This window comes from Leucopleurus acutus (genome assembly GCF_964270905.1).
Source record: "Leucopleurus acutus genome assembly, chromosome: 21".
Lineage (NCBI taxonomy): Eukaryota > Metazoa > Chordata > Mammalia > Artiodactyla > Delphinidae > Leucopleurus > Leucopleurus acutus.
Window position 1 is genome coordinate 12,188,705 of NC_139163.1, and position 144,179 is coordinate 12,332,883.

General features: G+C 41.9%; 2 protein-coding genes across 6 annotated transcripts; one reads left to right on the plus strand and one right to left on the minus strand.

The window, feature by feature from the left end:
• Window positions 1-34,527: 34,527 nt before the first annotated feature.
• RWDD4 (RWD domain containing 4) lies at window positions 34,528-50,278 on the minus strand. 5 transcript variants are annotated; one of them, XR_014327084.1, is made up of 8 exons: window positions 50,037-50,278; window positions 47,423-47,503; window positions 43,252-43,361; window positions 42,999-43,146; window positions 41,565-41,682; window positions 39,473-39,661; window positions 36,240-36,315; window positions 34,528-35,943 (listed from the first exon to the last, which is right to left on the minus strand). XR_014327084.1 is itself a non-coding variant. In XM_082863867.1 (8 exons), exons 1-7 carry the CDS (start codon window positions 50,058-50,060, stop codon window positions 36,283-36,285), a joined length of 564 nt encoding a protein of 187 aa, XP_082719993.1. In that variant the 5' UTR covers window positions 50,061-50,278; the 3' UTR covers window positions 34,528-35,943; window positions 36,240-36,282. The 5 variants fall into 5 exon arrangements, 4 of the variants coding, with proteins under 4 accessions (XP_082719993.1, XP_082719992.1, XP_082719991.1 ...); XM_082863867.1 differs by having other exon boundaries at window positions 39,612-39,661; XM_082863866.1 differs by having other exon boundaries at window positions 34,528-36,315; window positions 39,612-39,661.
• A 285-nt stretch (window positions 50,279-50,563) lies between these two features.
• On the plus strand, window positions 50,564-90,437 carry TRAPPC11 (trafficking protein particle complex subunit 11). The gene is made up of 30 exons (XM_082863956.1): window positions 50,564-50,677; window positions 53,088-53,312; window positions 55,149-55,318; window positions 55,972-56,042; window positions 56,853-56,967; window positions 57,949-58,048; window positions 58,419-58,492; window positions 60,313-60,409; window positions 62,089-62,222; window positions 62,870-63,017; window positions 64,904-64,997; window positions 65,947-66,026; window positions 66,125-66,203; window positions 66,286-66,340; window positions 66,689-66,834; window positions 67,492-67,553; window positions 67,643-67,775; window positions 68,359-68,489; window positions 71,886-72,041; window positions 73,783-73,970; window positions 74,074-74,222; window positions 74,405-74,526; window positions 75,047-75,166; window positions 77,900-77,965; window positions 78,075-78,231; window positions 79,046-79,157; window positions 82,766-82,857; window positions 83,026-83,159; window positions 84,826-84,993; window positions 89,531-90,437. The coding sequence occupies exons 2-30, from the start codon at window positions 53,109-53,111 to the stop codon at window positions 89,573-89,575; spliced, it is 3,402 nt and encodes a 1,133-aa protein (XP_082720082.1). The 5' UTR covers window positions 50,564-50,677; window positions 53,088-53,108; the 3' UTR covers window positions 89,576-90,437.
• Window positions 90,438-144,179: the final 53,742 nt, after the last annotated feature.

Genomic DNA, 144,179 nt, shown 5'->3' on the forward strand with positions numbered 1-144,179 from the left:
AGTACATACCTAAGAAAACTGAAAACATATGTGAACACAAAAACTTGTACACAAATGTTCACAGCAGCATTATAATAATAGCCCAAAAGCTTTAACAACCCAGCGTCCATCAACTGATGAATGAATTAATAAGATGAGATATAGCCATACAATGGAATATTATTCAATAGCAAAAAGTAATGAAGTACTGACACATACTACAACATGAATGAACCTTAAAAACATTATGCTCTGTGAAAGAAGCCAGTCACAAAGGATCACATATAGTATGGCTTCATTTATATGAAATGCACAGAATAGCAAATCCATAGCGGTACAAAGTAAGTTGGTAGTTGTCTAGAGCTGGGCGGGGGGCCAGTGGGACGGCTCTGGGAGACGAGGCCAGGAGATGGGAACTGACTGCTAACATACATGGGGATTCTTTTGCGGTGAGGAAAAGTTCTTAACGTACTTAGTGATGGTTGTACAACTCTGTGCCTGTATTAAAAACCATTACATTATACACTTTAAGTGGGTGAATTATGTGGTATGTGAAATGCATCTTGATAATGCTATTGTAAGAAACAAATAACAAGCCTTTTGAATAAGCATTGCTTTAAAGACACGAAACGTTCCACTCGTCCACTCTTAGGGATTAGAGAATGTCAAGGTTAGACTGGATTTTTTAGTCAACTGGTCTTTTTATCTCTTTATTTTCCTTCACATCTTCTTTCTCCACTTTCTAAAGTTTAATTAACAAGACTCCCCATGTATTAACTAACAATGAAAGATAAGTCTAATGTGATGGTGTGAATAAACCCACTCAGAAGATCAAATTAGATTAGAAGTTTGTTTAATAAATGAAGGTTTGGAGTAAACGGTGTTTAATCAACCCATTTCCTGAATTAAGAATAGGGAACATGGGCTTCCCTGGTGGCGCAGTGGTTAAGAATCCGCCTGCCAATGCAGGGGACACGGGTTCAAGCCCTGGTCCGGGAAGATCCCACATGCCGCGGAGCAACTAAGCCTGTGCTCCACAACTGCTGAGCCTGCATGCCACAACTACTGAAGCCCACATGCCTAGAGGCCGTGCTCCGTGACAAGAAAAGCCACAGCAATAAGAAGCCTGTGCACCGCAACGAAGAGTAGCCCCTGCTCGCCGCAACTAGAGAAAGCCCATGTGCAGCGATGAAGACACAACACAGCCATAAATAAATAAATAACATAAATAAATTAAAAAAAAAAGAATAGGGAACACAAAATCTGCTAGGGCATATATAAAATAGTGTGCTATATTTTAAATTTTATGACCAGTTTTAAAAAAAGAGGCAGAGGAAGAGAATGAGAGCTGTACGCATAGGAGATAGGGAGACAGAGGGAAGAAGAGGATCGTCGGAATCTTGGAATCCCAGTGTTCATCAGACCCTGAAAACACAGCTTAAAATATAACCAAGTCAGGGCGGAAGGAACATGAATCTGTGAAAAACAGCTCTCAAATTTCTTGTCAGAGATAGTATATAAAGAAAGCAGACTGTCCTACTAAATAACTCAACCTCGTGATTGATAGCGTAAGACCATAAACTAGTTTAAACTACAGAAAGTGAGAATTTGAAATGCAGGCTATCAAATCCTAAGACCTATGCCATGAATTCAGGATGCAGAAGGACTGCATGGACAAGATTAGATCTGAGGTCATTATTCAAAATACCAGAAGATTCAGAGGCAGAAGTTTCCGTGGAGGTCCTTTCTGATTTAAGCGGAGCTGCTGCTCATATGACTCTTGACTATCATGAGGGGAGGCCGGGCGTCACCAAGAGACACAAAGGCACTCTATGGATGGAACAGAAGTCCCCCCAAAAGTGAGCCAGAAACAAACAAAGACCAGAGGATGTGGGCTCTTAGCCAGTTCTGAATGGCTCATCACAGAGAGAGTTCACGCCCTCTTGACCTAGGATTAGGAGACAAAATCTGCTCAGAAAATGGGGATTCCGGAAAGGTGGCTGGAACTCCAGCTATTTCAAGAAGAAATTTCAAACGCTGTAATTTCCATTAGAGAAACAGAAGGGGAAAAAAGAGTGATAGAGAAAGACATTCATGATTCCTAATTTGTTCAACCGTCCTAATTTGTGATCCTTTCGCATGGTGTTCAAAAGATTTTAAAGCCAAGTTGTGCTTTCGTAAGTAAAGGCATAGGGTGCCTTTACACTTGTCCTAAAGGGTTAAATGAAGTTAAATTTAAGGCCGAAATTTCCCATTGCTTTTTTATGGACTCCATGCATTAATTTTTTCAAATCCCTTCTGCTGTTTTGGCTGAAGGCATGTGTTGGAGGCTCTGTCCATCTCTTCTGCAAGCTGGTTGGAGATCATTTTGAGCTGCATCTGAAAGGCTCAGTCAAGTCTCCAGACACTCCATTTCCATTGAACATGCTGCAATAAATTCTCCCAAAGACCGCCTGACAGTTTGAGCGGTGTTACGTAAGAAGATGGAGCCCAGTTTGGTGTGGTATCAATTTGCAGTTGAGTTAGCATATTTTCACATGAGCTATAAATCTCGTGGATCCACCAGCTCTCAGCTTGATTTATAAGCTGCAGTTGCCAGGCACACGCCACACTACACCAGTCCGCCTACCCCAGTGTCCCCACAGCTTTCACGAGATCCTCACGCTGGAATTTGACAAGACGTCAGGGAAGAACAGTAGTAAAGTTCCAGAGAGGGAGGAGCCTGAGAACCAGCCTATTTATAATTTTGCCCTTTTTTTTTGGTCATGTTCTGTACTATGAACATGGCCTTAACCTAAGTTATTGGTCTAAAGAACCCAGTTCTGAAGTGAGAGTCTTCTAATATTTAGAGTTATACAAGCAGACCTCGGAGATATGGCAGGTTTACTTCCAGACCATCGCAATAAAGCCAATATGGCAATAAAGTGAGGCCCACAGATTTTTTGGCTTTCCAGTGCATATAAAAGTTATGTTTACACTATAATGTAGTCTATCAGGTGTGCAATAGCATTATGTCTAAAAAAACAATGTACAGGGGACTTCCCTGGTGGTCCAGTGGGTAAGACTCCATGCTCCCAGTGCAGGGGGCCTGGGTTCTATCCCTGGTGGGGGAACTAGATCCTACATGCATGCCACAACTAAGACCCAGCACAGCCAAAATAAATTAATTAATTTTTAAAAAATGTGCATACTTTCATTTAAAAATACTTTATTGCTTATAAACGCTCACCATCATCTGAGCCTTCAGCGAGTCATAATTTTTTGCTGGTGGAGGGTCTTGCCTCGGCGTTGGTGGCTGCTGGCTGGTCAGGGTGGTGGTGCTGAACGCTGGGGTAACTGTGACAATTTCTTAAAATAAGACAACAATGAAGTTTGTCCCATTGATTGACTCTTCCTTTCACTTGAACACTCAGAGGCCACAGTAGGGTTATTAATTGGCCGAATTTCAATAGGGCTGTGTCTCAGGGAATAGGGAGGCCCAAAGAGAGGGAGAAAAATGGGGGACTGCCAGTTAGTGGAGCAGTGAGAACACACACAATATTTATCAATTAAGTTTGCTGTCTTATACGGGTTCGGTTCATGGGACCCCAAAACAATTATATAGTACCATCAGAGGACTGATCACAGATCACCATCACACCTATGAGAATAATGAAAAAGTTTGAAATATTGTGAGAATTACCAAAATGTGAGACAGAGACACAGAGTGAGCAAATGCTGTTGGAAGAGTGGTGCCCATAGGCTTGTGCCATGAAACTTCAATCTGTAAACATTGCAACGTCTCCAAAGGGCAATCAGATGAGGGCTGCCTGTAATTTGTAATAAACCATGAATACTTTAAAACCCAAATACAAAAAGTTGTATAGCTTTATTGCGATATGATTCACATATCATACAATCCATCCATTTAAAGTCTACAACGCAATGTTTTTTTTTGTTCCTTCACCAGATTGGGCAACCATCACCACTATCAGATTTTCGAATATTTTCGCCCCTTCTAAAAGGAACCCTGTACCGATTCGATGTCATTCTCCACTCCCTCCACTCCCCCATCTGCCGCCCGCATACACAAGCCCCAAGCAACCATGAATCCACTTTCTGTCTGTACAGATTTGCCCATTCTGGACATTTCACAGAAATGGAACCATACAATATGTGGTCTTTTGTGACTGACTTCTTTCACTGAGCATAATGTTTTCAAGGTTCATCCATGTTGTAGCATGTGTCGGTATTTCATTTATTTTTATTGCCAAAATAATAACTGTTCTGTTTTGTGGGTACACACATTTTATTTCTACATTCATCAGCTAGTGGACAGTCAATAAAAAAATTCATATAAGAAAAATAGTGGCGCATATGTAATCATGAAATTTATCTTGGTTGTCTGTTGCACAGGTTCTGCAAGAACTTCTAAATCCTAGTTGAAGTGTAACTTACCTGGAAGGCTGGTTATGAATTAAGATACAGAAAATGAGTTGTAGAATGTGTGGCGTTTTATTCAGGCATTTCTGAATTAGTAGAGTCCTTCCTCTGACATTTGCACACTTCACTTTCAACAAGTCTCTGGTTCTAGTTTACAAGCTAAGTCCATGCAATTTTTACCTGGTGATGCTCATCAAGGTTGTTCTAAGTAGCCAGGAACTTCCAGACTCTCCCAAACTAAACCCATTCTCTAGATTCAAGCCTTTCAAGTGGCTGCCCTGCTCTGACCCTGGTGAGGGAAGATTTGCGTGCCATCTTAGGCTGCAGAGAGATGCAGGGTCTGAATGGGGCCCTTCCAGAAGTGATGACTCACTGTCTATAAAGGGCACTTTGGGGCTCATTTGCAAACATAACCTCAAACAATTTTTGCAGAGAGGTGTAGCCTACCTGAATCATTTTCACAAATGATGCTACTTCATTGACTGAGGATTAGTACTTATGGCACTGGCTGTAGCGGCAGCAGGAGCAGATGAATAGCCATCATTACAATCCCCGAGTGAATGGCATCACCTGCTGTATGAACGAAATGACACCCTCAAAGCAGTTAGAGGCTTCTTGGATTAATTTGAAAGACTTATGAATAAAATATTGTAGCCTAGGCTATAGAGGCAAGCACAGGGGGCTGCCCAGCAGCTCTCAGGCAACGAATGCCCTAGAAACTCGAGTGCTCTGCTTTCATGCCTGTTCTGTTAATGACATGATGACACCAAGCTGTCACGTCTGTTTACTCCACTGTACACTCGGATGGTGTACTGATTGTCAGAGTGGCGAACTGAAATTATAGATATAAAAGTGCCTGAAATCTGGCAAGCGTTCTGTAAACCATTAACTGAATCGGAGAAGAGCTACATGATTCCAATTGGGCTTATGCAAAGACCAATATAGCAATCTCTGTTTTACAAAATAATTTCTAAATCCTGATTATTGCAACAGTTTCCAGCAAAACAATTTCTACACAACATATCACATCATTTAGAGACACCCATGAATTTCACTAGAAGTTGATTAGTATAAACAATCAGTTCAATCCAGTATGGAACCAAGGATACATATAAACAAAGCGGACAAAAATCCTGTTCTCAAGAAGCTTATAGTCTCACAGAAAGTCAAGGTTATTCCTACTCTGTGCACATTCTGGGCAAATACATTTTTCCAAGCTCCTTGTCTATATAAACAATTTGATTTTAAAAATGTATTAGATGGGCTTCCCTGGTGGCGCAGTGGTTGGGAGTCCGCCTGCCGATGCAGGGGATACGGGTTCGTGCCCCGGTCCGGGAAGATCCCACATGCCATGGAGCGGCTGGGCCCATGAGCCATGGCCGCTGAGCCTGCGCGTCCGGAGCCTGTGCTCCGTGGCGGGAGAGGCTGCAGTGGTGAGAGGCCCGCGTACTGCCAAAAAAAAAAAAAAAAATGTATTAGAAAATTTATGGACCCATATGAGCTACAGTGATTTATTAGTGAAGATTCAGAATAATAGTTGGAGGAGAGATATTAAAGTATTTGCTTATTGCCCAGTCAGTGCACATAAAAATTCTTCTTAGCGTCCAAGCACCATCTCTTTCTGTTCACGTCCAGGAATCATCTTTTGTGTTCTTTATTGCCAGATGCCCCCTTCCTGACTACGTTCACATCTCTCATCGTGAGAAAAAGGTAACAGCACTGTTCTTATTCACGACGCACGGCTCTTCAGAACCGGGATGCACTGAAACAGCATAGATCTTCAGTCTCTGCTCGTCCCCACAGTGAACGCTGGCTACGTCATTACTCATGAGGCTGCCTAATCCACTGGGCTTCCAATGACCACCTTAAAGGTTGTCACTGTGCTTCACTGATGGTGACCACAAATGCAAGTCTGATCCAGAATTTGCAGGAAAATAGGAAGAGTGATGTGTTCTCTGGCCAGGTCGGCTTTTCTGTTTGGAATGTTACAGCTTAAACATGGAACAACTCATCATCCGAACAGGTCTTCTCTTGCACTCCTTACACTGTAACCCCTGCATTGTTAGAATGTGATCTCTTTGAATGTCGTCTGCACCCCTACCTTCCAGACACTGCCACCAGCAGGGAGGGGCCGTGGGCAGGAAGAGAAGAGTGGACCAGTTCATGCCAGGAATGTCAGTCCTTTATCTGGCAAAACCGGCAGGGTGTGGATTGCAGGCACGAGAGAACATTGATCGGAAGGGCCGTCGTACTGGAGGGGCCCTTTGGCACCATGGAGTCATAGTCTTGAAAGCCCGTGGGGAAGATTGGGCACGAGAACTGTGGAGGACTGCCTGACACGTGGAGCCTATGGAGGAGACAGGGTGACTGCCCTGGGGGACAGCAGAAGTTTACACAGGGTAAAGGATGCCTGCCAGCAACCCTGTGGCCCTCCAGTGCTATTGATGGGAGGTGGTACCACATTGGGAAACGTGGCCCTCCGGTGCTATTGATGGGAGGTGGTACCACATTGGGAAACGGTGCTATTGATGGGAGGTGGTACCACATTGGGAAATGGTCAAATGGTACCACATTGGTACCACATTGGGAAACGGCTGCCTTCCTGAGTTCGCGACTTGGTTTCACATGATACGTGGTCTTTCGCTTAGGGTGTGGGGTTTATGCTCTGCTGTTGCCACCTTGAAAGTTTTGATAATTGCCTCTTTGAGCTTGTGTTTTGCGGGGAAGTCCTGCGGGACAACGGAATACGCGTGTCAGCAGCAGAGATATGCCGGGGGCCAGGCTCTGAGCCTCACGGCCAAGCACACATACGTATGCCTTGTGGGTAGTCGGGCTCCATGGGGTCCTAAGGTGGCCAGGCCAAGACCTGGCCCTGATGGGTGGTGATGAGTAGCTGTGGCAGAAGCCGTGGTGGCAGCGGTACCAGCTGCAGCTGTGGGGGGAAAATGGTGGCTCGGTGTGCAGCCAGTGCCAGCACCTGCGGCGGGGAGCAGTAAAGCTTGTCAGCAAATTATTACAAAAGGAAATCATAGGCATGGGAACTGCAGCAAAGCATATCAGGAAGTTATTAGGAGTCTCAGAGTTTAGGATCTCCAGTTTTTAAAACTGCTGGAACATTGCAAAGCAAAGCAAACATCCACAGGCTTGAAAATTAAATTTAAAGGTCATTGCGTTCAGCGGAAAAGAACACCGCTTTCATAAGAAGCTTCAAGTAAACCAATTATCAATAAGGGAGAAATTCTTAAATTTTCATTGTAATTGAAGATATAAGTATAGAATGCATAAATAAGTGCTTTAAGTTATATAAGAATCACGAAGGCAATTTCAAAAACCTCCACAAGTTAGAGGAAATACCAGGGAAAACCTTAAAATGCCAGTGGGAAATTTAAAACTTAATAGAATTCAGACTTACACAAAATTGATTTTGTATTGAGTAAAATCTTTTTTAGAAAAATTATCCTGTGAAAATAATCTCTAGATGTGCTAAACTTTAAATTTCAAAATAATGTATCAGAAATTTATCATGTTGTTACATACTGCAAATTCTCTTAACAGCTCCGGAAATAGTTTCTTCTTTCTCAAAATAAAAAATCATCAAAAATTATTAGTGATCTTGCGTCTGGTAGTAGTGACTGATGTTGCTTTCAATTATATTGATTGAAAGTGAAATTGCTAAAAGGATAGTTTTTGATGATCTAATCAATGAATTTACAGAAAAGCAAGCCAGAAAAATCTTAAGTCAACGTATCACATTTTAAAAGTATCATTATTTACCATACTATATAAAATTATGACGACGGAATATTACTCAGGGCTAAAAAGAAATGAGTTATTAAGCCATGAGAAGACATGGAGGAAACTTAAATGTATTTTTACCAAGTGAACGAAGCCAATCTGAAAGGGCTACATACATACTGTGAATCTAAAATTGCTCTAAAAAATAAAGTCTATTTAAAAGGGGGAAAAGTGGGGAAAAGATCTGAACTCCTCATCAAAGAAGACGACGTACAGATGGCAAATAAGCATATGAAAAGATACTCAGCATCGGACGGCATTAGGGAATTGCAAATTAAAACGGCATTAGAGACCACCGCACATCCATTAGAATGGTAAAAATCCAAAACACTGATGACACCAGCTCTTAATGAAGGTGTGGAGAAACAGGATCTCTCATTCATTGCTGGTGGGAATGCAAAACGGTCCAGAAACTTTGGAAGACAGCTCGGCAGTTTCTTACAAAGCTAAATATACGCTTAACGTATGATACTCAACACACGATCATGTTCCTTGGTATTAACTCAAAGGATTTGAAAATTTATGTTCATGCACAAATCTGCACATGGATGTTTATGTGGTTTTATTCATAATTGCCCAAACTTGGAAGCAACCAAGATGTCCTTCAGTAAGTGAGTGGATAAATAAATTGTGGTACATCCAGACAATGGGATATTATTTAGTGCAAAAAAGAAATGAGTTATCAAGCCATGAAAAGACGTAAAGGAATCTTAAACGTATATTACTAAGTGAAAGAAGCTAATCGGAAAGGCTACATACAGTATGATTCTAACTATACGACATTCTGGAAAAAGCAAAACCATAGAAGTTTAACATAAAAACATAAAGGGATCAGCGGTTGCCAGGGGTTGTAGGGAGGGAGCGATTATTAGAGGATCTTCAGAGTGGGACGCTATAATGGTGGATACATATCATTATACATCTGGCAAAACCCACGTACAACACCAAGAGTGAACCCTAATGCAAACCACGGGTTTTGGGTGATACTGGTGTGTCAGTGTAGGTTCCTCAGTTATAACAAATGCACCACTGCGGTGGGGCATGCTGATAGTGGGGAAAGCTGTGTATGTGTTGGGGAGGCTGGGGGTATGTGGGAACTCTCTTTACTTCTGTAAACCTAAAACTTCTCTTTAAAAAAAATAGCCTATTTTTGGGACTTCCCTGGTGGCGCAGTGGATAAGACTCCGCGCTCCCAGTGTAGGGGGCCCGGATTCAATCCCTGGTCAAGGAACTAGATCCCATGTGCATGCCGCAACTAAGAGTTCTCATGCCACAACTAAGGAGCCTGTGTGCCTCAACTAAGGAGCTGGTGAGCTGCAACTAAGATGCGGTGCAACCAAATAAGTAAAATTAAAAAAAAATTTTTTAAATAGTCTATTTTTAAAAAGCTGGTTAACAATGACAAACTATGAGATACACAAAAAAAGCAAGAAGAAGCAATATGTTAAGAGGTAAAGTTATCAGAAAAACCAGATCCAGATATAGCCCTGAGGTTGGAACTATCAAACAGGTCTTTAAAATAATTATGATTAATATGTTAAAGGAAAGGAACTAGAGGAAAATGTGGACAGCATGCATAAACAAGTGGGAAATTTTTGCAGAGAGATAGAAACTATAAAAAAAGAGTAAAATGGGGGACTTACCTTGTGCTGCAGTGGTTAAGAATCTGCCTGCCAATGCAGTGGACTCGGGTTCAAGTCCTGGTCCAGGAAGATCCCACATGCCACAGAGCAACTAAGTCCGTGCACCACAACTACTGAGCCTGCACTCTAGAGCCTGCGAGCCACAACTACTGAGCCCTCGTGCCCACAACAACTGAAGCCTGCGTGCCTAGAGCCCATGCTCCGCAACGAGAAGCCACCGCAATGAGAAGCCTGTGCACCACAATGAAGAATAGCTCCCACTCGCCTCAACTAGAGAAAGCCTGTGTGCAGCAACGAAGACCCAACGCAGCCAAAAATAATTAAATAAAATAAATAAATTTTAAAAAAAGAGTAAAATGGAAATGCGAGAAATAAAAACCATGATATTAGAGATGAAGAATTCCTATAATGGGCTTATCAGCAGATTGGGAAGAGCTGAGGAAAGGATCAAGAAATGTGAAGAGAGTTTCACAAAAATTATCCAAACTGAAACATAAAGAGAAAACTTTTTTTTTTAAGCCTAGAGTAACAAGAGCTGTTGGACAATATCAAACAACTCAATACATGTGAAGTTGGAGTCCCAGAAGGAAAAGAAAGAGAATAACAACAACAACAAAAAACATACTTGAAGAAATAATTGTTGAGAATTTTTCAAAATTAATGCAACACAACAAATCTCAGATTCAAGAAACTCAGAGAACTCCAAGCTGGAGAAAGAAAAAAGGTCACCCAGGCACTTCGTGGTCAAATGGCTAAAAACCAGGAGAAAGACAAAATCTCGAAGGTGGCTGGAGGAAAAATAAAACAAACTGTTTTGTTATTGTGTTAATTTGCATTCCCCTGATGACACATGATGTAAAGCAATTCTTTTATATGCTTATTTGCCATCTGTGTATCTTCTTTGGTGAGGTGTCTGTTATTGTATTCTTATTGTTGAGTATTAAGAATACTTAAGAATATTTTGTATATTTCAGAAACAGTCATTTATAAAATGTGTCTTTTGCAAATATTTTCTCCCGGAATGTGGCTTGTCTTCTCATTCTCTTGATACTATCTTACACATAGCAGAAGTTTTAAATTTTATTTTATTTTATTTTAATGAAAACCAGCGTATCATTTCTTTCATGGATGGTGCCTTTGCTGTTGTATCTAAAATGTCACGGCCATACCCAAGGTCATCTAGGTTTTCTCTTATGTTATCATCTAGAAGTTTATAGTTTTTCATTTTACATTTCGGTCTATGAACCATTTTCAGTTTTTGTGAAGGGTATGAAGTCTGTGTCTAGATTCATTGTTTTGCATGTGGATATCCAATTGTTCCAGCACCGTTTGTTGAAAAGACTATATTCTGACAAATTTTTAACAGTTTTCTCATTGCTTTTATAGAGGAAATAATTTTCAGAGGTCTTACTTTATTTTCCTGATGTCAACCCCCAATAAGAAAGCACTGGTTTAGATATCAACACATTCACCCCCATCTCATGTTCATGTCAATAAATTTAACATTTTGCATTATGATACCTCTGTTTTCCTGAAGGTTCTGATGAGACCTATACCATGCACCACGGGCAATACAACCCAACACATTTGCCACATACATTTCTGAGCAAGCTGTTCGGATTTCTTATTTATTTATTTAGCCATGCCGCGCAACATGCGGGATCTTAGTTCCCCTACCAGGGATCGAACCTGTGTCCCCTGCAGTGGAATCTCAGAGTCCTAACCACCGGACTGCCAGGGAAGTTCCTCAGATTTCTTTTTGCACTGTAGTTCTCACTGTTGTAAAGCATCTTGGGACAGTCTGTCCTCAAGGGACCAAAACAAATAAATAAAAAACAAAATGATCTCTTAGTAGCTTTAATTAATTTTGTTTCATTAGTTCTGCATTTTTCATGCTCCTGTCACATAATTATTTGTAAATTATACTCATAACAGTTTCTTAATTTGTAGTAATTTTATCACTCAGAGAATAACTGTTAATTATCTTCCCCTATGATTATCACAGAAGAAAAACAAGAGTTTCAAAAACTGTGAAATTAAATTGGAAGGGAATTTCAAGCAGTCACATTCCCCCTTGTTCTGACATCCCAGATGGTTTGTATTCATAGTTTTGCAAAATGGCAGATGTCAGAAGCAAATATTTTCAGCATATTAATAAGAGCAATGCACTGGCCCTTTCTGTAATAGCAGGGATGGCACTGATAAAAAATTCTGAGAACTCTCTCAGATAGAGCAAGAAAAAATAGGCTCATTCACTGTCTTCAGTTAGTTTAGTGTCTGGATCAGTAAATGGAAAATCAAAAGATTGAAGCAATACCCCCTACTCCACCAGAGACTTATGATGTGACCTCATAATTCTCAGCTATGTTCCTCCTGGAGTGAGACAGGGCTATGGACCAATAAATAGGCTAATAAGCAGGCACTAACAGCTCAGGCAGTCAGCATCACAAACAGGCTGTGATTTCCCAATATCTGAAGCTTATTTCTGTAAGCTCTGAAATGTTAATTTTATCAGTTTGAAGGAAATTTCTCTAAAACATCACATAGGTAACTGCTTTCATTTATTTATTCTGAGGTATATTTGATTTATGATGCTGTGTTAGTTTCAGGTGCACAGCAGCAAAGTGATTCAGATATATGTATATATATTTTTATTCAGGTTTTCCAGAGAAACAGAACCAAGAAGGTGTGGATATATAGAGAAAGAGATAAGAAATTTATTATGAGGAACTGGCTCACAAGATTATGAAGACGGGCCGGTCCACATCTGCAGTGTGGCTCAGCGGCCTGGAGACCCAGGTGAGCGACAGTGTAGATGAAATCCAAAGACAGTCTACCTGCTAATTCTCTCTCACTGGGAGAGGGTTGGTCTTTTGATCTATCCAGCCCTTCACCTGGTTGGGTGAGCCCATCCTACATTACGGAGGATGACCTGCTTTACTCTGTGGATTAAGATGTTAATCTCACCCAAAAGCACCCTCCCAGAAACCTTCCCAGAATAATATTTGACCAGATACCTGGGCACCCTGCAGCCCAGTCAAACTGGCACATAAAATTAACCATCACAAAAATATACGAATTGGTGGGACAAATAGAAAGGTAGATTTAAACCCAAATATGTTGTCATTACATTACACTTAAGTGGACTATCTGTTATAGTTAAAGGACTTCTGTGGCCCAGAACTCTTTGCCCAACTTGACCACTATATCCTTTGGAGGTGAGCTAGCCTACTAACAGAGGCCTCTGGGCCTAACTTCTCTCCCACATGCGTGAAGTTTAGTGTGTGGATTCGCAGGTCTGGAAGTCAGAGCACTGTTCCCTCAGGTGCCCTCTGGAAGGTATTGCTGGATGAGTTAGGCTTTCTCAACCCAGGAAAGCAATACTTCAACTCCAGCACCTTATTTTGGCTGCCACAGTTCCCCTACTCCCTGTTCAAACCTCATTTCTAGTGGAATGGGCTGGTTTTGAAATACTTTGTGCTTGGAAGCATTGGATGATAGCAGCAACCTCAATTCATTAATTTTAGCTCCCTCTGCTGTTTCAGCAACATAGATCATTTAGGGAAAAAACAAAAACAAAAACAAAACCCCCAACCAAAAAAACACACCATGCACACACAGACACACACAGCAAGTAACACTTAAGGGGAGGAAAAAACCAGAAACTAACCGGAGATTGCCATGGTCTGAACATGTCCCCCCAAATTCATGTGTTCAAATCCTAACAAAGGTGATGGTATTGGAGGTGGGGCCTCTGGGCGTGATTAATTCGGAGGGCAGAGCCCTCATGAATGGGATTAGTGGTTAGAAAGAGACTTAAGCAAGACCCCTCACCTCTTCCACGTTAATACACAGTGAGAAGGTGCCACGGATGAGGAAGCGGGTTCTCGCCAGACACCAAATGTGCCGGCACCATGAGCTTGCACTCGCAGCCTCCAGAGCTGCGAGGAATAAACTCCTGTTGCTTACAAGCCAGTCAGTCTATTGTGTCTGTTGCAGCAGCCCGAACGGACTAAGACTGGGACAGTGGGGAATATCCCTTAGATTTAGATGTTTTAAAGAAATAATCTTCGTATGAAAAATGAAACAAGAAGTTATGGAAGGTACTTTTGAAAAATGGCTACTCTGGGCTTCCCTGGTGGCGCAGTGGTTGCGAGTCTGCCTGCCGATGCAGGGGACATGGGTTCGTGCCCCGGTCCGGGAAGATCCCACATGCCGTGGAGCGGCTGGGCCCGTGAGCCACGGCCGCTGAGCCTGCGCTCCACAACGGGAGAGGCCACAGCAGTGAGAGGCCCGCGTACCACAAAAAAAAAAAAAAAAAAAAGGCTACTTTTCTCTTTCACGACTTCTTCCTTTTCATCACGACTAAAAAGTATGTCAGCATCAATAAACATTACGAAGCAGATTATAATAATCTATGCCTTGGAGTTACTCATTTATTCTTCAGCAAGTATCTCTGGAATGCTCACTTTGCACAGGGTGCTGAGTGCTGAGGACACAGCGGTGCAGAAGAGAGTTTTTTAAAAAATAATGCTCTTTTATCTTATAAATCTGCAAGGCTTTCTCCCTAACGCTTCTCTTGATCATACCCCTTTCCTGGGTAATAGATTAAATCATGAATGAAGATTAATGCAATTTACTGTGGATTTATTTTTTAAAATAAGACCTTCTTGGCTTCCCTGGTGGTGCAGTGGTTGAGAATCTGCCTGCTAATGCAGGGGACACGTGTTCGAGCCCTGGTCTGGGAGGATCCCACATGCCGCGGAGCAACTGGACCCGTGAGCCACAACTACTGAGCCTGCGCGTCTGGAGCCTGTGCTCCGCAAAGAGAGAGGCCTGCACACCGCGATGAAGAGTGGCCCCCGCTTGCCACCACTAGAGAAAGCCCTTGCACAGAAACGAAGACCCAACACAACAAAAATAAATAAATTAATTAATAAACTCCTACCCCCAACATCTTCAAAAAAAATAGGGGCTTCCCTGGTGGCACAGTGGTTGAGAGTCCGCCTGCCGATGCAGGGGACACGGGTTCGTGCCCCGGTCTGGGAGGATCCCACATGCCGCGGAGCGGCTGGGCCCGTGAGCCATGGCCGCTGGGCCTGAGCGTCCGGAGTTACCTGGAGTTAGCATCAGATTCCGCAGATTTAAGGACTCAGTCCCACAAGATTACTCTCACTTCAGACGCTAGTTGGAAGTCCTACCCACCTGTACTTCTGACTGACCAGCTATAAGTCAGGGTTTCATATGACCCTCTCTTCAGGTTTAAGCATTTGGTAGAACAGCAGAACCCAGGGGAACACTTTCCTTAGGTTTACTGGTTTATTATAAAGGCTACAACTCAGAAACTGCCTGATGGAAGAAATACACAGGGCAAGGTGTCGAGATGGGGGATCCAGAGCGCCCTTGCCCTCCCTGGGGTGTCACCCTTCCGATGCCTCAGTATGTTTACCAACTGGAAAACTCACCAAATCTTGTTATTCCAGAGTTTGTATTGAGCTTGACCTCCAGCCACCATTCCCCTTCCCAGAGGTTGGTGGGTGGGATGCAAGTTCCAACCTTCTAATAACTTGGTCTTTCTGGTGACCAGCCCCATCCTGAGGCTATGTAGGGGCTCCACCCTATATCACCTCAGCAACATAAACTTAGATAAGGTGGCAGAGGGTTCATTACAAATAACAAAAGACATCCCTATCATTCAGGAAATTCCAAGGACCAGGGACAGAGACCAAACGTATTTCTTATTATACCACAGTCTCCAAGCCAGACTGCCTGAGTTTGAATCCAGGCACCACGATTTATGAACTGAGTGACTTCGGAGCATTAAGTCATTTCCATGTACCCCGGTTTCCTCATCTGTTAAGTGGTCGTAATAATAATAGAACCAACCTAACAGGTTTGTTGTGAGGTTTAAATGGGTTAACAAACGCACTTAGAACAGTGCGTGCCGCACAGGAAGCAATCTGAAAGTGCTGAATTGCTATTCACACTCCCTGGTTCACCCCATGGTAAGATAAAATTCTAACCCCTCTGCTGCCTACAGATTAAATTCCAAAGGGCTTCTGTAAAAGCCTCAATTTCATATTATTCACAGCAAGTAGTTTAATAAGTGTTAGATAGAGGTGAGTTTGGTTAGCGTGTCCTTTCTTCTAAATGGGGAAATTGCATAGCGTAGGGGGTGTGTGTGTGTGCATGTGTGTGTGTGTGTGTGCAAGTGCGTGAGTGACATTTAGAGAACTCCACCCTCCATTATGCAAGTATTTAGATAGAGTATATCTAGGCTTTCAGTTATTACTATCAGTACAGTAATAGGTACAGATAAGTTCTAAACCCTTGCTTTCGATAAGCATGAAGAAAAAATATCTTTCCAAATCAGAAATTGATGAATGATTTTTGGCCAAGATATTTAAGTGAATTATGTTCCTGGTTGCTGGCAGAATGTCAGTATTTCCATTAGAAGATGTTATCAGATCCAGATGATATAGGGTAGAGATCACTGTGTTCCATATTAATGCCTTTGAATTCAAGGGTACATGTACCTTGATTTCTCCCAGGGTGTGACACAATTCTCATTGAAACAGGTATAAAATTGGTTGATTCATTAAACTCATGATGATGTTGTAACCGAAAGTGGGGTCTGTCTGCTCGCTGCTCAAAAGCAAATAAAGAGGCCAGTTTGGTGGAAAGGAAAGTTGGCTTTATTCTGGATGCAGAAAAAAAAATTATATTTGGGTGGGGGGGGTGACAGAGGGCAGATCCCTGTCCAAAGACCAACTCCCTCCCCCACCCCCCGAACAATCAGGGGACAGGAGCTTTTATAGACGGAGGGAGGGGCTACGTGCAGAAACAGCACAGTCAGCTCTGACAGTCATCTTGAAATTGGTCATTGGCGGTCTGACCAGCATCATCTCCATTGTTTTAGGTACAGTTAATCTTCAGTTCCAGGGTTGGTTTGTTTCCATTTCTTTGAAGCCGATTCTTGGAATTGTGGCAGCTTAGGTCATGACTACAGCCTGGTCATCATGTAGTTAACTTCTTCCACCTGGTGTGGGTTTCAGTATCTACAAGACAGCTCACAGGATACGGCCCAGAATATTATCTATAGCCCTGGAGGAGAAACTAGAGGTCCTTGACTATGCTTAATGACTAAACTATTATTATTTGGTTCCCTTTGACTGTGTTCCTCTGTTTCTGCATTATCTCACTTCTCTGATTAAACTTTGGCTAAAGTTTTTCCACAGACAAAAGGCGGGCTGAGGACACGGAGAGGCAAGGACCACAGGGTCCTGCTCCATTTCAGTATGACAGCACGCAATAAATCCAAAGACGAACCCATGCAGGAAAGTCAGGTTGTAAACACGAATATGTCTTGCACGCCCATGTGTCTTTCCTGTGAAGCTATTTTTGGGTCCATACAGCAGTTTAATTTATGAGGACTCAGAGAATCTTTTTAAGGATGTGTGTGGAATTCCATCCTTCAGGCATCCTACGCTTCCTCTAAGGAAGTTCAAGTCACACTTATCAAGAATCTTCTGGGACTTCCCTGGGCGCAGTGGTTAAGAATCTGCCTGCCAATGTAGGGGACACGGGTTCGAGCCCTGGTCCGGGAAGATCTCACATGCCGCGGAGCAGCTAAGCCCGTGCGCCACAACTACTAAGCCTGCTCTCTAGAGCCCGAGAGCCACAACTACTGAGCCCGCATGCCACAACTACTGAAGCCCGCGCGCCTAGAGCCCGTGCTCCGCAGCAAGAGAAGCCACCGCAACGAGAAGCCTGTGCACCGCAATGAAGAGTAGCCTCCGCTCGCCGCAACTAGACCCAACACAGCCAAAAATAAATAAATTTATTTTTTAAAAAATCTTCTTCAACAACCTAACTTAGCCCTAGCCCACTGTTCCTACAGGCTCATCATGATAATCGCCAAATGAGTTTGGGAGGAAAAAAATCCCAGGCCATACTTGTTGAGACTCCCATAAGGAGATAGTGGGGTGGAGCCCATTCATAATTTTTAGAGTTTCTTAGGGGATTATGATCAGGCAGAATTAGAAGCCACTGGTCTTTCTCCATGATCTGTTACCTGACAAAAGTGTAGCAGGTGAGGTCTAGGAATATCCAGCCTTCCTGAGACCCCCTTTACTGAGGACTCTTCCCTTATCCACAAGGGGTGGGTCTTGACGAGTATAGTTTCAGTACTGGACTTTCTTCTAGGCCATGGTGATTTGACCAAGGGAAGGACTGTGGCATAACTTGGGCCATATTTTCTTTTCTCATTTTATTTAAATTGAGTCACGGAGGCTGAAAGAGCTGGAGCAGAAGACACAGAGGAGCATGATCCCGAGGGTCCACGTGCCTGCTGCAGGGGCCCTGCTGAGGTGACCCTGGTTCCCACCTCTCCTGACGCCCACTCTGTTCAACTTTTCCTTGAATTCTGCAAAATACGCTGCATTAGTTTCCTACCAACTGAGCAGCTTAAAACAATAGAAATGTATTGTCACACAGCTCTGGAGGCCAGAAGCCTGAAATCAGGGTGTTGGCAGGATTGGTTCTTTCCGGAGCTTCCGAGCAAGAAACGCTTCCTTGTGTCTCTCCCAGCTTCGCCAGCAATCCTTGGCGTTCCTTGGCATGTAGATGCAGCTTCCCGATCTTTGCTTCCATCGTTACATTACCTTCTTCTCTGTGCCTAACCTCTTCTTATTCGGACACCAGTCCCTGGATTTAGGGCCTCCCTAAATCTGGTGATGGTTAATTTGATGTGTCAACTTGGCCAGACCACGGTATCCAGATATTTGTTCAAATTGTTCAAACACGAGTCTAAATGTTGCTGTGAAGGTATTTTTTTTTTTTTTTTTGCGGTACGCGGGCCTCTCACTGTTGTGGCCTCTCCAGTTGCGGAGCACAGGCTCCGGACGCACAGGCTCAGTGGCCATGGCTCACGGGCCTAGCCTCTCCGCGGCATGTGGGATCTTCCCGGACCGGGGCACGAACCCGCGTCCCCTGCATCGGCAGGCGGACTCCCAACCACTGCGCCACCAGGGAAGCCCTGTGAAGGTATTTTTTATATGAGATTAACATTTAACTCAGTAGATTTTGAGTAGAGAACATTAACCTCCATAACGTGGGTGGGCCTCGTCCAATCAGTTGAAGGCTTTAAGAGTCAACAGAATGAGGTCCCCTGAAGAAGAAGGAATTCTGCCAGCAGACTGCCTTTGGACTTGAGCTGCAACATTAACTCTTCCCTGGGCCTTCAGTCTGCCGGCCTGCCCTGTGGATTTTGGACTTGCCAGGCTTCACAATGGTGTGAACCAATTCCCTGAAATAAATTTGTCCCTCTATATATCTGGTTGGTTCTATTTCTCTGGAGAAACCGACTAATATGGGAGGGGTTGGGTGGCCCCGTTTCCTACAGCACATACGTGCACGCACTCTTCTGGCTGCCATGTGACACCTACATGTCCCCCACCCTCCTCTCATGGGTACCTTTGTTTCCCCGGCCACCACCGGAGTATGGGGTCTGCTGTATCTTCTCCACCTCAGTGAGGGCTGGTCCTGTGCATACACAGGTCATTCTCATGTGTGCTGTCACTCTCTCACATCTCTCTGTCCCCTGCTCCCATATCTTCTGCTACCTGGACCTTGTCCTAACACCTTGTCCTAAACCCTTGTCCTAAACACCATCCAGCAGTGCTGACCTGCGCTTCGTCTTTCAGGGCTGTTAGCATCGGTCTCATGTCCTCTCCCCAGGCTTTGGAACACATTTCTAAGGGAAGCCGTTGTTTCTAATCACCTTCAGAGTTATCATAAAGACCACCTTTTGGAAAAAAATCAGTACATTTTTATGTTCAAATAAATTCTCTTTCTAAGGCACAGATATAAAGACTTCATAGTGTGAATTTTCGTTCTCCTCAAGTTATTTCCTGAACTCTTGTACAGACTTTCAGTCATGTACCTTAGTTTTAATTTTTGATATTCTAATCTTGTTGTCAAGTTGACCATCATTTGGAAATTTTAACATCGGACCCACTGTTAGTATCCCAGGGATGTTCACATTTAATTAAAAACAACCGGAGAAGACATTTATTTAATAATGTATTAGTCTATTATTAACCACTGGAGCATATAGTAGCCTTTAGGATGAAATGACTTTTATCTTCCCTCTTTTCTGAAAAATCCACAAATGAGCTCTTCTTGGTATTTGAAGTACTTTCCTTCTGGGGGTAACACTCCATTACTTTACTACACGACTTCAAAATGTGCTCTTGACCATGACCCAAGAGACTAGGGGGAAATGCAGAGATAAGGGCTACACTGCCAACCTCATTTCCACCTTTTATGAAGGAAGAAAGGTAAGGGTAACAGTTCGAGGTGTGACCTGTATCAAGAAAACAAAAGCTTTTCCACAAAGCCTCAGGTTACATCTCATTGCCCAGAATTGAGGCCCACGCCCAGTCCCTGCCGCAAAGGAACCCAGGCTGCACGCAGGTCTCCACTCTAAACCCAACCAAGGTTCTTTTGGAAAGGAAGAGAAGGGAACAAGTATGGGGGTACACAAACATGTTTCCTGCAGAAAGGAAGTGGAAGCGTGTGACCAGGCAGAGGGCTTTCCCTGGGGAGGGGTATAGATTTCCCTTTTATTTGACACACTTCTTTTGCTGCTGATTTTAAAATAATGTCAAACATACAGAAGAGTTTCAAGAATAGAAGAAACTTTCCTGAACCACTTGAGAGTAAGATGCTGTTACGATACCCCATCACCCCTGAATTCTTTAGTTTGTAATTCCTACAAACAAGGACATTCTCCTACCTAAGCGAAATGACCACCATCAAAACCAGGAAATTAACAGTGAAATCTTCATACCATCTACTCCACGGACCTCATTCAAGTGCATTCTTTTCTCTCTGATTCATATATTGAATTTTCATTGACGATTTTCCTTGATGTCAGCTACTTGGGAGAAAATACAGATTATTTTTATTAAAAATGTGTCCTTCACATTGTCCTTGAGCAAACAAGGTGAGAGTTTTTCGGAACAAGTGGGAATGTATGGGTAAATGTGGGGCAGATGCACGGTCTGTGATCTCAGCGCTCTGTGGAGGGATGCTTGGGCTGGGACCCCAGAAGAAGGACTCAAGTCTCCCACCCCCACTCAGTTGCGTTCCCTTTTTATAGAGCAGGCATGGGAGTGGCCTTGCCAACTGGGATGCAGTGTCTGCCTGGGCATCGGGCAGTCTGAAGTTAGATGGCAGCTGTTCAGGAAGTTAGTTGTCTGTAGCGCCTGCTGCCAGCACCTGTTGACCTGTGGGAAGTTGCCTTTGGGCACAGCCCCTCCTGCTGGGGGAAGGGGAGGCTCTGGACCCATTCAGACTGTTGTCAGGCAACCTGAGTCTTCAGGGTCAGACAATCCTGTTTGTCTTTCCGCAAAGTATATAGACAATTCGTAAAGAAAGCCTATCTTAAGTAAAGTTTAGATTGTTGAGGGAACATTAAATAGAACTTTTTTTTGGCCTCTCTCCCTTCCATTACTGCTCGCAGAGGTTACAGATTTGAAAGAACTTTTAGATGATCTGCACACACAGTCACTTCAAGAGAGACCACAGGGGGTGGGGTGATGTGCATATAGGCTACACTACTGACTGCCTCATACCATGGTCTTTGGCCCTTGTGGTTTTTTTTTTTTTTTTTTGGCCCTTGTGGTATTTTTGATTCCTAATAGTTCATGTTTTAATTTTAGTGTGTTTATAGTTTTTGAAGCTATACTAGAAGGTGTAAAACTGGTATGGGAAACAGTCTTACCTAAATGCAAAAGGAGGAATTAAAGCAGACCTTTATCATTGTTAGAAATTCTAAAAAAAAAAAAAAAAATGGACCCCCTGAGCCTATGCTGTGAAGATATGGTCCCAAATTAGGAGCAGCCTCAGTGGAGCGCGGTGATTTCACTATCTACTACTTATAGGATGCATAAATAGAACTACTCAAGCGGTTTGAGTTGAAAAACTTTGCAAAATTAACTATTTAATTATTTAGGGCCGCGTTTCATCATTTTGTCTGGAACATATTTAAATCCATCCTCTATCAATGCCATAGGAAACCTTCCCTCTAGACCTGTGTGTCCAATATGGTAGCCACTAGCCACATACGGTTCTATACATTAAAGTTACAATGAACTAATTTAAATTAAGAATTTAGTTTCTCAGTCACACGAGCCACATTTCAAGCGCTCAACAGTCACCTGTCTCTAGTGGCTACCTCACTGGATAACATGGCTATAGAACATTTCCATCACCAGAAAGTTATGTTAGATAGTGCTACTGACCTTTGCCAGGAAACAAAACCTTGAATTGTCCAATGTCCAGATCTTATCAAAAGCCTGTTTAGAGAGGCAATATTTACAGAAGGCTGGTGGAAGAGGGTTCATTCCTATGGTTTCTTTTTTTTTTTTTGCGGTACGTGGGCCTCTCCCTGTTGTGGCCTCTCCCGTTGCGGAGCACAGGCTCCAGACGCGCAGGCTCAGCGGCCATGGCTCAACGGGCCCAGCTGCTCCGCGGCATGTGGGATTCTCCTGGACCAAGGCACGAACCCGTGTCCCCTGCATCGGCAAGCGGACTCTCAACCACTGCGCCACCAGGGAAGCCCCATTCCTATGGTTTCTTTGAGCTTTAGCCTTGAATCAAGCAAGACCGTCAATAGCATTTTGGGATCCCATCGTCCTGGCTCTCTACAGAGCTGCTTGCATTGAGCCACATTTTGGGATTTTGTCCAAGAACTCATTAAGCTATAACCGCGTGTATTGCTGTGCCAGAAAGTGAAGAATCACTCAGGTATGATGAGTGCCAGTGTGAGGGCATTCACCAGCCAAATCTGGGAGAAACTGAGCAGTAAATTAAATAGGATAAAATGGATTAAAGAATAAATCCAGCATGGAAATGAGTCCACACTGATGTGTGGAGGAAAATGCTGGACCATAAAATGCCAACAAATAAATGCAGAAGGAATGATGGAATTAGAACATCACCACTTGACACCCTCCATGGTCATAGCTGTTTCAAGCAAGAATCAGCGATAAAAACTAGAGGGGGAAAGTTGGAACAAAATAATTTCAAGGTATCTATTTACAAAATATTACTCAATTATAAGAAACAGTGACTTCAGGGACTCCCCCGGCGGTCCAGTGTTTAAGACTCTGCGCTTCCACTGCAGGGGGCATGGGTTCGATCCCTGGTCAGGGAACTCAGAACCACAGACCACACGGTGCAGCCAAAAAAAAAAAAAAAAGGAAAGAAAAGAAATAGTGACTTCACAGTGGGGAAAACCTGGCGGACACTACCTTAAGCAAGTGTTCAGAGTTGACATCATCAGGATGAGAAGAGTAGGTATGCTGCGTCTCCTGACGGGCCACGCTGAGAATGCGATACTACCAAGATACTCGTGCCAAAACATGACCTGAATATAATCATGAAGAAACACTGGGCAAACCAGAATCGAGGGCCATTTTACAAATATCTGGCCCGTACTGTTCAAAAATGTCAAGGTCGGGCTTCCCTGGTGGCGCAGTGGTTGAGAGTCCGCCTGCTGATGCAGGGGACATGGGTTCGTGCCCTGGTCTGGGAGGATCCCACATGCCGCAGAGTGGCTGGGCCCGTGAGCCATGGCCGCTGAGCCTGCGGCTCCGCAACGGGAGAGGCCACAACAGTGAGAGGCCCGTGTACTGCAAAAAAAAAAAAAAAAGAGAACATCCTTGTCCTTGAAAATACACACTGAAGTGTTTAGGAGTAAAGGGGCATAATGTCTCCAATGGTTTAGAAATATGTATATTTGTATATATGTATGCATATATGGAGAGAAATAGAGAAATTGGGGTGAGGAGGGAGGGAGGAGTGGGGAGCGAGAGAGAGAGAATGATGAAGTATATATGGTAAAGTATAACACATGCGACATTCGGAGAGTCTGGGTGAAAGTGTAAAGGACTTTGTACTGTTTTTGCCATTTTTCTCTAGGTCTGAAATGACATCAAAATGGAAATAAACAAAAAAATGACCTCATGAAAATCCATTACTGTGTTTGTTGTGGGAGGTTTAAGCTTCTCTGCATCTCTGCTGTGAAACTTAATATGAGAAAATTCTTCTAGAGTTAAAAGCTAGAAAAGCTTTGTGTCCCCCCAAAGACTTTTTCGTTTCTCTTGTTGCCTATTAAAAGTGTACCTGTTTTCCTTTTCACTTTGAGCTGCAGAAAGCTCAGAGCTAAATTTCTGGCCAACTGTAGCCACGATATAAGACCCTATAGGAAATTCTCTGTGTTCTATTTATCCCCGTTGGTGCTGTGCTTTTTATATTTCCCTCATCTTGATGTCTTTTTGGTTGTCTGTGTGTTTATTCATCTGCCACGAATCCTCTGTGGACCGAAGCAGCAGGTACATAACAACTTCAATTTCAGCATCACTAGATTCTAGGCCCTGCTCTCCGTACTGCCCACCCTCTGTCTTATTTAATGGACACACAACCCCACCAGATGGCTGCTAATACTTCTCTCCCCATTTTGCAGATGGGGAGACTGAAGCCCGGAGGTATTAAGGAGAACACAGGCTCACGAGTTTAGGAAGCGGGGGGACCGCGGGTTGAACCTAGGCAGTTGGTCCCCTCGGCTGCAACTGTTAGCAAAGTGGAACTGTATTGCTTCTTCAAAGGTGAGAATCAGAGGGAGGGAAGTCATTTCATTTATGCACAAAGGTCCTCTCCGCACAGAGTTTGTTCTCAGGCAAGAGTTAAACCGTCTGGGAAATAAATATAAAATTAGCATGTGGAAATACATCATAAGAGAGAGGGAACTTTAGCAAAATAAAGAGTATTTTCCCTGAAAGTTTTATATAAATAGTTCAAACCAATTACATTCACGGATGATGCACTCATGTATCATATTGGAGAAGAACTGGGTCAGGCTAGAAAAAATTTTTAGGGAGTCACAAATGCTGTAAAGATGTCAAAGTGGTAGAATGAGTGGTGATTTTTTTCCCCCCCTCATTGTCCTTTGGGGAAAAAAGACTGATACAAACTGCAAACTTAAAGCCAAGAGACTGAGTAGAGAAATGTGGTTTTGGGGTCAACCGTTGGAACCTACAATTGACAATCGAAACAGTCGATGCATTTACTAGTTCATCAGCTCTGGATGTCTCCCCCAGCACCCAGGCTGGCACATCTGGAGTTCCAGGGACCCACAGAAGAGGCTGCCTTCCCGGTGTAAAGATGGGTAATCCAAGGGCTGGGCAAAGCACCTATTTCTCTCTTCCTGGAGTGCAGTTAGCCTGCCACCTGGCCATCGCCTAACAAGAGCGGGACCTTCCGGTCAATCTAGCTCATAAAACCCTGATTCTTCCTCTAAAATTTACTGTAAGTTATAATTATAAGCAAAAGCACTTCTATTCATTTCCAACATAAAAGCTTGTGCAGACATAAACTAAGCTATGCTCAGCACCAAAGAAATTAACACCAGGAACAGAGGCTGGCCACAGCTGTACATAGGATAACCAGTTTGTGAATTTTCCTGTTGTATCACTGAAAGTCCCGTGTCCCAAAGTAGCTTTACTATTCTGTTGTTTATCTTTGCTGCAGGATCACTGCTGGTACATACAGGCACCTTTGTGCAAATTAGGAAAAGAGGATCCCTCCTTTTGGCAGACCGACCAGAAAAGCGTTCTCCTTCTCCCGCGCTGGCGGAAGGCAGTCTCAAGCCTGGGCATGCAGCTTGGCGATTAGTGTGTGACACGGATTTTAACCCCACTTGAGGCCCTGTGAAAAGCACAAACACACAGGATGGCTTTGCTTTGCTGGGATCACAAACTCATGGCCCAGGCCCTAACCCATGGCTAGGTTTATTTGGCCTGTTTTAAATATATTTTACTTACTAATGTTCGAAATTCAGGAGACCCTATGTAAAAATACAGACTTTTGCTTTTCTTTAAAGATCTAGTAATACTGCACCTTCCTTCTCCCATGGCAAAAACAGGCTGGAGTCAAGCCGTGCTGCTAATGTGTTGCTCTGCAGACCTCCGTGCTTCCCATCAGCCCAGTTGTAGAAGACCCAAAGGCCAAGTAGAAAGCGTCCTTCCTTAATGCTTTGTATTGTTTTCCCCAAACCCAACCAGCTTCATTCATATTGTGACTGCCTAGCCCCCGTAGGCTTTTAAGCATCCCGTCCGTGTTATAATCTGTCTCTCTGATCACAAGGTGACACACAGCAGCAAGTTCGAACCTTACAGGCTCTTGGTTTTAGGCTAAAAAGCAAGAGCATCTCTGAGTCCTGCCGTATCTCGCTGCACGCTGTTGGCTCTTAGTAGGGCCAGACCAAACCTTACAACAGCACGTGAATGTCTTGAATGTTGCATTTCTGTACTTCCATTTGTTTGCAATCTCACATTTTTCATATCTTTAAGGGATGGTGGCTTAAAGGAAGGATAATGGATTTACACTGTGTTTAGATTTCAGGCAGAGTAAAGTTTCTAGGAGGGCATTGTTCCTGAGCTATATTTAGGCGAAGGTGAAGGAACCTAGGAGCTGGATGATTATTTCAGACCGAGGGGCTGGGACAAGGAAGCACAATCTGTGCACAGGGTGGGGAAGGAGAACAAGCGCCCGGCACTCCTGAAGACTTTGCTGGCTATGGCTTTCTCCCTCCCTCTGCAGAGACTGAAGCTATTTGCGATGCACATCTTCTGTAAGCCTCAGTCAGAAATATTTGCCGAAATAAAGGCCATCTGTCCCGATGGCTGAATGCCAAGTTCTAGGGATCTCCCGCGGAAGACGAAACAAGAAAATGAATTTATTCTAGAGAAGGAAGACCTGACTTGGACCCCCTATGGGCTTTAACACTCCCTGGCCTTCAGGGGATATCCAGAAGCCAGTGAGGTCAGGCTCCCCAGTATTCCAGCGCTCTCAGTAGAGCACAACCCTTCCACGAGCCACTGTGTATGCAAATGTGTCTCTTTTTGAATCAAAGAAGATGTTTGCTGGTCAGCATGGTGCAGTGGGCACCCAGTGAAATGGCCCAAGGGAAGGATCCGGTAGATAGCAACTGATGACGCAGCAAGCAAGGGGTGACAGCGAAGTCCTGGAGACCGTGAGAGGCAACAGGATTTAGAACCCAAGTGGGGAGGTGGGCCTTGGCTAGAACGGAGGTCCTTAACTCAGTGAACATAGGTGAACTTGAGTATACTCGCAGCCCAGGGGGTAGTGTGATGGTGGGAAGATGAGTTACTTTAAGCAAGTGGTTTTCCCCCAAACTGAGGAGTGGCATTTAATCAGAGGCGTTAATGTGAGTTTTCATGGGGAATGTTGACACGGAACTTAGGATATGGGCAGGTATGAGGAGGGGGACGGGAAGTGGGAACTTTGGGGTTCCCCAGTAGCATGTGGGCGCTGTCTATGGAACAGAGGAGGGAGACAGGGAAGGGGGGACCCCGGGGGGAAGTACAGTTCTCTCTCTGTGGTTTTTTTTTTTTTTTTGGTGGTACACGGGCCTCTCACTGTTGTGGCCTCTCCCGTTGCGGAGCACAGGCTCCGGACGCACAGGCTCAGTGGCCATGGCTCACGAGCCCAGCCACTCCGCGGCATGCGGGATCCTCCCAGACCGGGACACGAACCCGCGTCCCCCACATCAGCAGGTGGACTCCCAACCACTGCGCCACCAGGGAAGCCCTCTCTCTGTGGTTTTACTTGGGCTGCCTATGCTAGGGCTGAGCTAATGAATATTCGCCAGAATCTTTGACCTAAGTGCCCACAGACTGCTTTTTCCTGATCTAAATTGTAAATCCTTGCAGAAACCAAATTCTACTGAGTTAATCAACAAGGTCAAGAAAGTATAGTCCTCTCGGGGGAGAGAAGATAAGACAAGAGCTGGGGCACATGCCTCAGCCCGATGGCCCAAGGAGGAGGGACCAGAGTCCATGTCACCATGTATGGACACAGATTCAAGCGCTTCCTTTGCAGACAGGCCTGGGACAGCTCTCTGAGTGGAGATGCCCGACAGTCCTTTCCTACTAAAACACTGTCACTCAGCATTCCTTTCACTAATCAATAAAACCAGTGAGTATGGAAAAAGCACACTGTTGAAGGGTGAGATTTAGAAAGACGGAGAAAGAAATGTTAAACTGATTATCAGGTTGCTCCGGAACGACATTCTCCTTCTGCTTGCAGAATCACAGTGTGGGTGGCAGAACGGAATTTTTTTTGTTTTTTAATCACTGACTCAACCCAGTAGTAAAGTAAAGGTTCTGCCATAAAGCATGATGTGGTTAGAATGACTCAGAGGGACAGCTCAGGTGGGAAACCGTGGGACACTAGCTAATTCTGCAGCTTATGAAGGACACAGGAAGCTTAAATAAAATGCATGATTCTGCTATAAATTTGAAGGAAACTAAAAATTCAAAGCAAGGATCCATTTGCTGACAATGAAAGTGGTAGAATGTTTCTTGCGATCTCTTAAACTGAACTCTCAGGACTCTGTTAGACGGACTGGTATCAGAATAAAGCACCCCAGACACGCTCTGGTCAGCTGGTTTGTTAGAATTCACTCCTGCAGACTTTCTGCCATCTTTGGTCCCAACTAAGCAGTGTTCTGGTTAAACACAGGATTATCTGATCGAATTCCATGGAAATCCTCACAGGCGTTTAAGGCAAGCAGCAATTTAGGATTTAGAAAAGTGGTTTTCGATTTCTAGAAAACAGAACTCACAGTACATCTTCCACCACAGCCCAGAATATAAACACAGTTTCTAAAACAAGCTGGAAATGTTTCACAGAACTTTATCTACTCTTACATGTATATTGTATTCTGATCTAGTCTATTCTACTCTATTCTGTTCATTTAAAAAAACTTGCTGTTGGAAGCCCACAATTGAATTTATACCCACTCATGCGTTGGGTTGTGAACCAGTTAGGAAAACACAGGTTTGGAAAATGTATTTGTCAAACTAAACCAAACCAAACACACAGATATTGAGATCAGAGTAGTGGTTACCAGAGGGGCAGGGGCCAGGGTGGGGAGGACAAAATGGGTAAAGGGGGTCTACTGTATGGTGATGGATGGAAACCACATTTTTGGTGGTGAGCAGGCTGTAGGGTATACAGAAGTAGAACTTTAATGTTGGACGCATGAAACATAAACCAATGTCACCTCGATAAATAAATTTAAAAAATGCATTTTTCTCTACTTCATTTATCTATATAGGGCAATGATAGATAGCCAAGATTATAAACTAGAAAACATTCGATATTGATCTTCAAGGACATCTGATTTGAAGAACCAAGTTGACAAAGTATTTGTTTTTAAAATAATAACTACCACTTGTTGCTTACTCTGTACCCATTACGATTTTAGGCTCTTCACAAATGTTTCCTCTCATCTTCATAACAACTTTTCAGTTCAAGGTACTATTTATTACTCCTGTCAAGGGAAGAACCCCAGCCTCACAGAGGACGGCAAGAAGTAACGAGCCTCCAAAGGAGGTGACAAAGCAAGCCAGCCGATCGACTGGCCGTAACGCCATAGTTTTGGGAAGTAAACAAGACTCCGTGGACCGGAGTGAGGTAGTTTGTTACTCTCAGCACAGCAAGTGACAGCAGCTCAGCGTGATGGAACCAGTGTCCCTGACCCTACATCCCATGGGATGGGCCCAACGGCAGCTGTGGGTTGTGCTGTAGCTGAGGTCCAGGGCCAAGGGCCCAGCACCCTTTACAGCAAGAGTGGACAAGCCAGTCCCACGACCAGCAGGGCGAGCAGGGTGCACGGCAGTCATGCTGTGGTTGCCCGTGTGACTCAGCTACACAAAGGGCTCGGGATGGAGGATGGGAAGGCCTTGTAGGTTGGCATCTCAGCAAAGACACATGGGGTCCTCGGGCCTCATGGTGGTCTGCTTCTCCCAGTAGGTCCCCATCTTACAGTTGAAGTACTTGAGGCTGAGAGACATCATTTACTTAAATTCACACGAATAATGCAGAAGGGCATACCTTTAATACATCTGCTTGATTCTGATGCAAATGCCCTTTTCACTCTACCCTTGAGTTTACCTTAAATTTATAGGATAATTTAAGGAGAATTAATATCTCTAAGAATTGATTCTTTGCAGTTGCTAAGGTCAAAAGCTTAAGCGTCACTCTACCACATTGGATTTGATCCCAAATCCAATCTGGTGCCTTTCATTCAGGATATACCTAAAGATACTGTTACTGATTATGGATGAGTAATAGTAAAGGACATTATCCATGCACACGGATCATTTCACACATAGACAAGCATAGAAGTGGGAACAATTCCTAGAAGTGGAATTTCTGGAATTTCTGGTATTTGTGATTTTGACAGGCATTGCTAAATTGTCTTTCATAAAGGTTGTATAATTTACACTCAAAAAACTATGTAGGAGAAAGCCTGTTTCCTCACACCTTCCAAAATGGTATTACCAAACTTTTCAGGCTTTGCCAACCTCATAGGAAAAAAATGGAATCTCACTGCAGATTTCATTTCTCTTATTATGAGTGAACATCTTTTTCTTTAAGTCATTTACATTTCCTTTTCTAAAACTGTCACATTCTTTGCTCATTTTTCTATTGATAATTTCTTCTCTTGATCATTTCTAAGAGTTTTTTCTATGTATATATATTGAAAGTAATTTTTCTTTCAAAAAATAAGTTTTTTTTCAAAAAGAAAAATAAAGTTTGTTGTCTTATTTATGGAAATTATTTCTATGCAGAGCTTTTTCATTTTTACATCATCCAACTTAGCATTTTCTTTATGGCTTCAGGGTTTTGTGTCCAACATAAGGAAGGTCGTCTCATTCTGAAATTATATACTTAAGAATCATTTTTTTTTCTTTTTTTTTCTTGACCTATGGAAATTACTATGATGTAAATAGTGAGACAGGAATGCCTTTCCTTTCCTCCCCCCAGGTGGCTATCCAGTTGTTCTAATGCCAGTTATTGAAGAAACTGTATTTTCTACAGAGATATCGTAAATTACTGTATATATTTAGGTCCATTTCTGGATTCTATTTTATTTCATTGAACACAGAAGGTGCCAGTACCTTATCACTTTAATTCCTGTTGCTTGAAGTATGTTTTACTAATGGGTAGAACTAATCTTGCCTTATTACTCTTTTCAATATTTTTTTCTGGCTGTTTTAGTGTGCTTGGTGTTCCTTAAGAACTTCAGTATAAGCTTTTTTTTTTTCTTTTAAAAATCAAGTTGCAAAAAAATAAAAAATCAAGTTGCGAGTTCACTGAGATCACCTTAAATTTTTAGGATAATTTAGGGAGAATTAATGTCTCGGACAAAACCGACTTTTTGCAATTGCTCAGGTCAAAAGCTTAGGAGTCATTATTGTATGACTTCTGGCTGGCGCCACAGGGCTTGTGGGATCTTAGCTCCCCGACCGGGCCCTCATCAGTGAAAGCGCAGACTCCTAACCACTGGACCGCCAGGGAATTCCCTAGGAATCATTGTTGATACACATCTATTTATTTCTCCCACATCCTTCATGTGATCTGTCAGCAAATCCCGTGAGCAGTTCTCTCAACACACATCCAGAAGCTGATCACTGCTCACCCACCTCCACCTCCCATCCTAGTTCAAGCCATCATTATTTTCACCCGCATTTCTGCGACAGCTTCCCCACTGGTCTCTCCCTGCCGTCCCTTCCGCTTCAGTCCATCCCCAACACAGAAGCCACAATAAACTGTTGAAACAAAAGTCAGATCGCCTCACTCCTCTGCTCAAAGCCCTCTATAGGATGGAATATTATTCAATCATGAGAAAGAGGAAATCCCGCCATTTGTGACAACATGGATGGAACTTGAGGGCCTTGTGCTAAGTGAAATAAGCCAGACAGAGGAAGACAAACACTGTATGATGTGTATGTGGAATCCGAAAAAAGCTCAACGCGTAGAAACAACGTGGATGGTGGCTGCCAGGGGCTGGAGGGTTGGGAGATGCTGGTCAAAGGGTACAAACTTCCAGCTATAAGATGAATAAGTTCTGGGGATCTAATGTCCAGCATGGTGACTATAGTTAACAATACTGTATTTTATACTTAGCAAGGCAAATAGATATCCTAACTGTTCTCACCACACGCAAAAATAATTATATGAAGAGATGGAGGTGTTAAATAATCGTAGTGTGATAAGTGTATCAAATCATCACATTGTACTTACACCACGTTATATGTCAATTACAGCTCAATAAAGCTGGGGGAAAAAAACCCTCTAGGGGCTGTCCACCTTACTCAGAGTAAAAAAAAAAGATACTAAGGGAAAAACTTAACAGATGGCATTTGTCAGCATGCAGTGGGAGTGAAGTTTTTCTCTTAGCAGATGGATGGCCATTCTTGTAACCACTCCATGATTTCTCCGTTATCATGAGAATTTGAAATAAATAGCATCCACCAATTAAAGTTTTATCTCTGAGCAGCCCCTGGAAGGTGAGGAACATTTAGTGTAGTCCGCATTTATCGAATGAAACGGCCAACTGACAAATCCTAGATTTAGCAATCTTCAGAGAAATAGGACAGAAAAAGGAGGAAAAGTTTTCACTTTTAATTTTTCACATTTGTGTTAAAAAAAATCACACTATTGGGTAGAACTTGAAAAAGGTGTGATTTTAAGAATTCAAAACAGACAGTGAAAAGAATGTAGGAATTAATAAAGTGTTTGCATCCACTGAAACCTCAGAGGGATTCAGATTTTCCGAGGATACAAGGGTCCAAGTCTTAGTATGTTCCTTCGCAAATGAGGTGGGCGGTGATCCAGAGCACCTACTGCCCTCCGTAAAAACACATGCAGTGTCACCCTGCAGTAGCCACAGAATGAAACTCTGGAGCGTATACGGGCAAAGGATTCTTCAGTCTACACACAGTGAGGCTGCTGAAGCTTGTCCTCTGTAATTCCACACATGAAAACCTTTCTTATCTCCTTCTGCATTCTAAACACTGTCACAGATTAAACCTTTCAAGGCTACTTTCTAACCACTTAATTATGAAGCAAAATGATTTCATCTGCATCCTCCCCCCAACCCTGGGGACAGTTTCCTCCTTTTATAATTTGCATTCTCTTTTATGAATGAAATAAGAAAGAACTGATCATAGAGACGGTTTGTTGTTTAAAGCACCAAGAAGAGCGTCCCAACAGGCCAAATCTAACAAGACCTCTTATAGCACCAGAAGGCTGCAGAGAAATGAGCAAGGTCACTTCGAACTTCCCAGCTGCCAGCAGTAACAAAGAGGGGAAAATGGGCAGGGGAGGGAGTGCTTCCTGTCTATCTCATCACCACCATCGGCACGTTATAATTTATTTTGGAAACTGGATTGATACAGGAAACCCAGGAAGAAAATGCTCACACCTCTAGAAATGGTGGGAAAATTGAACTAATTTTCTTATTTTGGGTTCTTTTCAGTATGAAATTAAAGCTATTAAAATTATTTATTTATTTACTCAGGTATTAGCTCTTAGGTGTTCTCTTCAGTTCTTCAGATAAGCAAAAACTGTAAATCTGTAATAATGAAAATTCTTGCAGGACAAAGTCATTAGAAAAGTCCTACTCCAAATCCAACGTTTTGCTCCTTTCCCATTATACTATGCAATGTGGCTTTAACTGGTCTTCGGTAATAATGCAAAATTAATGACAAATGTTATTAGCACTCTGAAAGGCATATTTTGTCTTTTTAAAAATTAACGGTTTTCATATAAAATTTGTTCCATCTTTTGTATACTTTCATCAGCGGCTTTCAAACTTTTTTTCACCATTACTCACTTTAAGAAATAAATTTTACATAATACTTACACATACACACCCCAAAATACCCTTACAACATGTAGTATGTACTGGTATTTTCTGTTTAATCCTATTCTAGTCCATTCCATTAGAAAAACTGCTGGTAAAGACACTCAATTAATTTCTTCACTAATGGATCACAAACTACAGTTTGAAAAACACTTTAGACCATACATCACTTCCTGATTTGGTCAAATAATCAAAAACACTGAAATTCAGAATCATAGATTACCAGGTAATTCCTACCAGATAACACCTCCTGTTCTGTTTTCACTCCATGGGGCTTCTTTGGAGGTCTGGATTGAAGGTGGGCTCAATATTTCAGGGTGGATTTGTGGTCATTTCTACCAGTTGTCCAGAGGTTCTACCCACCTAGTACCATCCTGGCTTGAGGGTTTTTTTGAGATTGCCCACATGGGGGAGGAATTTGGGCTGAAACCCAAGTATGAGATAACTTGTTATGGGTGCAGGAGAGTACATGTATGTATACTGACATTTTCTGCTATACCCAGAACCAAAGTTCAAGACCAGAACTCTTCCTCAGGGCCCCCACGGGGGACAGGTCTCAGCCTCACGCATGCTGTGCATGTGTGCGTGTGTTATGTCTCCCTACTCTGGGGTGACCCTGGACTTCATCTCCTGTCTCTGGGCCCCCTGAGGCTGTGAAAACTGAAGCTGTCCTTAACCTCCAACTTTCATTTAATTTTGTAGACTCTGGGTATATCTTACCCTCATCAGTTCATTTAAAAAACCTGTTTTAGTCCAACATTTGGAACAGTTTCTAGCTGGATGGTACATCTTGTACCGTAAGTCCATGCAGTAACAGAATCAACAATTCTCTCTCCAAGTGATGTGAAATAAAACATGTAGAAACATCACTGAGTGTAATTCAGATTTTATTGCTTATTATGTCATTCCATACAACTTTAGGTAAACAGACGTTGAGAAAATATACTGGGAGTATTAAACAGATGATGGCAATATTGATGAGAATGTTCAAGTGTTTTACATAAGGTAGTAAGAGGCACCGCTGCCACCATCACCCCCCGCCCGGAAATTTGTACATTTCGTATAAAAAGAGTAAAAATAGTTCATTGGCATTTAACTAGCATTATTCTTTGTAATCTGTGAACCACAATGTGCCTGAATAATTTCAGAATCTTCAGAGCAAAACAAAGCATTTTCTTCCACTAGCAGACATAGCAGTTTCAGTTTCTTTAAAAAACAAGCAAACAAATCAGCACAACAAAACTATACACACAACCCCAAACAAGAAAGTTGGCATATTCCAGTGGCCCTGAATTTCGACGTTTCTATCGTATTAATTCAAGAAATAAAATGTGACTCAGCATTTAAAAATGAGACAAGCTTCTTCACCATAGTTATACTTACTTTATAATAGAAACGATTTAACTGAAGCCAATGTTAACCCAGCAAAAACCATGGATATAACTCAAACTGCTCTTTTGATAAAGAAATTTCTTTAAAAGTTAACTATTCTTTAAAAACTCAGACCCGAGCTGCACAGGTGTAATTGAGGAACCAACAACTGACTCTTCCAGAAACCACAGCAGTAGTTCTAAGTGCTTTTCAAGCTGGGGAGTATATACAGAGTCACTGTAAATCGCACATACACATCAGTAACTTCCTGCTAAAACAGCATTTGAAAGACTTCTATGTCTATTTTTACAAAGATGAGTGGGCTCAGACGTACATTTGGATACTTGAAAAGAAACAATGCTTGAAATGTGGTTTTATGTGAAACCACTTAGAAGAACTCAGTTATCAAACAACTAAAAATACACAACAACAGATAAATAGGAATTTATGAAAACCATTGTCTCTAACAATATAAAAATTAAATATTAAGGCATCTTTTACTCCCATTTTGGTATATGCAGCAAAGGGAACGGTTTTAAATAGGAACCAGCACTTCTAGTCAAATGCTTTCTAATGTATTTGGCAGATTTGGTTTTTTTTTTTTCTTTCTCCTATTCCACATACCATTGAAAGCTCTCATGATCAAACATAACCCAAACCAGGAGGAAAGTATAAACAGATATTCATTTATTAAAAAGCAGTTCACCCTTGAAAAATAAAAAGGAACTACAAAGAATATTATGTATAAAGTTCAAATACTAGTATTTAAATTTCTCTGAAGCAATTTATGCTTCAGTAATTAAGAGAAAGAAGGGATGAAGACGTAAAGACGAGAAGCCTATTAATATGGATCACGCTGTGAACTCACTGTTCACTCAGTCTTCTGCTCCATTGGGATGAGAATTTGAAAAGCGCTTCATACTCCTTAAAAAAAAATCACATCCACCAGAATAAGATCACATAAATTAACACTGATGATTTATAATTCTCCATATTTGTCCATTTATAAAGGCCAATTGGCTTCATAAAGTATACTAAACAGTAACATTTTCACCTTTTATTAAGGCAAGTTTGTGAAAGTAATTTAATACAACCAGATCTCTTCATGAACTTTCAGCTTAAAACATTTTTTTACATAAGAAACATACCAAAAAAATTGTTTTATAGAAAGCCACCTCAATACCAGAAAAGAGTAATGAAAGATTTTGAACCCAGTTTACTTTTTAAAGGATGCTGTTCCTCCCTCGTCTCAAATTCCAAGTGCTATTCATCATCTTTAGAGCCAGTTTTGCTTAACTATAAAAAAAGATGAAAGAAATATTCAACAAACTTAAGCTTTCATATTATTTGAGTTCACTATTTCCACATCATATCAAGTCAACATTTACAGTTAATAGAACAACAGGCAACAAGGTTCAAGTAACCTGCACCATCTACAGCTTCCACCGTATGGAAATACTTTTCAACTTTAGCCTCAGCTACTTTAAATAGGATTCTTTGAAAACATAACCTCAACAGAACAAGAGGGGTAAAAAAATCCCTTGAAGCTTTCCAAGAAATAATTGGAACCAAGAGTATACAAAAAGTACCATTTATAAAATGAATGATATTCTTCTATTTTTGTTTTTTTACAAACAATAAATTCTAAAATTTTAACAATGTATAAAACACTTAAGACTTATCATCTTAACTACATAATTCTTACAGTTTTGAAAACGTGACATAAGTCTCAAACTGTGCACCTCAAACATTTTGGCTCCGGGACCTCTTCCCACTCTTAAAAATTGAGGATCCTAAAGAGGTTTTTTGTTTTTTAAAATGTACATTATACCTACCTGCATTTGAAAAATGAGAAATTTAATTCATATAAAAATAACAGGGGCTTCCCTGGTGGTGCAGTGGTTAAGAACCCGCCTGCCAATGCAGGGGACATGGGTTCGAGCCCTGGTCCTGGAAGATCCCACATGCCGCGGAGCAGCTAAGCCCGTGCGCCACAACTACCGAGCCTGCACTCTAGAGCCCGCGCACCACAACTACTGAGCCCACGTGCCACAACTACTGAAACCCGCATGCCTAGAGCCCATGCTCTTCAACAAGAGAAGCCACCGCAATGAGAAGCCCACGCACCACAACAAAGAGTAGCCCCCACTCGCCACAACTAGAGAAAGCCCATGTGCAGCAACGAAGACCCAACGCAGCCAAAAAAAAAATAAATAAAATAAATTTAAAAATAAATAAATAAAAAGAATAATGATAACCCAGTCACATTTTAAAAATGAAAACCTGCATTTTCTAAAACAAAAAACCAAAACTTAAAGTGACGAGTAGTGTTGTTTTACATTTTTGCAAATCTCTTTATTATCGAGCTTAACAGAAGATAGCTGGGTGCTCACAAATCTGCTTCTATAGTAAGGCAGATATAATGGAAAATGGCCAAAAAAAACACAGTCCAAGTACTAGGAACAAACGGAGTGAACACAGAAATGAACGTACTTAGATCCTAAACCCACTTACTATCTTAGAAAATTCTGGAAAACGCAAGAATATAAAAGCACACATTCCATTAGTGCTCTAATAGAGAACGTAGTGATGGCATCATCACACTTCATGCAGCCTCTCGTAAATGCCACTGTACATGTGCGAGAGGAAGTGTAAAAAAGGCAAAAACACCTTACTATTTTGATGCCAATAGTCTGAACCTGACAGTTCCTCCATGAGGGCCTCCAAAGACCACATGTGGAAACCACTAGCTTAGAGTAATGGATTCTGAGTCCAAACCGTGTCTAGGTGGTAAGCTCCTTCTTAAAAATCTCTCTCCCATCTCCCAAGATTACTGGATTATTTGAATTTTACTTTATTTTTTGGCTTAAAATTCTAATTTATATTAAGAAAGTCTCTCTTAAAAACAAACTGGGGGCTTCCCTGGCAGTGCAGTGGTTAAGACTTTGCCTTACAATGCAGGGGGTGTGGGCTCGATCCCTGGTTGGGGAACTAAAATCCCACAGGCCTCACGGCCAAAAAACCAAAAAACAATAGCAATGTTGTAACAAATTCAGTACGATTTTAAAAAACAGTCCACATCAAAAACAAAAACAAAAAAACTGAAAACGACACTTCTGGCTCTCGGGAAAGAGGCGCACGATCACTTAAGATGATGCATATTCTTCTCCTTCTCATGCTTGGCTGCGATGGGCCACACCAGAAAGATGGATCCTTACTCTGATTTGGGAGACAGCTCCTTCTGGAGAAGGCAGCATTTTAAGGGGAGAGCAGACTTAGCTGGTGAGATAAATACAGGTGCACCTGGTACAATGGTAAGTATCTATGAAGGATCAGTGGTGGGGGCCCAAGTCAATGAGAGAACGCCAGAGAAGCTTCACCCACACAGATCGCTTGTATAGGGTCAGCCTCTTCCCAGGAAGGCAAGAAGTAGTAAAGGCCGACCTCAAAATTTTGCGGGTTGGGTTCCAGATGACCGCAATAAAGCAAACATCGCGAGACACACGAATTTTTTGGTTTCCCAGTGCATATAAATGTTTACACTATACTGTGGTTTATTAAGTGTGCAATAGCATGATGTCTAAAAAAAGATGCACATACCTTAATCAAAAAATACTGTATTGCTAAAAAATGCAAACCATCGCCTGACAATGCAGGATTGCCATAAACCTTCAATTTGTACAAAACAGTATCTACGAAGCAAGATAAAGTGAACTGAAATAAAACAAGGTCTGCGTGTACTGTGTTTCTTTATTCCAGTTGTGGCTCATGGCTCCCTACTCTCAGGTAATATTTTTGTACCAGATTTTAGAAGCACAAAAGTTACTTCAAATAGGTTCTACAGAAAAGGCATCCTATGGCCCAAACAGCTGGCTTCAAAATAAACTTTAAGAATACACTGCTTTGGGGCTTCCCTGGTGGTGCAGTGGTTGAGAGTCCGCCTGCTGATGCAGGGGACGTGGGTTCGTGCCCTGGTCCAGGAAGATCCCACATGCCGTGGAGCGACTGGGCCCGTAAGCCATGGCCGCTGAGCCTGCGCGTCCGGAGCCTGTGCTCCACAACGGGAGAGGCCACAACAGTGAGAGGCCCGCGACCACAAAAAAAAAAAAAAAAAAGTTCCAAGTGGAAAGTAAACAATTTTCAACAACAAAAACAGAAAATCTTTCTTGACGATGGTGGGAAATTTCATTTAGGGTCTGCCGTAAAAAAAATACTTAACTTCTACTAAGAAATCAAAGCATTCCTTTTCATGACTTGTTTCAAATTCCATATTATCTATAATTTAGAGTCATATTTTAGTACACCTATTCTTAAGATGTACTTACATAAACAGGCACACTTTACTGTATTTATAACTCATTTCTACAGATTTTTTCATTATTAAATAAAAGAAAACCTAAAACTGAGGGTGTAGGGAAGAGAAAAATGTGAAAGATATTTCAAAAATACTTACATGCTGAACGTGAAAAAGGAAACAGACATCCCAGTAAAATCCCAAGGTTGAAGGGGAGAAAATGGAAGATATAAATTTCATTACTTGATGGCAATAACTGTAACAATTTTTTGAAGACTGAAATATAAATATTACATACCTTCACCACATCAACCCAGTTCCAACCTCGAGGAAGTTCTCCTTTGTGATCTAAAGGATGAAAACAGTAACTTTATAACTAAGACCAATCAGTAATATTTAAATTTAAATAAGAGTTTATATACTACTCTACATAACAAATGTTATTAAAAATTTAAATAATAAAAGGCCCTTGCTTACTGAAGTGAGAAGTTGGGTCAGTTTGCTCTTTTGTGAGTTAGTGTTCATACCAGGAAGCAGGCTCAAGACAAGAGGCCTTCTCAACACGTCTGCCTGCAAACCTAAGAGGAGGCCGGGCCAACTTATTTATTAACTGCTGTGCTCTGATAAAATATCCATTATTTAACCTGACATTCTTTAATCAGGGCTTTAATCTGTTGGGAGCGCTTAAAAGCAAGCTCAACCCTTTTATAAGAATTTATAGTTTATGAAGTAATTTCACTCTTTTATCAAATTTGAAAAATAGTTTAATAAATGTAGTCTAAAAATTTTCAATCTACACTGTCCTGATTTCCTCTTTGCTTCATGTATCTATATATGTCTCATTTTATGAAACCTGCAAACTCTGCATTCAAATCAAGGACACTAATTGTATAGCAAGAGAAACAGAAACTAACCCTGTGATTCTTACAGGAGAAAAGCTGTATCACTGGAGCTCAATTTTAGATGCTAATGGCTCTTTTCTCCTTCATGCCAATAGAATCTTATCTCACTGGTTATAAGGGGAAACGGGGACAGATCACCAATTCTGGTAACCAAAACTCACCCACAATGCCACGACTATCCCATTAAATTTTTATTTAGAAGGCAAGTTTCAAGTCACAAGCTCCTGCACCACACTGATAGGAAGATACGGACTTTAGGTGGGCATCACCAAGGAGAGGGAGGTAGGGAGATAGTAATGGAAGGGAACAAGTGTAGGTCATTATGTATGAAAGCAACAGTAACAAACTAACTGACATATATGCTAAAACATTCTGGAAAGAGATGAACCAAAATTCTAAAAAACAGATTATAATGGCTAACAATTTACTGCTTCAGTTGTTTATACTTTAATGCTGCTTTGACAGTAGGTATAATGGAGTCCCAGATTTTCTATTTCATAAACCAATACGATCTCAAAAAATGTATTTTGAGGGCCAACACAGTTGCTTTCTTTTTATTTTGTCACAAATGACATTAAACAAAACATAAACAACCAAAAACTACCATAACTTTATAAAAGAAAGGGTGTTATTTTAAACCTCTTCATCAAAGTAAAAGGGTAACTTCTTTTAATAAAGGGCAGCTTGTAACCATACAGCAATAACACACACATACAGACGTAAGTATAGGTACACACTTGTGTACGTGGATAGAAATATCTATACGCACACACGATAATGTCCTCATTTTCCTTAACTGGGAAAAAAGTTTACAAATTGATGTCAATTTGCAAAGTTTTAGGTTAAATAAAGAAAAAGGACCAAATATATATTCTTAAATCTTGTTGTATAAGTAAGTCAACTACAGATGAAAACATTAAATTATTTATTGTGTTAAGATTTGATGGTATACCAGACTTCATTTCAGATAAAAGCTATATTTCAAAACAATTTCAAAAATACACTTATCTGTCATAAAGGTAAACAAACAGGAAAATTCCAAACATGTCAGAGAGGGTACCAGTAGGACACACATCTGTACACTATTCTAACGGTCTACAATCTTCAGACTCATTTATAGTTACTTTGCCACTTGACCTTCTTCTCAAATGTTTATCTCTTGTGGTAAAGTAGTAGTAAATATTTTCAATATACGTCTGTGACCTAAAACAGTCTCTGATCCCAATGTTCCAAGAATGAAGAGTATAGAGAACTAATCTTCCAAATCTAAATATACTTATTAAGCATTCATATCATACCAAAAAGCAACCCAGTTACGTGTGTTATCAAAGAAAAAAAATAACACAAACCTGTTTTATCTGCCAGCTTACGTTTCTGGGCTTTTGAGAGTTGTTCTTTTTTGTCTTTTTTCTTACTTGATGGGGCTGTGTTAGGAGTTTCAACTGAGATGATATTGCTTATGGACGCCTAGAAAAAAAGAACAAATTCTTAGACTCAAGCCTTAAAACTTACTGAATTACACTAAATATGGCTATATCCTGAAATGAGTTGACAACTTTTAGGTTTGTGAAGTAAAAGAATCCTTTATTATTGTATTCGTTTATTAGATCAGGAACCTTAGCACATTATTGGTTTCACTCTCCTAAAAGTTCGCATTGAAGGCCATAGTATTAGTTATACTGTTATAACCAGGTCCCTGAGAAACAGGATCTGATCCCAGGATTATGCTGAAGTTCTGAAGTGCCAAGGTAATTTTACAGTTCAGTTAATGCGCTAGTATTTGAAAGTTAAATATGTCTTTAGAAAAATCACATATGCCTACTTAGAACCTCCTGGTTCCCAGAGGAAATGAAGGAAATTTTTAAAATATCTGGGGTCACGTAGTCAGACAAAACCTAAAATGCTCACTACGTGTCAAGCACTGCCGTAAATGTTGTACAGCATCACTCATTTGATCCTTAGTACAAGCTCACGAGGTAGATACTATTATAATCCCCATTTTACAAATGAAAAAACAGAGCACAGAGAGACTAAGAAACTGCCCGAAATCACAGAGCAAAGGAGTGCATGCTCAGGGCCATGCGGTCTGGCCCCCGGTCCAGGAGCTCTCGCCCTCCACTGCGTCTCCAGCTGCCTGTCAGCGTCCACTTGTGTTCATGGGGAACATGGAAGCCAGAACTGCTCGTGGCCTTTGGTTTACAAGACAAAACTCAACTGATACTGACCACTGAAAGTCTTGGAGTGCGTGACTTGGTGCAGAGGGGTCTAACACATACCTGCTTAAGGTCATAAAAGATGATTATTTCCTAAAATAATTCTACAAATAAAATAATTTTTTCCTATTTAATGAAGTCTCCTTAAGCTGCAACACTTTCCAATTGAACTGTGGCAGGACTACTTCCAACTAAATAAGCCTCGTGGAGAAAGTATGTAATTTCATATGTGTTTCAGCACTAGGTAAGAAATCTTCTATCTGAGCTTTATGAAGATGTTAAATACACTTGAAAGAGTATTTGGTTGTACACAGCTCAGTTCTGGCACACCCATGAAGTGTTCTAGGCTTATGTGAAGGGTAAAATCTAGAGAATATCATTTCATTTTTAAAGACAAGCAGACACTGAGAAATCTAAAATTCACTGTTCTTATTTAACTCAGATGTGACTATCATTTTAAATCTAACACAAAGTCTCCCTCCAATTTTTAAAAAATAATAGCTAGCAAAAATGAATTACTAGCAGAGTGAAACCAAAACAAAGTATGGTGAAACTGAATGCCCTGCTCACAGCCGAATGGACAGGATGGTGATTCTCCATGAGCTGCTCTTTGCTGTCCTTGGCATATTCAAACAATGTGTAGGTCATGGCCGTCCCGAGATTGACTTCCACTGCTTCCTGTAACTTGGCTAATATGCTCTGCTTTACAGCTGATGATCTGCAATGCACAAGATATACATCGCTAAGAGAAAAGTAAGAGAGACAGTTACCCTGCCCCCGCCCCCCAACAGAAAACACCTCATGAAAACGGAACACTACTCACATGGTGTTGTTAAAAAAGGCGTTCATAGATATGATTGGAGGTGTCTGGGGATAGGTTTCTGTCCAGGAAATCTCTATTAGGAAGGCTTTGGGATCACCGTTTTCACCTATCTGAAGAAAAGGGAAATCTTAGGCTTGTAAAAAGTGCTACAAAGGCAGAATATTAAATGATGATCTTTAAAATGCTGACTTCTTTCCAATGCTCGTGATCAGATCAGTCATGTCATATCTTGAAAAGTTCGGGGTATGGGCTAAGACCCAGCAGAAGGTGAGGGCTCAGTCTTTGATTAATCTGTCTTTTAACTCACTCCTAGGCTGTTTTAAACAGCTTTAGCTGATGTCCATGGCCTGTCTCTCTCATCAGCCCTCCAATCTTTTTGAGCCCCAAGATTATGTCTGACACATGTATTTTTTTGTTTCATCAAAGCTTCCTGAGGACAAAGATAAGACATCAACTATGGGAACAAGAAGAGAATGGACAAAAATGAAAATCCACAAACTTGAAACGCCTCATTTTTGTCTTAAGTTTTCCAATTGCTAAATCATAAGAGGCTTTAAGAACAGGTAAACTGATATGCATTAGCACGATCCCAAGAAAGCAGAAAATGAAATGTAAAATTTATAGAAAAAAGGAAAGGGTAGAGAGATAAGGAAAAGGAGTGCCACAGGCTGGACAGAAACTCCTGAAAAAGTTTTAAAAAATTTTAGGGACTTCCCCGGTGGTGCAGTGGTTAAGAATCCACCTGCCAATGCAGGGGACACGGGTTCCAGCCCTGGTCCAGGAAGATCCCACATTCCGCGGAGCAACTAAGACCATGTGCCACAACTACGGAGCCTGCGCTCTAGAGCCCGTGAGCCACAACTGCTGGAGCCCACACACCTAGAGCCCATGCTCCGCAACGAGAAGCCACCGCAGTGAGAAGCCCACACACTGCAACGAAGAGTAGCCCCCGCTCGCCGCAACTAGAGAAAGTCAGCGTGCAGCAACGAAGACCCAATGCAGCCAAAAATAAATAAGTAAATTTACTTAAAAAAATTTTTTTAATTGAGGTATAATTGACATACATTATATTATTCAGGTATACAACATGATTCAATATTTGTATATATTGCAAAATGATCACCAAAATGAATCTAGTTAACATCCATCACCACACATGGTTACAATTTTCTTTTTCTTGTGATGAGAACTTTTAAGATCTACTCTCTTAGCAACTTTCAAAATACACAATAGGGTACAATCAACTGCAGTCGCCATGTTGTACATTACATCCCCACAACTTATTTACTTAAGTTTGTATGTTTTGATCACCTATTTGACCTGAATTTAAGATGTCTTTTCTATTTCTTTTGCTCTCCCCAGCTTTTTATTTTGAAAGCTTTTACAGAAAACCTAGAACGATGAACATTCACTGACACGTATCTTATTCACCACATACCTATTATTCCACCTGCCTTCTCTTTCTTCCACTATAGGACCAACTCCCTTTCCCCAATGTATGTGATTGTTTTCCTTTGGCATTTGTTGAACCATTTGAAAGTTAACTGCAGACATCATGAAATGTCCTTAAACTAAAGTATCCTAAGAATAAGGACCTTCTCCTTTATAACCACAAAACCATTAACACACCCAAGAAATTCAACATTGATACAAAAATATTATCTAATTTATAACTTATATTAAAAGTCACCAATCGTATCTAAAGTGTCCTTTAACAAAGCACTCCCTCAACCCCCAAATCCATAATCCATTGAGGATCGTGGATTACATCTGGTTGTCAGATCTCTTTATTCTGTTTTAATTTAGAACAGTCCCCAGTACCCACCCCACCTCCTAAATGTCTTTCATGACAAAAAGAACCTAGGCCAGTTTTCTTGTATAAGTCCCCAGATCAGGACTGACTGTTTCCTCTGTTCAGATTCAGACTAAACGGCTTTGGTAAATGGCTTTGATAAAGATACTGGGGAGGCGATGTGGTGCACTCCCCCAGCACCAAATAATGAGGCACGTAAGACCTTCCAGAATCATTAGTGGTGATACCAAGTTTGATCACTTGGTTAGGGTGATATTCTCCAGACCTCTTCAATGGAAAGGTATCTTTTTCATCTTGCAATTATGAAGAAATCTGTGGGTGGTACTACAAAACCATGTGCATAGCTTGTTTCTCAACAACTTTTCACCCAAAGGTTTCAGTATCCATTAAGGATCCTTGCCTGAAACAATCATCACACTGGTTGTTGCAGAATGATGATTTTCGAATAAAACTATGGAATGATTCATGAATTGGCATCTCATTCTTGCACAGGGCAACGCTAATCTCTTCTGTAGTATTTTTAGTATATGTGCTGCTTTGTGGGTTTTTAAATACTTAATATTAAACTTCAGTCAAAAGACTTAAAAAATTTTCACCCTAAATTGTTACTTGACTCACTTTTATTTTCTGACCACTCATGTTTTTATTCACATCTCCTAACCCTCAATCATACCCCACATCAATATAAGGTGAGGCTTAGAAATTATGTCAAATAAACTTCGGGATCTGTTGCTATACTTACACAAGTTGATTACCTGCATAATGGACGTCATCAGTTTATGCTTGTGTTTTAAGTAGAGATAATTAAAAAGTAATAAAAGTGGTGGGTGGGATGAATTGGGAGATTGGGATTGACATATACACACTAACATGTTTAAATAGATAACTAATAAGAAGCTGCTGTATAGCACAGGGAACTCCACTTTGCTGTACAGTAGGAAAAAAAAGTAATAAAAGTTACTTGCTTTATGCAGTCACTAAACCCTTACTCAAAGTATAAGTAGAAACAAACTGTCACACGCCTCACACTGTGCGTCACCCAAGAGACAAGAGCACTACTGTCTTCAAGGGAGACAGACCTTCAGACAACTCACTAAACTGCAGCACTAGGAAAAGTTCCAAAGCGACAGAACATAGCATGAGGAAATGGGGACTAGTCGATCCTACTTTGAAGTCAGGGGACAGAGAGGAGACATGGCCCACGTACGCCACAGAGGAGGCTTGGGGTAAGCATTAACGGAAGAGTAGGATGCATGATGGAGGAGAGGCGAGGGCAGGAGCAAACAACGTGTCCCAAGACAGAGTAGTAACGACAGTGCAGGGAAACATTTAACAAGGTATCACGTCTAACAGATGCCAGTGCCAGGAAAGTCTGGAGACACAGTCCAAAGCAAACAGAAGGCACTGGGTGTCAAGCTGAGGAGTTTAGTCCTCATTCTATAGGAATGGAGAAACCTTTTTTTTTTTTGGGTTCGCGGGCCTCTCACTGTTGCGGCCTCTCCCGTTGCGGAGCACAGGCTCCGGACGCGCAGGCTCAGCAGCCATGGCTCACGGGCCCAGCCGCTCCGCGGCATGTGGGATCCTCCCGGACCGAGGCACGAACCCGTGTCCCCTGCATCGGCAGGCAGACTCTCAACCACTGCGCCACCAGGGAAGCCCATCAAACAATTTATTTTAAATGGTGACAATGTTAACAACCATAAATCTTGCATAAGTCTTTTATAAAAAAAGTTCTCCATACCACCCACTACTACTTAAAATCATTCTGATAAATGGTTTATGTTATTTATTTATAAAATAAAATACTGGTACTGTTCCACGTTGAAAAAGAGTTATAAGCAACCTTTATTTTAAAGAAAAATTGACATTTCACATACTCATAAAATATTCATGCACATTGGTAATACAGAATTAAGAAAATATCAACTTTTCTTGACTAAATTATAGGGTAGTAAAAAGAATGCTAGACTTGGACTAGAGACCTGGATTTTAACCCTAACATTTATCAATATCAGCTGTGGGAGCTTGGGAAGTAAGGACCGAGAAGTTATCTTTAAGATTAGAAGGTAAAACCACATAATTTCTAATGTTTCTTCTGTTTCTAACATTTTAAAATTCTCTTACAATAAAAACGTTTATCTTAGTTTTTAAAAGTTTCTGAATTAAGTTTTCAAAAGTTGAAAATAACTCATGTCATAGTGATGAGTTTTCATTTAAATGCTTCAGCAAATCCAAAGACATAATAAATATAAACCACTAAATTAAAAAAAAACAAACAAAAACCCCCCAGCATTTTAAAAAGCAACTTTCGTCTTTTCCCACAAAGTAGTAAGTGCTTCTATTCATGCCAGGTCTTACCCTATATTGAAATGAAACCGGACTTAATTCCCGGAAACTTTCATCTCCTTCATAAATAGAACGCAATGCCTCCAGTTCCATCTGAAAGAAATGAATCACAGGAGCATTGTTTAGTCATATAAACGGATTAGAAATAGAGGATCTTTTGTTTCTGGTTCAAGTCCACTCAACAGCATAAAACTTGGCTGACTTACATGGCGTTCGACGTTTATGACCCAGGTGCTGTACTAACACATCACAACCCTAATCCTTTCTTTAACACTATGCGCCAGGCACCGCTAAGCATTTTGCAGTGGATTATCTCACTTAATTCTCACATCAATCCTATGAAGATCTTACCGTTTTCTCCTTCCTACTAGGGAGGAAAATAAGATTCAGTTTAAAGCAACTCCAGAGCCTGTGCTTTCTCCCTCTGCTAAAGGCTAGCCTGGGGTAGAAAGAACATTAAACTTGCGGATGAGATGAAACACAGTCATTCCCCATGATTTACACATACTATTTATATTTGTAATCCCTACCACAGAAGGACACAAAACTTGAAAAAACACTTACGGACAATAAAAAGAACTTTTAAAAAATGGTAGTTAGAAAGAGGTTGACAAGTATCTATCCAAGATGGGAAAAAGGACTGCAAGAGAAAATGTTACTAGCAATCCTTGGCTGGAAATACTTCTTAGAATGCTGTGGGCTTACAAATGAGAAGACCCAATCACTGTCGTGATTACTGACAAAGACCTCAGAAGAGGTAAAGAAAAGAAAGACTGCACTTCCGCAGATACTTTAGTTTTCAAAAAGATGCATGTTGAGAATTCTACAAACTACAGGATGGTGAGTTTGACCTACACGGACAACATTTTAAGACAGATCACTAAAGAAAGAGTTTGTGAGGACCCAGCAGAGTTAAGGAGTAGCCCCTACGACTTGGCAAGAATATGAAAAACAAGGTATATGTTCACAACCCTTCTTAGGGAGGGTGACTGGATTGGTACATTAGGGAAAGAGACAAAACAGTCTACCTGGATTTCAGCAAGGCCCCATGGGTTTCTCTTGCTACCTTCACAGGAAAAAAATATATAAGAATTCAAACTGGATCAAGGAATAACTGAGATGGGATTAGAAAAACAACATTACTCAAAATGTAGTGCTACTCCTTCTGTCCTTAATCCTTCCCTATATTTCAATTAAATGGCTTGGACAGGAACAAAAATTGGAGGCAGGCTTATCAAATTTGTGGATGACAATTTGATGGGATAGTGAATCATGCTGGCAGCAGCAGAAGAATTTTAAAAGCCCTTTAAAAACAATCTAACAAGACGAAACTTTACAGGGTAAGAAGAACTTGTCCTTAGGTACGTAAACATACAGAGCAGAAGATGAAAGACAAACTGCTCTGCATAAAGCACTTTAAGGGTTTTTGTTGACAGTAAATCTAACTGTAGAAAACTGCAATGCCCCAATTTAAAAAAAAAGAACATAAATAAACTTATAATGTGTCCACAGATACACAATTCCAGAAGAGTGAAGGAACTAAAAAGAATGAACAAATGGAGAAGAGCTAAAAGGAACCAGTTGGCATGAGAGGAGGAGGTCTGAAAAACTGGGCAGGAAAATGGTCTTCAAACATCTGAAAAACTGTCCTGTGGAAGAAGATGCTATTTTACTGTTAAATGGAGATGGCTGGTTCTCACCGCAGGAATTTCAATTCAGTAAATCTGAGCTAGAGTGCAGGTAACTGTTTTTCTAACAACCACCCAAACGGTTCTAGGCGGTGGTCCATGGGCCAAACTTTGAGAAACCTTACACTATACGCTTCATGCTACACAGTAAGAATTGTTCACGCCTTAGCTTAGAAACTCAACTGGCAAGAATATTTTAGAAGGATTCAGACATCACAGCTTATTGAACTTTGGGTCTTCTTTAAAGGTAACTTCCAATACCGCGATTCCATGACGTGTCATGTAAAAGTACTAACTTTCAAGCAGTATACTCTAAATGAAAAGTGAACACCTACTTACAACTCTAATATCATATGATTCAATGTCAAAGTGGCATTTCACGAGAAAATATCTGAGTGTAAACCATACAATTCCGGTAGTACATGGATGGTCAAAACAGACTTTGTATCCACTGGACAACTATCAGATGGATATATTAAATGATTCCTTCCACCACGCAATATGGCCAGAAGACACTAGTGTCATTATTTCCCTGCACCAGAAATGTAACTAACTCAATTAACTTTCTCTACCAGCCAACAGATTTTAAAATATAAAGGTGATTAGATTCCCAAAGAGCCTAACTCAGAACACAGGCGCTGAACAACACACGGGATTTAAGGCGAGCCAAGTGCACCGGGTCGCGGGCCAAGGACACTCGCCCTCGTTATCAGGAGACCTGGGGGGAACCCCAAGGTTTGCAAAACTCAAAACTGCAGTGCGGGAGAGGAAGGGCAGAGGTGGTCCCCTACCCAGGTAGGCGCGCTGGGCCTCTCCGCGCAGGACACCCGCAAACATAGGGCACCTCAGCGAGGCTGCCGCCGTAGAGGCGAGGGCACGTGCGGGGCCGGGGAGGGGCACCCCGCCTGCGCGGGAAAGGAGCGTCCACCCGGACTCACCTCCTGGTCCTCGTTGGCACTCATCGCGCCGGTCACGGGGCGCCTCCCGGGGGGACGGCGTTCGCGACAACGAAAATAATGCGAGGGCAGTGGCCCCAAGGCCGGGGCGTCCCTCTTCTGCGCCTTGGGCTGCTGAGGCACACCCTTAGCACCGCAGACGAGAGTCTCGCAGGTTCCCGATCCCCGAGCAGCGCGAAGCCGTCGGCGGAGGATTGCAAGCGAGGAGCCAGCGGCCTCCGCAACAGGCGAGCCACCGAGTCGCAGGAGAGGGAGAAAGGCGTTAACGGCAGAGACCCCGCCCCCTCCCTCTAGCTTCTCCTATTGGCTCCTTCTCTCCCCGCCCCCAGCTCCTGCTCCTCTAGGAAGCGGAGCGTCTTCCTTACGTTTCGTGGAGCAGCGTAGAGTTCCGGGACGGCGATTGGCCTAGGGCGCTGTCGGTCAAGCCCAGAAAGTGCTTCCTGTGCCTGCGCGGATGGGCCCTGGGAAGTCTCGCTTGTGGGCACCGGATCAGGGGCGGTGGTGGTAGGGACGGCCCCCGGCGTTTTGTGACACCCACACCCCCCCCCGCCTGCTTCCCCTGGTTCTCCCCCGGCTGGCGGCGACCGGCCACAGCTGCAGCGGGCTCGGGGCGTGCGGCCTGGGTGAGTCCGGGTCGGGAGACCAGTGGGGCCGGGCGAGACCGCCGAGGGAGATTGCTAGCGCTTAACGATGCTGGTTTGGGGGGCCTGTGATTTCGTACAGCATCAGCGAGTGCATTTCTCTTTTAGCTTCTAAAGAAAAGACACACCTATTACTAGGGCCTCCAGGTTTAAGGGGGGGTAGGGGAGGAGTGGAGGAAGATAGCGTTTGCCTTTAGAGCTGCAGCGTTTCTTCATTGGAGATACCGGAGCAGGATTCTGCGACCCTGGGGCGGTATCCTTTCCTAAGTTGGGCAGTTGCTTCGCATCCTCAGCATCAGCTTTTGTTTCACCATCCCGGCCCCAAACTGTCTTTCCTCTTTTGATTGTTTTGTAGTTGGACATCTTTGAATCCCATCCTTACTGGCCTTGTGTCCTGCATCCCGAACCTCCGTTAATTAAAAAATAGTGACTGCATTATTTTTTTTAACCTGTCACTTTCATTAGGTCACCTTTCTTTGCAGTCCGTCATTATTTCTAAGAGTCTTCCTTATAATTTTATGACCACGCCAGCTTCCAGACGACTTCCATTGCACTACACGATCTCCCATCCAGAGTGTTCGCTTCCTACTTCTGCACCTCCTTCCAGGTCATGGTTTGGTTAGTTGCTTCATTGGTTTTTTCCCAGGAGATCTGGGAATTTCTCCTATAGGCTGTCATCGAGATCCATACAACCTCTGCACTTGTCCTTTGCTGATATTCTTCCCATTTTTTGCCACCGAATAGACACAACCATTTCAAATGCCAAAGCTTTTAAGGTACAATGTGGCAAGAATTTCTGATACAGTTTTCGTACAGTTATTTTGGGACAGAGTTACCGTAATTTAGAGCTGCACTGTCTGGTATAGTAGCCAGTCGCCATAGGTAGCTATTGAGCATTTGAAATAGGCTAGATGTGCTCTGAGTGTACAATACACACCAGACTTTGGAGACATAGTATTAAAAAACGTAAAACATCTTACTAATAACTTTTATAGTAATGTTGAATTGATGATAATATTTTGGACATATTGGTTAAGTAGAATATTATTAAAATGAATTTCATCCCTTTACTTTTTTAATGTGACTACTGGAAAATTTTAAATTATTTATGTAGTTTATATTATATTTCTCTTGGACAGGATTGTGATTTTAAGTGATTTAAACGTAATTTCTGTCTCCCCTTATTTCCACTCCATATTCAAAGGACACGGTGAATTCTCTTGCGCCTCTGGGGTTATTAAAGGGAGTGGGTATTTAGGGCTCTAATCTAGACTCTTTGGGATCAAGCAGTGGTACCTAAATTGTGTTTTGACCATCTCTTTTTTATTTTCACCCCAAATTCACTAGAACTAGAATCCGTTTCTGAACATGCAGTCCTTTGCCCTCGTACCTTAATCCTGTCCTCAGAATATCTGTTTAAGCATTTCTAAAACTTCTGTCTGTTGTGGACATTTGTCGTTTCTGATAGACTTTGCAAACCAATTATCTAGTACCCATTGTTCCGTCAGTACTTAAGTGTGAGAAGCCTAATAGTCTTTACTAAATTAACTTTTCAGTTAAAAATACTGTTTTGCCGATCAAGTGGTGGCCTAAGTGCTCCTAACTTCTCACAGAAGTTGTATTTGAGTCCTGTATGATATACTGGTGGAGATCACCTTTTAAACCAACCATGTGATACATGTTTTTGAAAATGAGAAATTATTCTTAAAATATAATAATTTTGTTCGCAATAAACACTTTTATATAATTGCTTTTCAAAACGTAGTGCATCTTGGATTGATATAGACCACTTCTCAGCTAAAGGGCACAGTAGAAACGTCCTCCTAGAGGTTTCCATTCATTATTAGCTTTTCCCTTGTAGATTTTCCTTTAAGTAGTACATTTGTATTAATTGTGGAGAAATGAGAAAACATAGCTACTTAGATAATTAGCATATTATTTTAATGATATCTCAGGAAATCAGAAATTAGATGTTAGCAATTACAGAGAAATTAGAGATAGTTGCACTTTATTGTATATATAAATCAATCGTTGTTTTTCTTTATAACTGAAATCAGAAGTTTGATCACCCTCCTGCTTTCCTTATCCCAAAGTTTTATGTGGTTTTGAGATGTTACTGGAAATAGTGATTTGTCTTAAAGTTGACTGCAACCCTTGTATATGAAAGATTTTTTAAAATATTATACCAATAGTTATTAAATTTTAATAGGTCCAATTCAAGAATTAAAGTTTGCCCTTTTGCTCTCTTCTTTTGGATTTGCTTGACAGTTTGTAGACACTCAAAGACTTTCGCCTTTTTGTAATGTTTTACAAATGGTGGAGGTTCATATGTTAGAGGTGGATGTGGGCTTTTAAGAAATTAATTATTAACGTATTAACATTTGTATTTCAGAATTTTCCTGACACCTTGAACATGAGCCCCACACAATGGGACTTCCCTGTGGAATTATGTTGTCGGCCTATGGCTTTTGTTACTCTCACAGGCCTGGATGTGGTTTATAATGCTGTCCATCGAGCTGTCTGGGATGCTTTCTGTGCCAATCGGAGGGCTGATCGGGTACCGATTTCTTTCAAGGTGCTCCCAGGTGACCATGAGTATCCCAAATGTAGACCCAAGGTAATGACATTATGATTGTAAGGGGACTCTCCTTCTCCGTCTGTCTCTTTCTTTGCATGTGTGTATCTTTTCTGTTCCTATATCTGTGCAGGAAAACCCCTGAGTTTATCAAGGGTATGATTACAGTGGTGCATGAAGAAAACTCCAGACGTTTTCCTGTATGTAATATACTACAGATGTATCTAATAATCCCTTTTTTTTTTTACTCCAGAAGAATAATTACTTTATAATTATTAAGCTTTCTATCCTATGAGCCTAGGTTTTCCATTTTTTATTTGTTGTTAAAAAGAGACCCCAAGGCTCCATAATTTTAACAAAGGCCTCTAAAAGGAAGGTCTCACCATTGCCAGTGTCATTATAAAAATCCATAGTCTCTGCAGCTTGGTTTGATTTCACAGACATATTTTGAGCACTTGCTTTGGTTTAGAGTACCTGGAACTATGCAACAGGCTGGTGATAGAAATTTAAATAATACATACTCTCTGTCCTTGATGAGTTCTACATAAACTAAAACAGTTTATTCAGTGTGGAATAGGAGGGGTATTAAGTTCAAAACTGACTTTTAGAATGAACATCATGGTAGAGACTCTGATTTACTTGGAAAAAAATACTTAGAATGATGATAGTATGAATTAATAATAGCAACTCATACACGTGTATTGCTTATTATGTCAATTTGCTTTTTAAGAAAGTTGTGTACATTGACTGATTTGTCATTTATTGTAATCTTTTCAGGTTGGTCTGAAAGTCAGTTAATAAGACACATTGATTAAAATAAACTGCCTACTTTTTCTTCCCCCCCCAGAGCAATGTTTCTGATAGACGGGTCTTTGGACCAAGTATGTCATCACCTGCGGCGTTTGTATAGCGTGTCAACACTGGCTGTCCTCAGTTCAGCTCGGGGGAGCGTAGGCCCTGTAGATTTGGTCACCTGCTGATTCTTTTGCATGTGTTTGAGACTCACACGCCACAGACACAGTTTCATATATCCAGCGCCAGGACCTATGAGCTTTCTCTGAAACTGTGGGAGCAATAGCACCCCTGGCTCTTACACACTACTTTTAATGCGGTGTTTGTGTCAAGGAAGCCCAGCGACCCAGCAGGACTCACCCCTTTCCTCCTGGATTCATTCTTCAGAATCCTCATTTTCCTCCTGGTTCTCTCCTGAGTTCCCAAGGTGTTTTGTGTCAGATTTCCTTCCTGTCCTCTCTTTCCTCACGTGGAATAACCGTTGGACCAGCGTGAGCTGGAGTAGTCTGGCCAGTGTGGGTGCTTTGGGGGTAGTTTGAGATTTCACCTGGCTTCTTCAGGGCATCCCCTCCCCACGACGTGGCACTTAGCGCTGACCCCCAGTGACTGCCCTTACGCTTCTGTATTTAAGAATTGTCCTTCATTTTTTTCTTTCACCCACAAGTGAGGTGTAATGCCATCCTGGTGACACGACTCTGAAGCAGATGAAGCCATATTGGGTTTTAGAGAATATTTGAGCAGCTTTTACAAGAACGGAATCTGGGATGGGGAGGAATATAAGTAGAATTTATTGGGAAGAAGGCTGTTTACTTCCAGGGTATTTGAAAGCCTTGACATCATTAGAAATGCTTTGGCTTTGGTCAGTCTTTAAATGGAAACGGTACTGGCTCTAGGGTTGAGATTCTACCTCCAGTACTTGCTGGCTCTTACCTGATCTCTGTAAGCCTGAACGTCCTCATCTTAGAAATGCGGCGTGTGTATACTGAATGAGATAAATACAGAGAAAGTGCCTGCACTCCATAACAGGTGATTTCTGCTGCTCTTGTTGTCAGAATACCTCTTTTCAACTTTGGCTAATGTTTGCAGAGAACTTCATATGAATGGTACATTCCCAAAGGGATCCTAAAGACAGGCTGGATGAATAAACATCTGAATCTGGTGCCAGCCCTGGTGGTTGTGTTCTACGAACTAGACTGGGATGAGCCCCAGTGGAAAGAAAAGCAGTCTGAGTGCGCGACCAGAGTGGAAATAGTTAGGTATGTCCCGTTTGTCAGGTTGACTGTGTTGGGTCAAACTCACATCTGGAGTTTACTGACATTTATCGAAGGCAGCTGAGTGCCGTTAAGTCTGCAGTAGTCATTTGGGGATCACTGGCCTCCAATGAAACCTGTTCACTTCTAACAGGTAGCATTAATATTAACTTAAGGAATGGTAAGCAATGTGAAGAAATTTCTAAGACAAATTGACCTGAAGTTCCAAATGCTTTTTCTTGCATTTATAATATTTTTTGGGGGGGAGATATAGTGATTTGCTGTTTAGTCTCATAAAACACTTTTTGCTTTATCACCATTTATTTCAAAGTAATTCTTTTGGATGACTAATATATCACTATAAAGAAATAAGTTGCAGTGTAACTTTTACATTGAAGTATATGTTAAACTTTTGCCTTTAAAGCAGGTTTTTGTAAGGAACAGAAGCTTGATCTGAGATTATACTTTTAAATTTTAAATCATTGTGGCATGTGTGTTTCTTTGTATGTAGGAAGAGTTCCCCCTATCTTGGGGTTTTTAAGTTGCAGTTTGTTTTTCTTTGAATTGTCAAGCTTGTATTTTATGTAGTCTTGAATACATTTTTTAAGTTAAAACAGTTTAATTACTTAATTAATTTTATCGTTATTTTTCCACTGCAGGCAGAGTTTACAAGGGAGAAACACAAAAGTTGCAGTGGTTCTGATTCAGAAGAAAACCCCTTTGCCCCCAGGTAGCAAAAGGTTAATTAATAACTAATTGATTGGTGTATCCCCCCAATTCTTATTACCAGGAGGCATAGTTTTTAATGTTGAAATCTTTCACGCATTCAGTTGTGGGAAATATGATGTGTTAACTTTAAAAAGTACCAGTAATGCATGAGTAAATGCTTATTTTAAAAATTAAAAACATTAAAGATTGTAGATCTTCTCAAGTCCTGCTGCCTGGTTCCCCTTCCCTCCAGGGAGGCACATGTCAATTGACAAAAGAGTTATTCACTTGATTTTTAAAAAAGGAGGTTTTTTGCTTATCTGAGATCTATTTGAAATTATATTCCTTACGTAATATTTTTTTCTTAATTTGCAATAGAGCAAAGAAAAATGCTGCAGGATTTCTAGTTTCCTATAAGAAAATGTCCTGGTTTCAAATGCCTATTTCTTCTACCATCTCAGACTTTAGAAGCCAAAATACTATTTTTGTTTCTATCTTGAAACTTGAAGCATCTTAAATAGTTTTGGAAACAACTTTCATGAACTGTTGCTTCCATTTTTAGTTACGGTTTTGAAACAGTTATGCGGTACATCTGTTGGCATTACTCGGCCTGTCTTGGCCTAGTAGAAAATTCCAGTGTTCTCCTAACATATATGTACTGTGTAACTTCTAAGCACCCCACAGAGCTCTCAAGGATTCCAGGGGTCTTATAGACGTGGTGAAAAGTGGTTTGGGTTTTTTTTCTTAATTACATTGTACTGATTTGGGGAAATGTCCATTTAGAAAAAATGCATTAATTATTTTCTCTCTTTATGGCACTTGTTGTCAACAGGAGAAGATGTCATTGCTTCAGAAAGGGCTGCAGCCTTGTGCAATGCGTGTGAACTCTCGGGGAAGTCTTTGTTTGTACTGCCCCATACGGACCACCTTGTGGGCTATATTATAAGGTAAATAACCTAGAATATATACTGAATCTTTTAAGTTTTGACTATTCCATTTTATTTCATTTTTTTACATATTTTTCTTAGATGTATTTAAACCCTTTGAATGCAGCTTCAGAACTCAGTTTTATTCTGAGGAGGAAGAACCTTGAAGTTCAATCCTTATCTGACTTTGAATTCAGCTTTCTTTCATGCCCTAGGAAGATACTTCTGATATGTACTTATTTTCACAAACAGAACTTTGAGTTGTTTATCCATCTCTGGGCCAATTTTCTTGGTTCCTCTGTAGTCTCGTAGTTATAGAATGAAGCAGGATTTAATTTATACAAATGTTATTTTCACCTCATTTGCCAGTTCTCATTTTTGGTCCTTTTCCCATTATTTTCCTTAATCTTTAAACCCTAAATGTCAGAGTCACAAAAGGTAATTGAATCTAGTTGAGTATTAGATATTTGTTTCTTTCATACTTATAAAATTATAAAATAATAGGAGATTATTAGTGATTACCTAAGTTTTACAAATTACAAGAAAGTTATTTTTATCAGTTATTTCTTAGATTGTAAAATTTTAAATGGCTTTTGGTGGGTCTTCTTTTTAGATTTTTTAATCTAAAAATTTAGCTTATATTTTGCTTTACTTTTTATCTTAATCATGAAGTAAAGCAGACATTATCTCTGTCAGGATTTTACTTTCGGGTCTTATAAATATGATTCTTGAAACACTTTGGTTTAAAATAACTTCAGTGTTTGAATGTTGGTCTCTTTTTTTTTGCGGTATGCTGGCCTCTCACTGCTGTGGCCTCTCCCATTGTGGAGCACAGGCTCTGGACGCACAGGCTCAGCGGCCATGGCTCTCGGGCCCAGCCTCTCCGCGGCACGTGGGATCTTCCCGGACCGGGGCACGAACCTGTGTCCCCTGCATCGGCAGGCGGACTCTCAACCACTGCGCCACCAGGGAAGCCCACTGAATGTTGGTCTCTTTTAACAGATTAGAAAACGCCTTTTATGAACATGCACAGACTTATTACTACACTGAGATTAGAAGAGTGAAATCTCATAAAGAATTTTTGAATAAAACAACACACCAGGTACGTGTCTTTTCCTAAAGAAGGAAATAATAGCAGCATTCTAGAGTAGATTATTCATCGTTGATTATTTTTGAGGAGATGATTTAATGTCTTTAATACTTTGATGTCTTTAAATGGCTTCTGTGCTTTTGAAGTTTTTTTTTAAAGCGTTTAAAAACTATTTTGTCTTTTGTCCTCTTTGCCTTTAAAGCTCTTGAAGATAGATTTTGGTAGCCTTCTTAACTACACTTGTTTACTGGAATAATTCTTGAACTTTAATTTTGGATATTTGCCTTCATACTTTTAGGTCTCCTCTTAAACATTATTGTAATTTTTACATTTTTAAGAGAATATATGTAATAATGATATTTTTTTCCATTCTTCTTTTCAGCTTTTATTTGTTAGACATCAGTTCAAAATAGCTTTCTTCAGTGAGTTGAAACAAGATACACAAAATGCTCTGAAGTAAGTTTCTAACAGTTGTCAAACTAATTTTTTCTTTATGTTAACAATAACATAGTAGTGGCAATTTCTGAATCTCAACCAAACTTTAAGTTTAAAATGTTTATGTTGGTTAGAGTCAGGTTTGTAATATTCACTTTAATTTTTCTAGTTAAATGGAATATATTTGAGTTTTTAAAAAATATATCCATTTTATTATCAGAAGTAAATTTTATAGTGTCCGAAAGCTTTCTGGTATAATTTAATTAAATTTCATGATCTAAAGAAACATATTAAAATTTTTCCCATTGTTACCTACTTCTTCTTTGTATACTCAGTAAAATCCTTGTGTTAAGACTGATTTTCAAAGTTTCATGTGTATTAAACATTATCTGAATCAGACTGAATTTCTTAATTTTTTTTCAGTTTATAATACCTGCCAGTAGCATCATTTTTCATTCTTTTTAAAATTTATTTATTTTTGGCTGCATTGGGTCTTCGTTGCTGCACACAGACTTTTGTCTAGTTGCAGTGATTGGGGGCTACTCTTTGTTACAGTGCGCGGGCTTCTCATTGCAGTGGGCTCCTCTTGTTGTGGAGCACGGGCTCTAGGCATGCAGGCTTCAGTAGTTGCGGCACACAGGCTCAGTAGTTGTGGCACAGGGCTTAGTTGCTCCACAGCATGTTGAATCTTCCCTGACCAAGGCTCGAACCTGTGTCCCCTGCATTGGCAGGCAGATTCTTAACCACTGCGCCACCAGGGAAGTCCCATTTTTCATTCTAAGGCTCTGCTTAGAGCTTTGAAGAGTAGTTGCAGATGTGTTGGCAGTGGTTAGGCATTTTATCCCTTTGCTTTTAATTTACTAAACACAATTTAATAAAACATCTCTTTCTAGCTTTAACTCAGTTTTTTAAGATTAACAGTGCCAGTGTAGCAAAAAGATAAAAACCAGCTATATATCCTAAAGCTGGGGAGAGGCTAAATATACATGGGAGGGTGGAACAGAGAAATAAATAAGTCTGTCATTCAGAGGAATATTGCAGAAACCTCCTCTCTTTTGTTGCTAATGAGGTGCTAAGCACCAAATTGTGTTCTATAAATCTCAAACTTCATATAGTTTTAGTTGGTTTTAATGTAGTTCATTTTTTATCTGTGGTATTAGTGAAACACCCTCAATTCCAATTCTGTTCAAACACAGTTCTGGAAAGAAAAATGTTACGTGGAGAAGTTAGGAGCAAACACTTTTCTTTGGAGAAGACTGAGATTTTGTCATCACCTTCCATCTTCTATCAGACTTGCCTTTCTCACACTATTCTTTCCTTCAGCGCTAGCTGCCCTGAGGGTATCTGCACTGCAGCCCGTACCCGAGACCAGTGATACCCGTTTCAGTTGTGGAGATACTTGGGTTTAAAGCTGTTGACCCATCTCTGTCTTGATAGCACCTTCTTCGCTAATACAATTTCTATTTGAGAAGCTCAACATGGTACTTTTAAAAAATACTAATTGTTTTTAACAATGTTAATTTTGTCATGTAACTCTGGACACTTTTCCACTTTCATTTTGCAGCTGAACTCCTATCAGTTATAGGCAGATGTTAATGACAGCAGTGTACAGTGGTTCTGTTCTTAGAGAAAAGTCATTGATTCCTCCCACACATAATGAATCAATATATCATTTTTCAGGACATCAGAGATTGTTATGTATATGTTATTATTGAGCTGTTGAGTGCTAAGAAATGTTGAGTAAATATTGTTTCTGTTATTTCTAATAATTTTGCTCTTAGGAATCTTTTCTTAAAATTAATTTATATCATAATTAACTACCTTCCCCATGTCTATATTAGGAATTACAGGACCGCCTATAATCTTGTACATGAATTGAGAGCCCATGAAACTAATATTCTGGAAATTAAGACCATGGCAGGATTTATAAACTACAAGGTAATAGTTCTACTTCCAAATAAACAAAATTTGGCTTTAAATATTGGAGTATCTTTTTAAAGTTTGGAAATCCAGATGACTCACTTGCTCTGAAAAGTGAGTATTTAATGAATTAGGCTATGCTATTTTATGTCCTTTATCTCCAGGAGCACCCTGGTTCTTAGCAGCCTAATTGTAATGCTTGGTTTTGAGCTATGGTCCCAGAGTTCTCATTTAGAGGAGTTTTATCTTGGTAAAACTCCTTGAGAGGGTCTTTTGTTTGTTTTTAAGTGGGTGCAGGAGGGAGTGAGAAGAAAGCTGCCTACAGTATTGAATTTTAGAAGCTGCAACTTATTAGAACTGGGTAAGCCTTCCTTGGTTTAATGGCCAGCCATAGAAAAGGTGTACCTATTCCCCTTAGAGAAAACTTTTATATCTGTTATGTGAGCATTTTAAAGTTGTATATGGTAGAAATAGACACCCCCAGAAGGCAGATGAGGCTTTGTCTTTTGCTTTTAATCTTTCCACACTCATCTTTTAAAGAGGCTGGCACTGGGTTAGTGATGTGAGGGTAGAGGGACACTTTGTTCACTGCGTGTGTAAGTGTAAATTGGTACAGCTTCTATAGAGGCTATTTTTGCAATGACAGTGCAGATTTAAAGTGGATATTCCTTTTGACCTAGCAATTCCATTTTGGGAAATTTATCCCACATATGTGCTAAGACTTGCAAATCACATATGTAAGGATATTTATTGCCTCTTGTAATAGGAAAAGGTTGGAAACAACCCCACAATAACTGACTGGTCAATATAAATTATAACTCCAAACAACAAAATATTATACAGCTATCAAGAATGAAGCAGCTCCGTGCATTGAAATGGAATGATATCCAAGGTATATTGTTAGGTGACAAAAGTAAGGCACAAAGCAGCATATTTAGTGTGATGCTATTTGTATAAAAATAATAGTTTATTTGTAAATGCACATACTTGTCTGTGGACAGAATATATCACCAAATGTATGCTGGGAGCTTGTTGCCTCTAGAGAGGGGAATTGGATGGCTGAGGGACAGGGATGGATGAGAGATTTAACTTTTCATGTATTCCCTTATACCTAAAAAAATAAAATTAAAAGTGGTAATAAGCATGTGGAAATCAATTTAGGCTTTGTTTCTTCTTTTTTTTTCATTTACCCTACATACATATAGATTATTACTTTGAAGTAACATCCCAGATAATTTTTCAAGAATTTCTGTAATCCTTGTTTGATATGGAGGCTACTGTGCTCTAATTGTTCTACAAAAAATCTTTTGCTTTCTGACAGTTCTAAAACTGAAAGTTAATCTGTCCTTTCTCAGTTACCTGTTGGAAATACTTCATTTTTGCCCGTCTTTATGCTCTTCATTGGGTTTAATATTTCTTTATTCTATACTTTAAAAAACTTTGTAAGGTATAGAATAGATTCATCACAAATAGTGAATAATTTTATTTCATGAATCAAAGGGACATAACCTCTGTTTTTAGCATAACCTTTGTAATAGAGAAAATCAGTTCTGTTGCACTTCAGTTCTACTGAACTTCAGAGAAGGAAATTCCATACCTTTTTTAAAGTTAGTCTCAATTTTTATATATTTTTAAATGAATACGCCTTTTGACTTTGGTTTTCTTCTTTACTTTGGGGTTGATTTTGCATCTTCCAGATCTGTAGGCTGTGTTTTCAGCACAACACCCCACTGGACGCAATTGCTCAGTTCCGAAAGCACATCGACTTGTGTAAGAAAAAAATCGGAAGTGCAGAGTTGTCTTTTGAGCATGCTGCATGGATGTCTAAACAGTATGTTTTAAATTATATTTTCAGAATGTTTTTTAAACAAATACTTGGGGTTTGGAGGAATGGAGTTAGCATGGACTTTGGTTCTAAATCGAACTAAGATTTTTGTCAGTAAGTAGGTTTTTAATGATCCACCATAAGTATGTTCCCAGTAATGGTAGATACTGATTCATACAGTTTCTTAATGGAGATTAGCTAGTTCCTGGGACCATCTCTTTCATTCAATATATATATATCAAGTTTCCACCATGTGTCTAGATACCGAGAATATAGCAGTGAATAGACAGTATCCCTACTGACATGGAACTTGCCCTCTGAGACTGATGACTAAAAATTGCTAAAATGAAAAATTTCCCAGAAACATGGATATATTTGAGTGGTGGGAACTATGTTGACATCTGGCTTGATGGTATATTTATAAAGACCTGCTAACACAGAAGAGTTGACTTAATTTTTCTGTAACCTACGATTAGTGTGTTAGTATTTACAATGAAATCCCCACAATTAATAGTTCAGCAGTAGCATTATTTTGATACAGTCTGCTGAGGTTATGGTTCCAAGATGAATAACTACTAGAAGTAAGCTGCTTTATCTTTCCTTTTTCTTTTTCATTCCATTTTTTTATTTCTTGATTTTTTTTTTCTTTTAAGATTCCAGGCCTTTGGAGATTTATTTGATGAAGCTATCAAGTTGGGGTTGACAGCTATTCAAACTCAGAATCCTGGTTTCTATTACCAGCAAGCAGCATACTATGCCCAGGAGCGGAAACAGCTTACGAAAACCCTCTGTAACCATGAAGTAAGTCACTGACTCCTGTATTAGCTGGCATTTAGGAAATCTATTAACCTTCTCTTGAAAGAAGATAATACTGATTGGTGTTGATAATTTTTTCCAAGCCTTTGCATGTAACAAATTTTTATCTTTTATATTTTCAGGAATTAGGATTATTTTCAGTTTTAGCCTGAGTACTCTATTTTCACCTGTGAATTAAGCAGAAGTTTTTCTTTGAAGAACTGATTTATGATTAGCGATAAGTCAGTGATTTAGAGGAGAGAAAGTTACTTTAAAATAAAAGCCACAGTTTAGTCCATGCCATACTGTAAATCCATTGTTTTGTTTCTGTGATCACTGCTAGAGTTTGAAGGACACTGAGAAATGTGCTTTATGTTGACCCACTGGAGAGCATAACATTGGCCTTCTTTCTCTTCCTGGGGTTCTCCATGGAAAACTCTAAAGAATCTATTTGAGGATGTTAACTGCATATTTTCTTAAACTTGACATTTCATTTTGCCTTTCTCTTGGATGATTATATTTAAATACCAGTTTCCCCATAAGCACCTTTAAAATAAGAACATGGTGTGTGTATATAGATAGAGATATTTACATTCACATAGTTATATCAGTTTATTTTCACTTAAAACCTCAGATTTCTTCTCTGAAGATAGGTGAATTTTAACAACAGTGCTACTTTAAAAACTGTTCAAAAAAAAAAAACAGTTTGCATATTAGTACTTTAAATGCTTGGATTTTTTCCCCTTAAATCATGATATACCTAGACTATTTTCTACCATGTTATTTGTATATGATGTATAATTTCATTGCATGTATTATATTTTAAAAGTTTGGCATATTATATTTGAGCACAGTATTTTAAAAGGTGATTAAAACTGGGTCTTGTATGGATATGAGAAAATGGGCATTAGCAAATATTGGCTGGAATGTAAAATAATATTCTGTCAAGTAATAAATTAAGAAGCCTCAAAATCATGCCTTTCTTTTGACCCAGAATTTCATATTCAGGAAGCCTAAGACAGATAAGAGATCCTAAGAGATAAGTATTAAAATTTATTTATAGAGTTGTTCTGACAGATTTATTAATTGTAATATAAAATAAAAATAACAGTGTGAACAGCTATAGGGAATCTGTTACAATGTGGAACAGCAGGCAGCCAAGAAAAATAACATTTTGGAAGAATCTTTAATGATATGGTGAGATATACAGAATGTATTTAAAAGAAAAAAGCAGGTTGAAAAATTATTTCAGCTGATGACGAATAAACGTTTGCATACAAAATCTGGAAGAATAATGTATATACATTGTTAACCGTGGTAGTAGCTCTATAGGTAATGTAAATTTTTATCATTTTCCTTTTGGACGTTTTCTGCATTTTTTTAACAATTACTTGTATTACATTTTGGTTTTAGAGGGAAAAGTTATAAAAAAGAAAAGCGGTATAAATTTGTAAATTCTGGTGCCAAAAGTATCCTCCCCCCATCAATACCAAGACTTAATACACATGCAATAAAAAAGGAAAATAGTGTCTTCTTTTGAAAACTCCTATAACATTATTTTTATTTGCACAAAAAACACTTATACATATGGAATAACCATCAAATTTAATTTGTAATGTAGTTTTACTGGTTTATAAATTAAAAGAAAATGTAGAGCAGTTAGTTACTATGAAATCATTTGTCAGAATCAGGTTGATTTATTCAATTTAATTTTTATAAGACTACCTAATATTAAATGAAACATTTCTTGTTTAATTTTATGGAAATTTAATTTATGTTAAAATATTCACAACTTTGATATTTGAATGTGTTATTCATATTTATGAAAGCTTTTTTATTCTAACAAAGATCGAGGGAGAGTTGGTCTTGATGGGCTGTGTTTTGATTTACAGGCTTCTGTAGCGCACCCCAGTCCTGATCCCCTAGAAACACAGACAGGAGTTCTTGACTTCTATGGACAGCGACCATGGCGACAAGGAATCCTAAGTAAATAATTTTTTCCTCTTTCTCTTCCTCTCAACCTCAAAAGCACAAGGTTGCTATCATAATTTTTCCATGGCTGCACAACATAATAACAAATTATGTTGAGGTAGGGCTTCCCTGGTGGCGCAGTGGTTGAGAGTCCGCCTGCCGATGCAGGGGACACAGGTTCATGCCCCGGTCCGGGAAGATCCCACATGCCGCGGAGCGGCTGGGCCCGTGAGCCATGGCTGCTGAGCCTGCACGTCCGGAGCCTGTGCTCCGCAATGGGAGAGGCCACAACAGTGAGAGGCCCGCGTACCACAAAAAAAAAAAAAAAAAATGTTGAGGTAAAAATATGTGCTTTTTAAACACTTTTTAAGACTTACTTTAAAAATGTGTTGTTTTTATCACTACATCTTAGAATGACTTATAATTAAAGATGTAGATGTGACTAAAATATTTGGACATCTGTTGTCTTAAATGACAGTTAGTAAGCCACTCTGGTCTATTTAAATATTTTAATTCCAGTTAAGTTTAACGATTTTTTTATGTTTGACATTTTAGAACATCATTACCTGAACCACCTTAAAAATGATTTCTCTATCTTTTTTGTTTTATACACACTTAATTTGAGCAATTTCTGTGGCCATTAAACTTTTTGTTAAGAAATTATTTACCTTAATCTACAGGAAATGTATTTTGTCTAGAAAATGATATTGGTATTACTTTTGAGGTAGTTGATTCCACTGGGCAAAAGAGTACAGAGCTCAGTAACGTACCCTTCAGAACAGAGATCACAGAGAAGATTCCATGCTAATAAAGCTGTCTGTTAGAATCTTTAGAATTCTAGAATGTTTAAGAATCTTAAGTACATTGTATACGAAGGATTCAGGGAGTGTACACGTCCAGTGTTCGTGTGAAGGATTTGTGTTAAATGAGCTATCTAAAATGGGTTGTGTCCTATCTTATACAGGTTTTGATCTTTCTGATCCTGAAAAAGAGAAGGTGGGGATTCTTGCCATTCAGCTGAAGGAGAGAAGTGTTGTTCACTCTGTAAGTCTTTTTTCCAGTATAAACTATTTTTTACAGTATTCCAGGAAAACATGAGATTATTTTTATTGGAATGTTTCACATTTTATCTTTTCTAACAGGAAATAATAATAACTCTTCTGAGCAATGCTGTTGCGCAATTTAAGAAATATAAGTGTCCAAGAATGAAAAGTCATCTGAGTAGGTATCCGTAACATGCCACAACTTTGTGCAACTTTGAGTAATTTTAAATTATGTTCATACAGTCTTTTTTCCTTTATAGTGGTTCAAATGGGAGAGGAATATTATTATGCAAAGGATTATACCAAAGCTTTGAAGTGAGTTCTGTTCACTATTTATTTTTACAAGTATTCTGATTCTCTTGCAGCAGAATTAGCATGGAAATCTGTATTGAAGGATTTATTATTTCCATATTTATTCCTACTTCTATTAAACACCATTTCCATGATATTTTTTCAAGTATTGTCTGCAGGTACAGTCATTATCAGAGTCTAAGGAAACCTCACATTTACCTAATGTGAAAATACCTGTTAAACTATTTCAGTAAGATTTTCTGAAGTTTATATAAAATGAATAAAGCACTTTTATTTTAGTTTCTCCATGAACTATTCAAAGCCTTCCTCGTGAAGCTGTCTCGGCCTGTCTGACATTTTGTCCTCTGTCAGGTTGCTGGATTATGTGATGTGTGATTATCGGAGTGAAGGATGGTGGACCCTGCTCACGTCTATACTGACCACAGCTCTGAAGTGTTCCTACCTCATGGCCCAACTGAAAGATTACATCACTTATTCCCTAGAGCTCCTTGGAAGAGGTAACTCGATGTTCTTTCTGTAAAATTCTGAATCTTTACAATTACATAGCATCTTTAAGCTTCTTTAAATTGGAAGAATAATTCAGTATCAAATATCTGGTAGTACTGTTATCACATGCAAGTCACTTTGCGGAGTGAAGAGGTTTTATACTTTATTGGAACTTATTAGAGTTGAAGGTCTTATTGTAGTTGAGAAAAATCTGCCTTTTTAAAATATGGCATAAAATAATTTTTCACATAGAGTTCAAACGCACATACATAAAGCATTGGGGCTGACGTTTAGAAAGCTGTGCTGTCAGTTTTCCAGAGTTGTGCTTAGCCATCTTAGAAGAGAGATTTATCGGGCTTCCCTGGTGGCGCGGTGGTTGAGAGTCCGCCTGCCGATGGAGGAGACGCGGGTTCGTACCCTGGTCCGGGAAGATCCCACATGCCGCGGAGCGGCTGGGCCCATGAGCCATGGCCACTGAGCCTGCGCGTCCGGAGCCTGTGCTCTGCAACGGGAGAGGCCACAACAGTGAGAGGCCCGCGTACCGCAAAAAAAAAGAAAACAAAAAAGAAGAGAGATTTATCTGCAGGGTTTTAATACCTGAAATGGGGGTAGTGGGCTTACTTGCCTGTCTTATAGTTCTAATTTTCTTCCTTCTTCCTTCCTATTAGCTTCAACTCTGAAAGATGACCAGAAATCTCGGATAGAAAAGAACCTCATAAACGTTTTAATGGTAGGCTGGAATTCTTTATATAACATCTGTATCGATGTGTGTATATTATAAAACTAGCTGAACAGATGTTTAACTCCATGTTGGCACAGAATGAAAGTCCTGCTCCTGAACCTGACTGTGACATATTAGCTGTGAAAACTGCTCAGAAGCTGTGGGCGGACCGAATTTCTCTGGCCGGCAGCAATCTTTTCACAATAGGCGTACAGGACTTTGTGCCATTTGGTGGGTAACCAACGTCTACAGTATTATTTTAGAGAAATTGTCCTTATTTCTACAAAATAAATAGACACAGAATAATAAAGTCAAAGAATTTTCCAAGTACGGTCACTTTGTAGATGAACTGTGTGGGTTTTTTTGTTTTTTTTTTAATTTTCTGCCCATCGACTTTAAAGATGGTCAAAATTTTAAATACTTAGTTAAGGTCTTAACGTTTACTCTGTTCATTTGTAGTTCAGATGTTATTTGAAATGCATTTGGAAAGACAGTTATTTAAAAAGTTTATGCTTTATTGTCTAGGCAGGTATTTTGAAATAAGTTAAAAATAACGGTTCTTTTTTCTTTAAAATCCTATGTCAGTTACATTTTAGGGGGAACCATGTTTTTAAAATTAGAGAGGTTTTGGAGCTAGAGTTTATTTAAATTTGGCTTGATTTATGTCTTTTGAAATGCTTCAGGTGCAGAAGTCAGTAAGAATATCCAGTGTAGCTGTTTTCTTTCTGAAGAGCAGATGTGGATCAGAGAATAATGTGTGTGTGTCTAGCGTGTCTGGTGGTGTCTGACTCGGCCCTTTTTGTTTTATTTCTAGTGCAATGCAAAGCCAAGTTCCACGCCCCAAGTTTTCATGTCGACGTTCCCGTGCAGTTCGATATTTATCTGAAGGCTGACTGCCCACATCCCATTAGGTTTTCTAAGCTTTGTGTCAGCTTTAATAATCAGGTAATGGCACCTTTTAAGGTGTTTTTACCATGTGTGTATCTTATTGTAGCTTGCATTAAATGAGGTAAAATGTGCTTAGTGAATTTTAGGTCTTAATGGTTTCATATTAGCAAATGTATTTTGATAGAGTCTATTTAAAAATAATTGTATTTATAGTTCTCAACTTCTGTATCCACAATTCAAGTTTTACACTTTTCTATTCTAATTTTTGTTTTCACTCCCTGCTTAGGAAACCTAAGAACTTTGTCTACACATAGACAAAAAGTTTTGTAACATGTATCTTGAATTTCAAATAAGATATATTCAGAATGAATATAATTTTCAAAACCATTTGTTTTATTCTAACATTGGTATTAGCTTTATATTATAAAACTGTTATATGTTTGATGTTAAAGCAATGAAAGTGGAATAGATAGATATAAAGTAGAAAGTAAATGTGTGTTCCTCCAATTCCATTCCTTAGGGGGCGTCACAATTAACTTCGTGAATAGTCTAGACATCTTATGTGCACGCATATATAAGCAACTTTTTTCTCCAGAATTGGGATCGTACTATATTTCCTACATTTGAACATTTTTATAGTGTGATGTAGTCAAGTGCTTGATTACATTCTGTTTCAGTTATAAGCTCACTTCTAATTTTCTGGTCACACAGAAAGTGTACTGAGCTGTAACCAGCAAGCATTTATTGAGAGTTACAATATTCTTAGCATCATGGTGAACCTGAAAAAGTTTAGCATATATCAACCACACTAAAATATAAGCGTTTTGGGAGCAAGGCCAGGACTGGCTCACAGATGGCCTAAATGTGTGTGTAGCCTAGAAATACTGTTATGGCAGGCATGCTGGAGAAAAGAGGAAGTTTCAAAATTGAAGATGCAATTAAGATAGGTTTAAAAAGATGAGAGGGAAAGGATGTGTTTGGCAATGAGGAAACGCTGAATGGAAACAGGAGTGAATGTTCTGTGTTTTTGGGCAAGTGAAGACAGCAGCCTCACGAGAGCAGAGGGATCATAGGTGGGGTGAGTGGGAGTCAGGCTGGGTGGCTTAGAGGAACCTGGAGAGTTAAGCAGAGTCAGTCTGGGAAGTATCAATAGAAGCCTTTTAAGATTGATTTATTCATTCATTTATTTGTTATCTATCTGTTTATTTATTGAATGGTGGTAAAGAAAGAATGTTATCAGTTTAAATAGGTTTTTTTTGACTCATAAGAACTGAGCAATGTCCCTGTAATAGAATTGGTTAAATGAACCTGGGTCACTTGAAGATTAGTATGTTTTATTCAACTTCAAACCATTACTCAAGGATTCCAATTATTTTGAGAATTTTAAAGCAAGAGCATGAAATTTATGTTTAAGAAACTTTATTCCAGTAGCAAAATAGAGGGAAAGAAATTATATTTTAGAAACCAGAGGCTCTTTGTATGAACCCAGGTACAAAAGTATGAGGATTTGGATTAGGATTTTAGTGATGGGAATGGAGATAAAGGGATAAGAGGCATTTAAAAATAGGTAAGTTTGGATTGCTGAGTGTATACAGAGGATACAGAATGGGGATAGGATGGATAAAGGATGGGCTATTTGGTTTTTGCAGGCCCAAAACAGTTTGTTTATTTTTCCAGCTTTATTGAGATATGGCATATAAAATTGTGTAAGTTTAAAGTGTACATGATGATTTGATACACATATTTTGCAAAATGATTACCATAGTAAGGTTAGTTAACACATGCATCACCTGACATAATCACCTTTTTGTTGTTGTCTTTGTGAGAACATTTAGGATCTACTCTTTTAGCAACATGCAAGTAAATAATACAGTAATTATAGTCCCCATGCCATACATTAGATCCCCAAAACGTATTTGTCTGATAACTGGAAGTTTATACCCTTTGACCGACATCTTTCCATTTCTGCCAACGCCAAGCGTATGGCAATCCTCATTCTACTCTCTGTTTCTATGAGTTCCGTTTCTATAAGTTGTAGATTCCACATATAAGTAAGATCCTACAGTATTAGGACAGGAGTTTTGTATGTGTGTTTCTTATGCTTGGATTGGTCTTCCCTCCTCTTTTATTTGCTTAGTTCCTCCTCATGTTTTATCCCCTTAAAAGCCTCACTTCCTCAGGGACACCTCGCCTGACCTACATGACTGATTGACCTAGCCAGGCTCACATAACCCTTCATAGTACTTGTCACAGCTGTGGTTTCACTCTTGTCATGTGATTATTTGGTAAATTGCTTGTTTTTCTTACTAGAATGTAAGCTCCAAGAGGACAGACATTTTTTTTTTCACTCACTGTGAAATATTCTAAATCTGGAATTTAGAGGGTCAAGGAAGGCACTCTCATTTTACCTTTCACATCATAGCCTACTATTGCATTTCTTTTCCTTCCTTCTTTTTCCCTTTTAGCAACACAGACCACATCTGTAATTAAACTAATAAAAATATTAAAATAAAATATAAAGCAATTTGTTTTTAAAGTTGTATTCTGAATATATGTTATTTGAAATGCAGGATGCAAATCACAAGGAAAAATGTAGCGGGTGCAAGGCTTCATAAGCCTGGAATAGAAATGAAAATTAGAAGGAAGGTATAAAACTTAACTGTATTAGAATCTTCTGTGAAGATAATTCACCTGCTGGGATAGAAGATGGCTCTTGGAAAGCTCTCAGTATTTATTGAGAGGATGAGAATGGTGATCCCTTAGATATGTATATGAAAGATGTCTCTGTTTATTCATCTGTAAGGAGTGTGCTTTTCTGGGAAGGTAGCTTGAAGTGATAGTGGAATTATCCCTGAGACAATTGTGGATATAAGCTTTTAGTTAAGGAATAGGTCAGAATTAGAAGTTTTTATGTGGGAGATATTAGCACAGAGGTGCCGAATACGTAGACATGGATAGACTTTGCAGTGAAGTAAACATAAAGAGAAAACCAAAACCAAAAGCCAAGGACTGAAACTTTTGGAACCTCTGAATTAGGGGAACAAGAGGGAAAAAAGACCTTTGAGGGAAAAGCAGGAGAGTGAGAAACAGGAGCTATTATAATGTCACAGAAGCCAGGTAAAAAGGAAGCTCTTTAAGAAAAGATGATAGACAGTAGCATCCGACGCAAAACAAAGAGTAAGTCTTTGTTTCTGTCTCCAGGAAAGAGATGGCTAAATAAATGTTTTTAGAGGTCAGCTTCTGTGTGAACCGTCTTTATCTTGTGGCAGCAGTGAGTGGTTAACTGCTACCATCGGCATAAAAATACTTTTTCTTTTACTAATAGAAAATTCATAATGCTTCAGTATCAGTGCAGTTAACCTTAACAAGCTCCAAGTAATTCGGTGTTTAGTGTTAACAAAACATATGACATTTGAGTTCATAAACCGTGACCCTTGCTCACCTCTTTTTCAGGAATACAACCAGTTCTGTGTAATCGAAGAAGCATCCAAAGCGAGTGACGTTTTAGAAAATTTGACTCAGGGAAAGATGTGCTTAGTTCCTGGTAAAACAAGGAAGTTTTTATTTAAATTTGTGGCAAAAACTGAAGATGTGGGAAAGAAAATTGAGGTTAGTTATGAAATATGTTTAAAAAATATTTTAAGTGATGAAATAATGTGTATGTCAGAAAAAATTATAATAAAAATAATACAGAAGTTTATTAAGTAAAAAATGAAAATCTTCCACTTGGACTTCCCAAGGGAACCCATTCATTATGGTTTTTTGGTAGGTTTCCCCTCAGTGAGAATATGTTTTTTTGGGTTTTTTTCTTGCGGTACACGGGCCTCTCACTGTTGTGGCCTCTCCCGCTGTGCAGCACAGGCTCTGGACACGCAGGCTCAGCAGCCATGGCTCACGGGCCCATCTGCTCCGCGGCATGTGGGATCTTCCCGGACCAGGGCACGAACCCGTGTCCCCTCCATCGGCAGGCGGACTCTCAACCACTGCGCCACCAGGGAAGCCCAGTGAGAATATGTTATATGTAATATTCAGTAGTTGGCTTTTTTCGCTTGATAGTGATATATTAGACATCATTTCCTGTTAGTACATGAGACCAACCTCATTTTTAATGGCTGCATAATCAGCTAAGGAATTTTAAACTGTGTGTGTGTGTATATATATATATATATAGTAATTATATTTAATAATTATAATGTAGTAATTACATTTTGTAAAATATGACATAATTCACACTAAAGAGCTATATCATTTTGACCTTTAAACATTGCTGATTGCATATTTTTAAAGAAAAAATGAAGATATATACTTCAAAGGATTCATTTAATGTAGATAATTAAAATGGCTTTCAGAAATACGTGATGGAAGTCATATTTTTATTGAGCATAAACTCTGAGCCAAGCTACGTGGGTTTCAATGCCAGCTCTCTGGCTCACCTGCTTGTGGCCCTGGGCCACTTGACCTCTTTGCGTCTCCGTTTCTTCATCTGTAAAGTGGGGATAGTAACATTACCTACTTCTCAGTGTTTCATGAGAATTAAATCAGTTAGTTAACGTAAATCTCCTGGGATAGGGACTAGGACGAGGTGAGCACTCATGAAGTGCTGCTCTCCCATGGCTGGAACGGGAATGGTCAGCTAGCGTGAACTAGAGACCATTTCCAAGACAGAAACTTAAGGCTGTACCCCTATGTTCTCATAACAATTTCTGTGAATCTGTTGATTTTATTATTTACCAATATCCAGAGTTTTTGCTTATTCATTAAAAAAAAAATTCTGCATGATTTTGGCTAAATCCCTCGTGACATGTTTTAAGTTTTTACAAGGTACCTAAGGAAGCCTACCAGGTGTAAATCATAATTAATAATACTATTTTGAGTATATTTGTTAATGGATTTAGTGGAAAGGACATTTATTCAGTTAATAAAGAATTTCATTGCTAATACTGTTGATGTCGTCGGGAAGAATATGTGTGGCCACTAGGAGTTAGCTTGTGAGTATGTTAACGGTTAGCAGAACATTCATTGATTTCACTCAGCAGCCACTACTGCAGTGTCTGCTCCTTCAGGCACCACGCCGAGCACTGGGATAGCAGCACCGCACCGTCGTGTCCAAGCTGGGGAGTCAGCTCATTATCCTTGTTTAAAGGTGAAGAGGTTGAAACTCCACACACGGCTAGCCAGTGTCACAGCTGAGAAGGGTCTGGGATTGGACTCCCACAGCAGGTGTTCCAACCTGTGTCACGTCGTGGGTCCGTGGAACGCCACAGCCCAGCAGCCCACCCTGTAATTTGTTGGGAGGGGATGGTGACGAACTGGTATGAGATGGCGTTTCTGACGGACCTCCTCCTTCTAGATCACATCCTTGGATCTGGTTCTGGGCAGCGAGGCAGGAAGATGCGTGGTCTTGAATTGGCAGGGGGGAGGAGGAGATGCCGCTTCCACCCAGGAAGCCTTACAGGCCGCCCGTTCTTTCAAAAGAAGGCCCAGGCTCCCCGACAGCGAGCTTCACTGGGACAGCATAGTGATCCAGGCGAGCACCATGTGAGTCGGCCTGGTGGGCAGATGGGAGAAGGTCACCTCACTTCTTTTGAATACTTTGTTTCTTTTAAAAAATCAGTGACTTAGCTAACATTTTTTCCCAAAGGATCATTTCCAGAGTTCCAAACATTTCTGTCCATCTGCGACATGACCCTCCTGCCCTGACTAACGAAATGTACTGTTTGGTTGTGACTGTGCAATCCCACGAGAAGACCTGCATCAGAGACGTGAAGCTCACTGCTGGTTTAAAACCCGGTAAACTTGCCTTTTTAAAATTTGAGCCGTGTTGATCCAACATAAAATAAACATCAGTGATATCAACTGCAGGAAGTTTGTATAAAAAATGGTTATGATCTAGTGCTCTCTATGCAGTATTAATTGTCAAGATAACGATTGAATTTCCTGTATTTTTAAAACGCCAACATTCATACTTTTAGGACAGGATGCCAATTTAACTCAGAAAACTCATGTGACTCTTCATGGAACAGAACCGTGTGATGAGTCCTACCCGGCTCTACTCACTGACATTCCTGTTGGAGACCTACATCCCGGGGAGCAGGTGAACTTGGCCAACTGTGATTGGAGAGGAAATCGGTTAGGCTGTAGTGTTAAATATGTAGTGAGTTTTAGTTTTAGAGCATTTTAACAGCATATCCCGAGACTAAAAAAGTGATTCAACTAATGCATGTTTTATTCACATTTCACATATTTAATGTGTAAAATGTCTTCAGTTTTTATACAAGGGATTTTAGAACAAACGATGCTAATATGGAGAATTCATTGCCTGATAAAATAACTAAATAACACAAAATTTGTAGCTTAGTTAAATAACCTTTCGGTCAACTTTTATTTCCAAGCCAAACACAAAGAATTCTTGGGAAATTGAGAATGGTAATAAAAAAAAGATGGAGTAGTAATGATCCCACTCATGCTGCGACAGGAACAGCTATAAAAAGTGTTCAAGAATTTAGCCAGTTGGTACAGTAAACTCTAAAAGGTGGGAGCATTATCCTAGAATATATATCAGGAGGCAATCTCTGTAATAGTAATTAAACTAAAATACTTTTATTTTGTTGCAGCTGGAAAAAATGTTATATGTTCGCTGTGGAACAGTGGGCTCAAGAATGTTTCTTGTGTATGTTTCTTACCTGATCAATACAACTATTGAAGAAAAAGAAATTGTTTGCAAGTGTCACAAGGTATTTATTTCATAGCTACTTCGAGAAATACCATATTTGGAGTGTTTCCTATTTTGTATTATCTTAGTTAACCTGTAAAATAAACAGCATAGGTGCTTACAGTCCATTACAAGTTTTAATGAAACATCTGTTGATTTTTTTTATCATTTATGTTTATTGTAAATGATGTGATATGGTATTCATTGCTCAAGCATTAGAAAATTGGCCTATATGGTTTTTTTGTACAGAGAACCAAAAGCTTTAAGATCTCATGCAAAAAAGTCTTGAGACTCTAAACCTATCTGCTTCTTTATAAAATCACACATTAGATAAAATCTGTAAGTTGACTAATATGAAGAAGATCTTGTGGGAGGGAGGTCTCCCTTTGTGGAATATTTCTTCTGTTAGTAAAAAAGATTCTTTTGAACATCACTTTTTGGTGAGTGCACATTGGTGAGGAAGAAATAAGAAGGCTATCGGGTCCAACAACTCTGAGGTGAGTGCACATTGGTGAGGAAGAAATAAGAAAGCTATCGGGTCCAACAACTCCGGGGCAGCTGCTATTAACTCCTTGATGAATTTCTTATCGGTCTTTTTCGTTTCAAGAGATTGCAGGGGGACGTGTTTTTATATAGACTTAACCACATTGTATATAATGCTTGTATCCCCTTTTATTAATGGAAAATGATGATATTTGGTATCTTCTTAGTCCTGGTAGCCTTTTCTTAGGAACGGGGTCCTCAGTCCAGCAGAGGAGAAGCCCTAGGAATTTGGGGGTTTGTAGTTTGGTCACTGCACAGGGCTGGGTCGCAGGCTGTTTTATAAGTCACTGGGAAACAAAACCATCCTAAGAGAGTTCAGGAGGATTCCCCAAGTGGCAGGGGGGAAGGCATATAATACACGGTCAAAAATTTCACCAGCCTGATGTAATTAAAAGACCCTGCTGGTGAACTAGGAGATAAAGGTGCCAGTCTCAGCACTGCCTCCTAAATCCTGAACCCAGGTCAGCCAGGTAACTCCTTTCGACCTCCATCTCCTCATCTAGAAAATAAGAACGTTAAAGTTCTGTGCACATTTAAAGTCCTAAGCCTTGGATGTTGTTTCTACTTCTGATAATGAAGCTGATGGTAGACTTGGAATGTACTTTGAAATAACCGTTTGCTACCTCGTGACTATCCTGAACTCGAGCGAAACCAGTGTGCTGCTACATGTTTAAGCAATGTTCTCAAGACATGAGATCATCGAGGTACATGCCACTTTTTTAGAGAAGAATGTATTTATTCTTCTATCAGCCAGTACATTACCAAGATGTGCTTGTAAGGGACGCTAATTCTGAGGAATAGAAATAGATATTACACAAGAAAAGAATTAATTGGTCAAATATGTTTGGAAAATACTGGGTTAAAGGGTGTTAAACCGATATTTTTACTTCAGGACTTAGCACAGCATTTAAATTTGCTAGTGTGTATTGTGAAGCTTCACAAAAGGCTGTAATGATTATTTTTCAAAATTATTTTACCCGGGAGGGGGAAGGGTGAGCTGGGACAAAGTGAGAGAGTGGCATGGACATATATACACTACCAAATGTAAAATAGATGGCTAGTGGGAAGCAGCCGCATAGCACAGGGAGATCAGCTCGGTGCTTGGTGACCACCTAGAGGGGTGGGATAGCTTGATAATAATTGAGAGAGGAAATAATTTGAAGTATATAATAATAATAAAAATGATGTTGGCATTTCACTGAGTGTTTTGTGTGCATTATCTCATTTAATTATCACAACAACCTTGGGAGGACTGAGACTTAAAGAGACCATATACCCTTCCCAAGGTCACATCACTGTGTCCAAGGTCTACGTGGCTAGTAAGTACGTATCCAGCCAGGAATAAAGTCCAGATCTATTTGGCCTTACAGCCGGAGTCTTAACCCAACGTGGTCTTTTTTAAAGGTTTCTCACCAACAGTGTGGGTTGTTTTTTTAAAAAGATGTAGTAAGCCCACTGTTCGTTCTCTGTTGTTTTTTTTAACAACTTTATTGGAGTGTAGTTGCTTACAATGGTGTGTTAGTTTCTGCTTTATAAGCCCACTGGTTTTTGAACAGCCCTGTGCAGAGGAGATGGAGCAGGATGGTTGAGTCCAGCTCCAGGGTCAGATTTGGTTCAGTTTCTGCCTTTGTCACCTACTAGCTGTGTGACCACTTCATCTTAAAATGGCAGTGATACTGGTGTCTGTTTCCTTGAGTTACTATGAGCATTTCCTAATATGTGTGCAGTGATTATAATGCTATGTCGTATTACATTATTATTATTATCATTATCATTGTTTTAGTTGTTTTGAGTCAAGGTGAGGTGAAGGACTTAGACAAAAAGAAGACCCAGATTCTAGGCTTTGCACCACTAGTTTTGTGGCTTAAGGCCAATCACTTAACCTTCCTTAACTTCTGGTTCTTCTTCTGTAAAATGGTGACAGTGCCTACCCTGCCCACTGTTGCTAGATCCTGAGATAGATAATGTATGAGAAAGCACTTTGCAGTGTGAACTGTTACAAAACCACAGATAATTAGAACTATTAGTCTGCTCTCTACATAGATTCTTACAAATACTACCTAAGGGAAAGATCCTAGCTTCTTAATTTTTAAATTGGAATTATTTATTGATCAGTAATCGATTGTGTTTTGTATGCCTTCTGTTTTTAAAACTTCATTTGTTGTTAAGATTTAGAAAAGCCATTGATTGTGCCCTTTACATTTCCTTGCAGGATGAAACTGTAACAATAGAAACCGTCTTTCCATTTGACGTTGCAGTTAAATTTGTTTCTACAAAGGTACGTTCCTGTGAAGCATACTGGAAATCATTGAGGTTGTAGAAATTAACAGAAAAGAGAAAACGGATTAACTTACTTCCTGACAGACCTTTGTCTCCATCCGTGACAGTTTGAGCACCTGGAAAGGGTTTATGCCGACATCCCCTTCCTGCTGATGACGGACCTGTTGAGTGCCTCGCCCTGGGCCCTCACCATCGTCTCCAGTGAGCTGCAGCTTGCTCCTTCCATGACGCCCGTGGACCAGCTGGAGTCCCAGGTGGACAACGGTGAGAATGTGGATCATCCCCCTTAACTAGCAGAAGACAGTAGTGTGTGTGCGTGTGTAGGCTGGTGGTGTAAGAGTTAGCTTTTTGCTAAGGAAGGGAATTTGAGACTTACACTCACAAAAAGCAGGTACATTTAGAATTAAGTTAGAATTAGCATCATTTACAATTTGCTTGAGTATACCTTATTTTTAAAAAAATCAGATTCTTGATACTGTAAGAAAGTGACTGAAAAATGTAATTGAAGATAAAGTGTTTTTTCATATTTGGATTTTTTATAGATTGTTTTTTATAATTTTTAATTGATGTTTACTGTTGTTTATAATTTGAAATGGGAAAAGATGTTTACCAAAGAAACTTTGGAAAATACAGAAAAGCAGACGATAAGTTTTCTAAATTATCCAACTAAAAACAGTTTATAGAGGCGATATTACCTTTCTGGTTCAGGGTACTTCGGGCTTTTGTATATTTCTCGAGCTGTTAGAGAGAATAAAAATTAGTTTGAATGTTAACCCAAGCAAACTTGTGCTCAACTAGGTTATAAGGGCAGATATTGTGAGGGGAAAAAATGATGATGTATTCTTAAGACCAAGTATAAGTGAGTCATTTTATTTGCTCTGTTTAAGTGAGTCATTTCATTGCTCTGTTTACCTGTCTCCTTGAAAAAGTCATTTAACATCTCTAAGCCTTAGTTTCCAAGTCTCTACAAATAATGTATAATTGATAAAGTATTCTTTTTTGTTGTATTACTTGGATGTAAAGCTCTCTTTTTATAGATGAAATCACTGCATGAGGATTATGAGTCTCTTTCTTGTAGTTGTCTTACGGACTGCAGAGAGTGCCAGTGAATGCTTTTGTCTTCGTTGCCCATCTGTTGGAAATGTTGAAGGTGGAGTAGCAACTGGGCATTATATTATCTCCTGGAAAAGGTAAAATTGTATCAGCCCTCCCTTTTCTTCATTATTTGTGTTATTCTAATGCCTTTATTATGTGTCATTGTCATTTATTTATTTATTCATTTATTTATTTTTAATAAATTTATTTATTTATATTTAGTTTTGGCTGCGTTGGGTCTTCGTTGCTGCACATGGGCTTTCTCTAGTTGCGGCAAGCAGGGGCTACTCTTCGTTGTGGTGCACGGGTTTCTCATCGTGGTGGCTTCTCTTGTTGTGGAGCGCGGGCTCTAGGCACGCTGGCTTCAGTAGTTGTGGCACGTGTGGTCAGTAGTTGTGGCTCGCGGGCTCTAGAGCACAGGCTCAGTAGTTGTGGCACACGGGCTTAGTTGCTCCGAGGCATGTGGGACATTCCCGGATCAGGGCTCGAACCCGTATCCCCTGCATTGGCAGGTGGATTCTTAACCACTGCGCCACCAGGGAAGTCCTTCTCATTGTCATTTAATAGTTGAGAGCTTCTGTCAGCCTGGAGAACAAACTAGAAGTCACATGCTGTCATTGACCTTCTGTCAAAAACACAAAGATTTAAAAGGATAAACTTTCATTTGTGTTTGTTACAATTTGTGAACTATTACAGATGCAATTTTAGCCAAATTAATTCTGATGATAGAACCAACCATTAAAAACATTAGGAGAAACTGCCTTACTTACAGTGAATAGGATTGTTCACATAGAACACCCAAGGGGATCAACAAGTTATTGGAATTATAAAGAGTCTCAGCAAGGTTGCTGGATATAACATCAACATACAAAAAATCAGCTGAATTTCTATATATCAGTAATAAACGTCTAGGGAAAATATTTTTTAAATAGGTGTCATTTACATAACAACAAAATGGTAAGATACACAGGAATACATCTAGTAGAAGATGTGCATTACCTTTATGGAGAAAATTATAAAAATTTAAAGCATTAAAGGAAGACCTAAATAAATGGGAGAGATACAAAATAGTCTCTGATAGGGTTTGGATAAGATTTAATATTGTAAATTGTTCTATAGATTCAATGCAGTGTCCTTCAGGATCTCAACAGCTTGTTTTGTTTTGTTTTTGTTTTTGTGGAACTTGACACTCTTGATTCTAAAATTTGTATGGAAAGGCAGAGAGGCAGTAATAGTCAAAATATTCCAGAAGAAGTACAACTAGGCAAGGGTACTTGCTCTTCCAGATTCTAAGACTTATTGTAAGTAGTCATCACTATGGTATTGGCTCTGGGAGATGTAAATAAACCAGTGGAACAGAAGAGAGAGTCTAGACATAGTTCCACAGATCCACACATGGAAATTACATTTCACAGAGGTAGCATTATAGATCAGTAGGGGAAGGGGGAACTGCTTTATAATTGGTGGTAAAGAGTTGGATATTGACTTGGGAAAAAAATGGGATATCTGCTGTACCACTGTATACTGTATATAAAAATTCCAGGTTTATTAAAGTTTAATAGTAAAAAGCAAAACTTTATTACTTTTAGTAGAAAAATAAGAGAATCATTTTATGACTTTGGCATAGGAAAGAATTTCTTTAAATAAGACCCTAAAAGTACAAGCCACTAAAATGGATAAATTTGATTTCTCAAAATTGTTTCTCAGTTCATTAGAAAACAGCATGAAGAAAGTGAAAATACAAACTGGGGGAAGCTATTTGCAACATCTAAAACTGACAAAGGATTCGAATTCAGATCAAGAACTTCTTCAGATCATAAGAAAAACACAAGTCTCTTAACTGAGAGTTGAGAAAAATACTTGAGTAGACAGTACAGTGATCAGAAGAAGCTGGATGGCCAGTAAACATAGGGGGAGAGAAGGTCAGCCTTATAAGTTTATCTAAGATTCAGCTGTACTCCCACTACTTTGAAAAAATAAAAAGGTTAAAAAGTGCAAAATTTGTCAAGAGGAGGAGTATAAATTAGAACAGTTGCTCTGGAAATATATTTGGCAGTACCAGGTAAAGCTGATGGCTATACCCTGCGGTCCTAGAAAAGATTCAAAAACATACACAAAGGGGACATGTCTGAGAATGTTCATAGCGGCACTACTTATGATAGTTAAAAGTTAGAAAATAAATGTCCACCAACAGGAAATTGGATAAATTGTGGCACATTCGTACAGTGGAATATTATATAGCAGTGAAAATGAGGGAACCAGAGCTACACCTATCAGCCTATTAATACTAAATGAAACAAAGCAACTGCAGAATATGAACAAATTGCATATATATAGTATTAGAAAACACGTAAAACATGTTTCTTAGGACTATACGTATAATTTGGAAAAGCAAAAAGAAACACATAAGAATGATAGAAGCCAAATTCAGGCTAGTAGTTACTTCTAGAGTGGAGGTTGGGGGGATGCAAGTGGGAAGGGGTACACAGGAAGATTCAGCTATGTTCTTATGTTCTCTTAGGCCAGGAGGTAGATGCGTGGTATTTCATGTGTTATTTTCTTGGCATGGCTCAATAATTTTATAAGTCTTGAGACAGTAATTAAGATAATAAAAATGAGAAAGGAAAAATAGGTAATTTTATTTTTAAAAAATTGTCTTGTCTTTCTTCCCCCCCCCCTTGAATTTACCATATTGATGTTTAGTTTAATTCACATGGTTATAGGAATTAAAACAGCATTTTGAAGGTGCTGCTTAATTATTCTGCTGTGTTACTATAAAGACATGTATTTCTTGGGGCTTCCCTGGTGGTGCAGTGGTTGAGAGTCTGCCTGCCGATGCAGGGGACACGGGTTCGTGCCCTGGTCCGGGAAGATCCCACATGCCGCGGAGCGGCTGGGCCCGTGAGCCATGGCCGCTGAGCCTGTGCGTCCGGAGCCTGTGCTCCGCAACGGGAGGCCACAACAGTGAGAGGCCCGCGTACCGCAAAAAAAAAAAAAAAAAAAGGCATGTATTTCTTAATGGTGAGAGGTTGGGTGCTTTTGCCCATCAGTGGTTTGCACTACTATAATAGTGTCACAGCTGTTCCACCTCTACGTACATGCTCAGCAGTCAGATAGATGCCAGCTGCCCCTGGAGTTCCCACCCTGACTGTACTACAGGGAAAAATATCTGACAGTCTCATAATGTAACTCACTTTATCTCAGGAATATTGGAATGCCACTGTGTCTACTGATAGTAAAGTGTTTTTAGTCTTCAGTTTCTCCTGTGTGCCCACAGTGCAGTTCAGCAGGGCATGTCCAGTGGTCTGGTGCTCGTCTGGAGATGGTCCTTGGTGTGAGAAGCTGTTTGTGTCATAATGTAAAGCACCACACTGCTGCTGACATTGAGAACACTTTGCTGCCAAAACACTGTGTTACGTGGTGTGCTCGTGGTGCAGTTGACTTACATTCTGACGCAACTCCTTACTTCATCACTGGGACCAAACAGCAGCCTTGAGTTACAACATTTGTTAATCGGAAATCCTCAAAACAAAAATGGGATTGTAAAAGCTCTTCACAAAACTCCTTCCATTAATAAACTTTTAGAAAAGGGATAATTTATATTTCCTTCGTAATTAGTTGGTGAATATACGTGTTCCCTGGTTTTGATTTATTAACTTCTCACGTGAAATGTGAATTTAAAAGGTACCTTTTTCTGCTGTAGGACTTCAGCCATGGACGACATCCCTGTCATCAGCACCGTCATCACTCTGCCACACGTGATTGTAGAAAATATCCCTCTCCATGTGAACGCAGGTAACGGCACTCACATTTTATTTGATCAAAAAAATCCAGTAAGAATATTTATTTTATTGAGAGGCCCACGTACCGCAAAAAAAAAAAAAAAAAAAAAAGAACCCATAAATGGTGAGCTTTTTTTTTTTTTTTTTTAAACCAAGAGTAATGTGTCATCTTTCTCTGCAGATCTGCCATCGTTCGGGCGTGTTAGAGAGTCGTTACCAGTCAAGTATCACCTCCAGAATAAGACTGACTTAGTTCAAGATGTGGAGATTTCTGTGGAGCCCAGTGATGCCTTCATGTTCTCAGGTCTTAAACAGGTACAGGTCATATCTCTTTGGGTTGTTTTATGAAGACACAAAAGTATGGCCAGGAAGTGGAAAGCTGTACATTTTGTGTACAAATGAATTGATAAGGCTGACTGTGGTCCCTGTTGTTTTGATAGTGGGGAATCTTCAGTCACTTTTGAAGGTTAATTACAGCTTGCTATAGAACTGAGTTAAATGGGCAACCCTTTTTGCTTTGAGATCACACATATAGGTTCTTTCTCCATATAAAACAGGAGTTCACAAATTCTTGGACTACAATAGAATTCCTGAAAATTTAAAAATATCCCTTGTATTACTAATGAGTTTGTGTGTGTGTGTGTCTTTTAATTTGAGGCCTTGAGGCATGACCACGCAGATCAAAGCTTAATTCCCTTCTGAACTATCAGTACAGTTTTTAAGAGATTTTGATCTTGCATAGAATTTACTTATCTTTGTTTTGTGTAGGCACAATTTTGTATCTATACATAAAAATAAGTGATTAAGATGTTTTGATTCATCTATTCAAATCAGGGGTAGAAAAGTTCATCAGATTTTTGAGTGGGACGTACACTCTCAGGCAAAACCATGTTGCAGTGAGAATACTGTCCTCCTCTTCAAAGTGGCCACAGAGGGGAGCTCCCTGGTGGCCTAGTGGTTAGGATTCTGGGCTTTCTGCCAGGGCCTGGGCTCAATCCCTGGTCAGGGAACTGAGGTCCTGCAAGCTGTGCAGTGCGGCCAAAACAAAAACAAAAACAAAAACAAAACAAAAAAGAGTGGCAACAGGGACACACCTCAGTGGTCAGTAAGATAAGGATGTAATTAGAGCACAAACTTGTCTTAACACCTAGTAGCATCCACTGTGACTCACCAGCCATGCCATGGCTGGGCATGTCCTTAGTGCTGTGTTTGCAGTTAAATGAAAGTAGAATTACACATGAAGTATACTGTAAATCTGTACAGTAATTTAAATTTATAGTGTATACCAAATATGATATTAGCTGTAATATGTTGGTTACACACACACATGTATTATCTCTGACGCAACATGCACCTATATGTACTCATTTGCAGATGAGTAAGCTTTTCTTGATTGTTTTGATCTCTTTCACATATTGACTTAAAAATAATTAGATAATGTAAGATACCAAAAACCTTACCTGTTGGTATTCTTTCCTAAAGTACAAACATCTTTTCTTCCCCTGAAGTTACTTACCTTACCTCAAAGGTAGAGTCCCTAACACAAAACACAGGAAACAATCTGTTTGTCTCATGTTGACATAATGTTTACAAAGATGCTTTTCCGCACGTATCCCATAGCGCCCTGTGCCTATAAAGCCTGCCTGGTCTAAGGCACAGGAAATACTGATCCACCCTGTGGTCCCATTGTTAAGCAGGTACAGGTTGCCTTTTAGATGTTGGTAGAAACTGAGAAATCATGCACATGTTTTTGTTATGTTTGTTAACTGCATGATGAGGTAAGCATGGGCTTACCTCATTAATTTGCTGTATATTTTGGTATCTGTCTGGAAGAAGGGATAGGAGAGCGTGTGAATATTTCACCAGAAAGATTTAGGTGTCCTATCATTTGCTAGCAATCTATGGGTAACGTTGTATAGATGTCACAAGTGTATTTGATATCTATATTTGATCATCTTTCTCTATAACTTTTGTGATTTAGATTCGATTACGTATCCTCCCTGGCACCGAACAGGAAATGTTATATAATTTCTACCCTCTGATGGCCGGGTATCAGCAGCTACCGTCTCTCAACATCAACTTGCTCAGGTTCCCCAACTTCACAAATCAACTGCTCAGGCGTTTTATACCCACCAGGATTTTTGTAAAGGTGAGGCTTAGACATTTTCTGCTTTTTAAATTCACTGTCTTGAAAACAAACAAAAGAAGATGTTTTTTCATGTAAACTTCACTAAGTATTTGGAGACTAACAGGATAGGACTTTGACTGTTACTGTATAAATTTGGCAATATTGCTATTCATTTCTGTAAAGTTATTATTTTATAGATTTTTTTTAGATTTCTATTTTATAGATATTTCTAGATGTAATTTCAAAGATTTTTATTCCCTTGGGTAAAGGTTTATCTTTCTGGCCTCCTTAAACATGGTTTTTCTTTGGTGTTTAGTAAAGTGTATTTCTATTTTTGTTTTTCTTTTTTTAATTTCTTTATTTTAATTTTTTACTTTTTAAAAGTATGTTTTAAAATTGTAGTTAATTTGTAACTATTTTTTAATCAAAATGGATTAACTTTCTGAATACAGTCCTTGAACTTTTCTGATTCTAACTATGTAGTACTACTGGATTTGGGTCTTTTCTGAAAACGATCACCAGTCAGAAACTATACTCTGGTTTAATATTTTGATTTTTTAACAGTGATACGATTTCCAGGTTCCTTCAGTAAAGGACCCGGTAGGATTGTCATCGCTTTGCCTCGGGTTAAGCCACTCTTGATGCCTAAATTAAGGCTGTTTCTCCAGATAGTTCTGGTTTCCATTGGTAACCAGAGATACATGAACATATATGAATCCTGTGTGTTCTCTTTTTTTATTGTTGTTGTTGTTGTTGTGTTTTTTTTAAATAATTGATAGAGGATCACACTTTTTTGTTTTTTTTTTTATTTTTGGCTGCACTGGGTCTTCGCCGCTGTGTGCGGGCTTTCTCTAGTTGTGGCCAGCGGGGGCTACTCTTTGTTGCAGTGCACGGGCTTCTCATTGCGGTGGCTTCTCTTGTTGTGGAGCACGGGCTCTAGGCGTGTGGGCTTCAGTAGTGTGGCATGCGGGCTCAGTAGTTGTGGCTCGCAGGCTCTAGAGCGCAGGCTCAGTAGCTGTGGCGCATGGGCTTAGTTGCTCCGTGCACGTGGGATCTTCCCAGACCAGGGCTCGAACCCGTGTCCCCTGCATTGGCAGGTGGGTTCTTAACCACTGTGCCACCAGGGAAGTCCCTTGTATGTTCTCTTTTTAAGTTTATACCCCCTTTTTGGATGACAAGTTACAATTTCCTTTTTTGTATCTGTCAGGCTTTGGGGAAGCCTTGTTTATATAATCTGGGATTTGGTAAATTGTAAGTTAGCCTGTGTTCATGTATGTGTCATAATCATCCCACCTGTTACCTTTCTAGACTTACACAGTTTTGTTGTGTTTTTCTTTTGCATCTGCAAAACAAATCATTTTTATTAACCCTCTAAGCTTCTATTCTATACCAAACTTTTATTTTTTATTTTTATTTTTTTAACATCTTTATTGGAGTATAATTATTTTACAATGGTGTGTTAGTTTCTGCTTTACAACAAAGTGGATCAGCTATACATATACATATATCCACATATCCCCTCCCTCTTGCGTCTCCCTCCCACCCTCCCTATCCCACCCCTCTAGGTGGACACAGAGCACCGAGCTGATCTCCCTGTGCTATGCGGCTGCTTCCCACTAGCTATCTGTTTTACATTTGGTAGTGTATATAAGTCCATGCCACTCTCTCACTTCGTCCCAGCTTACCCTTCCCCCTCCCCATGTCCTCAAGTCCATTCTCTACGTCTGCGTCTTTATTCCTGTCCTGCCCCTAGGTTCTTCAGAACCTTTTTTTTTTTAGATTCCATATATATGTGTTAGCATACGGTATTTGTTTTTCTCTTTCTGACTTACTTCACTCTGTATGACAGTCTCTAGGTCCATCCACCTCACTACAAATAACTCAATTTCGTTTCTTTTTATGGCTGAGTAATATTCCATTGTATATATGTGCCACATTTTATCCATTCATCTGTTGATGGACACTTAGGTTGCTTCCATGTCCTGGCTATTGTAAACAGAGCTGCAATGAACATTGATGGCACATGACTCTTTTTGAATGATGGTTTTCTCAGGGTATATGCCCAGTAGTGGGATTGCTGGGTCGTATGGTAGCTCTATTTTTAGTTTTTTAAGGAACCTCCATACTGTTCTCCATAGTGGCTGTATCAATTTACATTCCCACCAAGAGTGCAAAAGGGTTCCCTTTTATACCATACTTTTAAATTACCATTTTTTAAATCTCATAATTTTGGATCTCCTGTGTTTAAACAGTGGCCTTTTTGTTTTTTTAAGACTTTATTTTTTTTAGAGCAGTTTCAGGTTCACAGCAAAATTGAGAGGAAGGTACAGAGATTTCCCATATACCGCCCACCTGCACACAGCAGTGGCTTTTTTTTAACATTTCCACCTCATCACACTCTAAAGCTGTTTAACATTTCCACCTCATCACACTCTAAAGTCATGTCTAAAGACATGACTGTTCCTCACTGTCATGTCTGAGGTTACCCTGCAGGGGAGAAGTCATGACTGGGTTGGGGAGTGGCGGTGGGATGAGTGGTCTCTGATGTCCTTTTAGCTGTTTGACCCTCCAAAGTTTGCTCTTCCTAAACTCAGAAGTATGGCTTTCATCAGCCTGAAAGTATGTATCGATGTACAGACCTGATCGTATTCTAGCTGAACAAACAGAGCTTGTTTGAGATGTGAGAGTTGGTCATGTTGAGGAACCAGCATTTTGTTCCCATCAATTAATCTCTTTCATTCCTTTCCCTGAAGTGCTCAGAACACCCAAACTAATCCCAGATAAATCTAGTTCCGTCTTCTGATTTTCTTTCACAGTAAACCTCTTCTGGGTGGTGGTGTTTTAAGTCCATAAGGAAAGGTTCCAGAAAAGTAAACATACATAAGTTCTAACCTAATCAGCACACCCTTTTCTAACTGCCAGGATCTTTTCTCTAAATTTAAGAACCATCTTCTAGTAACTTGACTGCTGCTAAAATCATTGACTGCATTATTCAGAGCCAGCTCCTTTATCATCTGGGAAAACTCAATAATTAAAATTGTTTTACCTGTCACACTAAGGGCAGTGAATGAGGATTACCCTTTTTCCACTTCATGAACAATCACTGACGAAAATCTTACATCCCGTCATACCTTTATTAAACTTTAGACCTGTGCTATTCCAGTATGGTAGCCACGAGCACATGTGCCTATTGAGATTCAAATTAATTAAAACTTAATTTAAAGCTTAGTTACCAGTTGCACTAGCCGTGTCGCAAGCGCTCAGTAGGCGTGCAGCTAGCAGCACTGATGTGGAGCATTTCCTCTTCACAGAGAGTCTTGTTGGACAGTGCCGCCTAGAGCAAGCTTGGACATATTTTTCTTCCTTCGCAAAATAGATTTGTTTTCTTATTGCATGATAAGAAAACAGACTTATTGTTCTCTGTCCCTGTTTGTAAAGCTGTGTTTGTTAAGGATTTGACCTGGTGGAGCCATTTATTCTGTTTCTACAGCTAAACGTCCTCCATGAGTCCTGCAAATTACATGAAGTATGAAAGACCAGTGACCTGTTCTTTCGTTCATCCCATTCAGATGCCTGTTGACTCACACACACACGCACACATGCGTACATACGTACATACGTACATAAAGCTGCCGAGCAACAGATCAGAGCGGGGGCGCCCCCTTCGCTGCTCCAGGGAACCCACAGGAATCAGCTGTTTGAAACACAGCAGTGGGCTGAGGTGCTGAGGTTGCAATGCTAATCTAGTTCGTGTCCCAGACACCGTCTCTCATGCTTTTCCCACAGAGGTCTGCTAACGTACAGCAGTAAAGTAGTCACTTGCAAGAATTTCATTCTTTTAGCTACTCGATGACTCTCTGTGGTGTTGCTGACCTGTCAGAAATTTTACACCTAAAAACAGTCATGATACCTTTTAATCACTCTCAGTTTTTCTTCTTCTGATGTGATGTTTTAAATTTTTTCAATCACTGAACTTCGAGAAAGGGAAATTTTGTTTTTATCTGCTGCTTCAATCCTTGCAATCTTCGTTGTTAATACCCTAGAGTTCATTGTGAATCACTTTTTCTCAAACAGGAGATTGGGAAACCTTGAATCCCAAAGAGCTTGCTGTCAGCTCAGGTTTGTGGCCGGCTTAAAGCTCGGGACACAGGCCGAGCAAGGGAGAGAGAGGTTAGAGCGTTACCGCTTGAGCAGGAATGGTGGCCAGGTTCCCTTTCACGCGCAGTGCATTGATAGATTGGTGGTAGCTGCCAGAACACCGGGTTAAGAGAAAAGCAGTGACGAGGTAGATTCCGCGGGTGGGTGTGATCGGCTGGTGATGTCTGCCACTGGGCACAGAGGGAGTGTGGCAGCACGGAGGCTGTGCCGTCACCATCCCCGGCTCACGTGAAGAAAGAGGGTGGGGGGAAAGGAGGAAAGCAACACATTTTGTTTGGGTACTTGCACACGTCTATTCTGTTTTTGTGAAACAGTTCCAAGAACTTCAAAATCTCTTCAATTAATAGCGCTACTGTTGCCATTATCATTTTGTAAACCCGTTTTGTTTTCCACTCGGCAGCCCCAGGGCAGACTCATGGACGACGCCTCCATTGCTGCCGCGTGATGTTCAGGACGGGCCTCGGCTGTTCTTACGAAGACGCCGACAGAAGCGTATATACGTTTTCCATGGTGAACTGTAGCTTGATCGTGGTGCAAGTTAATCTTTGCTGTTTGTTAATGGATGTTATAGCAACTCTTCAGAGGAACTCATGCTTAAAATATTAGGAAAATCTATCCTCTCTTACAGTTTTCACTAATAAATATTTGAAATCTGTCAGTGTGACGTGAAAGGATGTCAGTCCTTTGTTACTGTTGAAAGTCATTTTATGGGTAGTAACGTCTTTTCAAAGTAAGGGATTTGCACATGCAGTGGCCGAGGAAAGATAAGCATCTGAAATACGACTGGACAAGGGGAACACGCGCCAGCGTCTGCCCCAGGAAAGTTCTGAATCCCTGAGTGTCTCTTTCAGAGTTGGCTAAACCAGCGGTAAATCCATCCTCGTGAATCTAGTCTGTGCTCAGAAGACATCCACAGGAACCGGAAAGCAGGCACGTGACTGATTAGAACTTCCAGAAAGTTTTAATCAGAGCAATTTAAGATGTCTAAAAAATATCTTTGCTTACCATCAAAACGTGTCACATAGGTTCAGCTTGCAGCCAAACGGCGGATCATTTATGAAGCAGGTTTGTATTTATAAGCATGTTAACAGGATGCTGATTCTAAGCATAATTCCCTAAACTAAAAGTTTTTGAGAAAGGTGCAAGGTCTAAATAAGAGATTTTAGTGATGCTGAGCGATTGAAAAGAACTATTTAAAACTTCTGAAAATTCATGTAAATAAAAATCATATTGTGAAAATCCTCTTTGTTAAAATATCTTAATTTAAAACTACCCCATTTCCCAGAGATTTTTATTGTTTAAAAGTGTAGGAGTTTCAAAAAGGAAAAGAATAATGTGAATAAATATGTTCTCTTTCAGACATGCTTGTCTGTATCTCTTATTCATTTTGCGCTTGTTTGATTTCAGCTTCGTGGAGCAGCTTTTCCTAAGAACACGGTTGCAGAGGGATGGTGGGGCGCGTAGGGCTGGAAATAGAGCCGCCTTCTAGAGCCGGCGCTGCGCATCTGCGGGGAGACTGGGGCGGTGACGGGCTGGGAGGACGTGAATTCCCTGTTATCACAGCTTTACAGGTGGAGGCCACAGGAGTTTGTCGGATTGTCTAGGGCCAAATCCCAGCCCCGGTGACCGTTCATGTTGCCCTTTGTTTGTCTCTGTTCTTACCTGTAAGATGTGGATGATGATAATACTATCCCATAGACTTGGTATGAGAATGATAAAAATTAAATACACAAGAGGAACTGTAAACAAAAATTTCATGAAATAATACTTTCTATATGCTCTTATATTTTATATCCTACAAAAATATTCCTGGTTTAACCTGCTGAATTGATTTCATGACTCACGAAGGGGATGTAACCTGATGTTTGAAAAATTCAAAGGTCCATCTCATGCCGTGCTTATGTAATAAAGGTCTCGTGTTAACACGGCCATCGTCAAACACAGAGTACTCAGTGCGTGTTAGAACGGATGGATCATTGGCGTCCACTTTAAAATTGTTAGCCTTGATGTCAGTGTGATTTGTGTGAGTGTAAATACACCATGTAAACAGGTCTGCGCTTTCCCTCAATAGCGTAATCCATTCTCAACTAGGAATTCTCCCGTGTCGTTCATTTTCCTGTGAGTGTATTCTATTCACTTGTTTTTAAATTGCAAGTCTTAATTCAGAAATACATGAAATCATGATCTTCCTGGGTCCCAAAAGCAAAACTGTCACAGTATTGCAGGAGCTGTTGACTCACTGAGGTTACAAGTGTCCAGAAGGAACTCGGAGTCTTTCCCTTCCTGCCTCTGTGCACCAGCCACAGTCATCTGTCCCCCATGAGAGGACCCTGTCTTCTGTCTTAGTACCGTGTTGCCATTTGATTCTCAGTATTACTCCTTACCAGTATTAGGCACCACTCAGGGGTATAAATTTTTAAATAAAGCATTTAAAATTTGGAATTTGGGGGAGCTGTGTATTAAAGTTTGACCCCTGATTCTTGAAGGTAAGAGCCGGTGGATAATCAATGTTGCGTGTTACCAAGAGGATGAGGATGGTATTGACTTTGGCATAAAATTAATTTTCCAATTTGCTTAATTTTATATATCTGTCATCCTAAAAGTGCAACTTCAACTCAGTTTTCCTCAGAAAGTCTTAGATTCATTATCCTTGACTTCTTCATTTTATCAAGAGGCTTTCCAGAGCACGGCTCTTACACTGAATTTTTTAAAAATGTCTTCACATTACTTGAAAAAAAAAAGATTCTTTACGTTCATTTTCATTCAGTCATTTCTTTCATGGCCCATTAATAACTCCACCCAGAATATTAAAAGCCTCTTTCTTGATACCGTTCTTAACAATACGTGTTAAGGAATCTGAGCTGTAGGGCTTCCCTGGTGGCACAGTGGTTAAGAATCCACCTGGCAGTCGGAGTCTTTGGTGTGCGACCAAGCTTTGCTCCTTTCCAGTTGCCAGGGCCGTGGGAGGGACGTCATGGCCCCTTACCCCTGCTCTCTCCTTTGTGCCGGCACAAATGCCATGCCATGGCCTTGGCACCGGGGCTGCAAGGGATTGGATTTGGTGCCCTAACGGGGCCCATGGCTTCAGGACAGGGGTCCCCACCCTCAGAAGAGGGAGTGAGACAGGTGGGCTATAAGATGTCAGCAGAGGCAGTAACGCGCGGTGGTTAACGCTGATCTCCCAGGCCCCAGACTTTCTGGTTTTTCCTCTTGCCTCCTGCTCGCTCCGTGAACGCGAACTGTTTATTTAACCTTCCCCTGTAAAGCAAGGATGCAGATATCCACACCACAGTATTAGTTATCTGTTGCTGAAGAGCGATGCTACGACACACACAGCGGCTTGAAACAACACGTTTTTATTGTCTGCAGTTTCCGTGGGTCAGGAATCCAGGCACAGCTCAGCCAGGTCGTCAGCAAGACTGAAGTCAAAGGGTCTGGCAGGGCTGAGGTCTCATCTGAGACTTGACTGGGGGAGGATCCACTCTCAAGCTCACCGAAGGTGTTAGCGAAATGTGTGACCTTGTGGTCGTAGGACCAAGGGACTCATTTTCTTCTTGGCTGGTGACCAAAGGCCACTTGCTTTCTCAAAGCCAGCCGGGGGGCGGGGGAGAGGCTCCAGCAAGCCAGGCACTGTAATCACACACATGTTATCATGTCCCATCTGCTGTATTGTAGTGAGTAAACGCAAGTCCCAGGTCCCACCCACCACTCACTCAAAGGTATGGGTGGGGTCATGACACAAAGGCATGAACACAGAAGATGGGGATCCTGGGGGTCCACCACAGTGCCTCATAGGGTTCTCGTGAGGAGGCAGTGAGTTGATACACATCAGGCTCTTAGAAGAGGCCCCTTTCTCAGGAAGCGCAGTGAGTTGGTTGTGGTGGAGGCGCTGGCGTTACCACCATCCGAAGAAGATGCCTCTAACCTGTTCTTGCTCTTGGAACGTCTTTGAACAGTGTTTAGGGAATCCGGGATGACGGGATTCAATTTAAACAAACAACTGCAATAGTTAATAAATGAAATAATTCCAATAACCACTCTCATTTAATTTCATTTTCTTAGTTGGAGATTGCATGGCGAGTGGGAAATATGCAAGGTTGGAGTTTGAAAAGCAGTGAATTCATAGGCAGCTTTCTCTGCACTACACAAATGCTGGCTGTCATCTTCACTTCTTAAACTGGATTTTACAAATTATTGTTTTTTTTGTAATTACGAGGTTTAAATATTAAAAAAGTAAGGTAGTATAATTGCCACTGGTTTTTTTTTTTTATTGAGGAGGTATAATTGACATACAACATTATATTAGTTTTCAGGTGTACAACATAATGATACAATATTTGTATATATTGCAAAATGACCACCACAATAAATCTAGTTACCATCCATCACTAAAAAAGGAAAGAAAAAAAGAATCTGCCCACCAATGCAGGGGACACGGGTTGGAGCCCTGGTCCTGGAAGATCCCACATGCCACAGAGGAACTTACCCGTGCACCACAACTACTGACCCTGCGCTCTAGAGCCCGCGAGCCACAACTACTGAAGCCCACCTATCACAACTACTGAAGCCCGTGTGCCTAGAGCCCATGCTCCGCAACAAGAGAAGCCACTGCAACGAGAAGCCCGCACACCACAACGAAGAGTAGCCCCCATTCACCACAACTAGAGAAAGCCCATGCGTAGCAACAAAGACCCAACGCAGCCAAAAAAAAAAAAAAAAAAAATTCTGAGCTGTGATTTCCACATTGGCATTGCAGTGAAAGAGGGGGTGCTTTCAAGGACAAAACAAGCGGAAAAGTTAAGGTTACTCTTGTAATGGGGAGAGTCTGTGTAGTCCCAGCACACACCTTACCTCTTGACCTAAAACCCCAGAAAAGGCACTAAAAGTGTCCCAACTCCTGGTGTAAAAAACTACTTGAGATGGGTTGTGTTATTTAACGGTTGAGTGAATAAATAGTAATGACTGTAATTGTCAGGAAGCAGTTAGGTGCAGCATTAGTGATTAGAGATTGCTGAATGAACACGATACCGAATAGAAATGTGCACTTTCTCTTGCTTGTGGATTTGTTCTGAAACATTTCTACCAAGGGCTCCTCAAGCCATCCTGTGGTGAGCCCCATCGCCATCTTCCTTTTATTTTAGCCAACGATGCCATTCTCAGACACAGCTACTAAAGAACTGCATACAATTCACCGAATGAGTATGAGATCCCGTGTTTTCATGCATGAGAAAAGAACTTTGTAGTTTAAGTATATTCAGGTTCTCTTCGAAGGTCAAATTTATGAGAAACTTTCCCTTCCACTCAATTTACTTGTGCCTGAGAACAAAAGAGAAAGTGATCACTGGGCCTTTTGTGTCTGCTTTCTGAAGTGTGTTTTACCAGAGGGGAACATGTAACCAAAGTCAACCCTGCCAGGCACCCCTGCATTTCAGGTGACATATACCATGCAAGTGACAGGTCGAGCCATGTTTTAAATTCTGTTTTCTCCCCAGTCGTTGAGAGGATGCAAAACTCACAGCCACCTTGAAGTAGTTTTTCATTTATAGAATAAGCCCTTACCCAGAACGTATCAGCCTGCTTGGCATATGAGAACTGGCAAATAATATGTTTATTAGGTTGGTCAGGATTTCTAAACCATGTATATTTCCCAAATGATAATTACTGATATTATTGAGGGCTACAGTGTGCCGGGCAACTTTGTTCTTACCTCATTTAATACTCATAAAAGCCCACCGTGGTGTGGGTACTGTTATCATCCCCATTTTAAAGATGTGGAGACTGAGGCACAGAGAGGTAAGTAACTTGCCCAATGTTCTGGTTATCACTGCAAAACAAATCATCCCAGTACTTGATAGCTTAACGCAACAATTATTTTTTATGGTTTCAGTGGGTCAGGAATTCAGGAAGGGCTTGGCCGGGTAGTTCTGGTTTGCGGTCACTCAGGCAGTTGCTCATCTGACAGTAGCTGGAGTTAGGATAGTGGGGATTGTGAGAACGAGGGAGCTGAAGCAGCATGGGGCTAGCCAGGCATCCCTCCATTTAGTCTCAGGACCTTCCCATGTGGTCTTTGGGCTTCCTCACAGCATGGCGGTCTCAGGGTAGTTGGATGCTTACATGGCAGCACAGAGCTCCAGTGTGGGTGGTCTAGCCAGCAAGGTGGAAGATGCGTTGCCGTCTATGACCTGGCCTTGTATATCACATAACATCACTTCAACTATGGTCACAGGCGCATTCACATTTAAGAGGAGGGAATATAAACCCTACCTCCTGATGGGGAAATGGCCACATCCTAGAAGAACAGGGGGGACAGGAGAGATCATTGCAGCCATCTTTGGAAAATACAATCTGTCCTACCCAATGACACGGCAACTGGTGGAAGAGCTGGGATTCAAATCAACACACTGCCTGCAGAGCCCACGTGCTTAACCAGTATGCTACACAGCCACCACTCTAATGCTGCCAGTGTTTGCTCCTAAATAAATGAGTTTGGGCTAAATATGGATTTGATGACTGAGGCGTTATGCCTTCTGTGAATTAAGACCTGTTCTTGGGACTTCCCTGGTGGTCCAGTGGTTAAGACTTCATGCTTCCAGTGCAGGGGACGTGGGTTCGATCCCTGGTCAGGGAACTAAGATCCCACAAGCTGCGCGGCGTGGCAAAAAAAAAAAAGAGGGGAAAAAAGACCTGTTCTTAAGTCTATGGCAATAAAGCTGTTGACAATTATATTACACATTGAATTGCAAGTGTTTATCGAGCGCCTGCCATGGGCCAGTTTCTGTGCTGGTTTTGCTAAAACATAAAGGAATCCTCTTCCTGAAGATCAGTGGTCCAGCAGAAGACACTGGCATGCAAACACATTCCACTGCCATGAGATTGCTGAGTAGAAGTGGGTACAAGACTGGTGAACTGATGGGATGTGTGGGAATTGCTTTAAAATGCTCCAGAAGACAAAAACAAAAAACAAACCAGGTTGGAGAGAAGTGGATGAAACAAGATTTTTTAAATGTTAATCATTGTTAAAAGTGGGTAAAGGGTGCCTGGGGGTTCTACTTTTGGATATGTCTGTAACTTTCCATGATAAAAATAAATAAATAAAAGATACAAGGTAGAAAGGAACCCCAGTGGAGGTGATTATAGGGTTTGAGTGATGAAGCAGCAGAGAGGCATGGCTTCCTCCAGAAGTGACCCTGGAGTTGTTTTCATGATCGTCATGAAATTACTCTGTGTTTTGCTTGTATGGGAATGTGTTTCCATCATCCTTGAACAGATCCTGTTATGCGAGCTGGGTTTGGAGGGCACATAAAATTTGTAAAGTAAACATATCAGGGAAGAGCTTTGCAGGTGATGAAGGGGTGCTGGCTGGCGTCCACACCAGACGGCCCCCAGGCTCACCAAGCGTTCATAGTGTAGACAGACCCGTCCAGCGCTGAGTAAAGCTGGCTCTGCTTTTCCTACCCGAGAGGTTCCTATTCAGTGATAAGAGAATTAGGGGAGGCCTGAAGCTCACTTACAACTGAAAGAGTGCTCGCTGCTGTCAGCACCGCCGCTTCTGGAGGGCACGGCTTTTTCTGTTGGAATTTGAGGATTTTTGAAGGAAGCGCGTCTTCTTGTTAGTTGTCTAATGCTAATTAGAGTATTGAAGAATTGTAGCTTGAGAAATCTTTGACCCTGGGTGATAATCAAAAACCACTGTCTCAGCAAAGGACTGAATCCCAAATGCCAAATTTAACAGGAAACAATGAGAAGCCCTACATTCAAGATGTGTTTGAATATTGAATCGTGTAAACACAGGGTGGGAGGAGCTCTGTGATAGTTCATGCGTTTATCAGAGGTGTGAGTGCTTACCAGTTGCTCAGAGTACGTTTGCAATATTTTCTCTACTTCTAATCGCTACCCTTCATTTTATTTCATTTTTATAGTGAAAAATTTCAAACATACACAAAAGTAGAGACAATAGCACACATTCATGCTTGTACTCAGCTCTGTAGCCATTCATACTTTGCCATCTACCATCTACATGATATTGCACCCACATCTATTCCCCCCTTACGTAATTTCACCCATAAATAAAAGGACTTTTTATAAACATAACCACAATACCTTATTACATCTCGTAATTACCAGTAATTCCTTCAAGGTCGCCTGATACACGATCTATGTTCAATTGTCCCTGATTGGCTCAGCAGTCTTTTTACAGCTGGTTTGTTTGAATCAGCATCAAACAAGGTCCATCATTATATTTAATTATGTCTCAAGTCTGTTTTGAGTTTCATTTAATGTAGAACAGTCCCTTCCTCCTCTCTATCCCTTATCATTGACCTGTTGAAGACATGCAGTCAGCGTCTTGTAAAATATTCCCCATTCTGGTGTTGGCTGACTGCTGTCCCAGGGTGTCATTTGGCTTGTTTCTCTGTCCCCTGGATTTCCTGTGGACTGTTACAGTTCAAAGCTTGTCTGAGTCCCTTTCTGCCTGCCTCCCCCCTGTTTTTTTTTTTTTTTTTTTTTTGCGGTACGCAGGCCTCTCACTGTTGTGGCCTCTCCCGTTGCGGAGCACAGGCTCCGGACGCGCAGGCTCAGCGGCCATGGCTCACGGGCCCAGCCGCTCCGCGGCATGTGGGATCCTCCTGGACCAAGGCACGAACCCGTGTCCCCTGCATCGGCAGGCGGACCCTCAACCACTGCACCACCAGGAAAGCCCCCGCACCTGCTTTTTTTCTGTAATAATATCTCATAGTTGACATGCTACACATCCTATTGCCACACAGGTCTGATTGCCTCACTTTTAGTCATGCTACGATGGATCAGTGGGTTTAGAGAATGACAGCCTAACCCCTTTATTATAAGGTTCAGCTGAACATCCATCAGTGGCAATTGTCTGAATCAGTTACTTATTAGAAGTTGCAAAATGTAATTTTAATATACTGTCCTGCATTTATTGGCTGGAATTATGCTATATAGAAGCTTTTTCCCCCCTCATCTACTAGGTCTATTTAATTACCCTAAAATATAGTTCCTATAGGAGAGAGAGAATTTTTAATAACTTGATTCTTTCTCTTTATAATTTTCAGGATAATGAGTAGTAACTTCACTAACTCTCGTGTTATTCAAGAGCTTTGGTTTTCATTTTGGTTTGTTGGTCCTCTCCTTTTCTCCCGCCTTCGTATGAAATAATCATGTGAATGAAAGGCTGCAGGACAGGGAGGTTGGTGTGATAGCCTTCTGACATCCTGGTGGCAGCTGTCACCTTCTCTAAAGGACACCCAGCACCCTCCATCTGGCTTCCTCCGAACAGAGGGATCCTGTGCCTGTACTCAACTGCGTAGAGCTTCTGCTTTGAAAAGTAAAGTTGACAAGGAATCTTCAGCTGTAAGAATAAGACCAAGAAGAAAACTTCTACAGACTGGTGTCAGACATCCACTCCTGCAGACCTCTGCCAACCACACACTTCAAATCAATATTAGAGATGTTCCAAGTGATTCCCTTGAGGAATTAGTGCAAGAGCCTGACACGGAGGAGTGATTAAATGATGTTTAATAAATGGATTTTATACGAATTCTTTGAAAACCGGTAATCACTGCATGATAGACCTTTCAACACAGACACAGATACTGTTAAAAAAAATTTTCAGGACACCTATTAAAGACAGTTAGCCAGACTTATTCAAGAGGGGCCATTGCAATGCGGTTTTGTAGGGGAGAGAGATTGATTCAATTCCAACTCCGACAGGGACAAATGTGGATTTGTAGGCAAGGTGCAGGTGGGGGTCAGTGGATGGGAAATTACCGAGATGGGAATGGGGATGGGAAAACCTAAGGGGTAAGGGGGCTCTTGCTAGACCAACTCCACAGAACTCTGGCTGAAGGCAGCCCAGGGTGGTCAGGTACCAAGGTGGGGATTTCCATGAAACTGATTCAGCAGGATTCTTGCCCAAACAGGACTCTCCAAGGACTGGGAAAGAAGCCCAAGTCGGGCCTGGCTGAGCAGAGGTGCTCGGAGGAGGCTGATCAAAGTTTGGTCAAAGGAGAGCGCCTGTGCCCATTCCCACCTACAACCATTAACCACAATGCTTCACTTCTCAGGTTAATCATTCCTCCTCCTCTATCAGGTAGCAGAATGTTTACTGTTCTCAAAGCCAAGTGTGTCTGAGCGCGCTGGGCAAGCTGGACCTTTCAAGTGTTGCTTCCCCCTCCCTCATAGAAAACGAAAACCGAGGCTGGTCCTTCGAGGCTCGAGGCTCCGTGCAAGAATAACTCCGGCTCACTAGCCAGGACCATGTCGGATGACTGACTCCGGGTTCTGCGAAGCAGAAAGAAATTTCCAAAGTGGTTAGACAGGCTGGATGACTTCAGGACAAGGAGCCTTTATGTTTTAAAATCGGAACCCAGCTGTGACGAGCAAGCAAAAAGGTTTTCTTGTACCTGCTGGAATGACCGGCAGAAACATTGGCTGGGCGGGCGAGCACTGGACTCTGCACGCGCGCTCCCTGCCACGCATCCCCGCATCTCCCCGGGCACGCGCTGCCTCCATGCGGGGACCCGGCTCCCGGCTGGAGCGGCAGCGGGCTGAGCCTGAAGGAGTTCACAGGCCCCCAGCGCCTCTGAGATGGACGTTCACCCCGCTGCGATCACCCCTCGCTTAAACGTGGTGCAGCCACTTCCAGAAAGCGGGCAGGATGCCACTCTCAGAGAGGCCTCCACAGCGAGTTTCTAAAGCTAATGCAAAACGCCTTCTAAGGATTTTGCAAAGCCCACCTAGGAGGTGAAGCGGTATCAGTTTTACCTTTTCTTTGCAGAAGGAATCATAGTCCGGAAAGACAGAGGATGTGTCTAGCTCAGAACCTCCAGGCCACTTGCAGGTGTCTGGGGTCTGCGGGGGTCATTCCACCCCGGAGGCCTAACACCCTGGCATCCCCAAGCCCCCCTCACCCCCACCCACCTCGGATGCCGATGAGAAGAGTGGAGAAGCTCTGTGTCCAGAAGAAGGTGGCTGGTATCTGAAAGGGAGGCCAGGGGATGAGAGCAGTGGACTCAGGTGCCTCTGGAATGTCCTCGCCCAGAAGGGAGAGTGGCCTGCGCTTTAGATGCCAGTGCTGCCAGACCCAGGTCCCTCCTTCATTCTTTCTTTTCTGTTTGGTTTGGCAGAGCTGCAGAGCTCTCAAGTGGGGCCTGAACCCCAACAGACAAATCTTTCTTTGTAAGAAGGGCCCTCCTCCCTGGTGAAATCACGTTTAAAAATGGTTGCTCTAGGGCTTCCCTGGTGGCGCAGTGGTTGAGAGTCTGCCTGCCGATGAAGGGGACACGGGTTCGTGCCCCGGTCCGGGAGGATCCCACATGCCGCGGAGCGGCTGGGCCCGTGAGCCATGGCCGCTGAGCCTGCGCGTCCGGAGCCTGTGCCCCGCAACGGGAGAGGCCGCAACAGTGAGAGGCCCGCGTACCGCAAAAAAACAAAACAAACAAACAAACAATAATGGTTGCTCTATACTGTTGCAGAAAAAGCAAGGTACAAAACAGTGTGTGTGGTACAATCTTGTAAGACAAAACAAAACAAACACTACAAAAACACAAATACATACTCAAAGAAAAAGGACTGGAAGTATATGTACCAAATTCTATTTTTGGATTATTGGATTATAGATGATTTTAATTTTCTTCATTTTACTTATCTGTTCTAAAGTGTTTTCAGCAGTAAACGGGGTTTTTTCTAACAAGAAAAAAATGACAAATGTTATTAAAAAAAAAAACAAACCACAGTATCACAGCACCAGTGGGAAGAGAGTCCATGGATGGGCACACCTGGTGATACGATACCAATATACCCCCCCAGAAGCCCCCGTGTGGATTCCTGGAGAGATTCTGAAGATTCCGTTTTGTGGCCACTCAAGGAAGAAGCAGATGAGCCGCCGCTGTAGTTATAACCATGATGCTTTTCTCTTTCCCAGAAGGTTCCTTAGGATGTTGGTGACTCTGATCTGTTGCTTGACACCATGTTCATTGACCTGGCTCTCTTCCAGTTGCCAGTTCTCTATGGCTGGGGGAATTCTCTGTCGTGTCTCAGCTTTTAGATTGTAGGAAGCAGATCTCGATTTAGATCTCCGACTAGGGGATGATGTCAAAAGGACCCGAAGAGCTTCAAAGTCTTAACTAAACAAGACCTAATAGCTTCCTTCTTGCCACAGAATCCTAAGTGGGCCTTCCAGTGGAACCACGAGATTGTAAGTGCCCCAAAGACATGTTTCCTTCGCTGATCTGTCTCTAGCTCCTAGAACCATTCCTGACTCATTAGAAGGGACTGGTAAATATTTATGGCATATGTTGATAAACTACAGACTTACTCTTTGGCAATCTCCCAGTTTTTGAGATTTCTCTTTCCTGTTCTTTCTTACTTCTTGCCCTCTTTCCCTCTCCCTCTCCCTCTTCTTTTTTTTTCTCACTTTTACATCTATACAGGAGAACACCTTCCTCACCCACCCCATGCCCATTTGTCATTTGCCCACTACGGATCCACTCATTCACTAAAAAAATGGGCCCATCTGAATGACAATGAAACCCACAGGCCACAGCCACGCCTGATCCCTAGAAGCTTCCAAGTCCCATCCCAACAAAGTCTTGAGGCATGGAAGAGCCGAAACCCAAACCCAGATGATTCCAACTGTGCCCGTTATTCTCATTTCCAGCTCCCCATAAGTGTGAGAGTGACCGGAACATCGGTAACCCACACTAAGGATGCCAGCGATCTTTGTCAAAAAGTGAGAAAGAGAAGATTTATCAGACACTGCAGGCCGAGGGACCGATGTAATTTGTGTAATTCAGACACCAGAGGCACCGGCCTCTGTTTCCCTTTGCAAAGTCCTCTTGTCTTTCCGCAAGCTCTGCTTCTGTGTCCTGTGCCCCAGTGAAAGCTCTAGACAGTAGAAAATGCTATCTTTGGGGCAGGGGGGACTCTTCTAGAAAGGTAAAATGTGATGCAGATTGCAATGATATTTTGTTTCTTTGGTTGTTTCTTCCAAAACTCTGTACGGCATTTTCATCATCACAAAATGAAGAACGGAGTCACCAGCCCCAGGCCTCAGTAAAGCAGGACAGTCCTAGGAGGAGCTGGACAGAGGCCCTTGCAGACGTCACTCTCCCTCCCGCGTCCTGTTTTTCTTTTTCTTGTGTCTTCGGGACCCCAATTTGTAAGAAAATTGTATTTCCTGAGCTTGGGGTCCTGGTCGCCTCCCTATGGATACAAGGAACGGGAAGAGGCGTGGTCGGACTGCCGTGTTGCCCAGCTCCATCCACATTGAATTTTGTGACTGGTGGTCCCTAGAATGCCCTAGAAGGGGAGATGCAGGGACCAGTGAATCAGAGCATTACCCTGAGACATCCAGCTGGGCCGTGTCATTTCCGTATCCCAGTGAAAGTTCCCTGCAAGATTTTGCTATATCTTATTTTCTCTGCAGTAAAAAGTAGGGTGATTTAAAATTTTTTCTCATCAAAATGAAGGCATCAGGATGTGAGTCACGGATACATAGAACCTAGAACTTTTCACTTTCTGATGTTTCCCCCTTGAAGGCCCAAAGAGGCACTGTTTTTGACAGCACTTTTTTAAAAAATTTTTTTTTGCGGTACGTGGGCCTCTCACTGCTGTGGCCTCTCCCGTTGCGGAGCACAGGCTCCGGACGCGCAGGCTCGGCGGCCATGGCTCACGGGCGCAGCCGCTCCGCGGCATGTGGGATCTTCCCGGACCGGGGCACGAACCCGTGTCCCCTGCATCGGCAGGCGGACTCTCAACCGCTGCGCCACCAGGGAAGCCCAGACAACACATATTGACAGCCTATTCTGGGCGCCCTTCATGAGGAGCCGGCCTGTTCTCTGAGTCCTGATCAGCCTGCCTTCCCAGAGAGGAAGCTCCATCTTTTCTGGAGGCAGCTTGTCTAGCTTCGCCACCATCTCGCGCTGACAGCAATGGCAAGTGGGCGTCTACCTGCTCACTGGGCCAGGGCGCCATGGTGGTGCTCTGGGGGTTCCTGTTGCGCCCTGGCCTCCTGCCGCAGAGCCAGGAGACCCCTGGGAACCTCATGGAGCCCACACTCACTGTCGCCCTGAACAGGCCCCTGAGGCTGATGGCTGCAGGTGGCGGGGGATGGGGTTGGTGGGAGAAGTCTGCCACAAGTGTCTTGGGGTCTGCTTTCCCACTGGTTGCTTGGAGATACCGACTCCCCCAGGAGATGAGGACTTAACATCCTGCAGGGTAAACTTTGGCAGGTGAGAGATGGCAGTGAGGAACAAATTCTTCTCTCTTCCTCCCCCCATGGACTGTTTCAAGACATCTGTTAGTTTATTCAGCCCCTCTGAAGACCTCCCATAAGATGGAGAATCAGCTGTGCTTCTGAACGGCTCAGTACTGTTCTTTTTTTTTAGTACTGTTCTTATAATATTTGTTCTCTCTCCTTCCCGTGATCACTCTCCCTGATGAAGTGTTAGCACAAGTGCATTGTCCTTCATTCTGATTTCTAGACAACCTGGGCTAAGATAGGTTTATACCAGAATATCTTTTTTTTTTAATTAAAAAATTTTTACCTAGACTACTCATTTTCTTATTTTTACTATATTATTTTTAAGAGTAATATACATGCAGAGCAGAAGACTTGAAAAATGCAGAAAAACAAAAAGAACTCATAATCTCATTACCTAATGATAAAGACTTGGCACATCTTGGAGAATTTACTTCCAGTGTTTATTCTTTACATCAGGGAGTTTGTTTCCTAAATAGTCTTTCCCCGAAGCAGCCAGACCTATTATTTTCAGAATATTTCTCATGCCTGACAGCGGATCCATTCGCAGATTTTTATGTGGGCAGCTTAAATTGGAATAAGATAAATTCATAAGGTGATTCCTAAGTGTATTCTCAGAAATTAGTGGAAATTCCTAAAGTATCTAACATGCTTTAAAAAATGCTCTAGTCATCGGTAGATTTTCTGAACACACATAAACTAGTCTCCTTTTCCCTTCACACGCAGTGGCACTAATAATAATCTCTCACAAGGATGCTCAGAGAACAAGAAGACAGGGAGGAGGGCTGAGGATGCATCACTATAAATAAGAATAGTCATGAGATTCAGCAGAGAGATGCCAGGCAGTTAAAGTGGTGATACCAAAATGAAGAGCATTCATGTTGGTTTATTGGAACTTACCCTAGCGTTTTGGGAGACTGACGTCATTATTAATAGCAGACTTTGTGTTCAGCCGATCCTAACATTTCTAAGTTGTGTGACGCTTGGGTATTGCTTAACCTTTTTAAGTCCCAGCTTTCTTATCTGAAGCATGAGAATAATAATAGGTATCTTGCAGAATTGTTCATTTATTCCACCAGTATTTGCTCAATACCAGCTATTCAATGAATATTTATTCAATACTGTGTTAGTCTTTGGGGTGCAGTGGCGACTAAGAGGAAGCCTCAGTTCTCTTGGAACCTGCACTGACAGCTCAGTAAATGGTAATTAGTATCATAATCACCACTATCACCATGACTACCATCATCCTCGTCATCGAAATTTCCTCTATGTTGACTGATTTTGAAACATTGGTTAGCTCAGAGCAGTGCACTTTTTAAATTAAACTTTTTATTTCGAGATCATTATAGATTCACATGCATTTGTGAGAAATAGTACAGAAAGATCTTGTGTACCCTTTACCAGTGTCCCCAAAGGTAACATCTTATAAATCTAGAGTACAATGTCACACCAGGATTTTGACATTGGTTCAATCTACCAATCTCATTCAGATTTCCCCAGTTTTAACTGTGTTTTGCATATATGTGTGTGTGTGTATTCAGTTCTATGCAATTTTCTCGTATCTTCACCACCACACTCAAGACACATATCCACAATGTTGACTTTTTATAAAGTTGACTTTTTATAACCTTGTCTACCTCCTACCCACCATGTGGTTCCTAACTCTGGCAACAACTAATCTGTTCTTCATTTCTATAATTTTGTAATTTCAAGAATGTTATATAAATGAAGCCATAGAATTTGTAACCACTGGGGACTGGCATTTCTCACTCACAATAATTCTCTGGAAATTCTCTGGAAACTCATCCAAGCTATCGCCTGTATCGATAGTTCATATCTTTTTGTCCTTGAGTAGATTTCCATGGTGCAGATGTACTTGGTTGTTTAACCACTCACTGTTGAAGGGCATTTCGTTGTTTCCGGTTTTGCCTACTGTGAATGAAGTCTTTATGAACATTCTTGTGCAGGTTTTTGTATGAACAGAGTTTCATTGCAAATTTGTCCTCTTTTCCATCAAAAAATTGATATTTGGTGGTGGTGGGTTGTGTCTGGAGACCAAAATGAATTTATCTTTCAATTCCAGTAACTTAATTAGAATGTATCTCACTGTGCATGATTCTGGTTGAGTTTCCCAGGTACATACTGACCCCAGTCAATATATAGACTCAAGTGTCTTTTTATCTCATCACAGATTTCTTAAGTTAGTATTTGCTCTGATCTATTGATTTAGTTTCCTTCTTCAGGAACTCCAGTTGTACACTGTCGGATTTTTCTTTGCCTATTTTCTACATCTACCTTTATAAACAATCTTTTTCTTTATTTCTGTTTAATTTCCTCCTTTATAACCTCAATCTCCCTTGTTATGCTTTCTGTGACGTCTAATTTTTCTTGTGTAACTTCTAGCTTAGGCTTAGTTCATAAAATATTATGTTTTAATTTTTTCCTGAGCTCACTTGACTCTTATTTGACACATCCCTCTTGTGGTACTGTCTTATTTTTGAACTTTCATATGTCATATTTATGTCATGTTTCTGTAACTTATTACAGTTTTTAAAATTATTGTTAGTTCATTTTCCATTAGGAAACATTTCTCAATCTGCTTTGTGGCCATGTTTCTCTGGTATGCCTCTTTATCTGCCAATGCAGTATTTAGTTCATTTTTTCTCATTTTCCTTAAAATATCTTCATATTTGATTTACATTTCTTTTCTAATGTTTATACTTATATAAGATGGGTTTTCTTATAATTTGAAAGCAATATTGTCATGCAGGGAGTAGGGGCTAGACCAAGGTGCCTTCTGTCTTGAAGGCTCCCTCCCTATTGTCACTTCAAAGTACTTCATTCCATGGATTCACCTCCATGGTTATAAGATCTTATTCCTTTGTATCTTCTTTATATCCAGTGCTCGGACCTGATCAATTCATTCTACTACTAGAAGATTTTTACTCAGGGTAGGAGAGAGTTTTTCCTCCTAGGATAGAGTTTTTGGTTTTTTTTTGTTTTGGGGGGGTTTTAAAATTAATTAATTCATTTATATTTGGCTGCATTGGGTCTTCGTTGTTGCACGCAGGCTTTCTCTAGTTGTGGTGAGCGGCAGCTACTCTTCTTTTTGGTGCACGGGCTTCTCATTGCGGTGGCTTCTCTTATTGCGGAGCACGGGCTCTAGGCACGGGGGCTCAGTAGTTGTGGCTCGCGGGCTCTAGAGCGCAGGCTCAGTAGTTGTGGCACATGGGCTTAGTTGCTCCGTGGCATGTGGGATCTTCCAGGACCAGGGCTCGAACCTGTGTCTCCTGCATTGGCAGGCAGATTCTTAACCACTGAGCCACCACGGAAGTCCCTAAGAGAGAGTTTTTATGGAGTATTTCTGGGGTCCTTGAAGGGTCCTCTCTCGGGAGGGTGAGCTTTTGTTGCAAGGTCTGTGTTCTAAGGCTCTCAGCAGTGGCTCTAAGGCTCATTCTAAAGCTGAGATTCTTGCCAGACTTGACTGTGTCAGCTCTCCCCAGATCTGCAGCCAGTGACATTAACTATGGTGGAGTATTTATACCCTGAAGATCAGCAAACACTACAGGTCAAGTTGGTTTCTGAGTTTTGTTGTTTATTTGTTTTGGTGGTTTTTAAATGTTTTTGAGAGCTAACTTACGAGCACACCACCGGCTCCTAAACCAGCAGAACTCTCTCTCATCTTCCCTTAGATCCTCACACATTTCCTAACCTATAAAGATTGTGAGTAGGTTTCGTGGATAGTGGTGGTTTCGTCCTACCCAGACCACCAGAGCAGAGTAAACCGTGTCACCTAATTTTATTGAAAATATTGTCGGAGGGTTGTTTAAATGTTGCTCTCCTATTGCGATGGGGATTTGAAAATATTTATAATGGTCTTGCCCTGATAAGCTTATTTACTCTGAGCGTAAATATTAAATAAGACAGAGACAATGCAGCGCTAGGCCAACATAAATGTTAGCCTAGAGTGGTAGATTTTAGAGTTAACCCACCTCGGGCTCAGTTATAATCTCTTCTATTTACTTGCTTTGTGACCCTGAAAAAATTACTTAACTTCTCTGAGCCTCAGTTCCTTCTTTTATAAAAGAGTGCAATGTGTAAGATTGATGTGGAGAATAAGTAAGAATGTACCTGGCACATAGTCAGCTCTAGGAAAGAAGAAGTTTATGTCCCTTCCCTTCTCCTGGCTTTAAGCCAAAGTAATAAGTTATGGAATTTCAGGCACCAGTGAACCAGGAGTAATATGTATGGAGGACATGAGGAAAAGAGAATACAATGTTCTGGCATTCCTGAATTACGCGCGGAGGGAACACCTCTTTTTGCCCCACTTCCCCTTTTAACGAGTGTTAAAGTCTCCAATGAAAATTACACATCTGTTCAAGTAGCCTTTAAGTTCTATCCGTTTTTGCTTTGTGTATTTTGAAGCTCTGTTGTTAGATGCATATTCATTTATTGTTGCATGCGAGCTATGACTTGAAATATAAGATGCGATTTAAAATATGCCAAAGCCAGGAAGAACATTCCAGGAAATAGGAGTAAGTATTGCAAAGGCACCAGTGCATAGCATGGCATGGTCAGTGTATAACTGGCAAGCACCATACTGATAGAGTAGAAGATGGGTGGCAGAGATCAACCAAATGAGCTGGAAAATTCACTACGTTTCATTTTGCCAACGTTTGACCTGAATTCACCACAGTGAAGCTGAGTGAATTATCTGGACCATTTACTCTATGAAAACAATCGGTTTGGATGGTTTAGCCTCCAAAGTGCGTCCTACGGGCGGTAGAGCGTGATTTTGGAAGCAGTCTGCCCGAGTGCCGTTTCTTATTTCAACGTTCACTAGCTGAGTGGACTTGAGCAAGTCCTCTGATGCTTTTTCTACCTCATTTTCTCATCTGTAACAACAGAGCTTCAAGATACACAAAATTTTCTTACATGATAATAACAACATCCACTTTAGAGGTTTATCGTAAGGACCAGGGGCAAGATGCTTCGAATGGTGTCTGGAAAATGGTAATCACTCAACAAATGACGTTTATGTATCTCAAAAGCAACGGTCTCGATTGATGGCATGAACCAGGGAGAATAGGAAACTGTTGCAGTTTCCTGGGGCTGCCAAAACTAAGTGCCGCAAACTGGGTGGCTTTAAACAGCAGAAATGTATTCTCCCATAGCTCTGGAAGCTACAACTGTGTGATCAAGGTGTTGGCAGGGTCATGCCCTCTCTGAAGGCTCTAAGGGAGAATCCTGCCTCGCCACCCGAGCTTCCGCTGGTTGCTGGCAATTCTCGGGGCTCCTTGGCTTGGGACAGCATAACTCCAATCTCAACCTTTGTCTTCATGCGGTCTTCTCTCCTCCAAGCCTTTGTTTCCAAATGCCGCCCTTTTTATAAGGATGGTAGTCATTGAGCCCCCCTAATCCAGCAGGATCTCATCTTAACCTGGGTACATCTGTGAATACCCTATTGCAAAATAAGGTCACGTGTACAGATTCTGGGTGATACACATTTCAGGGAGACATTGTTTAACACAGGGTAGATCTCAACTTGTCCACATCTCTTGACCACTTGCTCTAGGTAGCCAAGTTTCTGTTTTTCTATAACCCCTTTGCACAAAACATTTCCAAACTTCCTTGCTTACGTTTTGACATTTAACAATCAAATATACTCCGCCCCCTCGCCCGTCACGCACCGCACGTTCGTGGGGAACCTGGTGCTAAACCATTCGTAGACGACCTGCTTCTGGGTCGGGGTTTCGTACGTAGCAGAGCAGCTCCCTTGCTGCGATCTGTTGAAAGTCAGCCCTCGACACAAGGGTTTGTAAAAAAAAAAAAAAAAAAAAAAATCAAATATACTAATTCCAATTGTACTTTTTTGGTAGACTTAGGCCGTTAACTGTCTGTCACAAAGACGTATGACGGGGTTTGAAGTGTTGCTGCACTCTCTGATACTTGGGTTGGCAGTTTAGAGTTTACCTGTTTTCTTTCCCTTTATTGTTACTATCTGTCACTTCTCGCTGATGTTAGCGTTTATGTTTGTGTAAACCCTCTTTCACTTCTACTTCTGTGAGTTGGGAAGCCAGAGCTCCAAGTTTGCTGTAAGTGTAGAATTTAGCCTTACAGTCTTGATAACAGACCGAGGGGCTTCTCTTGAAATTATATTGCATACAGTGCACACAGAAGTAAGCCAATATTCTAAAAGTTGACTGTCTTTGAACTTGTTGAGAAAGCTTGAACATAATGAGACAATATCATAGCTTATTTAGATAGGGATATAAACAATTCTGGGTATTGATATTGATTTCCTATTCCTTGTAATTAGGGATCAGCTAATAACAATTCAGCCCTAGCTAAGGGCATGGTCCACGTCCCAGCCGCCCAGAGCGCCTGACATTTTTGCGCTGTCCCTGGGCTGCTGGCTCTTCTTTTCTGCAGCAAATTCTTCCTTTTTCTTTAAGGCTCGTATCACCAATCACAGCTCTATGTACTTGTTCAAATCAAGGCCTTGAAGCATACAAGTTTTATTAATTGATTTCTTTAGAAGACTGCTTCCCTCCAATATACTCTACAAAATGTGGGCTGCCTGCTTTGCAGGTTAACAGGAATGGCTACGCAATGCTCTGTCTGTCCATCTTTCTCTCTGTCCTTCTCTCTTTAACCCAAGCACTGTCTTTCCAGTGCCTGAAATCTCCATCCCATCACGAGGCCCCTCTTCTGCTTTCCCGATTCCCACTTATGCGCTTGCCATATAGTTGGATGGTAAATGAATGAGGCTTTGCTGCTTTTATTTAGTCTGATAACGTGTAGAAGCTTAAGTGACAATGGAATGTACAGTTCTTATATTACTGAGCCTTGGATTCTCAAGTCCATTAACCTCCGGCCCCTTTTATGCCAGGATTCAACAAAGGAGAATTCAAAAGTTTCACTCCGGAATAGGAGGAAATTGACTGTGTAAATGCAGATTCTTCTAGGCATTAAAACGAAGGCTCATCATCAAAAAATCTACAAACAATAAATTCTGGAGAGGGTGTGTTGAAAAGGGAACCCTGTTGCACTGTTGGTGGGAATGTAAATTGATACAGTCACTATGGAGAGCAGTATGGAAGTTCCTTAAAAAACTAAAAATAGAACTACCATAGGACCCAGCAATCCCACTACTGGGCATATATCCTGAGAAAACCATAATTCAAAAAGAGTCATGTACCGCAGTGTTCATTGCAGCACTATTTACAATAGCCAGGACATGGAAGCCACCTAAGTGTCCATCGACAGATGAATGGATAAAGAAGATGTGGCACATATATACAATGGAATATTACTCAGCCAGAAAACAGAAACGAAATTGAGTTATTTGTAGTGAGGTTGATAGACTTAGAGTCTGTCATACAGAGTGAAGTAAGTCAGAAAGAGAAAAACAAATACCGTGTGCTAACACATATGTATGGAATCTAAACAAAAAAGAAAAAGGTTCTGAAGAACCTAGGGGCAGGACAGGAATAAAGACACAGATGTAGAGAATGGACTTGAGGACACGGAGAGTGGGAGGGGTAAGCTGGGACGAAGTGAGAGAGTGGCATGGACATATATACACTACCAAATGTAAAATAGATAGCTAGTGGGAAGCAGCCGCATAGCACATGGAGATCAGCTCGGTGCTTTGTGACCACCTAGAGGGGTGGGATAGGGAGGGAAGGAGGGAGGCAGACCAAAGAGGGAGGAGATATGGGGATATATGTTTATGTATAGCTGATTCACTGTGTTGTAAAGCAGAAACTAACACACCATTGTAAAGCAATTATACTCCAATAAAGATGTTCAAAAAACCCAAAACAAACAAAGGCTCAGACGCTGACTGACCCCATTGTGTCCTGCAGTCATTTCTTCTGAGAAGAGGGTCAGTAGACTGTTTTCATTGAGCGTATATTTAGGCACTATGGATTAATTTTAGTTAAGCGCAGGATAGGGGATAGACAAGTGTATCTCATTTTATTGTGCTTCACTTTATTGTGCTTTGCAGATATTGTTTTTTTTTCCTTATTTTACAATTGAAGGTTTGTGGCAACCCCTCACTAAGCAAGTCTATCGGCACCATTTTCCCAACAGCATTTGCTCACGTCATGTCCCTGTGTCACGTTTTGGTAATTCTCGAAATATTTCAAATGTTTCATTATTAATATTTGTTATTGTAATCTGTGATCGGTGATCTTTGATGTTGCTACTGCAAAAAGATTATGCCTTTAAAGGCTCAGATGATAGTTAGCACTTTTTAGCTATACAGTATTCTTTAGTTAAGGGAGTGCATTGTTTCTTTTAGACATAACGCTACTGCACAATTAATAGACTGGAACGTAGTGTAAACATAACTTTTATATGTACTTGAAAACCAAAAGAATTTGTGTGACCTGTTTTATTGCAATATTCACTTTACCGCAGTGGTCTGGAATCGAACCCACAGTATCTCTGAAGTATGCCTGTGTGTGTGCGTGTATAATACACACACACTCACACATACACACAGATACAATATAGGTATAAAGCAGCACAGGGGTGCTATGGTAGGAGTCCTCCCAATTACTCCTTATCAAAGGTTTACTCGCTCAAAAGACCTGTCCAGTAAGTGATGCCCAGCTGAAATTATCTTTTTGGTTCAATGAGCCAAACCCAAGGTATTATGCCAGCCAGGAGGGATTAGTGAACCGTTATCTTCCTAAGGAATTTTTGCTGGGAGGGTTCACTCATTGTTTACAAGGCCACAGTTTCTATAAAATCCTGGAATTCAGAATTTTTTTGTAATTAGAATTTTTATTCTGAAATAATGAGATAATCCCATGCATTTGAAAGAAATGCATGTAGTACTTTAAATTCAGGTAATCATTTCATAGTGCCTTACACACTGTGGGGTATGTTCAATGTGTAATACCTGATGGATAGATTGATAAAATAACGATCATTCGAGCCTTACAAATGGTCTCTTGAGGGAAGTAGGTTTGAAAATTACTAGGCCTAGGGATAGGATGTCAATTTCCTGGGTTATTCCGTGGCTTTGTGAGTGTTTGTTTCTTATGCATTTCTCATTTTTAGGGTATTCTTCTTTAGTTTTTACACATACAGTATGCACTTGGTCGCATTATGTCTTGCTGTTGCTAATTAGTGAGCATGAGGAAATCTGATTTGAGAAATGCTAGTACTTTCCTCACTGACCTGGTCAAGAGTGAGGGGTGAGCAGAGGGGTGCAGGGGCTGCGTGGAGCTGAGGGCTGGGCGACTGCACTTTCCTGAGGTTCTGAGGCGTCTCTGGTCCTGGATGCCCTGTGGCTCCCAGATACCGTTCCCCCAACACGGAAGGAACGTCACTTCTTTAGACCAAACGCACCCACAGTGAATTCTATATCATTCTTTTGTCTCCCTCTAGAATCCTGGCAGGGAAAAATGCTGCCTCAAGTTTGCAGTGCTGCAAAGTACAGTGGCCCACTCTCAGGGAACCATAAATATTTGGAATTTGAAGTGGATTGGGAAATTAAAAAAAAAACAACTTAAAAAATGAACTAAAGTTTGGGAACAAGTTAGCCAAGCCCTGGATTCCTTGAAATGCATCTGATATGCATTGCATTAAAGCTGACTTTTGGTAAGAGTTTCTCTAGAACCGAGAAATCGGATGTGAAATCAAGATCTTCTGATTGTACAGCAAAATTGCTTTTGTTTCTTTAAATCACATCCTCGGGCTTCCCTGGTGGCGCAGTGGTTGAGAGCCCGCCTGTCGATGCAGGGCACACATGTTCGTGCCCCGGTCCGGGAAGATCCCACATGCCGCGGAGCGGCTGTGCCCGTGAGCCATGGCCGCTGAGCCTGCGCGTCCAGAGCCTGTGCTCCGCAGCGGGAGAGGCCACAACAGTGAGAGGCCCGCGTACCGCAAAAAAAAAAAAAAAAAAAAAAAAATTCTGGTGAGCAGAATTCTTTATGTTTGCCCTTGCATAATGCTCATCTTTACAGAACGACCAAACCCCTGTTTTTGTTTTTTCTTTATTCCTTAGACCCATGAGGGCTTTTTCTGCTGAAACTGATGAGGACTGGAGTGTTTCTGGGGACAGGAGCCGGGAGAGTGCTGACGCCCCCAGAGCTGGCACCGAATTCGGGCTCCTCTATTTTCCCCTTGTTTAGCGATGGCTCATGCGGTCTGTTGGATTCTGGCCCAGACATATTAATTAAAGCCAACAAAGACACATTTCCCTAACACACAGAGAGGAAATTCGGGGTCATAACTGAAAGTCACAGAACCGGTGGAATCCGTAGCTCTTAGGGCTGGGAGAATGCTTACTGGACTCAACAAAAGGACTAACTCCGTGAGAGAAAGGACAACAGAAAAGAGAGGAAGGGTTTTGTGCTTTAATGGCTAAATGGTTTAATTAGAATCTCTCATTAAAATTAACCACATCTCCCAGACTTTAGCTCGCAAGAATATTTGCAAATTGCAAATGGTACACCAGCCTTGGCAAAAATGATCCGTGATGTTCAGACTTGGAATTAGTGTAAAAAGCAGAGACTAACTTCACAAGGGTTGAATCTCTTAGACATGGTTAAGATGATACCCGTTTCTTTTTCACCTTTTTTTTTTTTTGCGGTATGCGGGCCTCTCGCTGTTGCGGCCTCTCTCATTGCGGAGCACAGGCTCCGGACGCACAGGCTCAGCGGCCATGGCCCACGGGCCCAGCCGCTCCGCGGCACGCGGGATCCTCCCAGACCGGGGCACAAACCCGCGTCCCCTGCATCGGCAGGCGGACTCCCAACCACTGCGCCACCACGGAAGCCCGATACCCGTTTCTTTTCATTCGTTCTTAAAGACTAAATGTGTCTGAAACTGGTATTACTTTTTCCCATCTTCCATTCATTCTGTACCAGAAGCTTCTGTTTGCTATTTCTTTAAAGTTTTAGTGTCATTACCTTTGGGTCCAGGCACTCGTCAATCAGATAAGGGAACCGTCAGGGTCACTCCCAGCCACTTGAGCTAACACACTGAATCAAGAACACTTGGATCTCTGTTTTAATCTATATAACATAACACACATTTTAATGTATTGTTATTAAAAAATTCCATCCAGTTCAATATTGTACTCCTTCCGCTACGATCCAACACCCTTATTGGATTCCCACACATGTCCCCCCAGTTTTTATTGATATAAATTGGTAAAATCTTGCAGTTTGTCTGGTGTGCATTGCAACCTCATAGGTCATATTTTGTATCTGTTGGGACTTGCTGGAATTTGAGTCTGGTCTAGAATCAGTGAGTTCACCCTGCAGAAGGTCACCAGTCTTTTGTAAGGCCTTGGAAGACACCACTGCATGATCTTCTGGCATAAGGACAATCACTTCCTTAGACATGGGAGAAACAATTTCTTCTACTGGCATGGAAGACTTGACAGAATCTGGGAAGTCAAGGTCCCCAGCCATACTGACTATGCCTATATGTCTCCTTCTCAAATTTTAGGGTCCCACTCCTTTCCAATCATTGCCTTAACTTTAGCAAAAGAGATAAGATTGGGAATTCAATTGAATTGGACTTTGGGCTTGGTTTCCAGAAATCTTGGCCTTGCAACTACAGAAAAAAGTTATTTGTTTTTAGGGCAATCATAGAATGTTTCTCATCCTTGACCCAGACATTCAGCTGGGGATTTAAAGCCCTGAGCTCATCATTTTCTTTCCCCAACTTCTTCATTGTCTATAAAGTGATTTTTATTGAAGAAACTACTTAGTCACCCGAAGTCTTGCTTCCTATGGACATTTGATTGCAGGCAATAATTAAAGTAATTTTTGTCACTGCATCTCATGGACTACCATTATTGGTTATTATTAATAATTCTGGATCATTAATACCTTTCAATTGAATCAGATCAGAGGACTAATTTCAGATAGCCTAGAACTGGATCTGAGAACACATTCTCTGGAAACATTTCTGGTACTAATTTCCACATAATCTGGATTCAGTTAGAGAAGCAGGATCCCTGTAAGTAATGCAGAATAATGGATTTGTTTTAGGAATTAGAGCTTCCCCAAGCTGCTGGAGAGAGTCCATGCAAGGCTGTTGCCTCTGCATCGAGTGATGAGCCTGAGGTCTTCACAGGTTACCTAGGTAACCTAGGTTACCAACAGTGAGTCAGGAAAGCTAGACAGGAAATGGGATCAGCACAGGTGGATCATGACCCACGAGAACAAACCAGAATCTCTGTATCTCTACTGCGTGCAGCCCTGCCGGCACAGGTAACCTGCTGGAGAAGTCGGTGGTCTTCACCACGGAGCCGTGCCTGGCCCGGGACTCAGAGAAGGTGAGCAGAGAGGTCTGTGGGGAAATGGACAAGCACGAGGCTGGCTACTGCCCCCTGCACCAGGCGTGCCAGTGACAACACGCGTGAGCTGACTTGACGCCTGGGCCCTGCACCTGACCTTCAGAGCCTGAAAATATGGCAGAGGATTCATTTTTGACTTCCAAATATCATGCATCATGTGGTCAAACCCACCCCAGAAATATGCGGGGAAGAGGATGCTGGGAAAGCCATTCCAGCCTAGCTAAGTTGACACGGTACGGTCACCCAAGCAACAAATGATCAGTATTCCCTGTGGTCATGGAGCTTACATTCTAGTAAGAAAATAGATTTAAACATGAATATATATACATAGATAGTATAAATATGTGTGTGCATTACTTATTACAATCTTCTGAGAAAAGCACTTTATTATCTCCATTTTACAGATGAAGAAACTAGGGTAGAAATAGGTTAAGTATTTTTCGCTGGTTCGCACAGCTAGTAAGTGCCAAACCCAAGCTCCTGAGGAGCCCACAGCATTAACTGCTCCTCTGCTTTGTTTATTTTGCATAAAGCCTTCCCCAAACACTCACCTCAAACTGAACACCCTTTAGGGTGATATCCCAGATTTTAGCAGTTCATGGCACTCACATGCTTTTAACTGTCATTCTTATTGATAATTGTCTCCTCCAGTTGAATATAAAACTCTCTGATAGCTGATACGCATTTTCTTTCGGCAGGCTTGCCTCCGCTGCTAATGGTGAGCTGGTCCCTTGGAACCTCTCGTTGTACTGACTTAACGCCTCCGTCAGAGCAAGGTGTGTGGACCTGGGGACCAAGCATCACTCAGTTGGAAAGAAAGCTTTTCTAAATTGCTTGTGTCCTTTCTTGGAAATGTGCTGAAGCAAAGAGAAGGCAGTCAGGGTGCCTTCAAAGATTCCCCGGGGGGCTGGTCTCATGATAATCACATAATCCAGACAAGTCAGGGCAGGGGAACAGCCAGGGAAGAAAGAGGGGTCAGAGCTGGAGCTGGTCAGATGGTGCCCAGCGTTTACATCTGCTCTGAAGAAGGATCATTGCAAAGGATTATTACACAGATTCCTGTAGCTCATTCAGCCGATGGAAGAGACAAAAACTCCAGGTCTAAATCCTGCGTTTTCCTTTGTCCCCAGAATGAAAAGGACCTTTGTTGTCTCTCATTTAGATTTATTTAACATTCAGCCCAAAGAAAACGGAAGGGGGGGGCGGTTGACCTGGAGGGGAAAGAGGCCGCCACCCATCTCCCATCATTTTAGCTTCAACTGTTATAGGCTCCCATGAAAATGCTGGAAAGGGATTTGTTTGTGGTTGGGTTTCCTTTTTTTAAAAAAAAGAATCATGACTAGATCTGCAGTATTTCCTCAAATATGTGAGGGGAAGGGAGCGGTGACTTCCTAAAGGAAAGTATTTATATTTTTAGACTGAAATGTGCTTTGACAAAGCTTGTCTCAAAAAATACGTAAAAAAGAGAGTTCTGAACAAAGGAAAATACCTCTTAAACCATAGTTAAGGCAGTTTGGCTTATCAAGTATATTTTAATGTCATGAGAGAGAGAGATGAGGAATTTTGTTTTATTTTCAAGGATGACCAAAAAAGAAAAAAAAATGCTTCTGGATTTTAGACTCTCTGCCTTGATTCCACTTTTCTTCTGAACTTGCTTGCTTCAGGCTCACACATCAGCGGGGGCCAGGAGAGCCATCGCTTTGGGATGACAGGATCGGGATTGCGTCCACACTGTGAATAATGAACTGGGAATGAGGGAGTGGGGTGGGGGGAGAAGAGGGAAAGATGCTCCTATGAGGACACAACCCACTCTGCTTTGTCATGAACTTACGGTGTAGTATGGGTCAAGGGAGTGCTGGAGGTCACCCAGTCCGGTGTTTCTGGCCTCGCAGACCATGTGCACCAGGGCGTGGGGCGCAGGAATCCACGTGCTTAATATGCAGCCCAGGAGGGTCAGCCCCGTCCCCAGCTGGTGCAATGGCCTAACTTCCCAAAGGAGCAGTGGGTGGTGCAGAGAGGGGACAGAGCTCAGAACAGCAGCCAGTTTAAAGCAGAACCCACTCTGAGACACGTGGCTTAAGCAGGGACACTGCTGTGCCAACCTGGGTGTAGACAGGTGGACCTGGCCTCTGTGATATGCATTCTGGGCTCCGGGAAGACATCCGCCTCGCCACCCCCCCTTCCTCTCTTACGTGCTCATCCTGAAATCCATGAAGGAAGTCACAAAACCTTTCCGCCACAGTGGGAGATAAACCGTGAATGCTCTTTGGAAAGGTAAGAAGGTGGCATAAACATGTTGACAGTGAAGGCAACATGGAAATGGGAGGCTGTCCATTTCTGAGCAGATGGTCACGTGGGAGGAAGAGGGGGTGTGAAAATACACAGGACCCGAAAGGGAGCCTTGAACAAAGGGAATGCCACAGATCACAGATTAAAGGTTGGCTAGAAGATTAAATGTTTCCAAATTTTGCATTATCAAAGTTTGCAAACATTCAGGAAAATTAAAAGGACAGTATACTGATTACCTAGACAATGACCATTTATGTTAAAGAAGTTTCTTAACGTACCTCCACATTTGCATCAGCTACCTGTATATATCTGTGTGTGTGTGTGCGCGTGTGTGTGTGTGTAGTCAGAGATGAACGTTTCCTTAAGAATAGAGTGCGAGACAGGGAAAAATGACAAGGTGCACTGCAGAGAGGTTGTCAAATTTACTTCAGGTCACAGACGTCAGAGAAGAGAGGCTACACCCGAGATTTCAGACTCTGCTCCTTCCACTGGGCAACGTATCCTATCATTAATTGTGACTATTCACCCTTCACCCTTGGATCATACTTCTGAGTGTTCAGGTTGCTTTCACATAATGCATATTATTTTCAGTGTCGTTCTACCCAGTGTGAAGGAAAGAAGAAAATCACAGGGAAAGGAAGAAGACATCCAGTATCTGCTATCATCCTGAAAGCAGAGTATCTTCCAGGAGTTAAGCTCAAAAGATGAGGTGTGAAAAAAAAAAAGAAAGATGAGGTGTGGCCTTTCTCATGCTGATGTTTAAGGTTCTTTTGACATTTTGAACAGGAAAAGCTGGAAAAATTAATTTGGGGCCCTCATCTCCTAAGGCAGGGCCATACCACTTCACAGGGAAACCAAAGAGGCAGTTCTATCCAGAACCTGCATTTCCCATTCTGCACACGGATGCTAGAATATTGAGGAATACTTACCTGCTTACACTCCCTGTTTTAGCCGCCTCCTCTAGGCTACCCCCATGCTGTTCCCTCTTCCCAAAATACCTTTCTTCCCATCTTTTCAGCTGGGTTGTGTGCCCCTCACCCTACCCACTGCTTACTCGTCTGGTTGCATTTTTACTCTGGTTGTAATTTCCTGTTCATTTATGTGTTTCCTCCGCTGGACCACAGACTTCACAAGGACTGAAATTGTGTCTTAATTGCTTTTACAGTCTCAGTGCTAAACTCAATCCCTACCACTAGCAGACATGCAGTAAGATTTGTTGAATGAAACCATGAACTCACAAAGATTTGAACTTTAACTTGGTGTAGTAAGATTTCAACGCAAGGGGAATAAAGTGTAGCAGGCTTTTTTTTTAAATTTTAATTTGTGGTTTGTTTTCAAGGGCGAGAGGCAAGTGAGGGCTTTGGCAAGTGTCTGAAGAAGGGAGGAAACAGACTTCAGTGCAGTGCAGTAAAGACAGAGGCTTAAGCAGGTTGGACGGTAGGTCCAAGAGAATGCTTGCAGAGCTAATGACCCAGTTTTTGGGGCAGAAAATATGGAGGTTTTCAAACAAGGAGTTTCTTGAGCTCTGTGCTATAGTCAGCTTGGATGGAGGGTATAAGAGAGTAGGTGGAAGAAAGCACCAGGGGCGAGAGGAGAATCTGGGCGTGGCCACAGCACTGCCCGGGGAGCCACTGCCTTGCTGGGTTTTAACAAAGGGCAAATGGGATTCATTCAAAATAAGCTAAAACTCTGTGGATAGCCTGAGCTGGACCTTTCCAGTTCCCAAAGGAAGAGACTTAAGTTTCCAAAAAAATTTTTAAATGTATATTTTAATTAAGAACCTACATAACATAAAATTCACCATTTTAAGCCATTTAAAAGTATATAGTATATATGGCTTTAGTACATTCACACTGCTGTGCAACCACCGTTGCCATCCGTCTTCAGAACTTTTTTCATCTTCCAAAACTCTACACGTTGAACAATCACCACCATTCTGTTTTCTGTCTCTGTGAATAAGTTCTATATTAGGTTAGCAGTATTATAATGGTCACATTAAAGGAACTGACGTATAACTATATTGTGGTCGACAAGGTCAGCACCAAAATGATTAGAAAAATGTAGGTATGTTTGTAATAAATAAGGATTTTTTTTTAAGTCAAAATAATCAGTTCTTTTCTCCAAAAGAAGATTCCTGTTAGGTGAATGTTTTGGTAACTCTGAACATGGGCAGCAACTCATTTCTGCTCAGTCCGGTCGGAGAATATTGATTTGAGGATTTCACAACACTAACGTGCGAGTGTGTGGCGATTTGTGTGTTGGCTCTTCTGGCCACTGTGTAGACTGGGCTTCTTGTTCCTTCCTTTATATGATCCAAGGAAGGTCTTTCCAGAGCCAGTTTCTTTTGTAATGACACGTACTTGAGACTCTCCTGGTCCGTGGTCTGTCTTGTGGTTGTGTGTTATGGACTGACTTTCCCCAAAGAGCATTTTGTAGTTACAGGACACCATCCATCCCCAGTTAAGACATTTATTTAGTCATTTCCTTTAGAATCAGGTCCAAATTCCACTACCTCAAGAAGGTCTGTAGTATAGCACCCAATGCAATTCCCGGTCTTGAGTTACATTTTGGAAAACATTAGCCAAGACCTGTATACTGCCAGGTGCTGGTGGATGGTGGGTGGGTGGATATATAGGTCGTAGAGATGCAGAGAAGACGCACGACTCTCCAGGATGAACTGGTTTCACCTCCTCACCGACCCAGCTGCAAGCTGTGTTTTTTTAAAATAAATTTATCTATTTATTTATTTATGGCTGTGTTGGGTCTTTGTTTCTGTGTGAGGGCTTTCTCCAGTTGCGGCGAGCGGGGGCCATTCTTCATCGCAGTGCGCGGGCCTCTCACTGTCGCGGCCTCTCTTGTTGCAGAGCACAGGCTCCAGACACGCAGGCTCAGTAGTTGTGGCTCACGGGCCTAGCTGCACCGTGGCATGTGGGATCTTCCCAGACCAGGGCTCGAACCCGTGTCCCCTGCATTGGCAGGCAGACTCCCAACCACTGCGCCACCAGGGAAGCCCAAAGCTGTGTTCTTATCACGTTTCTTTCACCAGAAATATCTTGCCCTGTCCATGTAAGGCTACCCATGTTCCTTAGGACCTAGCAAACATTCCTTTTCATCGCAAAACTTCCTCTGACCATTTCAGTCCTCACTGATCTCTTGTTCTGAAATTTCAAAGCAACCATACTCTCTTCCATACAATCAGGCAAGGTAATATCATCATCTTTTTTGTTTGTTTGTTTGTTTGTTTTTGCGGTGCGCGGGCCTCTCACTGCTGTGGCCTCTCCCGTTGCGGAGCACAGGCTCCGGACGCGCAGGCTCAGCGGCCATGGCTCACGGGCCCAGCCGCTCCCTGGCATGTGGGATCTTCCCGGACCGGGGCACGAATCCGTGTCCCCTGCATCGGCAGGCAGACTCTCAACCACTGCACCACCAGGGAAGCCCTCATCATCTTTAATGTTTGCTTTATTTCAGATATATTGGTCTTCTATCTCCAATATAGTGTAAAGTCCCTTTTCCAATGGTGCTGTACCCTCATTAAACATTTGTTTGGTGAGAGATAATGAAAGACTCCTCCTTAAAATGAACAAATAAACAAACAAGAACAATGCTTTCTCCCCTGTGTAAAAAGAGTATTGATTCTTCTTCTTTACTGAAGTTTAGTGGGATTTGGGGAAGATGTGTTCAGTCAGCTATCTTTGTCCCTAAGTCCAGGTAACTTTTCCAACATCACCAGCTCTTAAGTGGTGGAGCCAGTACCCAACCTTAGATATTCTGACTCCAAGTTCAGTGTTCTTTCCAACACAGCAGAGCCCTTTGGTAAGAGAACAGAAATCCAGTTGCCCACAGCCAGTCGTAGTTACTGAGGACACAAATGGGAATCCAGAAAGGATGACATTTTTTCCGGACGGTAGGAGTTTGCCAACTGTCCAGTATTCTTCTCAAAGGGATGGAGACATTCAAATATCTCTCCCAGAAGATCTGTGACTGGACAAAGGAGGAGAGTAACCAATGGCTCGTCTAGAGATAGAGACAGAGCTGTGAGGTAAGCAGGGCAGCATCTTTTTCAGCATTTCCTAATCCTAGGGCCAACATCTGGCTTCTTCAGAGTCACAGGAGGCCGTGACGTTAGGAGCAGAGACCATGGTGTCTAACCACCTTGATTTGGATCCCAGTGTCTTCTACAAGCTTTGTGACCTTGTGCAAGTAACTCAACCTCTCTGGGCCTCCATTTCCTCATTTGTAGGAAATCTGTAATATTAGAGCCTCCCTGGTAGGGCTGCTCTGAAAAATAAATGAGTAAATATTTGTCAAGTGCTTAACATAGTGCCTGGCTCATAATAAATAATAAATAGGTGTTTTCTGGAAAACAAAACAAAGTACACAGTGTTGTTTGTGGATTTTGTTTTTCAGAAATGGCACGATAAGCCATTATGGAATTTGCTTTGTTCATTCAACATGTGTTTTGAGACACATTCACTATGAAACACAGAGATCTAGTTTTCTATTTATTATGAGTGAGGAAGAACATTAGCTTGGGAAAGTGATGCTATATCACTTTCAAAATATACACATATTTTATAGCACAGGGAGATCAGCTCGGTGCTTTGTGACCACCTAGAGGGGTGGGATAGGGAGGGTGGGAGGGAGACGCAAGAGGGAGGAGACATGGGGATATATGTATATGCATAGCTGATTCACTTTGTTATATAGCAGAAACTAACACACCATTGTAAAGCAATTATACTCCAATAAAGATGTTAAAAAAAAAAAAGAAATCGTTTTGGGGAGGACATCTCATTTAGCTGCACCTGAATATCAATGCTTCACTAATACCCTAGCAAATGCATCTTTCTGGATTTTTTTCAATTTTTCAAGGTAAATTTTTTAAGAGTAAATAGTATGATATTACGTCATTTAAATGCAATGTTGTGATTCTTTGTTCCTCAGCAGCTATTTTAAAGTTTTCCTTTTGCTCATGAGTCCATACTCGGTGATGAATTCCATTTTTTAGAGACTTAAAAAAACAGATTTTTATCAATATAACACAATGACACACACGTATAGGCAAATCTTGATATCATTTAGAACCTACTGTATATATCTTTGAACTTCTTCCCATAGTGACAAGAAATAGGTAAAAATCCTACGTGTTTTCTGTTATGAATAATATTATTTATTTAATTTTAGCTTAGTTTTCTTTTTTTTTTTGAGAGTGTGTATTTAATTATCAAAGTAACACCTACTCATTTTTTGTGCACCCCTTTCCCTTCAGTCTCCTCATTTCTAAATATAAAAAACAAATACAGAGCAGGATAAAATAAAATGTTAAACACTTTATCAATTCTTCCCGGTTCCACTCACCCATAGTAACTCCTATTAACTCATTGGATCTTGGAAAGAAATGGATGGCATTCTCAAAAGGGGTAAGTGAAAGTTTTATGCAGGAGTATTTGCAAAGGAGGGGGCAGCGTTAAGAGAATCTAACAAGGGGTAGCGAAGCATCCCGGGGGTAGCAGCGGCAGAGAGTCCTGTACTACTCTCTGAAGAAGCAAGGAGCAAGGGAAGGGAGTGGTCACCAACCCAGCAAGACCTGCCATTGTAGAAAAGGGCCCTGGAGGGGGGCCGTGGCCTTGGGGAGAGGAACACACTACTGCCCACCCCGAAGCCTGACTGGGAATTGTTGCGGGAAAAAATACCCCATTCTCTCTCTCCTCCTGGCCTCCCCTGTCTTGCCAATTTCTGGGCCAGATCTAACTGGAAGTAAGAGGGCAAGTCAGCTGTTGGTGCAGCCCATGGCAGTCAGGCTCCTGGGTGGAGAGCAAGATAGAGGAGGATGGAGAAGGAGTTTGGGGGAGAAATGGAGACAATCCATCAGCTCGCCTACCCGCAGCCTCAGTGACCCCCAGTCTCTGAGAATCTCTCCATGGCCTGTGCGTTTGCAGGTTTCCCTGAGTATCCTTTTAGAGCAGAGGCAACCTCTGTGAAGGATAATCCCTTAAAGAGGAGGGCTGACAGGGTGGATAGGAGCCTGGGGATCTGAGTCTCCCGAATGGCTCAACTCTGTAGCCACAAAAGGGCAGATCTGAGAAACAGATGTTGCCTGCGGGGACATTTTTAATATTTAGAGTCTGACTCACCAAATGCAGGCGGTAATCACTTAGATCCCTGGGCCACCAAGCAAAACTCTGAAAGAGCACTTAGCTTTTAATTAATGCATGATAAAGCAGAGAAGCATTTTCCGTTTCTGGGACCACAGTGTTTGGACTGGTCTGACCATATTCAGAACCACGGCATCGTTTTGTTTAGCTGCAATACTTTCCCCAACTTGAACCATGTAGTAATATTAGTATAGGTATTAGGTGATTTGTAAAGATGCTGAATTATACCAAAATCATGACCAAGTAAGTTTATTTTTATTTTCAATATATTGTTCTTTAATTTTACCCATGGAATTGATTAGGACAGACTTACGGGGGTTAGTGATTTAGAAAATAGACGACAAATCTCTGTTGTTGAGTTCTCCAAGTCAGGAGGAAAACAGAGCACCACCAGAGAAATCAGATTTTCGTAGAAAGCATTAATTCTAGCTACGGCTGGAGTAACACTTGTCTGTGAACTTCACTGAAAAAGTAAGTCAAAGCCTGGGTTATGAGAGGATTAGGGATAGTGATGGGAACATTCTGGAGGAAATGTGGAAGTAGATTAATTGTAATATGTTCTGAGCTTGGAGTCTATACACTCAGCTGTGCAGAACTCCTAAGGAAAAGGCAACCCTAAGCCCTTCGTGGTAGTAGGTGTAACACAGCTTCCATCAGTATGATTAGAACTTTCCAAGCCCTGTGCATTTTCCTCTCTTTCCTTGTCACGGTTCTCAGGCCAATCACCCACTTCTCGGTGCTTGGTTCCTAATGTGAACCTAGTAATCTGTGTGTGGTCCCACCAGCGACAATGACAGACACGCTGTCCTTAATACCAATGGAGACCCACATACCACATGTTTACATATTCCACAGTTGTAAATCAAGCGAACAAACTATTAAAATATACTCTGAGAACATACTTCACTGGATTATTTGATCATTTTTATTGGGTTTTATCTTTATTTTTAACTGCATTATTGAGATATAATTTATACAGCATAACATTCACCTCTGTTAAGTATACAAAGAATTTTAGTGTGTCTACAGAGTTGTGCAATCATAACCACCATCTAATTTTAGAACATTTCCATCATTCTGAAAAGAAACCTCTTCTCCGTTAGCAATCACCCCCTTTTTGTCTCTATAAATTTGCCTTTTCTGGACATTTCATACACTCAAAACCATTTTTGATCTGTGGTTGGTTGAATCCACAAATGTGGAGTCGGCAAATACGGAGGATCCACTAGACTATAGAATCTGGAACCCATCCCCCATGGGTATTGAGGGTTGGCTTCATTCCATGGCATGGATACTCAACATTTTGTGTTCCACTCATCAGTTCACGGACACCTTAGTTGTTTCCGCTTTTTGGCTATTGTGAATAATGCTGCTATGACTATTGTGGACAAGTCTTTGTGGGGATATACATTTTCATTTCATTTCTGTCTGGTAGATCACTAGAAGTGGAATTGCTGGGTTTTATGTGGGTCTGTTTCGTTTTCTGAGAACTGCTAACCGTGTTCCACAGTGGCCGCGCCACTTGAGAGTCCCACCAGCACTGTGTGAGCGCTCCAGTTGTTCCCATCCTCAGCAACCCTTGTTATCGTCTGTCTTTTTTGTTATAACCACGCTAATAGGTAAAAACTGGTATATTGTCTGGGCATAGGCTCATGTACTGAGCTCTAATTTTAAAGATTTTACTTTCCTTTTTTTAAGATTTCTGTTTTTTAAAAATATTTCCATTCTCTGCTAAAATTCTCTGTTGTTTTTCCGCACCTTTTCCTCTATTTTCTTTAACATACTATAATTATGTTGAAATTCTTGTCTGCTATGTGTTTGTTTATAGTATATTTTTTCCTCCAGGACTCAACAGACTCAATATAGTCCTTTTCCTCGGCATGCCTTGGAATTTTTCAACTGAATGCTGGACATTGTATATAAAATACTGTAGAGGCTCCAGGTAATACTATCTCTTCCTCCAGAGAAAGTTCCCTCTTTCCCTTGTTAAGCAGATAGAGTGGGAGCTGATCATTTTCGTTCAACAAGGGACTGAGGAGGCTCTGTTTTGCATTGCAGTTTACCTTTGTCTCATCCATCTTCAACTGAGAGCCTGGTGTACATTCTGGAACTCCTCCACCTGGCGTATCGTGAGCCCCAATCCTTGTCTCATCATTACTGAAGCCGACAAAAGCTTTTTTCTAGTTTTCTGAGGGTTTCAGCTCGGCTTTTTATCCTCCCGTCCTCTGCAGCTATTTTGAACAGAAAATTGCCATGTTTGAGGCCTTGCAATTATATCACTCCAACTGTATAAAACTGCCAGAAAGTCTACTGGTTTCTCTGTCTGTCGGAAGCAGCTCTCTACTACTCAGAAGTCTACTCAGGGAAAGGGGATTGGGGGGACTTCCCTGGTGGTCCAGTGGTTAAGGCTCTGCGCTTCCACTGCAGCAGGCACGGGTTCGATTTCTGGTCGGAGCACTAAAATAAATAAATAAAAAACTGGTTTTCTGGACTCTTGTTCATAGCCAGGAATTAGATTAACCCATTTCCTTAGGGAAAATTGTCTGCAGGTCAGATCACCGCTTCATGGGCCTCCCTCAGAAATTTTATTACTTTTTTTTTCCTTGTGCTTCAGCAACCATGTGATGCCTTTAAGCAGACAATGTTTATATGTTATCTAGCTTTTCTAGCTGTTCCTGGCAGAATCATTGGTCTGACATAAGCGACTCCATCCTACCTGAAAGCATAAGGTGAGTGCAAGAGGTGGTATTATATATATGTATCATTTTTAAGTGCTTGTACTGAGAAATCTTTAGGCTGTCTAGTGTGCTCCATTGCCAGAAATGGAAGACCTAAATGTACTTTTTTCTTGATAATATGTTTTCTAATAAAATATGTTGTCTTTACTGTATGTATATATTTAATTCTAATATGAAATATAATTTTTAGACATGGAGTGCTTATCTAATGACTTGTTCAATTTACATCCTTTAAAATATTTAAGTAGGATAAACAGAACACATTAAAAGTGGTGCGCTGAAAAGATACTACGAGTCACAATAACTGTCACAGATGGTAGACAAGTCTTGTTGATTTGCCACTTATTTCGCATTTCTAAATTATCAGGACAATCCCATTAATAGTATAAAGGAAATATGAACAAATTACAAATAAAACTACTTCAACTTTTGTTTTGGAAAAAGAGTACATTTATTCATCTAGAATAAATCACCAAGAATGACTAACTATATATAATTTCTAAACTCTGGTGAGTCATATTGCTAAAGTAACTAAGTGGAAAACACCGTAGGAATCGAATTCCATTTATAACTGAATGCCCGATATAGATGATTTTGAACTTCCACTTTAACAAATACAACATGAATAAGATCATTAAGCTTTCTCTTGTGAATGACTGTGTTTCTGTCTTTTAAAATGCTTTGGTATCTGCTTGTTTCAGATAGCAGTTATCTGATTAACCAGAGCATTTTCCTAAAACTGTCTATTTTTAGTTGGCCCTTTTCTTGCCTTTGGAGATCTGCCATCTGCAGTGATCTCAGAGAAGGGAGGGTCTGTTTACTGGAGAATGCGGCACTTTGGGCAAGATGGCAGTGTCCCGGCAGGTTATCTACTGTTGGAGATCTCCTGTTGGCGATCTCAGACTCTGAGCATTCACTTCCTTATTTGGAGGAGACAAAATCGGGGTAGAACTTGGCAATTAGATTTTTTTTAAAAAAATCAACACATAATGAACTGATTCTATTCCAGTTAGTAGGAGAAAATATATAAAAATTGTGTGTATCATGTTGCTTTGTTATTAATATCGGCGATTGTTATTTCACATGAAATAGTAACAAGGCGTTATATACGCTCATCCACATACTTACGAAATTAATGACCGTACAGTATGCGTTATGGCAGCAGTTTGCCAGGTCTTTTTTCCCCACCACAGCCACATGGTAGATGCCATTTACATGAGGGACCCAACCTCATGGGAACACTAGTGAAATGCACAAACCCTGGCAGGGTAGTTGTAACTCCAGCCCTTCTCTTTCGTATCTAAAAAGCCTAGCAGTATGCAAAGGATTGAGTAAACTTACTACTAGAGGAACTTTGAATCTACCTTAATTTAAAAATAAATCAAAAGGAATCAATCCCAAACGGGTACTCTATTGCTAATAACCGTTTTCTTGGACACACTGCCCAGTGACAGAGACTCACCAGTGGATCACGTCCCTTAGGTTGGAAAGAGCTGTATGTAATACGTCAACCTCGTATAATAAGTACTTACCTTTCAAGTCTTAGTTCAATATTACCCAGCGTATGAAGTCTTATCTCATTCTCAATGTCACCTATTTAATGAATCTCTCCTTCCTTTTATCTCCTTCCTCCTTTTGTACTCCCATATAGCATGTACATGCTTCTACTACTGCACTAAGAAGGCCTAATTCCATTTTGGGGAGATTATTTGTCTGTCTCCTCTTGCAAACTGTAAGCCCCCCCCCCAAATAAGGGGGCTACGTCTTATTTATTTCTCTATGTGTCATACTCAGAACACTGCCTAGAGTACAACAGTTGTTTGCTATATAATTCTTAATGAACGGCAGCACGATTTAGTAACTTCCAATCATTCAGAGTTAAAGCCTGAGGCATGCATTCTAAGGACATGGACAGCCAATATTTAAAACGTTCCATTAAAAAATGCACAATAGTGCTTCCCTGGTGGCGCAGTGGTTGGGAGTCCACCTGCCGATGCAGGGGACGCGGGTTCGTGCCCCGGTCCGGGAGGATCCCACATGCAAGCACAACCTGATGTGGCCGATGAAATTTTTGTTCAAATAAAATGGAATTTTGGCATAAAATCTGGGGTATGTGGAGTTGGGTTTGCCATTGCAGGAAGGAAAATTGTAAAGTATTTTCTAGGGAAAAGTAGACTGGTTTCTACCCTTAACTGCTCCCATGCACAGCCATAGGAATCCAACAAGAACAAACCATGAATAGAAACAGAGACAAAGAAAAATATAGTTTGCACACTGGGATAGGCTTCTGCCTTTGTAATGAGATGCCAAGGCTTGTGCCATATGAAGGCCAGAGTTCAGAAGGGTCCTGGCTGTGTTACTGTCCACAGAAGCATAATGCAGAAGCCTCCCAGAACCAGCCACAGTTCACTTTCAGGCTACATGAAGCTCTCAGTTATGGCGGCAATATCAATTTTGTCTTAGAAGAGATTCGTTCTTTGGGGGGAAAAAGAGTGAGGAATCCGGGTGGCATTTAGAAGCACTGTGAGCTACTTTGGGAAAGTGTCTCAGACCATCAAAAAGTCTTCCCTGTAAGGAAGATCGACATAGGTCTTGACTAAGGTAAGTGTCTTTGGTATGTTGTGGGGAGAAGTGAGGCATGTGATGTACTTCTGCAGTCTTTTCAACATCAGATTCATTCTCAACCACTGGATGGAGCCAGCATCCTCAAGTAAGTGATTCATACATGTGCGGCTGTGACAACAAGACCATCACAAACTCTTCGAAGAGTGGAGGGGGCCTTCAGTGTGGTTGGAACCAGATTGCCTGGATTTGAATCCTGGCTTGAGGACTTTATACCAAGTCACCAAAACCCCGAGCATGTGGCTTAAGGTCTCTGTGGATGAGTTTCTCATCTATAAAGTTAGGATGACAATAGTAACTACCCCATAGGGCTTCCGCATGGATTAAACGAATGAGTATACATAAAGTGCTTACCATGGTACACGACACACAGGAAGCACCATGTAAATGTTAGCTATTTTTACTATTAACCTGGTATAAACAGTAATAGACATTTGAGAGCCTCTTTCCAGCTAGTAGGTGAGCACGTAGTCATCAGCATCAAACAAAATCAATAATACTGCGTAAACTGTGCGCTACAATTAAGGGTGTTGGTGGATTACCCTTGAAAGAATCCTTTAGGGGGCTTTTAATTAGAACAAGCGGTAACCCATGGTGACAGGAGCTCTGTGGAAACGCTGGACTCCTATTGCAGTGAGGCTTTATTGAATGGCTTGTGCAGATGTCATTTTTTCTGACACATTAATCAATTGGTGCCTTGAATTATGGACTTAGGAGTCTAAATCCACCTATCACACTTGTGAGATAAAAATAACATAGCAGGACTCCCTTTTTGCTTTATAAAAGTTGACTCTCCAGAGATGCCACAATCAGGACATCATTGAAATCTCGTTTCCTGCCGGGATTCTTATCCGTTAGACTGACCCAAGATGCGTGCAAACAATACGAAAGCAACAGCGGCCCAATTATCTATTGTTTTGTAACCAAGCACCACAAAACTCGGTGAGGAAAAACGGCTGCCACTTTATCATGCTCATAGTTGTGTGGGTCAAGAATTGAGACGAGGGCTTCCCTGGTGGCGCAGTGGTTGAGAGTCCGCCTGCCAATGCAGGGGACACGGGTTCGTGCCCCGGTCCGGGAAAATATCACATGTCGTGGAGCAGCTACGCCCGTGAGCCATGGCCGCTGAGCCTGCGCATCCAGAGCCTGTGCTCCGCAACGGGAGAGGCCACAACAGTGAGAGACTCGCGTACCGCAAAAAAAAAAAAAAAAAAAAGAAATGAGACGAGACACAGTGGGGATGGTTCACCTCGGTTATACAAAGTTGGAAGCTTTAGTTGGGTTGACTTGAATGCCCAGAGGTGCCTGGGACAGCTCGATTGGGGGTTACTAGTATGGGGTCTCGGGTCTTCCACATTTGGTGCCTGCTGGGGCTAGAATGTCTCCTTCACTCATGTGTCGGTGCCTGAGCTGGGCTGGTAAGAACGACTGGGAGTTGGCCAGCACTACTCTCTCTCCACACCCTCTCCTTGTGGCTTAGCTTGAGCTTCCTCACAACATGATGATCTCAGCGTAGCTGTACTTGTTACAAGGCGGCTGCTTCCAAGAAGCAGAAGTGAGAACGAAGAAGCTAATCGGTCTATTCCCAGAACTGGCACAGCATCAATTCCGCTCTACTCTATAGGTCAAAGCAATCACGGGGCCTGACCAGAGTCAAGGGGGTGGAGAGAGAGACTGCTACCTCCTGATGGGGGAGTCACACTACCGAAATGGGTCACATTACGGAAACGCACAAACGTGGGAAGTGTTGCGGCAGCCATCTTTCAAAAACACCATCTGCCACAAACAGAAATTCCAAACTGAGGGCCCTTAGGCTGGAAGGCACATCCCTGAGTGATGACTGTCTGAGAGTCTGTTATATCCTAGTGGGACAACCAGCAACTGATAAGCTTGGACCAGAGTAGGTTTAGCAAAACCCTCTTTCCCTGCAGGAATGGCAGGCAGTTGACGGCAGGCAGTGGGGAGAAGGGCTGATAAAGAATTTCATTCACAGTGCTCTTTCATTCTGCACAACATCCCGCTTGACCTTGAACTTCACTATGGAGGAAACTCAGGGGCTTCCCTGGTGGCGCGGTGGTTGAGAGTCCGCCTGCCGATGCAGGGGACACGGGTTTGTGCCCCGGTCCGGGAAGATCCCACATGCCGCGGAGCGGCTGGGCCCGTGAGCCATGGCCGCTGGGCCTGCGCGTCTGAGCCTGTGCTCCGCAACGGGAGGGGCCACAGCAGTGAGAGGCCCGCGTACCGCAAAAAAATAAAATAAAATAAAATAAAAACTGAGGCAACTGTTCTCCCCAGGGGGTTTGAGGGTTTCTTATTTGATGAGCTACCCAAGAAGTTCTTCCTGCACATTTTCAAGTGAATTGGCGCAATAATTCCTTCTGAATGAAGTAATCCTAGTTTATCTTGCAGGTTCTTAGTTCCTTTGGAGGCTGCAGTGCAGGCTGAGGAAACTTGGGTTCTGGAGTCATAAGTCTGGTTCAAATTTTCGGTTTATCAACTAGTAGTTGTGTGATCTTGACCAAATTACTTAACATCTGTGAACTTCGTTTTCTCATTGGAAAAATTAGAATAATAATTGTTCCTTCTCGTTGAGTTTTGCAAAAATAAGGCATTTGATAAATGTTAAATACTTTTCCTTGGAAAATAACCAGGAAATCTTACCAGTACTTGGGTCAATATAAAGGTCTTGGATACTGAACCTAGGGAAGGAAATAGTTCCTTGCCAAGAAACATTTGCACCTTCTTTCGTGATGATACACGCAAGTGCCTCTCTGAAGGGGATAAAAGACAGAGTACAACTTTTCCAGTGACATCAGAAGTGTGGCCTATGCAGCCTTGGCAAGATAGGCTACTTCTCATCCTTTGGGCAGGAGTAAATGCCCGTCTCCTCCTAGAGACCCCAGTATCCTATCTAATGTAGGTCCTCCTGTTTCTTTTTTCTTTTTTGTGGTACGCGGGCCTCTCACCGTTGTGGCCTCTGTGACACTGCTCAAGGCGTGCATCTCATGCTATAATTACACTTACAGTTGTTTACTTGGTCATTGCTCCCCCTACATCTTTTTATTTTTCCTTGACTGGTTTATTATTTAGCATCTGAAGGATTGCCCAATGCATCCCTGTCCTAGCTTCCTGCTGCTGCAGCCGCTGAACACTGGGGGCTGCAAGAAGAGAGACTGTGGATGGGTGCGGAAGCAAAGAGAGGGAAAGATCGAGGAAGAAAAGAAAGCTATATTTACAGGCAAATTTTGGTGAAACTGACATGGAGTAGAAACATGCGTGACCCCGAGTCCATGCATGGAGGGTACTGTGGGCCAACTGGGAACTGAGGGTTATTGAAAAGTGTAGTAAAAGGGTTATTGAAAAGTGTAGTAAAATGCTAACACGTGGGGAATCTGGGTGAAGATATTCAATACATGGGTATTCCTTGCACTACTCTTGCAACTCTTCACTAGGTCTGAAATTATGTCATAATACAAAAATTTTAAAAATTGCTAAGTAAAAACAAAAATGTCACAAGTATATCTTTCCTTCTTCCATTTTTCCAGCCACTACCACTTCCTCTCTTCCTGAGGCCCAGGCACTAAGGGAGAGCGAAGAATGTTGCGTCACTGGTGCCAAATTGAGGCTTAGTGCTAAAGCACTAAAAGCCCAGCAAGAAATGATCAGGTCTCACCACTCCGCGGGCGCCTGGGAGATTCCAAGGGCAGCATGCATTCATACGACCATGGCTGCCTCCCTCATGTCAAGTCCAGTCCTTGGCTTTCTAAGGCCTGAGGAGCCCCTGGCTTCTGTGACTAGTGGCAGCACACATTCTCATGCTGACTGCACATTTTATCATTTGAGGCGACTTCTCAAACATGTCCTTCCTTGATGCTCTCTCCGGTCCAGAGACGTGGGCTTGAGTGGGGCTTTATCAACTCCCATTTTGCAAATGGGAGGAACTGGGGTTCAGTGACTTGTCCGAGGACACCTTCAGTAAGATTAAAACCCAGGTCTTCGGACTTGGGTTTAGTAACTTTTTCATGGTAATAGAATCCCAGGATGCCAGCAGCAAACACTTCAGCGATCCCTCCCACCACGTAACATTTTTTCTAGTTCAAAGGTTTTCAAAGTATGGTCCAGGACCAGCAGCAGCAGCAGAGAATTTGTTTGAAAGAAAAAGTATTAGGTTCCACAGCAGGCCTACGGAATCAGAGACCCACATCCAGATACCTATGTTTTGACAAAAGCTGCAGGTGGGGCTTCCCTGGTGGCGTAGTGGTTGAGAGTCCGCCTGCTGATGCAGGGGACGCGGGTTCGTGCCCCGGTCTGGGAGGATCCCACATGCCGCGGAGCGGCTGGGCCCCGTGAGCCATGGCCGCTGAGCCTGCGTATCCGGAGCCTGTGCTCCGTAACGGGAGAGGCCACAACAGTGAGAGGCCCGCGTACTGGAAAAAAAAAAAAAAAAAAGCTGCAGGTGACTCTGAAACACCAAAGGCTGAGAAACCCTCCTCTAGGGAAATGTAGCATGAAGCCTTGGCGTTAATTAATTAGGGCTCTAAATATACAATTAAACTTTCTCAATGAAAAATAAGCCAAACAGAGTTTGTACACAAAGAAGCTTAACGAAGTGGGGTTTTTTGGTTTGTTTCTTTTTTTTTAAAGCATAATCATTACCTTTCCTGGTAAATTTCCGTATCCTCTTCCTAAACGGAGGGTTGGGTAGGTAACGCTGGGAATGACTAGGTTTCTTCTATCTCAGGCCCACAGTACGTGATGGAGATACGGGAGGAGAGTTCCACGAGAGCGTGGGAGGAGGGACGGATGAAAATTTTTCGTGGTTGACTAAGTTTTTAAAAAAGCCACTTCCAAGGGCACATCAACCAGTCAGCGAAGCCACTTGTTCCAGCAGGAGGTGGGAGGCGAGGGCGGAGTGGAGCGTGGGGAGGAGCGACACTCACCGCTCCGGACTCGGTGCCTTCCATGTGTCGCCGTGCGTCCCTGGCCCCGCCACCTAAACTCACACCCCGCCCCCGCCCCGGGCATCCACACCCCGTCGACCACCTCCCGCAGCGGACTTTGGGGGACTCCTCCGGCCGAGTCCAGCCAGGAGGGTTCCCCGGACTCGGCGCGAACTGCCCGCCCCCTCCGGCGTCTCCGCCCCCCGCCGGGGCCGCCGGGCGCCGAGGGAGGCGAGGGTGCAGCGGCTGGAAAATGAGCGGTGCAGGGAGGGTGGCCTGGAGCTGCAGGTAATGCGCGCCAGCCGTCGGCCCGAGCGGGCTCCGCACGCCCTCCCCTCCCCCGCGTGGTGACCTGCTGCGCCCGCCGGCAGGCTGCGCGCAGGGGCTGCGCGGGGGCGTCCCCGGCATCTGGGCGCGGGATGTCTGGGGAAGCGGCCGGCCCGGGGGTGGGCACTAACGCTCTTCGTTTGTCGCGCAGCGCACTTCGCGCTGCTGTTCCCGGGAGCGGCGGGAGGCGGCGGCTGCGGTGAGCGGGGTCGCGCGCGGACGCCGGATGCCTCCGAAGATGGAGAAGTTTCTGCAAATTGCGCCTCACTCTCTGGCCATCGTCCTGGGCCCCGCCGAGGGGCCGGCGGGGGAGAGGTCCGAGGCCGCCCGGCCCGCGTCCCCGGCCCAGCCCCGGCAGCTCGCCCGGCACCACATCGGCTACGAGATCTTCGCCGACTTCAAAGCCGAGAACATGCAGCACTTCTGGAACAAGAAGGTCACGGCCGCGGTGGCCGAGACGTTCTTCCTGGGCTGGATCGACGAGCAGGTCCTGCTAATCCAGGGCAAGGAGGAGCATCTGGAGGCGCTGCGCGAGGGCTGGTCGCGCCGGGCGCTGCGGCCGCCCTCGGGCTTCCACATCCGCTGCCTGGGTGAGTCCGGCCGCCGCCCGCCCTGTCCCGTCTTGTCGCGCCGCGGGAACCCCCCCATCCCCCCATTCCCCCCCGCTGCCCCGCCCGAGCCGGCGCGCTGGCCCCGCTCCCCCCGGGCGCCCGCGCCTCTCTCCACCCCCGCGCCGCTCCCGGGGAGGGGCCGGCAGCCTGGGCGAGTGCTGGACTGGGGAGCTTCCTGGCACCTAAACCGCGGATCTGTACCTTGGCGAGCACGCCGCCTCTGGCCAGCTGGCGGGAGCCTCCCCGGCTGCCCCGGCGAGGCTGTGCCTGCGGCCTGCCGGGTGGGCGGCGGCGCGGGAGGCTCGGCGGAGCCGCGGCCGCTTCGGGTCTGCGGGTCTCACCTTCTGAGCTCGGCTGGGGCCGGGGGCGCGTGTGCGGACGCGGGAGAAGTGGAGAGACAGCGCTCAGGTAGCTTCGGGTGGCAGCGGGCTCGGCCGCGGGAGGCGACGGCGAGCGCGCCAGGTGCGCGGGCGCCCCCGGCGCGTCCTTTCCTGGGGCGGCGACCCGGCCCGGCCGCGTTTGCCTCGGGAGACGCGTCCCTCCGCCCCCTCCGTGTGGGTTGACTCTTAAGCGCCGCTGTGTCCTTGCAAGACTGAGCTGTAGGTTTCGTTGCCTCCAGTACATGTTTCTTCAAGTCATTTTGTGAGTTTGAAGGAAGGAAGGGATTCGAGGAGGACAGTGGAAAGCCTGATCCTCAGCAAAAGAGAAAACCGTGTCCGGGGAAAAGAGCCCGAAAGGTGATATTCGCTGCCGCACTTCCAGTGCTGTCTCGACCTGCTGTTTTGTTTTGTTTTGTTTTTAATTGCATTACTTCATATGTATTTTTCTTAATCCAGTTTGCATCTCTTTTAGACTTTACTTTTTAGTTTTGTACTTTGGACTCGGTGGCTCAAGGCGTATATAGTAAAGAGTAATGTTTTGTGAAACGATTTGAGGAAAGAAAGCGTTCTTTCTAGTCCCACGGTTTAGAAATTCTTTCGTGACATTTTGGGAAGAGGTCAAAAGTTCAAACGCTAAAAGACTGAAGAGCCGCCTTTTTCGTTCGCCAGGGTTGTTAGGCTACCTTCCGCCGAAGGAATAGCTTTTACCTGCTAAAGTGCCTTCCTCTATACATATGGCAAATTTATAGCATCTTTTTTGTTTTGTTGTGTTTTGTCTATTTTCACATAGCAGAAATCTTCTTTTATAAAGTTTCCTTTAAATCGAGTAGATAAAAAACTAGTAAAGCTTGAATCTTGTATGTTTTATAACCTGTGCTGAATTTCAGAAGGTGTCTTAACTTTCTTTTTTGACGTTAGCAAAAACCTCAGTGGAGTCCCTGTAATTAAGCTGCCTTAGTAAAGGGTCAAGATCTGCTCTCCTACTGTAGAACTGCAACACACTAGGAAGTAAGAATATATGTAATCACTTGTATGCACTGTAGAGATTGCATTTTAATAGTTTTAAACTTGACTTCATGATTATTTTTTACTTTTCATTTTGGAAAATTTAAGCAATTTGCAAAACTCGTACGGGGGTTCCCCTCCCCACCCTTGTTTGCGAGGTTAAGAGGTTAGGATTCCAAGACCCGGAGTGGATGCCTGAAACCCCGGATGAACCCTTGTATATACTGTTTTTTTCCTATACCTCCATACTTATGATGAAATTTAATGTTAAAATTAGGCACAGTAAGAGAATATCTGAATTGCTAGTATCATTACTCTTGCGCTTTGGAGCCATTGTTAAGTAAAGTAATGGTTACTTGAACACAAACACTGCGATACCACCCCTGTTGAAGTGATGCTGGCCAGGCGGCTGCTAAGTGACTAATGGGCAGGCAGGTAACCTACACGGCACGGATTCGCTGGGCAAAGGGATGATTCACACCCCAGGACGGGGTAGGATGGGGAGAGAGTTCATGAAGCTACTCAGAATGGCACCCAATTTAAAATGTATGAATTGTTTATTTCTGGAATTTTCCATTTAATATTTTGGGACCTCAGGGGACTGCAGGTAACTGAAACAGCAACTGCGGAAGCAAAACCACAGATAAGGGGGCTGTCCTGTATAATCAAAAATACTATATTGAATCCCCATGAATCCATCATCTAACTTCAAAATTTATCAGCACATGGACAATCTCACTCCATCTATAAATCTCCCCCACCATTTGAAATCCCAGACGTTGTATCAATAGCATTTGATTTGTAAATATTTCAGTAGTTCATATATTTTTTTCATTTTGGCAGAATGTGTGAACTTATAGGAATTGGCGATCTGTCATATTAAGCAAGGAGAACTATTTTGGCAATTTTAAAGGTTCGAGATTGCTGTAGTTGATTGACTATTGCCTGTTGCCTTGGCAGCTTGAACTGTCTCAGGCTGACGGGCAGCTGGTGGGTTTAGCAGCTGCACTGGCTCAGCCCTTAACTCAGTACCGTGATGACAAGCAAGGGGACTACCTCCTGAAACCAGCATCAGATAGAGGAGCATGGGTGATGCCTTCTGGGATTCAAGTGGTTAACTTTTCTGAGCTGTCTTGGGGGTTCAGAATTCCTCAGAATTCTGGTTTTGCTCAGTAATAATGGTAAAATGCTGAATTGTGTGCGACAGTTTATCTCCTATAAAAATTCTCTTAGGGAACCTCAGTGTCTGCTGCAAAGCTTCCTAATTTTTTGTTGCAAGATCTTTTATGGAGCCTTGAAACTCCGAAGTCTGGGAGCCCCTGATGACTGGCTCACAACCTTTTATTCCAAGTCACAATATATGTGTGGACAAGTTCATGCGCTCAAAAATACAGGAAACAAACTCCAAACCACGAAGGTGTACTCAGAGGGAGCCTAGCTGTAAATCTGGAAAGACTGAGCGCCACTATCGTAGGAATCCCTTGACTCCATCTAATTTATATATGCAAAAGCAGGAGCTGATCACTGTCTGTGGGACTTTATCATTAGTAATGCATTTCTTGCAGGATAACTTTCAACTGATCCCTCAGACTGTGCTACCTATATTATCAGTTACTTTCATGTAGTTTTGTGATTTTCCCTAATTATTTCATGGGTGTAAAACAGCCACAAAACCAGACACATAGATGAGCATTACAGAAGGCATTATATTTCCTCTTGTCGAACCTGAATTAAATTCATCAGTCACAAGTAGTCCTCCTAAATAACCGGTAGGCAAATGCCAGTTTACATTTTATTATACTTATGGTAAATAATTATTCACGAAATTTGCTTGTTTTCCAGGTGGTCTCTGAGAGCCCATCTTGGAGCGTGGTAATAAAATTGTTCTGTTAGATCCTCCCAGTGAGGAAAAGGGAGGAATGGCTTTGCTCCATCTTGAGTTCCCGTTCTCCTGTGTGTGCGCGCGTGTGCATGTGCGTGTGCGTGCGTGTGTGTGTGTGTGTGTATTAACCCCCCCCCGGAGTGGAGAGAGAGGGGTGGACAAGAGGTCTGCCCAGACCCCCTTTTCTGGCTGTGCCCCAGCGCAGTTGAGGCAAGCCTACACTTTTACAGCAGGATTGAAAACAAGTTAGTGTTTTGCTTTGTAACTTGAAACATGCGTCTTGAAGTTGCCAGCAATCCAGATTACTTTTGCCTGTAATTCCAAAAGTATGTGGTTCTAACCACACACATCTCAGGTGGGGATTGGACAAGGAGGAGATGATTATGGATCCAACAAGAAGCAGGGAATTAAGCAACTCAAAGGAAAAATAGTTTTGACCTGGGATATTCAAATCCACTGCTTAGAAATGACCTGCTAGCATATTTCAATCCACTACTTAGAAATGACCTACTCTGGGCATGTAGAAAAATAGTTCAGGCATTTTCTTTCCAGGACCCTCAAAAGGGATATGTGTGTGCAGGAAACTAGGAATGTTTTAAAATTGTGCTGTGTATTCTGATTAAACTCTAAATAAAACCCCATACGTGTTCATTGAGTGCCCGCTAGTGCCAGGCTCTGTGTCCCTCCCGAGATTATAAAGATTGATGAGGCACTCAGGCTTTTCGGAGATGCTGACGCAAGAACTGAGAGTGCGAGGAGGGCTCTGAGGACAGGAGTAAAGAGCAGGTACTCCTGCCTGGTGGGCTGGGAGGGGGGTTCCCAGCAGAGAGGATTGCGCTAAGCCTTGTGCAGATGCCGGCTGCCAGGGCTTCCTCCAGAACAGGAGTGCTTTCCCACCGGGGCAGGACTGCGTTGGGGAGGTCCTGACACGTTTGGGAACTGGCTGGCTGGGACTGGGGTGGGCAGTGGTGCCATAAGACAGTGAGAAGGGAAGCTTGGGCCACAGGTGATGACTGGGAAGCCCTGGTAGCTTTTGAGCAGGGGGAGGGGTGACACAGTTTGATCTTAGGTAGAATGAGAATTCTGGGGCCGGTGAGGGCGCTGGATGGGACTGAGAGGGGGTTGGACGCAGTTGCACCAGCTAAAGGTCTATTGAAAGCGTCGTGGGGAGAGATGGTGGGTGCTGTGTGAGTGCATTTGTTCTCTTATGGTGCCTTCCCATGGTCAAGGCTCTGCGTGCTACAGAAGGTATCACGTTAGCCTGCTTGAGTCTAGAGGGCCTTCCAGTCCCAGCCCCACACCCAGAGGCCCTTGAGCAGAGCCTAGATGCTCCTCCCTCCTGGGGCTTCTGGGGTTTCCCCACCCGCCAGCCTTATCCAGATCCGGCAATCTCCATAGATTCTCCTAATTTCGGATCTCAGGGAGCATGGCTCAGTGTCTCTGTCTTCTCCAGTGACTCTTTATACTTTCCCCATTTATCCTTAGATATTAACAGAGGACCAAACATGCTTTTTAGGCTTTAAATCAGGACTTATGTTTTAAATTAGAAAAATTTTTAGCCGGAGTATCCCTGAAACTCACATAATATTATATGTCAGCTATATGTCAATAAAAAGAAAATTGTTTAGAACATATGGGCATCAAGCCTTTATTCTATTCCAACATCTTTATTGGTTTTCTCAGAAGGTTGCTCTCTTAAAGTGGTTTCTCCAAGTAGTAAATTTTTAAGACAATTGTTTTAAAAATGTATACTCCAAAAGAATTTGTATATATCCCAACCCAAAGTTGACTCATTTAAGTCAACTTAAAATTGAGTAAGTGTCCTAAGCTCATGGCTGGGATTGCCTCATGAGTGTTGTAAAGGTTTTGGAATTGGAGATACTGAGTCATTCAACAATTGGAGAACCTTCTGTCTTCTAGGATTTGTTCTGGGAACTGAAGTGGAGAACAAGTCAGACACAGCCCTTGTACTTTTGCAGATTCCGTTCTAGGGGGTGCAACAGACATCTCAGAAATTAAGCAAAGAAATTAGAATTTCAGAGAGTTTTAAGTTCTATAAAAATTGAGCAGGTGATAGAGAGTGACGAGAAGACATTAGACGATAGCTAACACTAACTGATCGTTTACTATTTCCTAAGTGCTATCTTTTTGTTAACCAACCTTTAAAACTATTTAGGTATCATTATTTTACCCATTTTGCAAATGGAGACATTGTGGAACAGAGTGACAAGTACTTCTTCAAAGGTACCTAGTTAGTAAGCTAGAGAGAGGGGGTCTGGACCCAGGCAGCGTTATTTTTGTTTGCGTGTTTCTTTTTTGTCATACAGATAGGATTCAAGTTCAGGTTGTCCTGGCCAAAATTTCCTTCCCAGCCCCCAGTACATACAACCTCCCAACAGTTTAGGGTGCCAGGTAGCCCAATGGCAACCGGTTTGCTTGGAGGCGGCTGGGTTCTTCTTTTCCATTAGATAACACAAAGAAAAAGGGAAACCAGTGCTGGGTCCAGGATGCTGCCTGAGACCATCCTGCTTGAGCTTCCTTTAGGCCAAACAGGTCGGTCCATTGCTTTGTGTGGTTTAATAATCTTTCTGCAGGGCTTTCTCACAGGATGGCGGATTCTTCATTTTCTGCCCCAAAGCCACATTCCCTGCCAGTGCTTTGAGTGACAGCTCTATAATGCCCCTTGTTTCGTGTAGCACCTGACTGATGGATGAGCTGTCGGCCAACAGTGGAGGAGCAGATGAAAATCAGCTTGAACGCTGGAGGAACAGAAAGGAAAGCCCGTGAGGCTGGGGCTTGTTAAGCCAGCCAGAGAATGGAAGGTGTGGCAGGAGGTGAGGTCAGAGGGGCTGGCCAGCTCCAGGCCACGTGGAGCCTCCTGGAGTTTTATTCTGTGCTGACAAGGCATCAGGCATCCAGTAAACATAGAGCCCTGGGTTGGGGTCTGTAGAATGTCCAGAAAATCGTCAGACATGGGCCTCCCTCCTAGAGAAGCTTACCTCTCATATTAAAATCTCAGGGTTAAGGTTAGACGGTGAACAGGGATGCATCTCAAGTTTTGTTCATTTCTAGCTAGTCATAGAGATATTTTTATGAATTACCTCACTCTGGCTCAAAGAAATTTTCAGTAATGGTGTGTCAGTTTCATCGTAGTAAAGCGTTTAGAATGAACTTCTGAGACTCAAGGCCTTGTTGTGATAACTGAGAGGCTTTTCCAAAATTTACCTATTTCACCTCTTAACTGCTGAATGCTGGTCTTGAGCATATATTTCCCTCTTGCGTTAAGAGGTGAATTTACAGGTTATCCCAAGTTCTTTTCAAAGGGGCATAAAACTGAAAGGCCCATCTGTGTTTCTTGTGCTGGAGTGAGGGCATTCAGGTGCTTTCTGTTCCTGAGGTCACCACACATTTAGGGGTAAAAAACCCAGAGAGGTTTGTTGTAGCCAAAGTACTTGCTACAAATAATTTCAAATGTTTCGTTCTGCTTAAAATATCCCACACAGAGATGTGTGCTCACCTTCAAAATCGAATTTTCAGGTGTGGGGTGGGTTTTAACATGGTCACTCGGATTGTACTTGTATCATTATTCTGCTCACTCTACATGGGTAGAAACACGTTCTGAACTCCTCCATTCTGTATCATAGCTGTAGACTTAATATAATCACAGGCATTCCTTAATTGGTGGGAGCTAATTATCTGATGTATAGTTTATCTCAATGAGGAGGTTACATGGATGTATTGACAAAGTACAAGCTATCAATACAAGAATATAATCTATTAGTATATATTATATATGCACACACATTTATCCTTGAGAAGGTCCATGCCAAGAGCTTTGTAGTAAACTTAAGTCACACTGGCGTTGGAGGATGCGGCTCTTGATATTTTGATATCAGTCTCTCTTGATAGAGAAGAGTAAACTTGGACACTGTCAAGGGTCAGGTATCGCTTTTTTTTTTTTTTTTTCGCGGTACGCGGGCCTCTCACTGCTGTGGCCTCTCCCGTTGCGGAGCACAGGCTCCGGACGCGCATGCTCAGCGGCCATGGCTCACAGGCCCAGCTGCTCCGCGGCATGTGGGATCTTCCCGGACCGGGGCACGAACCCGTGTCCCCTGTATCGGCAGGCGGACTCTCAACCACTGCGCCACCAGGGAAGCCTAAGGGTCAGGTATCTCTTTAAAGAATTTGACAAATGATTTGGATAAAGAGGTAAAGGGATTCATCAGAGTCTTGGGGGTGCAGGCCTCCTAGGGGGCAGACCCAAGTAATGGGAAAGGCCACAGGATGGTGCTGGCCACCACGTGGAACGGCCCCCAGGGCTTGAGATGTTCTTGTGCTGTTAACGCGATGAAAGCGTACCTCCGGGCTGGCGATTCTACTCTTCAGGCTCAAACACACACAGTAAAATTCTTCCATTTTCTCAATTTCTTGTGAAGGTCCTATAATAGAATTTTCTATAACGAGAGCCCATCTGTCGATGTAAAATGACGTGTCTCTGAAACCGGGATGTCACCTCCTCCTTCCCAATACCAAACACGTGGGGAGCCTCTAAAGCCCGCCGGTCTGCATGGATGCTGGCTGATGAATAGTGCGTCCAAAATAACCTCCTTCTCATGAATCTGTGGGTCCCCGGCGGTCCCCAAAGGCATCCCAGTGCCTCTAAGCGGTGGGCTCAGTCTGGCGGGACTGCACCTTATTACCACCTGAGATCGCTGCAGACTTTAAGATGAGCACGCCGGTGCTCAGAGGATGCTGCTGGAAGGTGGCTGTGGCTGCATCCTCTCTTAGCATTTCCTTCCATCACTGCCACCCTTCCCCCAGTGCTGTGTCAGACACCCTCCTCCCCATGTTGTCTACTTTCCCTCTCGGGTTTGGGCAATTTTTCCCTTTAAATCTTGCAACAGAAGATGATGATTTCATCTCTGCCCTTCTGCTTCTAAGTAAAGTCCTCCCCGCCCTGAATTTTTTAGAAACTGAAGTTCTCCTTATGTGTCCACTTCCACGACACTGGAGCGCAGCACCTGCTCTTCTAAGGAACATTATCTTCGGAGATTCCAGGCTACGCACACCTTTGGAAGTGACCTTCATGAGTCCAAGATAGTGTCCAATGACACTTTCATTCTGAAAAAGAGGGGAGAACCTTCTACATGTTTAATGCCTTAGAGGGGATTGATTTTCAAAACAAAATTTTATTTATTTACAGATATTCCCAAACCTGTGGCTCTTGCCCCTTTAGGCTGCTTTGTGCTCTTGGGAAGGTCCTGCAGTTCCCAGCCACCTGTCAGCCGAGGCTGCCCACAGCCTGGCCTGAGGCTGGAAGTGTTTGCAGCCACTCCTGCATGATTCCCATTTCCTCCCCTCTTTGAATTCTCTCTTTCTCTCTTTATTTTAATAGAATAGCTGGGCAAGTGTCCATATCTTTATTGTTTTTTTTTTTTAGTATTTATATTTATTTATTTATTTTTATTTTTAGGCTGTGCCAGGTCTTACT

Coding starts and splice junctions, on each gene's coding strand:
- RWDD4 (XM_082863865.1), bottom strand. CDS start 50,060: ATGAGTGCCAACGAGGACCAGGAG. Junction 47,504..50,036: donor GTGCCAACGAGGACCAGGAG/GTGAGTCCGGGT, acceptor CATTTCTTTCAG/ATGGAACTGGAGGCATTGCG. Junction 43,147..43,251: donor GCCTTTTTTAACAACACCAT/GTGAGTAGTGTT, acceptor TGTGCATTGCAG/ATCATCAGCTGTAAAGCAGA.
- TRAPPC11 (XM_082863956.1), top strand. CDS start 53,109: ATGAGCCCCACACAATGGGACTTCCCTGTGGAATTATGTTGTCGGCCT. Junction 66,204..66,285: donor AAGAATGAAAAGTCATCTGA/GTAGGTATCCGT, acceptor TTTCCTTTATAG/TGGTTCAAATGGGAGAGGAA. Junction 78,232..79,045: donor GGAGTCCCAGGTGGACAACG/GTGAGAATGTGG, acceptor TCTTTCTTGTAG/TTGTCTTACGGACTGCAGAG.